Source organism: Cygnus olor, chromosome 14 (assembly GCF_009769625.2).
Source record: "Cygnus olor isolate bCygOlo1 chromosome 14, bCygOlo1.pri.v2, whole genome shotgun sequence".
NCBI classification, from domain to species: domain Eukaryota; kingdom Metazoa; phylum Chordata; class Aves; order Anseriformes; family Anatidae; genus Cygnus; species Cygnus olor.
The window spans coordinates 947,034-1,087,045 of NC_049182.1; the positions used below are offsets into that span (position 1 = coordinate 947,034).

Consider the following 140,012-nt stretch of genomic DNA (forward strand, 5'->3'; position numbering starts at 1 on the left):
GCTCGGCTCGGCTCAGCCCGGCTCGGCTCGGCTGGGCTCAGCCCGGTTCGGCGCGGCTCTGCCCGGCTCGGCTCGGCTCAGCCCGGCTCGGCGCGGCTCGGCTCGGCTCGGCTCAGCCCGGCTCGGCTCGGCTCGGTGCGGCTCCGCTCAGCGGCGCGGAGCCGTGCCGGCGGCGGGCGCTGCCGATTGCATCATCCCGGCGGAGCGGGGCCGGGACCGCGCCAGCACCGGGGACAGCGCCGGGGCCGCCCCGCCCCGCCCGCCCCGCCCCGCCGCCCGGTGCCGGCCGAGTTCCCCGCGGCCACCCCCCGGCGCTCCCCCGGTGCTCCCCCCCCCGCTCCCGGCGCGCCCCCGCCCCTCGCACGTGCCTGGCCGCCGGGGCGCGGCGGGGGGGGACCGGGGCCGGCGGGGCCGCGGCTCTGCCCCGCCGCTCGCGCCCCTCGTGCCCCGCCGGTGAGCGGCGCGGGGGGGCGGGGGCCGGGGCCGGGGCCGGGGCCGCGCTCCCCGCGGCCGCGCCCGTGTCCGTGCCGGCACCGCCACCTCGCGGCAGCCGCCCCGGGCCCCGGCTCGCTGCGGGCTGAGCGCCCAGCGCCCCCCGGCCCCGGTCGCGCAGGTGCGGCCCCGCGGCCCCGGTGGCGGCGGCACGGCGCCCAGCGGCACTGCAGCGGGCAGCGCTCCCGGCACGCGTCGGTCCCGAGGCTGCTCGGGGTGACAGCGCGGGGCACAGCAAGCCTCCCGTGCGAACGGCGCCCGGAGCCAAGGGGAGGTTTGGGAGCGGAATCGCCGTGTGCGCGGGCTGCCAGCCCAGCCGGTTTCTGACGGCACCGCGGCCGCCGACACCGCCGCCGGGTTCTGAGAGCAGGGCCGGGAGCATAAACCAACGCCACGACATGCTAACTGTAAACAGTACCGCTCTGAGGGCTCAGGGAGAAAAGCGCAACTTGCGTACTTACAGATTTTTCAAACTCATGCCTGAATCAAACCCTTGCTTTTCACCCCAATTAATTCACTAAGGAAGAAGCAACGGCCAAGGTCCTGAGCCAAGGCTCTGCCCCTCACCTCCGGGTCTCGCTCCTAATTTTCAAACCAGCACCTGGGGCCGCGACAGAGGCTGCACGTCGCAGCCCGGGAGGAGACAAAGCACCGCGCACCTTCACGCGCGGCTCCTGCAGGCCGGCTGAAGAAGTGTTTGTCAAGCGCTCTCATCCTTACAACGAGAACATAAAGGTGTGACGTGAGGACATGTTAACTTAGATGTACTCGTCACTTTTTTAAGAGTTTGGCATAGTCAAGGCATGCAGGCTTTAACATCTGCGTGACCAGGCGGGTGAAATGATAAGCTTCCTTTGGGATTTATGCTCATTAGTGCTGCCCCGGTTCAAAGCAAGGAGCATTGCATCGGCTTTTTCAAATACTTTAGTTGCTAATGTTACTTAATATGCTTTAATAATATTTAAATAAATTTTCATAAAGCCAGTGGTGTCGTGTTGGCAGGGCTTGGAGAATCAATTCACTGTGCCCCGTAAAAATTGACCTTGTTCAGACCAGCACCAGAGACACCTGTGATCACACAGCGGTCCGAATCACAGGCGGGGTGGCGGAGATCCCCTGGGCAGAAGTGGGAACTACACAGCAAGTCTGATGTGCAGGCACTCCGGCAATGGAGTGAGGATAAGGTTCTGTGAAGGATTCTGACATCGACACCGTGTGATTAGTGAACACAGAGGTATTTAAGCTCTAAGTCTTTTGGAAAAATTATAATCAGAATTGCCCTTTGGAAGGAACAAAAACCGTAGAATTTTAATCACAACAGCTTTAGAAATGTATCTGCTCCTGCACCTTTCAAATAATAAACAAAAGAAATTAAACTCCTACTTTTATTTCTTTACACGGGATGCTGCAATCATTTTACTGTAATACAATGTAATATCATTTCCTTTGACGCAGTGACTTCAATAGTAGAAGCATCACATAATGCTTCCTTGCTAAATACAAGCCACTGGCCAAATCCATCAAAATGCTGCCGGACAAGAGTGAAACTTGAAAATCTGGGCCAAATGCACCGGTGACCTAAATGTAAAATATGTGTCAGGACCACACTAAGGACCTTACCTATTCAGCTGCAAAACTAAAGCAGCTCATTTAAGTGCAGCTACAGTTCTCTGATGGAAAAGAAAAGCAGCATCTATCAAAAGGAGGAGGATGAAGCATGTCCCACTTTTAACAGATGCCTACATAACCTTCAATATAGCTAGGGAAAAATTTAGCCCAAGCTTAGAGCTTATGTTCCAGAAGTCACAGCACAGCTATGCTTAAACCCGATACACCAACGATATGACATCATTCACAGGTTTGAGGCCACTCCTTATGACAAAGTGCTATGTTAGCATCCAAGCTTTCACAAAATCATGGGACAGCTGACTTCATCAAGTTCTGTGGGTGCTAAAAAAGGGTAGGTGTCTTAAAAGAAGCAGCAATGGATGTTAGAAAGGGTAGTATTCAGCTAAGTCTATAGTAGCAATGGTACGTACACACATCACCTTACAGCTCGCAGTGCGAACACAGCTATAAATACGAATCAAGCCGCCCACGCATAATGAGAAATGTGGAAGCTGTTTATCAGCATTTAGCAACACCACACTGAACTTCAAGGCACTCACAGAAGTAGCAATAATTTCTAGCAGAAATTGAGGGAGTAATTCTGGGAAGAAAAAAAAATATCTAAGTTGGATTTTGGACATAAGATTTCAGCTAAAAAGCCACATGGGAACTTTCATCACTCTAGGTGATTTTTAAACACAATAGCTAAAATTAAAAAAAAAAAAAAAAAAAAGGAAGAAAGTAAAGCTGTACTTTCAGTTCTAGACTTACGCCCTGATTTAGAAGTGACTTCATGGTGCACCAAAGGAGCCTCCAGCCACTTGTTCTGTAACTCCCACTGCAGCAGGACAAGACTCTCCTGAGCCTCAGAGAATAGCACAGTTGCTGAGGAGGGTGGCGTGGCGAAGAGAAAAAGGAAGGTCTGGCCCCGGCAGATGCTCTGGGCCCAGCTGTGGCCTATTGTCAGAGCAGTGTGAAGGGACACTGGTTCCAGGGAGAACCAGCCACCACGTCCTGCAGGCAGATGCCAGCACTTCCAGACAGGCTTCCAGTCCAAACTCAGTCCATAGCAAAGGACAGTAACGCAGTCCTGGCAGGAAGAAACCCCAGGCTGTTGCACAGTAACAGACCTTTAACCCAGGCAATTTAGAAAAGATGTATAGCATTCCTAGAGCAGAGTGGTCTTCCCATCCCTCAGGTAGCTCTGGAAACTGAGTTCCCAAGAACTGAGCCAGGCAAGAAAAAGTATGGTACTGAGATAAGTTAACACATTGTCCACTGATCCAGCAGTGTGAATTACATACAGTGAAAATCTCATCCACTGAAATTTCGCAGTAGGTGTGAATAAGGCAACCTAACAAATATTTCACTTTGGAGAAAAAGCGTAAAGGAACTCTAAATGGCAGGATCTCCCCAAGAAAAGGATCTGCTAGCAGAAGTGTGAGTGCCATAAAGCAGGGTTTATTACGAACAACACAGTAGAGCATTATACAGTTATGCCCTTGATCTTTTATTCATAACTCAAGTGCATAATGTATTTTCATCAAAAAAGGCAAAGAGGAAGAATAGCTTTCACAGGCACTCAGCATGTAAGCACAGGCGTTGTGTACGGCAGATAATTCAAGCAGGAAACATGAGACATTATTTTTTTCCCATCATGTAACATACAGAATGTGGGCACAACTCCTGCAAAGAAAACTGTGTGCTCCTTTCATCACACACCAAATCCAAAGCAAATTCATTGCACAAGGCGCTAGATTTTCAAAAACTGACAGTGAGGAGGAATCACATTCTACTGATTTGTGTAGCAGTCATTGTACATCAGGTAACATTTTGACCAGGAATTGATATATCGAATGCTGAAAAATCCTGTAGAATTTCATGGACTGTGTTCAACAAAGCAATCTGCTACACAAACAATCCCGTGTGTGTCGGACACGTCAATACACCCAGCACATACAAGCAGACAGAGACCTCATATGCACTCACATCAGCAACCTTGTTAAACTCAAAGAAAAACTGTTGTTTTCAGTCACCCTTTGCTAAGAGACTTTCTCTCTTACAAGTTTTGCCACAGCAAAGCTTTCTTCAGCAGACTTCTTGTTCCTTTTCCCCTTCCTCCCACATTACCAAAGTGCTTTGTTAATAGCTTTATCTTCAGTCTGGTTCAGATTATCCTGTTATTTACACTAGTGTGAATATAGTGTGGTTTCTAATGTTGCAGCCAATACAAACTTTGGTCCTCGCTGGGTAGCATTATTTTGATATTGCCACTGTGTAACCCATGCGCTAATTTTATGAGTATTTTTATACTTCCCATCTTCCCATTTCAACATGTCTCACAAAACCAGGCATCTGCTCCCTGTCCACGTAACCTTGGGTGCAGGCAGGACTGCCCCTCAGGAAAGGGGCTGCGTTTGGTGCCTTACCAGGCAACGAGGCTGCGCCAGCGGGCAGGGTGAGAGCTGCTGCTTGCGGGCAGCCTGCAGAGACGTTTTGCGGGTTCTTGTTCTAATAAGAATTGTCAGGCACATACTGGCAGAAACTGATGCATTTCCACATCTGTTTAGAGTCTTCATTTTCATACAAGCCCTCATAAAATCATCTCTATTTTGCTTCACCAGAAAAGGAAGGGGTTTCTAATGCAGCTCCAGAAAGAACATACTGGTGGAGAAGGTATAAAAAGGATGAACTTCCCCCCGTTTCCATTAGTGCTGGCTAGCACAATGCACTTTCCAAGTCATGCAAAAAGACAATAGCTGCGCAGCTGCAAAATATTGCTTTCCCTTATACCCACAGGCCTGTACCAGACAACACACTGCTACAGGCAATTGTGAATTTGTCCCACAAAACTGAAGCAGACAACTGATACCCTAAAGTCATGTTAAGAAGCCCAATGCAAACAGAGAGCTAATTAATGAAAGCTCGAGCCTAAGATGTGAGCAAATTCTAATAATCTAAGCAAATCCAAACAGATTTCTAGCCAAAGAGCATTTCACCAGCAAATCACAATTAAACAGCCCACTGCCTGGGATTTGGGTCTAATTTCACTGTCTAGTGAAGTGCAACCAAGTCACACAGTTCATCAAAGCGGCACTAAGCCACCAACATCAGATGGATCCTGCACACTCTACAGGTCTTCCATGAAAGCATGGATCTTCTCAGCCTTCAAACTCTAGTTTACATAAACTATAAATTTGCAGGAATCAGCTTATACTGTAGTTACTGATCTCTGTGTTATCTGTGACTATAATTCCTACATCGTTATTTCATTCAGTTCTACAAACATGCATATTTTCTGGAAGGCTGTTCCCAGGAGATACTGGATATCCTGCACCACAAGGTACGTTCTGCAGGAGAGGCTTATAACAGGACTATTATTCAAATACAGTAATCTCAGTAGAAGATTATATCCATGAGAGCTTGTAACAAAATAACTGTAATTGTGTCCTAAGCCACAGTGAATTTAAAAAAAACAACAACAACAACAACAAAAAACCTACTTCAAAAAGGGTCTTACATTTGCAGAAGCTCATGTGCCCGAGTGGCAAGCATTCGGTTCTAGCATGCACGTAAGTTCAGCTACATCACGCGTGGGATTGCAACTGTTTATGCATGCACAACTAAACATTTCTGAATCTCATTACTGTGCACCTATTCGGCAACAACAATAAAGTGGCAATTATGATTCAGCTCATTCTGAAGTTTCAGCTAAACTGCCTCAGCTGGGTTTTCCCCGGCTCTGTCCACAACAAGCCCATCTGAGTCAGCAGCACACTCGCTTCTTCCTGCGCTCTGCAGGAGTACCTGAGGTAGTTAATAAAAACAAATTCTAATTAGCAGTCAGAGGGCAGCTTTTCCCCTGGCCCTGAGTGAAAAAAAGGAGCAAAACGATGGAACTAGAAGGAAAAACAGAGAGACTGGCTTCCGCTAGCCCCTCGTGTCCCCCCAGGGATCGACCCACTTCACTCCTGTTTGTCACACCTGCAGATCTTGTCCTCAGGACTCTCCTAGGCCACGGCTATCTCACAGCCATCCTAGGCTGTCCCAGTCGTTATTATTTTTTCTCAGTTCCTTGTCATTCCCCGCTCCTGCAGCTATTTGTAAAGCACAAGTTAACAGCTGCCTTTAACAAGGATCCATAGCTCCTGCACACATTTTATCAGGCGTCAGGAACATGTTCGTTTTATTTAATGTGGTGACGTGAAGGGTACGAAGGCCTGGCACTGAGCGACCGCAGTTCCTCCTCCTCACCCGGCTGCGTCATGGCGCGGCCCCTGCCAGCCCTCCTGCCCTCGGGGAGCCCTGTGGGGATCGCAAGGGGAGGCTGAGCCCGCGGGCAACGCCACTCGCGGCCTTAAGCAAGAAAAGAAACCGTACAAGAGCTCAAAACGTCATTTATTTCGGTGGTTAACGGGTAAAAAACCCCGCAAACAACGAGAAGCGCGAGGCCGCTCCGCGACAGGCTCCGGCTGAGGCCGCCGCCCCGCCGCGCGCCCCACGTGACCCCACCGGACCCCACCCCCCCGGCGGGCCTCGCCCCCTTGGCGCCGCGGCGGCGCCACGCAGGCAGGGCGCGGGGCGGGCGGCGCATGCTCGCTGGGGGCGCCCCGTTGCGCGTCTCGCACGCATGCGCGGCGGCCCCGGAAGCGGCGGGCGGCAGGGTGACACGTCGCAGCGCCGCGGCGGGGGGGCCGGGCCGCGGTGGGTGCGGGCGGGGACGGGGGGAGACCGGGGGGGCACCGGGGGGTCTGAGGGGGGTCTGAGGGGGTTTGGGGGCCGCGCACCCACTCGCCCGGTGTTCCCCGCAGGCAGGGTGCGGGAGATGTCCGGCTTTGACAGCTTCACCACGGACTTCTTCCAGACCGGCTACAGCATCGACGAGCAGGCCCAGCACTACGAGTACGGCGGCGGCGGCCGGCCCTACGGCAGGTAACCCCGGCCCCGGGGCGCTGAGGCACCGGGCGGGCTGCCCGGGGCTGCGGGTGTCCCGGCCCCGAGGGGCCCGGGGCCGGCCTGCCCCAGCGGAGGGCGCCCGGCCGCGGCTGGGGCTGGGCTGCGAGGCCCCCTCTGCCCGTGAGGGGCTCGGCGCCTTCGGCGCGGGGCCGGCAGCGCAGGCAGCTGGTGCTGCCCGTACCGAGCCCTGCTGCAGTGTCACCGTGTAGCTTATATCCCGTAAATGGAGGCGTACAGCAGTTATACGCTAAATATCCCCTGGTCTGCGTTTTAAGGTAAAGGCAGGACTCTCAAGATATTACGTGAGACATTTTAATAATATAAACAATCCTTTGGAAGGCCGCTATCACTGTTTCCTAAGGACATATGCGGTTACTCAGGGAATGAAAATTAGTCACGCTGTCAAATAAATGAGCCTGCAGCGTCCGTGGTGTTTTCTAGGCTTTAGCAGAAAACTGTGGCAGACTTTTCTAGGTCACAGGGGCTCTTGTGAGTCCTTTGTACATCCGTAGTCCCAGGCTGAGGATTTTTGTCAGGTACGTGACCCGAGTTTGATCGCTGTGATAGGTGGAACAGGTTGATGCGTGTTTGCATTCCGACAAGGACTGCTGGGCTGCGATGAGGCTGGACTGTACTGGCACAAGAAAAGAAGGGAGAGTGAGTGCTGGGTTTTCCTTCTTTACGTTCATGTTGGAGATGTTTACTGAAGCCTTTGTAGTCAGAGACCGTTAGCGGCAAGAATAACTTAAGAGTTTGTTTACGAAGAGAAGATAGCTCTGATGACGCTTATTTTCTTTTAAGATGTCTATAGCCACATATATTTTTATACGTGTGAAATCTATAATAGTATTGCAAAAACAGTATAAATTTATTAGCAAATATCTGAGAACGTGTCAAATAGAAACTGAGAAATTGCTCCCCCCCGTGCCCCCAGCATCATGTCCTCTAGGTAGATGTCACCATGTTTAGAATCTGCATCATAATTCCTTCTTATGTGCCATAGCGCTACCTGATGCTCTTGGTGTGTAAGTGAAGAGGAAAATGGGTTTTGTTTTTTTTCCCTGGGCTGATTTTTTAAATATGGAGGGCAGTGAAGGTGATAGTATGAGCTACTTTGTTCTCTAACATGGAGTTTGCAAGTAAGCGTTCTCAATTGTAAATTAATGCTGGCATCAAGTGAGTTGTCAGTAGTAATTAAGGGACAATTGGATTAGTTTGTGACTTAAATTTTTCCTACTCTTTTACGTGTCTGCGAGTTGTGGTAGTAATTCAGTCAATGGATAACGCTCATTTGTGCAGGCCTCTGACTTAAAAGCAAAAAGCAATACAAAAGCACATGTAACGATAATTATTGCGTTTAGCTTATAGCAGTACGTCGTCTTTAGCTCATCAGTATTGTTATTAAGGGTTTGAACAGATGAATGTGGCTAAGCACCTAGAACGCTTGAGTTTGAGTAGGGGAGCATTGAATGTGACTGCTCAAAAGAGGAGGAAAGACAGATCTGTTTGCTGCGGTTTATTTGCTGAAAAAAAGCTGTGATTTTTGCAGGGAAATGTGTAAAATGAAATTCTGTATCTGCCCGTAACGTGCTGTCGTTCTTTATAGGCAGTATGGAGGCTATGAGTACTCCCAGCAAAGTGGATTCGTCCCTCCAGAGATGATGCAGCAGCAGCCGTACACAGGGCAGATTTACCAGCCGACACAGACGTATACTCCAACTTCAGCGCAGTCTTTTTATGGAAGTAACTTTGAGGATGAGCCTCCTCTATTAGAAGGTATAATTTGAGCTTTGTGGCTGAGATCCAAAACTCCTCCCAGCTTGGGGATAAGTTGAGTAGTAGGGTGTGTATTCTCCCATTTCTGGAAGTACACAATTGACTTGAAATTCTCATTATTTTTTTATTTACCTGTATTTCAGTATATAATTTGCATGTTCTTGTGTGAACGTTTGGACACAGTTTTAGCGTTACGCGTTATTACTTCATGCTGTCTGTTCAGTGGAAGGCATAATGATTAAACGGATAGCCCGACTTCACACGAGACTTAAGACAAAACACTTAATAATGTTGTTGTTGCAAATAATGCTTGTTGCAAACTGTACTTACTTTTGTGAAAATAAGTTGATGCTGTTAGTTGCAGTCGATTCTGTGATTAGGACTGAAATCTTGCATTGCTAAAGAGGAGTGCTGTACACTGCAGAAATTCCTGTGCAGAATAAAGAGTGTGCCAAATGCCAGAACGGTTAGGTAGTTAGTGTCCGTAGTTGAGTTGCCAGCTCAGATACATCATTGTTCAGTGCCAAACAGCCGAAGAAGCCCTTACTGTTGCTGGTGAGAGAGGCAGGTATTCGTGTTTTCTTCCCACCCAGCTGTGCTCGTTTATATTATTCCCAAAATTAATCTGTTTACGTAGATGCTTCCCAGGGCCTGGGGTGGGCAAATAGGTTTTTGCACAGCTGTGGTCAGATTGGATGGATGGAGCCTTCAAATCCTGTCTAGCTGCAATAAGCTGTAAAATGTGTCAAGTGTTAAAGGGGATGGTTGTGTTTTTCTCAGTGGATTCAATAACAGGATAGGAGGTTTGTGAAAGAGAAATCCGCTGTGGATAACTAAGTGCAGAGAAACTACTTTGAATTTGAAATCCTTGAGCCACCAGTCACTGGAGACTTGAGAAACGTTTGGGGAATCTGCGTATTTTGTTCTGATACTCCTCCATGCATGTCTTCTTTTGGCCACTTACAGAGACAGTATGCTGGGCTAAATGAACTTTGGTCTGGCGCAGAACGCTGTTCTTAGGCCTTATCTGGTCCTTTAGAAACCAGCCTGTCGCTGCAGAACATTTGAGACGTGGAATCTGTGGAAGCAGCACACTCAGCAGCTCGAGGACAGAGGGAATGACTCAATTCTCTGGTCCCCGTAGGATAGTTCCTGGAGGAGATTTAAGAGGGTAGGGGCAGGGAAAACGTGTCAGTAAAGCAAGCAGGGGCAAGAAGAAAAAATATATAAATATGCATAGTTTGTTTCATGTAACTTGCAGAATTGGGGATCAATTTCGACCACATCTGGCAGAAGACACTAACAGTGCTGCACCCATTAAAAGTAGCAGATGGCAGCATCATGAATGAGACGGATTTGGCTGGACCAATGGTCTTCTGCTTAGCTTTTGGAGCCACGTTATTACTGGTAAGACATTGGTTGCCGAATAGAATTATTTGTGCTTTGATATGCCTGGAGACACTGGAGGAAAAAGGCGAGTTACCGATAGGTTTGTTGGAACTGACTCCTTAGCATAGAGGCCACAAAAACCATATCGTGACCAGGAGTTTGTAGCTCGGTGGGAGAGGAGCTGGGGCTTCGTGCAGCGCTCACTGAGGTTCGCGAGTTTGCTACCCTTTTTCTTCTGTGGATTTTAAGTCAAAGCTTTAGAGGTTTTTTTGTTTGTTTTGTTTTGTTTTTTGCATGCCATTTATTTTACTGGAGTGCCTATTTCTTTTCATAGTCTACTTCTGAGGAATACGGTTCCCTTTTTCACAGAAATGGGTGTGTGACACGTTCCCAGATTTTTAACTGCTTTTTTTTAAGAGGTTGAGGTGTTTTACTTTCAGAATCATGCATTGTATTTTTCAGTTGTCTGTTATCTTCCGGTTTAATATTTGCTTCTTATAATTTACATTGTTCTACAACACCATGGAGTTTATTGCAAGGCATTTTAGCTCTAGATTTGTAGAGAAGTTCCAAACTTTTCTGATCTTAAACATTATTCCTGTAAAGATTAGTATCGCAAGACATCTTCAGAGAAATAATAATCATAGAAAAAGATCACCATGGGAAGTTAGTTGCCTAAGCCAGGAGTTGGACTTGATGATCCTTGTTGGGTCCCTCCCAGCTGGGGACGTTGTATGGTTCTGTGATATTCTGTGATTCTATAACCCCCGGGGAATTCATAGACTTTTGCAGCCCAGATCAGCAAATAACAGTTTGATTAAAATCTATTTATTGAAATACGTAAACTTCGGATAAATGTGCCTCTTGCGTGTCTAAAATGTACAGGTGTCCTGGAATTCGGGTTGCGGGAAAATATGGCATGTTGAATTTGAATATAGGAATTGGTGGTTGGAGGGACGATGGAGAAAATGAAGATATTCTGTAAATACTAATTCTTCTTGCCTTTGTTTGTGGGAAGTGTTACTTGTTCTATTAATTAATGTGTACTCTTATGCTTAACTTTCAGGCTGGTAAAATTCAGTTTGGTTACGTGTATGGAATAAGTGCAATCGGATGCTTAGGGATGTTTTGTCTCCTGAACTTAATGAGCATGACAGGCGTCTCATTCGGCTGCGTTGCCAGCGTCCTTGGATACTGTCTTCTTCCTATGATCCTACTTTCCACTTTCGCAATTGTATTTTCATTGCAGTAAGTACATAAACTATAACTTGATAATAGATTTCCTCTACTGTGAGATAAAGTTACTAAAAGAAAACTTCATAGTGATGAACGTGCTTATAAATTCAATATGACAGGAATTTGTAGTAAGTGTAAAAATACAAGTCTCAGCTTTCTTACTGGAAAAAAAGGTGTGAATACTGCTTTTCTTTAAGTCAGTCAACAGCTTTTAAATACATGGACTCTTTCAGTATTGAGTTTGTTTTTAGTTAGCGTTGAATCTGATAAATACTATTACCTGCAAAGTCAAAAAGATAGCTTGTAAGTTAAGATACAAAACTGAATGTCAAACAAAGAAAATCCGTGTGATTCTTCATAACCGTATGAAATTAGGAACTGAAAAGCAGCAAGAAACAACATGATATAGTTTCTTTATTTAATACCTAAGTTTCATATGTACAAAGGTGCTTTTTAATGTTGTGACAATTGAATAATATGGCTCTGAAATCTTTACTGGAACTCTATCATTTAAAAATGTGGAAGATAAAAGATAAAATTCTTAGAATTTGTAGAAGGTATTAGGAGTCTAGTTATGACTCCTAAGTACACGAGTCTTAAATTAATTCTGTTTTTATCTTTACAGGGGAGTGATGGGAATTATTCTCACGGCTGGAATCATTGGCTGGTGTAGCTTTTCTGCTTCCAAAATCTTCATTTCTGCCTTAGCAATGGAAGGACAGCAACTTCTAGTAGCGTACCCCTGTGCTTTATTGTATGGAGTCTTTGCTCTCATTTCTGTGTTTTGAAGAGACTGTCCAAATTGTTGGACTCCAGTGGGCCAAAATGAAGACATCAACTTGGAATATTTAGTTGGACCAGACACGGCTGCAAACACCTGTATAGTGTTGCTATCACAAAAGTTAGACCAGTTTTAAATCATCTGGAACAAATGTCTTGTGTTCACTTTTTTAGGACTTTGAATACTGTTCGCAATTGACCTGAGGTGTCTATAGCTTTAATAAGTGTTCATGCTTATCAAGTTAATGTAATTTCTTTCCCATTCCTGTATCTTTAGAAAAGTAACTTCTAGTTGTTTGTTTGAGCTGGTGGGGGGTAAGGGGGAGGGTTCTTTTTGTTGTTTTTTTTTTCAGGGGAGGGAGGGAGGAGGGATGCAGTTACAGATTGAAAGATTGTTATCACTAGAAGTTAACAAAACCACAGATGATGTGGATTTGGAAATTCTCTTTGAACAAATCTGCAGTAATAACCCATTTCCTCTCCCCTCTTGCCAAAAGGAAAATGCACAGAAGAACGCAAACAATTAGTTCTATATTTTAACACACTCTTAAGGCGTTTGGTCTCATTTACTTGTTCATTTGATGTGATAGTATTTCACGATTTAAGATACTGAAGTTATGAATTAGGCAACAGATGCTTTAAAAATTAAGAGGATCCGTAATTCTGTCACATTTGAAATCTGAATACATTTGGATGTCTAAGTAGCTACATGTTAACTTGAATTTCTGAAGATTACTTCAACTAGAGGATTTTCCCCTAATGGTGCACATATTAGTAGACAAAGAGTAATCTCTTTTGCAGTACTTCCAAGAAAAACACCATTTTGAAAATGTTATGCTTGTCAGTATTGTAGTTACTGTAAAAGTAAGGTATATTGATTAAATTTTCCTTAAATTTTGAGAATGGTGTTTGATTTTTCCAATCTTTACTTTTGAATGGACTTTGGTTATTAAAATAGGAACTTTCATATGGAAGCAAAATCATATTTAAAAGTGTATTCAGTTAGTGGATTTGATATTTGCTTCAGCCATACATACTTAATTTTACATTACAAATATAATCTAGTTTGTGATATTAGATGCTTGCAAGAAGTCTTACAAGTGTAGGAAGTAGGAAAGCAAAAATGCTTGGTCTTCACATAAGCACTTGCTAATTCTCAAAAGCAAGAAAATGATACAAACATTTTAACTCATAATGCAAAGGGAAGATAGTCATTTTTTTATTCCCTTGGAAATAAAGAAGCTCTATCGAAGTGCTAGATTATCACTAGCATTTTTTCAGCAATTTAATCCAAGGGATTTCGTTTCATTGAATTTACTGAAGGTGTTAGTCTGGTGCTCATCTGTCAGGTCTGTGGAATGATCTATTCATAGACTTCTGGAGTTGAATCAGTGGTCAAATGTGTTATGTTAACACCTGGTAAGACTCAGTCTGTGAATGAGTCTTACATCAAAGAAAAAATGAGTGAATAATTTCCCAGACCAGTGCGTGTTATTGTTCACTCTTCCCTTAGTTCTTCTCATTCTCCTTAAAAAAATAATCTTCCTAGTCCCACTAGAAGTTACTGATGAGGTTGTCCCCCTCCTTTGGCTGGAGCTAACTGTGTTGTGTTCCTGAGAGCTGTGGGAAGTGCTGAGTGAGTGTGAAAGCATTAAGAACCGAACACTGATGCAGAAAACTGTTTTGACTCTTGTACTGTATCTGGCTGTTGTAATGAATTTTAAAACTCACAAAAAAATTCAATTTCCTTCGAGAATTGGATTCAAGAGCCCAGATAATTTTATACTTTGATACCTTATTACAAGTTATCACTCTAAATAAAACAGTTGAGTTTTTTTTTATTTACTGGAATGTTTTACTCTGCATGTTTTTTCTGATTTTCTTTGGATTAGCAGGCCTGGCGCACAAAGTTCTCTTTTCGATGAAGAACGTTATCTGCTGATGGAGCATGATGTCCTGTGTTTCTGCAAATAAGATACAGTGATTGCCTTTACTAATGAGACCTAATTAAATACAGAGTGCTTCTAGGAAGTGTAAAAAGTGGCATACTTCCTTGAGCATGTCAGGTTCTAAATACTCAAATATTGTTTTGTTGTTGTTGTTGTTGGCTAATTAAGCTTACCTTGCATGTGTGAATGGGGTTCATTTCTTAAAGCCTGCACTGATTTTGTAGATTTCTCATACTGTAGTGACAGAAGTTATTTATAACAACACATAAGTAATCATCCTACAAGTTAAGTGCAAAGGAAAAATGTTAAAATCCACCTGTCTCAGTGTAGCACTAATTATATAACTACTGAGTTTGGAAAGACCGTATCAAAACGTATTTCTGTATATACTTGTCACAAAGTCCTTACTCTGACAGTGGAGGATGCTACACGTTCTACTTGAGCAGTGGGGTTTGACCTGACAGTTTCAGGAGCATTTTGTGTTCTTCCGACCACGTTGTGGCGAACTCAGCCATGAATTTCCACCTGGGCTCCTAGGAGCAGGAGTGGGTGGGAGTAGAAGGTCAAAGACTTTAATTCAGAGGGCTTCACAAAAACATAATGTATCTAAACTGGTAGTCTCAAATATCCCCAGATTCTGGTAGGTTAGTTAATGTGATTCCATTGACCCTGTTTATTGCCTTTCCAAAATCAATTCTATTGATTTCCTACTATAACCTACTATAACGCTGTTTTGTCCTAGAACTTGCTTCAATTTTAGTTACGTTTCAGACTATTTAATCTTTACTGTCACATGGAATGAGAAGATTATGTGCTGTAATTCTTCACTCCCACATTTGCCTTTAGTTTTACTTAGACCTTTTTTTTCCTTGTTTCCTAAATCTGAATTCTCCCCCACTGTCTGTTAACATCAGTATTCTCATCTAGTTTTCTGATGAAGTGTTAATGCTACCTGCTTCACACTGCATTGTCTCTTGACATTGTCATGTTGCTCAGCTTAAAGCGTTCATATATGAATGCTGGCATTGCTTTTTTAAAGCTAATTGCTTTATCACACCCACTCTTCAAATTACTTCCTATTGTACAAAGTTATATTAAAAGTTGTTTTTCCCAGTTTGTCCATTCAAAAGCAAAGTTTTGACAGCACCTGTGTGCTTCAGGTCATTTGTTTTGCTATGAGGCAACTGCTGACTGCTGTTCAATAAGCAAAATTTCTGTAAGCATCAATAAATCATGTCATTAAAGCTCGTTATTGAGGGCACTGTCCAAACCTCTCTTGAACACTGACAGCTGTGGGCATCAGGCACCTCTCTAGGAAGCCTGTTCCAACGTTCGACCACTTTTACGGTAAAGAAATTTTTCCTTAAGTGTAGTCAGAGCTTCCCCGGCACAGCTTTGCGCCACTCCCACGCTGGCTTCTCTCTGAAACGGTCACCTTATTTCCACGAACTTGAATGGTTCAGACTTGGTTACTGCAAAGAACATCTCTTTGGGTTTGTAATGAGAAGCTGGAGTGCTCTTACGCTTGTCTCCAAGTATCAGCACGGGGACGTCTTCACTGCACGATTTGTGTGCGAGGGCCCTGGGACCCCCAGTCCCGGGGGGGATCAGTGGGTGCAGCAGGGCGCCGTGCTTCGGGGGGCGAGGGTCGGGCTGGGGCACAGCCTGGCAGCAGCCACGGGCGGTCACACACTGACGGTGTGCTGGTTCCTACCAAAGCTGCTGTTAAGTTTGCTAATGGGCTTTAGGAACCACGCGAGCTAAAAGAGCAGCCAGCAGTTTGTGGTACTGTGCTGCGTGTTATGTCACAGGAGCAGGTTTGCAGAAGAGAGAACATCTTTCCGGTACGCAAGTTGTTTAACTGGACAAGCGTTCACATGCAGCAACCTCAACTAAAAAATAAAATAAAATTAAAATAAAATAAAATAAAGAAAAATGAGTGGAATAACTGGGGCTTGCTGTTTCCTGCATCTCCACTGGGTGGGCCTGCAGCATATCTGATGTGCGACACCACAGGCAGCATCGCTGGTGTGCTGTAAGGCAGGGCTTGGGGCTGGCACAGCTCAGCATCAGGAAGGCTTCCTCCTCTGCTTGCCCTCTTCCTTTGCCTCTGTGACATCAGAAGCAGTTGCACCCCCAGGCAGCCAAACTGCTGATGTCTGGTTGGATTTCTGCTTCATGTAATGGGCAAGGCCCTCGCTTCAATCACGGCCCGTCGAATCAGCGGAGGTGCTGTGCTGTGCTTGCCGGGAAGCCCTCCCGGCAGTGGGAAAGCTTTGCTACATCCCTTCCTTTCTATACAGCTCTAATTTTTCTGACTGGATTTTCTCTTCACATTACCGAGAAGTTTCTTCATTTTCTTTATGCAGTCCAAAAGCATGAGAAATTATTTTTCACTGGATAATCCACTGCCCTCCCAGCTGCTGGGAGATCCAGGCAGGCAGGCTCTTCCCTGCGTAGCCCATGTTGAGTAGTAGCACTCTCGTGGGCACCTTTTTTTTCCGTGTAAGATGCTGCGTCCTCCCATTGATACATTTTTTAATTCAGTTAAATAGCACCTCTACAGAACTAAAACAATTGATTTACACAACCTATGGGAAAAAACTAAAAGTGTTTTAAAATATTTTATTGTTACTTTAGGAGTTACGAACACTAATATCTCGAGATGTGAGGACCTCAGTTATTTACTGTGATTATCCTTGAGCATCCTGCAAGACAGGGAAGCTCCTCATCCTGTCCTGTAGGTGAGGACTGACCTAAGGAGCTGTATGCAGCTTTTCCAGGGCCTGCTGCATTTGGTCATCTTTATCCCAGCAAAACATAATGAGGTTGCTCTCCAGGGGTGGATTCCCAGGCCAGTTCTCCAGGGCACAGCTTGAAAGCGGGAGGAGATTTTATAATTGGAAGGTCTGTCAGCCGCATTTGCCAGCTTTGTGCTTTCCCAACCAAAGCCAGCAGGCCATTAGCCAAACAGCAGTCCCTGCTTTGAGAACTGCAGGCATTGTGCTCATAAGGGTTGTTTTTTTTTTTTCCCTCCTATTATTTTTGCTTTATTGCAGGAAGCACTGACATTAAAAAACAGGGATTCTCTGCTCCTCATCAGGAATGGTAAAATGGAAGATTGTCTAAAATTAGACGCTAGTCCTGGAATAGGCCTCTTTCAAAAATTGTTCTGCAATTACACGTCTCTAGGAAGAAGGGCGTTGCTCTATTTCTTTACACACTAAGCTCCACCACATCGTTCTTGGAATTACAGTGCTCTTACCATATACATTTCTATTATGTTTTTCCCAATATTCTTGCTTTTCTGTTGCTGACAGAGAAATAATCCTCTTGGATACCAACATTATCTACTGATCCACCAGGCCTATTTGCTGTTCAGTCATGGAAGTTGTGCCTGCTTCCATGCAGCAGCTGCAGCCAAAGGCAACCAGCATTGCGTGCTCCCATCGGAAAGATGCCCCCACCTCCGGTGAGCCTGTCCCTCTGAGTGCCCACCACCGCTGCAGCAATGTGAAGCTGCCCTCAGGCTCTGAACCAGGCTCTGCCAAAGGTGCTCTTTACCAGGCCGTGTTTGCTCAAGTCTGGAGAACAATGCTAGAGAGAAGTCAGGCTAGTGCCCCTCTCTGCCTGTTCCTCTGCACAAAGTGCTAGCTAGCTCCTGAGGCACAGGATGTGTTTTCCCTTGTTTAGCCATGTGGTTTGCAGCTCACCTTGCCAAGTACACTGCTAGTGCTCAAGGCCAGGTTGGATGGGGCTTTGAGCAACCCGGTCTAGTGGGAGGTGTCCCTGCCCATGGCAATGGTTTGGAATTAGACGGTCTTTAAGGCCCCTTCCAACCCAAACCCTTCTGTGATTCAAGGAAATATTTGAAAGGAGCAGATTTCACCTCCAGGACCTGCACAAGGTTTCCTCCTGCACGGCTTGCCCACCGGTAAGCCTCGCAGTGAGGCCGCTAGAGATGTGCAGTGTAATGGTTCAGACGAGTGCTGGTGCTAAAAATTTTTTGGCGGAGCTGTTCCAGGCCTTTTGGCAGCAAGCACCAGCAAAGTCTTATCTTCAGCAGTTTTTATGAATTCAAAGTCAAGGCCATTTGGGCCTCGGCGTAAAATCCTGAGGTTCTTACTTAGGGTGCGAGTTATCCCTCTCACCCTGCTAGGTGCCAGCTTCTCAGTTCTTTTTCAGGCAAAATACCCATTTAGCTCAACAGGAGACTGAGCTGACTCAACAACATGAATATTTGGCCAATAATCGTCAGGCAAATCAGGACAAATATCCTCATTTACAAGTAAACCCACCAGGCTAGGACATTTGGCTAGTGCCTATACACCAGCCAGTGTCAGAGCCGAGCAATGGCAGCCTCCCGAGTCTGCCCTCGGACTGCCTGCATCTACAGGGAGAAGAATTTCACTATTGATAGGTCAATGCCAGCTCCTGATCCTCAGAAATGTACAGAGTCCAAAACGTGTTCAGAGAGGACTTTTATTTTAGTAAATGATATGATCTGCAGAAATGAACGCCCCACTTAAAAACTTACTGTATTAACCTGTTCGTGTTCAATTACCCAAAAATGTGGAAGCTCGTATTGTCATAATGACATCAAGATACACGCTAAAGACCCATGACAGGCTATAGACAATTTTAATGTTTAGTGCCTTTTGCTTTATTTATTTAATCTTTATTAATATGAGTCAATCTTCTGCTTGTTTTAGTGGCTGGTTCAAATGTTAATTGTCAGTAGGAAAAGATAATCTAGCATCTTGGCAAGGCTCTGCTGGTAGTGTGGCTGCTTTATTGAATCACAGATGGAAACATTTAAATTCAGGATGATTTTCTCATTCCAGTGTTTTGTCCGAATTAAAAATTATTGCTTCAGATAAGGTTAGGAGATCTAAAAAAGGCAGTGTCTGCACTTAACTAATGCCAACAGCAGATGTCCCATTACTTGCCACTCTGCCTCCTTACAGATTCATTGAACCACATTCTGCCAAATACCCATTTGGTTTATTTCAAAGGCCCTGAACCTGCAAGGTACAGAATTAACTTTAATCATTTTATATGAGATTTGAGAAATTTTAACATTCCCCTTGAGGAAACGGAGCATGTTTTCTATCTTTTGGAATAGACTGTTCCAGGAAAGTCAAACGGGGCTCTCTGCAGAGCGGATACACCGTGAAAACCACAAACTTCTGGCCAGCTCATCACCATCCCATCACACTCAGCAAAGATCAGTCTGGTGGCTGTGCTCGGTGGAACTGGATCCAAATTTTCTGAAGCAAGGCCTCAGCTCGCTCTCTGGCAGCTGCCTGGATGCCAGCCTCACCACCCTCCACCAGTGCCCCGCTTGGTTCCCGGTCAGCCCCGCTGCGGGCAGGCAGCAGGCAGCCCCATTTCTCCAGCATGGGAGAGCAGTTGTGGGGCTGGACACGGCCCCCTCGGGTGTACACCAACTTCCCACTTCTGCCCGCTGCACGAAGGGCTGCGTTTTACTCCCTGGGCCACCTCCGCTGATGCCTCCCGGTTCCCGGAGGGCTGCCTGCTGCTTGCCCTGCCCCTGCGCCAGCCGGGGACGCAGCCGGGCTGGGTGGTCCCAGAGAAGGCACCCGGCCAGGAGCGGTGGGTTTCTGGCAGGTAGGTCTGACCCACCCATTAAAGCTCCAGCTGGAGGGAAATGGCACGATCTCCCTTGAACACCTTGTCACTGCTTTGCTAACTTTATGATTAGAAAATGGTCCGTGATGTCAGGCTTATTTCTTCGTATTTCTTCCTTCCTTTAATGTACGTTATTATTACTACTCTATCCACAATAGAGATGAAAGACAGCTTATTCTCTTCCCTTTGGCAGCAGCCTCTTACATAATGGTGAGCTCATTCTAATTCGCCCTGTCATTCTTCTCTTTTCTTAAAAAAAAAAAAAAAAAAAAAAAAAAAAAAAAAAAAAAAAAAACAACTGTTTGGCTATCCACTGCAATCCCCAAATCCTCCTCTACAGAAATGCTACTGAGCCCATGGTTAAACATCTCGTTTACATGCATTGATACTTCTTTAAAATGGGATTGTGCACTTTACTGAATGCCCTCCTAACAGTTCTGATCATTTCTCTGATTTATGCAGATCAATTTGAAGTCCAATCCTGTCTCCAATGTGATTGCAATGCCTTCCATCTTGTTATCATCCCTTACAACCCCATATTGCTCTTATCACCTCATTTTCTTCTATGTATTTATGGACTGATTCTTTTAATTATTTTCCAGCCTTCCTAAGGGCATTAACAGTTGCTCCTTAGGTCCCCCTTTTTAAAAGTAAGTGCTTTATTAGTTCCTCTCTAACTACAGTGTTTATGGCTCCACCCCTGCACTTGCTGCACGTGTTCTCAAGATGACTGCAGGTGGCTGAGGAATTGTTCTGTCCAGTTGCCTGAGAGTCTTCTAGTATCATTTAATAAACCTCCATGGACACACAATTTACAGAAATAGACTTCATCTTTTACAGGTTTAAGCATTTGGTCACAGCTAGTGTTATGATGAGGACTGACATTAGGAGGGCATGTTAACCTCCCTATCACAGTGCAGCACTTGCTTTCTTTCCCTGTTAAGAAATAGTCTCATACTTTACTTTCACTTTTCCTTCTAATGTATCCATAAAAAATTAGTCTTGCTTCCAGCTTTGTTTATTGTTGACTTACTCCTCTTCCTTTTACCTTAGTATAGGCCGCTCTTTTTTCATCATCTTTACTAGAAGAACAGGCATCAAATTTTCTTTGGCTCATTTACTGTCACCAACCATTGAGACGCTATTTACAGAAAAAGCTGAAATAATCAGACTAAAGTATTATAAATGATACTCCATATTTTAACCTCCTCAGTGCCTCTTAGACGTACAATTTCACCACTGAGTATTTGGTGTCTACTTCAGTCTCTAAGTACATACAAAATGGTGGCTCTAAGTGCTTGTGGACTATACAACATACGAGAAGAGGGTTCTTGTTTTGCTTTGAATATTGGGGACCATTTACTCAACGCTCTGCAAATGGGGTGTCTGATTTTACCAGCCAACCTTGAGTTAAACAAATCTGGGAATTAACTGGCCCAAGTTCAGTTAATGAATTACAAAATGGGTTTGCTATTTCTGGAACTAACACAATCTGTGGAGGAATATGGGGGATTTGTTTGAAGGCAGACCAAAACAGCAGAAGCAAAACAGAGCAACACCATTTTTAACAATGCAAGGCTAAAGGTAAGAACTGCAGTATGAATGGAGCCTGCTTGTGCAAGTTACAATTCAGATGGCTTTTCACATAAAAAACATGCACCTCAGTAAAATAATTAAGTCATTTGATTACATTTTATTTGAATAAAAGGCCACAACAATTATAGTGTTTAAAAGTTAAAGAATGAGAAGGGATTTATGAATATAATCTTATGCGGAAAAAGGATGCCCCAAGTAGTAGCGATGATTCAATAACAAGAACATCTACTTGATTAGCTACAGTTGGCTTTAACATTATCTCTATCTATTTTGTACTCCCCTGGAATTCTTATAATCTAAATCCTTTTATCTAAACTAGTTAACTATCATGTAATAGCAGGTTTGATCTAGCGGTTAAGAATTTACAATTTTATATGTCAGTACCCAATTTCTGAGCGATGCAGATATTTCATGTTAACTTAATTTCATTACCTTTTAGATTGAATTCATTAGTTTATTCAGATGTTTACACAATCAAGATAACAGTATTGAAGCCATAGGGTAGTTTATTTCTATTCATTTATCTAACAATATTTAAATAACATTATCTGCTTTAAATATTAAGGTTTGTGGGAGATTTTTTTTTTAATTGAACAGGCCTCTCTTTCTTATTTCAGTCCTTAATCTCTGGCGATTTCACTGTCATATCTGAATAAAGCACTAGAATTAGGTTTTAAATATGCATATTGACAAAAGACAAGATCATAATTCCAAATGATTGATTGGTGCAAGCCCACATCACTGGATTCTTCACTCCTTCGCACCACCGTTAATTTAGAATAAATTTGCAGCAATCAAGTGATTTTAACTCGTGTGATAAGTATGAAGATCTTAATGTTCTGCCTGAGCTTTAATTGAGCTTAAAAGGCCTAATTCTGCCTCAAATCTATTCTTATTTTTGTTTCAGATCTGGAGTGAATGTACAGCTTAAATTTGAAAATGAGCCTCCTGTCTACATATTAGATAGTGATAGTTTTCCCACCCAGTCAATTCTTCCATTAACAGGCTCAAACTTTCATACAAGGATTTAGGACATAGTGCAGCCATTCCAATGCGCTGCTTTAGCTGCTAAGTCTGTTTTATAGCAGATCATTTAAACATATGCATGTATGGAATGAGATTATATTTTCCGCATGTTACTCCTATCTCTTCTTGTAAGATCTGTTGCAAATATACAGTGATTCATTTAGAGAATTCCAGGAGGGAATAAGCCACAAAAGGTCTCAGAGCTTCAGAGTGAGGTAAATAGCAGGTCATAATATATTTAACAAATGATCACAAAAAACACAGGAAGAGAGAGAGGAAAAATACATTCCCTGGCAATAAGTTGTTTCAGTGTGAGCATCAGGAACACTGTTCAGTTGGGACCATTTTCTTGGCTTTCCCTGTGTAAATAAATCCTTGCAGTGAGCACAGTGAAGATGAGGATGCCCAGAGCCTCCCAGCCCAGAGCAGTGCTGGTGCCACCGCTGGTACCCAGGCCGGGGGCTGAAGGATGGTCCTGCTGCGTGGCGGGAGCGGTGCAAATGCTGCCATACTGCTGCTGGGCCTGCTGGGTTTGCACACCAAATACTCCTTCCTTCTCGCCCTCTAGTAATGAACGTTATAGAATCATCTCTCTCCATCATGAAGTATATGTGAATGTGGCAAGAATTCATAATCTATTAAAATAATCCCATTTTGAGTAGCATGAAACTATTCAAATTAGATTATTTTGGATTGTGTGTTTAAAAGCAAAGACTTTCTTATTTTGTCATTAAATATATATCTTAGCAACATCATATAGCACATGCAACTCAGCCAAAAAGATGCATCAAGCAGATATGAAAAATACTGTTTTCCACTAGTGCAGTAATTCTGCAGCACAATACCTTTTTCTTACCCTGGAGTCCAGCTCTAGTGAGAAAAAAAAAAAATCTGACCTGGAGAATCTCTGTGAATTGAAACTTAGCAGAGTTTTATATGCTGGGAATCCTGAAGGACTTTAAATACTTAAGGTACAAAAAAAAGTCTTTAAAATCATATGGTCCGTTTCCTTGCCAATGCAGAGCTATTCCTTCCTATGCATAACCCAGGCTACTTTTAAACATGCTAATGACTTGCCACTGCATTGCTGAAAGGAGGGAATGCATCCCTAAATAGAGAGGGTATCTTCCTTATGTAACAGCGAATTCCCCTTTAACCAGAAACTGGAAACATACATTAGAGAAATAAAACAATAGTTCTTGTCTTTCTCCCACAATCCTTAAGTTAAATGACTTCATTAATTTGAAGGGATTCTTGCTCCTGTTTCTCTCTGATTAATTCTGACTGTCTGTATGAAGAGTGGGTATATTCTTTGTGTGCACGGCATTTTTGCAGAGATGCTAATGTTCTCATGCCGTAAGTAGCCCTGAAGTATTCACATTCAGCTCTCTCCTAGTTTCTACCTCCAGAACATTTGTTTGCCTGTTTTCACTCTGGATTGCTCAGCAGATGATTGAATAATCACAGAGGCCATTTCTTTTTCCTTCATTATTTTTGAAAGCAAATATAGGCAGAATTCAAGACCCTGGAGAAAATACAGCTTTACTAAATTTTGAAATTGTAAAGTGCTGGCAGCAGCTAGATAATACCCATTAAAACATCAAGCTGAAGCTCTGAAACATCTCTTCAGTTTACATAGTATTTCAGCTGGAAGTATGTTCTATGGGAGTTTTTTCCATGGAAACCTGAAGTGTAATCCCCCAAACAACTCACTTCACTCTAATGTATATGGGCTTAATGTTTAGATACCACCCAGCTATGTTAGTCTGGTTGCTATGGTCCTGTTTTCTTTTTTATATAGCCTTTGATTAATACACTGGCCACTGAAAGAAGATGGGGGACTGGTATATGAAAATGCCATATGTAGCTCACTGGGTAGAGATGGGCTTACTAGATGCAGAAGCTCTGTTAGCGTCTTCCAAGAAACTCTGGCACTATAAACAGTCTTGGCCTGTGCTTATATAGTATCTCAGTCCCCTCCACACTGCTGCCAAGATTTCTCCTTGCAGATTTTTTTCGCCCATCATCCCCACCCCATTACTTGGTGCCTGAGCCTGCTCACGGCTCGGCCAGGCGCCTGCGGCTTGCAGCACGTCCTGCTCGCCCCAGCTCCAGCCTCTCTCCAACCAGGATTAATGTTGCTAATGACCTGATACAGGTGGCTTACAGCACAGACAGAAGCAGGCTCAGACTCAAGCAAGGTGACAAATCTTCAGATGTTATATCTTGGCAGAAGTGTTGACTTTCGGGCACAAGGGTAACCCATGAATGCAATGCTTGGTGAAGCTGGGCCAGCCAACAAAGCCTCATGGATTATTATTCTATTAATCCACTCCAGTTTTCTCCCACTAAAAAATGCCTTTCCCTTTTTACCAGCCTCAGCCAAACCTGTTTGTAAGGAAGTTGGTTAACTATCACCACCTCTATATCACAAAGGGAGAAATTGAGGCTTGGAGAAGTGCAATGCTTCGTCTTGAGGACACTAAGCAGGCCGGGCAGAACTACAGCCTAGGTCCCCAGTTGTAGCACCCACTGCCCTGCTGAGAAAACCGGAACAAAATTATATCTTTACCTTTTGCTACTAATCAATACCATTATCAGCCACGTAACTGCATAGTTTCCTGAACCAGTAAACTTTTAAACTGTTATAGTTTTGTATCTGTGTTTTCTCAACCCTTCTCTCTGCTCTCAGGCTTTATTTTAACTCATCTTCTGTGGGATTTGTCTGAACATACATAGATATCTGTAATGCAGATGTAGACATATGAGTAAATAATTTGAGGCTTTGCAGGCAATGGAAAGAAATAAGCTCTATAAGGCACTTTTCTTATCTTAAAGTAGCAGCTGTAATAAGTCAGATGAATCACACCCTTTGACCATAAAGGCAGGCCGGGCTGACTCAGATGCACAGGCGAGAGCTCTGTTACTTGCGAGATGAATGCTACAGACAGCTGATAGCAAGGTGGGCTCACAGTGTGCCCAGCCCTCCTTGCAGGAGAACTCCTGTGCAGTAAGGCATCTTCAGAGAGACACCTGCAAATCAAGACCAAGAAGGAGCCTCTTTTAGTTTTAACAAACTAAAAAGTTGGGCAGCAATGCACTGCCCCAGTGCCATTGCTGGAATCAAACTGGCTGCTGGAAAATGCAGTGCCTTACAGATGCGTGTACACTGGCCACGCAAAAGAAGGCTGTGACAAGGCCGCTGGGAGGTTCCCCAAACCTCGCTGTGTAAAGCGGGAGCAGGACCAGAGCATCCTTCACCTCAGATCTGGATTCCTTCTAGGAGAAGTAGCCCCACTAATGAACCAGAGGGTTCCAAACATTTCTCACAAAGTCGCTCTGGCCTTGCTTTTTAAGCAAAATATCCTGAAAAGTTAAAACACGTGATCAATAAGGGAAAAAAGCAGAGCAAATATAACTTGAGCCCCAAACCCACTGGGGACGTTGCAGAGGCACTGTTGCAGGCAGCAGGAGGAATGATAAGACAAGTCCAGAGCAGCAGTGCAGCAACGTCCAGGTAGGGTCAGTGTCCTCCATCCCCATGAGCCTTCCGTCTAAATCCTCGGGCGCTGCTGAACACAAAACCATTGTGAGAGCTAAAAACCAGCAGAAGAAAACGGAGTGAGCATGCAATGTCAGGAAGCCCGTTTTGTTAGGCCACGAGATGGCAGTCGGTGCACGCCGACCCCCGCCCTGCCGTGCCGGCCGCCCGGCGCTGGGCGCGGGGAGCTGGGGGCCGGCGCTCCCCTATCGCCGTGAGGTTCCTCTTCAGCCCATTCCCTTCCCTGGCCTTAGAATTGACGCAGAGCCACACAAACTCTGCGGGGACGAGGAGGTGGGTGGGGGCACCAAGCCAGGGCATCCTCTCGGTGGTGCCGGATGAAGCCGCGGGCCCAACACGCAGCTCTGAAGTAGTAGTGGTATATCAGGAATACCCCACCGCCTCAGAGCGTAAGGGAAGAGATCCTCCCTTTGGTCTGAGAATTAGCAAAAGTTTCCATCATCTGCTACATGGCTAAAGTTTTTAAAGAAAACTCCATTCTTCTTCCAAAGAAGATGGCAGGCATTTATTGTTTCTGTGCTCCTTTCCTGGAGAAGTTCAGCAACGTCTCCAGGTGACATCGGTCCTACAAGAGCTCCATGGGTCACTCAGATCTGGTACTCCAGGTCTGATTTCAGACCTTCCAACACATTTTGCCCAGTACTGCTAACGCAGCCCTACACGCCGCTCCGCTCCTTCGGGTGTTAGGATGTGCATACAGCTGCTTCTCATCCTTTCCAACAGAAGTTAAAAAATCCGTGTAACCATAATAAAAAAGGGGGTGGGGGAGGATAATGATTTTTTGGCCAACTGCCTCCTCACAGAAACAATGACTGACTTAGCAGGGAGAAGTTAATGGCTGCTCCAGTGACCTCCACAGTCACTGCACTCATTTAAGCAGTTACACTTAATTATGCTGAGTAATACACAAATTCCATATGTTCTGTGAGCAAATTCCTCTTTGTTCTATGGAAAACAGAAATCCAGCGGAGGCAGGAGAATGCCTGTTCCTGACAGCACTGCCTTATAATCTATTTACAACTGAGTTTCTCCATCTTCTTTGGAAAGGAATAACACTTCTTTGTTGTCTCTGGCCGTAATTAATATGCCATAATTCAGGTCCAAGAGACATATAAAAAGAGACTTAAAGCAGCGTTAGCTTTCAAGCAGAACAAATAATTTTGGAGAAGACCAGTATTTTCTATACTGAAAACTCTTTTCACTGGTTTTAATTAAAGTCTTTCAGTTGCTTGAAAACGGAATGTGTTTACTTCAGCTGCGCGCTGGGTTTGAGCGCACCCGGCCCCGCAAGAACCCCCGGGGAAGGCTGAGCTGCCGCGGGGGCTGCCGGCGGCAGAGCTTTGGCACACTGATGCAAAGCGGCAAGAATATCCAGGAGAACTAACCCGCCCTCAGCGCCTCGGGTTTCTTTTGTTCACAAATAACTGTCATTTTTTGTTGCAAGAAAGATACATAGAGGAGAGTAAGTGTTTGAAAACATTTGAAAACTGTATTTAGCAGTCGTTCAGTAGTCTGAGTTGGGTTCAGCATTCACAGCTCCCTTCCTCCAGTTACCTGGTGACCAGACAGCCCTTGGGAAGCAAAGTACTGTTTAAGCAGAAGACGTGCATTTCAGATAAGACATGTTTTGAAACAATATACAGTTTGTGTGCACAACTAGTGCCAAGGAGGCGCTGCCACAGCCTGCTGCAGCAGCCCGCAGAGAGCCCCCTCAAAGCCCCCCACTCCTACTTTCATTGCACCTGTAAAAACCACGCTGCTGAGGGGATGAGCCTCCACTCCCGCGTGCTGCCCTTTGCCCTGTGCCTTGTGGGCAGTCTGGCAGGCGGGAGGAGGTTTAACAAGCCCCCCGGTCCCAGCTGTACACAGTCAGTGTCAGCACAAGAGGCACACTTGCATCCCCTCGTTCCTTGCTTATAGTCTTGGGTCATCGTGGCTACAGCAACAGTGCTATTTACTAGCGAAAATATATATTCAAAAGGTCACATGCAAGCGGGGTAGGCGAGCAGAGAGGACGATGCCCTGGGAGCTGAGCGAGGTGGGATGGCAGCGAGGAGAGCGCTGCGGGCCCAGCCCCGGGCTGCTGTAGGGTCCTGGAACAGACACCATCACGGCATGCCCTGAGCAGCGCTCCGCACTGCAGCAGCAGGGAGGGAGGGAGCTAGTTCGTTAGTTAGTTGGCTAATTAGTTGCTTGTTTGCAGTTTGTGATGCTTACAGGTTGGGCAGTGCTGCTATAGAGGGGCGAGAGGCTGCAGGTGTGCCCCATCCATGCAGGTGTGGCCCATTTGCACAGGGCTGTCCCCTCCATGTGGCTGTGCTTATCTGTGCAGCCAGCCGGGGGGGCTCCCTTCTCTTTGAAGGGTCCCCTTGTGCTTGCAGAGAGGCCTGGGTGCAGGTAAGGGTTTCCATGGTGGGCTGGGGGCTGTGTAATGGTTGTTGCAACCCAGAAGAGAACAGGTCTGAAATTTTTGGATGGTGAACAGGCCTGAAGAGTGCAAGGGGGGAACTTGTTCAGCAGCCCTCTTTTGGGTCTGTGCGGGTCCTGCTGCGAGCGGGGTGAGGGCGGCTGCTGCGTCCTGTGGGGTGCTCCCTGCCAGGCTCTGGTGTTCTTCCTCAGCTGTCTGCTTCTCTGGCCCCTTGCCTCTCCAAGTGCCTTGTGCTCCCTGTGCCCAAGGTACAGCAGCTTCAGCCTGGCTGTGGGGTTTCTCCTTGCTGGCCACACACGGTGCACCACTGTTGTGTGCTAGTGCTGTGGGTGCCCCAGCGCAGCGGGAGCTTTCTTCCCCCTGGTGTGCTGGCAGCAGCCAGGGCTCTGCTGGGCACTAAGGAAAGAACAAACTCACGTCGGTATATACACCGTGTAGTAAAATACTTTATGTTGTTATGGCAACTGAAATTCTAAAAATAATCTGAAGAGCAAGAGATGATGTAAGTCAAAATGACCACACTCTTCTGATTATGAGCTCTTTAAAATGCTTTCCATGCAAAGAATTCTGAAGTTTATTGTTAAGTTTTCCTCCTCTTTGTAACTTACCAACCTAGGAGGTATCAGTCTCTTTAAAAATTGTTGCAGGGACTGACAAGTGACAGCTCCAGTGCCCTTTGAGGCAGCTCAGCCACAGTGGCAGCTGCCATGCTGCAGCATAAAGGGCAGAGGCTGAATCTACTGGGTATAGAAGTTGTTCAGAATTTGTGTGGATATTCCTGAAAAACAATTTGATTAATCTTTGGGATAACTTCAACATCTTTGAGCAAAAGCCTACAATTATGTTTTGTGGTAACAATGAGGGCAGAAGCAATAGCTGTTTTAGGACTGTATCTGCAAGCACAGAGGATGTGGCTTCTGGGGTATGTGTTGTATAGAGAAATAGTAAAGATAATTGGGCTAATCCTCAAAATCATATATTGGTTTTATGAACAAGTGACTTTATAGGTAATCTTCATCTCTTTGCATTGTTCTGCTTGTGGTGTATTTGTCCAGAATTGGAAGCCTTCCCCATTTCCTAGTAAATGAGGTTAGAAGCTTTTACTTTTCTGTTTTTCACTAGTTCTGTGTAGGGAAAGACAACTTGTGAAACTGAATGTATTGTTTCTCTTACTACTAATAATAAACACACTCTTGCTTTGAGTTCACTAAATACAGCTGTTTTACGTTGTGAAATCTCAAGGCTCTGCTTTATCAGAAGGAAACCTCTGAAGAGGCCATGCTTGTTACCACTGGGTGCTGTGTTTGAACCAAAGTTGGAATTACAAACAGTGAACTTAAGTCATTCTTGGAATGACTGGAGAAATGAGCTTTATAATGTCAAAATCCAAGCTGCAGCTGCAATCCTTTTATTAATCATAATTAAACTTTCATGGAGTTGCTCTTGTACGTGCTAGCGAGGCCAGGCACATCGGCTTCCTACTGTCGCACCAGCCCCCAGCAAAGCCCTGCTGGGAGGTGGGTGCAGGGTGGGCGTCGGGCTGCAGCGTATGCTGGGAGGGCAGGTTGGCCCCGGGCATGGGGCTTCAACCCTGTTTGTGTGGCAACATCTCCCTTGGCTGACTGTCCCGCTCTGCCCATGTTTCATACCGCCTGTTCTTGGTGATAAAGTGCAAAGCCCCAGGGTGGCAGGGGCACAGCACTGCCCCCCACCAGCTCCATCCTGACGCAGCTCCTCGGGGCAGGCGCTGCGCTGTGCCCGCGGTTTGCATGGGGACAGCTTCAGGTGTGCCTCCGGCTTCTCCTGCAGCTGGGTTTGTCCTGCATCACTGCCGAAAGACAAAAACATCTGGAGAAGGGGCCACAGAAAGGAAGTTTTTCTCGATTCAGAGGGAGAGCTGTGGGTGTCAGCTAAATAGTATGTGTGTATGAGAAGTGGCATTTAATTAAAGGTAATGTAAACAGAAAAATGCATTAGCTTAACGTGTGCCACAGAATGAGGGCGCTTACAAAGAGCATCGAGGGGTGAAGCTGTGCACACATGAGGTTGCTTCTTGTGTCCTGCATTCCGGCAGGAACAAGTTAGCTGCCAAAGCCATGCTGTTTCTCTTTATATGTATAGACATATAAATAGGGTACATGTGTGTTTACCATGCACTGTAATTTTTTTTAGGTGCTATAAATTTCATGCCTCTTCCAAATATTTGAGCACTACTCTGACCTTTTAACCAAAACACTGAAAGTAAACTGTATGAAATCTATACATACAGTGGTTGTCATTGAAAGCTAACATTTACCCATAGTCATTACTGTTTATATTGCAAGAGCATGAAAAATTGCAAATATGGAGGAGAGAAGCTGCTGCTGATAGGAAGTGCTTTGAATCTGGAGAAGTAATGGCCTGGCAGCGGGGCTTTTCCATGCTCCTTGAACATTCCCCTCGTATGCCTTGTCCCACTGAGGAGCCCCTCCTGGGTTTGGGATTTTATTTTTGTTCTGTCAGTGAATGCTTGGGCCATCATTAATGCTGTGTCTGCTTGATTGTTATTCTGAGACTGCAGCAAATTGCCTTCAGTTGTTGTAGTCACTTCCTTCAGTGCAGCAGGATGTGGCACTCTGGGGCAAGAGGCAGTAAAACTTGTGATTTCTGCACGAGGTTCTGAAATCTCCTGTTGATGACATCTCTGCAGTTATACAATTGCTCTGTTTGTCTCCATCCTGCATCTCCGCTTTTAATCACTTAGGAGACGGGTGGAAGTAGGCTGTTTCTGCCAATTCAAGCCACAAGAAGTTGCCTGGGAAGGAGGCCCCAAAGCGGTGGGCACGGAGTGATGGGTGAGCTCAGCCCTGTTGGCAAGGGGTGGGTTAGAGCAGTGGGCACTGCATCCCGAGATTTTTTGTTTTTCCTAATGACCTACAGGCTCTATCCTTCTCCCTCTGTGAAAAGCAGTCACACTGGTGGTGGTGGGGGGGGAAACCATTCTGTATGAGAAGCAGAACTCTTGGGCAAGCTTGTTCATAAGGTCTGGTATGGGAACCCTTAGCTGCTGATGCCTGGGTGTGGGGCTCTGGTTGGGATAAGAGCAGCCCCTGGCCTCTTGGGGCTGCTCTTAAATGGGAAACCCAGCCCTGGGGGCTCCTGGAGTCCCAAGAGGATTCAGCCTGATGCCCCCAAAGGACCCCCTGTGCTTCCAGTGGTGAGTTCCTGAGGACATCCCGGGGAATGACCCTTCTTAATTCCCAAGGACAAAATTCAAGGAATTGCCCTCTGCCTCTTGTAGATGCTGGGAGTCTGGGCTATCCTAAAGTAACACTTCCACCTCTTCCACTCAATCTGTCAAAGCTTTCACAACTGTTTGTGGCTACATAGACATTTGCAGCTTCATTTTAACATGAGGAGTCTGTGTCTTGTCATCTTTATCGATTGAAAACTAAAGTGTATGGTGTGATTTGTAAAGCAACCTACTTTTCTGGGTTCCCAACCTTGTCTCAACTATAAGACTGTTTTTTGTTGTTTTTTTTCCTCTAATAGCTTTACTCTGTTAAACCTCTCTGATAATAAATGCTAGCCCATAGCTCATGGAATTGTGTAGAGTCGATTTTTAAGAGGCAGTAACATAAGATACAGGCACTTGGTGCACCAAGAAGAGGTTAATAATGTAGTGCTCTCTACTCTTCAGTGCTGGGCAGCTACATAAACATCCAAAGAAATGGCAGCAAGCCATGTATTTAAGTCAGTGTGACATTTTAATGTTGCATTGCAATGTTTGCATCTTATGCCGAACCAAGAGGCTTCTTGAACTATTGCCCTATTTACTCTATCAGTCTTTTCTATTAAGAATGTTTGGTCTCTGGAGCAAGACTTGTGTATCCATATGGTGACCCTTCTATCCTCAAGTGCCCTTGCTGGACACTAATACACATGCTGTAATATAGAAAACCACTTGGACTTAAATTGAGCATTTAGTAAAAATGCAGTGTTACCCTCAGGACTGTTTTGAAAACCAATGTCCTGATGAATGCAGTGTCATTATTTAGCTAAAAGAAACATGTTATTAGGACTGCCAGGGGAGGCTCTATATGTGGTACTGAAAATTCAGTATTGATTCTGAACGCAAAGTTAATACTATTGAAGCACGGGGCAGAGGAGGCTCAAAAAGTCACATATCCATGTTATTTCAACCAGTTGCTGTTTTAATATCAGTATTAATCTCAGTAATGGGGTAATAGGGGTAGGGCTGGAGAAGCAGAACAGCATTTGTTATCAGGCATGTTTCATGTAGGCTGCACCGGTATTCGGTGCCATAGCATGCATCTCTAAAGTTCAGTGTATTCATCTAAATATATTTACAACTCTTTATTAAAGAGTTTTGCTTCCTTTAAATTGCATGCTGTCCTTACTGATTCTAGCTTTTTTGCTGGATACTGTTGTTGAGAATGTCATATAAATAACGTTATTAAACATACCTGAAGCAAAAGGAACATGCTCAAAACTCACTTAAATATCTGAAAAGAAATAAAGAAAAAAGACCTTGACCATACATTTGATGCCTAGAAAACTTGGATATTCTGGGAAAATTGAAGTGTTTCATACATCAAACTTTGTTTTCTAGCCAGAGGCCTTCTTGTGGAGGAAATGACGAATTAAGGCCCTGACCATACCTTACAGGAAGGCACATGAATGGCAGATTTGATTCTGTGAGGGAGAAAGATGAATCATAACTCATGGAAACACAATTACCTGTTCAAATGATAATGGGTTAAACTTATTTGTCACCTTTTTATTGAAAAGGAATACATTTAGAAATCATGTCACCCCTGCCTAAACCAAGGAACAGTGATAATCCATAGCCCGCACAGGATTTCAGGGAGAAAATGAGCCAAATACAAGCACCTAAATAAAATCACAGTGGTGCTTCAGGCTGGTGAGGGCAGCACGATCCTGCTATGGCACCTTCCTGGGGGGGACCCCTCCGTGAGGAGGATGCGGGATGAGGGTGTGAGGCATGTCCCTGCCTTGTCAGTGCTGGGGATGAAGCTGAGGGGTGTTTGCCCCGGCTCGTGTCTGCCATGGCTCTGGATAAATCTCTCTGAAGAAGGGCCACTGTCACCTTTTTTGGGTGAACCATGGTGGGATTGGGAAGGGCAGATGTGGAGGCAAACACTTCCTTGGGCGTGCTGGAAGCAGAGATCTGTGTCTGTCTGAGGGGGAAGAGGTGTGCTCCATCTGCTCCTGTGCCTTGGAGAATGAGCAGCACCATCTTACTGCCTTTCTATTTATTTTACAGTAATGATGGCCTTATTTCTGATTCTGGTGGACCCAGCAAAATCTAAACTTGTTACCTGAGAGAGTTTTTTACCTCCCATGGTTTGTGAAGAATGTTTGGAAATTTCATGTATGCTCAGCTGCTTTGGGCACGCAGAGAAGAATAATGCTGTCAGTTTTTAAAACTTCTGGGAGAGTAGAGAAAAGCAGCATGCAGTTACCAGTATTTGAGGGGACATATGATAGGAGTTGTCATGTTTCTAATTACCAAAGTAATCATGACATTTACTTGTGTATGGCAGTATCTGGAAAACTTCTGAAGACCTCTTTTTCCATCGGAAAATATTTATGAAACAAAAACCATTCATAAAAAGGGTATGTTTCTTCCAAGCCTTCTAATTTAAGATCTTAGAAAAGGACTTCTTTCAAAATGACCTCTTAAACTGGGAGTAACATTTGGTTTGAAACATTAGTTAATGTTTGCTGGGAAAAAAAAAAGTTAAAAAGAAAAGGTTGGAACTGAAGTGAAATGTTCAAATGTTTTTAATGAGACTTTCTGGTGAGTTGCCCTCTTAGTCTACCCATCAGAACAAAGCAGACCATCATTTTTCATAGTGATGCTACACAGCCATTTGTCCTTCACAAAAGTCATTTGGGGGGGCTTGCTTATGGTGTAGTAAGGAAAGGGTGTAAGGTCCTTGGCCAAGACACCCTGTGGGTCCTGCATGCTCGTTCTGCTCTGGTGCTTGTGGGCAGGGATATTTACCCTTGCGCTCTTGGATGTGAGAAATGCGAGGCTGGCCAACAGCCTGCTTTATAATGTCAGTGGAGGATGAAATTTTGTTTTCCTCTTTCCTTGTTAGGACCAAGTGAGTAGTCTATCAAAGGCACTTAGAACATTTTGTATGTGCTATTGTATCTCTTGAACTGGAGAATGGATGCTGAGCCCTGCAGAACATACTGCCCAAGTATGGGGGTTCCCTCACTGTTTTTATATTCAGCTTCTGCAATATTCTGCTGCATGGCATAGGGGGTTGTCTTGTATGAGCATTCCTGGGAAACTGCTTATTTTGTTAATAACTTCTCACTAATATCTCTATATTCTTTTCTTGTAGCATGAGCAAATTATGTTTTTGCTATATCACTTTTTCCCCCCTAAAATGAAAGAAATGATATCTGATTGGGAACACTTAATAGGCATTAAATTAGATGTTAGACATATTTAAAAAAAGACAGGACATCTATATAGACAGCTGTGGGAGGAAAAAAGATTAGCTTTCCTGCCAAGTGGGAGTAGGTTCAAGTAAGTCCAGTACTATCCATACGCTATACTTAAACCAGTGCTTGGAAGACTACGGGCATTCCTAGCTATACCTTGTTTTCCTTGGCCATTTTATTGGCTAAATCTCTACTGACTTTTGGATAAAATCCTGATTTTTTCTGAAGTTAATGGAAATTTGCATGTGCTTAGTTTTTAGGTTTGCCCTTTTCTATTGTAGGTTTGCTTTTTTAACAATTTTTCTAAATTGTTACACTTGTGGGCTGGTATCCCCAAGCATAAATTTATGTACCCTGCAGACCTGAAATAGCTAAAAATTTGTAAGTAAATGTAAGATTGTGGAAAACTTGTTACTTCATTGTTCATAACTTCTCCCCTCACTGCTTTTTATTCCCAGTTCTCCTTTACTCCTCATACCGCTAAGCTTGTTTAAATAAGATACATGTGTTGAGTGAAGTGAGAAGAGCTTGTGGACTGTAATGTGAATGTTCACTGAGTGTAACAACACAGCTTGCTCAAAGATCAGAGATAATACAGCTGTATCTCTGCAGTCAGTATTACAGATATGCTGCACCCCGAGTTTGCAGGTAGTGAGAAAGGGCTGGATTATTTTTAATGAAATTATATAGCTCAGGTTTGTCTCTCACTTTCGTACTACTGGAGATGAAATATCCCCATGTCAGGATAAATGCTGTTAATCTGTAGAGAACTTGGTATGCAAATGTGGTTGCTCTCTAGCAGCAATTGAGTCCCTGCCTGGTGTTTGGCCTCGTGGTCCCAGGGCGCCTTGGCCTGAGCAGGGGGCTGCTCACGTGCTCAGACTCTGCTTCTCAGGGACCTGCGCATTTCGGTCCAGCTGGGGAGGAGGGGAGGATGAGGACATTGCCTTGCTCTAAAACAAGCTTTTCTGTGTTTCTGCAAACAGCAGCCAGCAAAAAGTGCCCCAAGGGATAGTTCCCTGGCTAGAGTTTAAGCCCTTCTGGGCAGGCTGAAGTTAGACAGCTTCAGGATGGAGGAGCATCAGAGCCACCTTTGTAAACAGGACTTTATGCCGCTCACCTTAATAACCCCTGGCGTAACGTTCAGCGGTCCTGCTGCAGTTGTGTTTGTACATGTGTAAGCTGTCTCTCGAGGTGTGGTCTGGCTCTATGGCTGAGGCAGTCACCACCATGAAGGACCTTCCAGCTCTCACGTTGTGCTGCCCATCCCCTCGAGCCTGCCCTGCTCTGAGTGGGGAGCTGGGAGGAACAGGCGCGGATGTTTGCATCCGTCAAGTGTAACTCAGACTGTTGCACGTGATCAAGATTATCATGGGCTTCAGTGTTGAAAATCATCATTAAAGAGGCAAATCTTTGCAGCAGTGTCTGGGTACCAAGCTTGACCTGGAGGCGGTTTGTAGCCATTCCCAACTCTCCTGGCAATACCACCACAGCCTGTGCCGGGTTGGCTGTGCTGCGCTGGCTGGTGGGGGAACTGCATGGGACAGGAAGAAGAATGCAGATTAAAGAAGCAAGTCAAAGCAATAGTGAAATGAGCCTAACTGTTTATTAATAAGATCATTTTAAAGCTGATAATAAACCCTAAGTTCTGCTGAATACGATTATGAAGAAGTGTCGGAGGTTAATTATCAATACTCTCTGCTCCTTAACAATGCTTTTTCACTGCTCTTCAGTAAAATGGTTTCGAGTATCTAGGGATTCCTTTGATCAAACAAGTATTTCTCTTCCAAGCTGGCTGTGCGCTGCTGTGTGCTAGGCTGTCATCAGCCTCACCATGGTGCTCTTCTCCTGGTGCATTAGCTAACCTCACTAATGGGTACCTTCTACTTTCAGACTAGTCTTCCAGGTTAACCACTTGCTAACCAATTCCCCAGAAATGCTCTATGTATGTTAAACATTCATTTAAAGGTGTTGTTTTTTGTTGCTGTTAATTGCCTAGATTTCATCCCAGCCCTTAGTAGTAGCTCCATCCCTATACCTTTAGGTTGTTAAACTCTGGAATTGCAGTGGCTGTGGTGCTGAGCCCTGAGTACACCTGGAGCTCATGCCCTCTTGGAGAAGGTGGTATGGGGTCTCTGTCCCACTGCAGCCAGTTTGTGAGAAGTCATGGAGAGATTTATTAAGACATTAAGTTCCGAGTTAGAAGGTGGTACCAGGTAAATAGCTTTGCTTCTGTTGGTGGTAACTTTCCAAAGAGTTACTTCTGAAAATGCAGCCCACACGCACGTTTTTAACGTGCCCTTGAAGAAGCAGCAGCAGATTGTTTGGGTTATGTAGTACTCAAGATGTTTCTCCAGAACAATATGGGCTTTGTACAGTAGATGAGGTTTTCTTATTGGGAATTCAGCACAGAATGACCAAAGGCCTTATGCAGCCTTGGAAAGAACTGGAGTTGCACGGCTACAGCTGAACAAAAGCATAAATTCCATGCAACAGAAATGAGATTTGGGAGAGAAGTTAATGCAGCCAAGCTATAGAAATAGATCACAAGCAGCCTGAAGTCTACACCAGCTAGTAAGGAAAGCTTTGGTCCTCATCCATAAGCACATTAAAAATATGAGATGGCAGGGTTTACTGAAACAAACACAAACCATTTGTTGATGTTGGCAAGTGCCGTGTCCTTCAGGAACAGGGATTTCTTTAGCTACGAATGCATGGCTTCCAAATTGAACACAGAACTAGGAGAGATGTGGTAGCTGTAGATCCTTCTAGAAGAATAGACAGACTTTCAAAAGAAAAACAAATGAAAATGCCCCTTCCTTCAGACAGCCCTGGGTGTGTGAGGGGGGAGAAATGCCAGCATGGGCTGCCAAAGACCCTGCTGCGTTTAAAGCTGGAAGCTATTGCCAGAGTCAGAGGGAAGAATGTGGCCTCTAAGTGAAACGATTAAACACTTTCCCTTTGAGCTGTGAGTCACATCTTTACCTCCTGCTTTACTCGTCTGACTTCCTGGTACTGTCCCAGAGCATCAAAGTTATATTGGCCTCTGCTCAGAGCAGGCTGGAAAACTGCAGCTTGAGCGTCTGCTCCAACCAGAGCGGCAGAGACCAGCAGGAGATCTGGACGTCCAAACACCGGGGTTACCAGAACAGTGTTTTTCTCCATAAGTCACAGCCACCGTAAGCTGATGTCACGCTGTCTGGTGTGAGGCGAGCAGGGGCAGTACGTGACCTCGGCACAGGTGCAGCTCCCTGCGTCCCTGTCCCTGCAGCAGCGTGACCCCGAGCTGCTCCAGCTCTGCAGCCACTTAATGAGGTACCATCAGTGGGGCTGGGGCAGGAGCTGCTCCTGGTCCTGTTCTCCAATACCAAAACCAAGCAGACACAAGTCAGCGCGGCACTCGTCTCTCTCCAGGTGCAGGCTGCTGGAGGCTTCCTGCGTGTACTGCGGTGCTGGCCGTTGGCCCCAGTGACCGCTGTGCAACCTCGGTCCTGTCTGCAATGTGTTGCACCACTATATGGTGGCGTTGATCAGAGGGGTCAGACAACGTAACAATGGATGACTCAAAGCAATTTGTCAGTACAATGATGTGTTTAAAAAAAAAAAAAAGCCTGGTATGTCTTGAAACAATGAATATAGAGCCCATTTCAGAAAGTTTAGTGAGAAACACATGACACAGCTCTTCTTGCCAATTCCCAGAGCATATCTCGGCCAGTCCGTGTGTTGCTCTGAGAGCTGGGCTGCCAACTTACTCTCAATGGGCTGGACAGGAGATTTAGCTTTTCTCCCGCACTCCTTTCTATCTCCTTACCATAGTGCTTGTAATGGCTGCTATGGACTTGTTTCAGCATCTCAGACTTCTCACTTTCTTAGCTCTGCCTCTAATTTTGCTTTTTTTTTCCCCTGTTCCTATGGTCTCAGGAATTTATCATCTTTATTCCATTGCTGTTATGTGGAACTTCATCCAGACCAGTTCAGCTCTCCTCGTTCCTCAGCACTTAGTGAAAAACATCACCATGAAAATGCTGCTCTTTCTCCCCACTCAGCAGTCATCCCTTTCCTGCACAGCTTTATCTCCGCTTCCCAATCCTCAAGCATTGCCTACTTCTGTGTAAATGTTCCCTCTCTGCCCAGTGCCTCTGCTCTCACTACGCAAGGTGCAAGGCAATGCTCCTGCTCTGTGTCGTTGCAGAGCTGCCCCATTTGTGCTCGCATTCATTGCACGTGAGGTAGAAAAGGGAGGATGACTTAGGCTGGATGTCCATCCTTGCTTTCTGGAAATCCTTGAGGCTCATTGTCAAGGAGCGCTGCCTTGTGGTAAATAAGAGCTTTCTGTCTGAGGCAAAGTGCTGTTTGATTTTTCTCCCTCTTCCCTCCATCCCCAGCTTCTGAGTTTTATCTACAAACACTTAGGTGCTGCATGCAAAGCTGTTATCTTCTGCATCCTGTAGCATGCCAGAGGAAAGGAAGCCCACCCAAAGGTTAACGTACCTGAGAAATATTACAGATGTGTTATGGCAAGCTATCAAGGGTGCCGGCTGCCAGTACCGTGTTTTAAATTAATGAAAAATAGGCAGGAGTACATTTTGTGCATGTAGTGTCTGCTGATGACTCAATATTTCAGCTAAACATATTTACCTGAATATTCATAGTCACTTAGGAGGTGGCTGGATCTCCTGAGCTCAGCTAATCATTTAAATTGTTAACTACACTGCTTTTCTCCAGCCCACAATGCTGCTACTTGCAAGCAATTTACCATGTATCTTTAACTTCAAAAAAAAAATAATTCACGTAAGACCATTTCGTCAGGTGCCCAGGTGCATGGTTTCCTTGTATTCCAACAGGTTTTATGAGATGTGTTTGGGCAGAAGCGAGGAGCCCAGGTTCTTTGCTGCAGGATTAACCATGGTGCTTGCTCCGTGGGTGCTGGCTGTGCCCTGGGCGGCCAGAGGTGAGGGGCTGGCTGCCTGCAGCAGAGCAGAGCTCATCCACCCTGCTGCCCCGTGCTCCCCGGGGGACACAACGAGACAAACCCGTGCAGACACACCGCAGCGTGCTGTTCCAGCAGACCTGGCTGAAGCGGGTACCTCTGGCGATGGAGGCATGCAGTTTGTGTCACGTCATCTTTTAAAGCGGTTGTGTTCACCCCTCCCCTCGGGGCGAGGTACGTGGGGTGACACAAAGGGAAAATTGGATGAGGAGGCGGTTCAGGCGCTGGGTGGTTCTGCTGGGAAGGGAGCAGTGGCAGGGTGCTGGCCGCAGGACCAGTAGCAGACGGGTCAGGTTTTATTGAACTCGTGAGGGAACATCGACCTCTGAGCATCTTCCCAAGAGGAACAGAAAATAATTTCAGGGGGTGTATTCAGGTAGAGGTGGTGCTTGTAGCAACACAGACCCAAAGTATCTGTCACTGTGGTGTCTGCGCAGCTCTATCTGGGGTGCAATATTTGAACAGCAAAAAGTCCATTTGTCTTAGCCGTGCTCTAGCTGGGGGGGACACAACAACAACAACGTCGAAGAAGCCAGACTCTTGAGGCTGACAAATGGATCTGATGGAGACCCAGCAGCCGGGTGAGGTGCCCCCTTGGCAGCAGGAGCGATAAATCCCAGCTCCGGCCCGCGGGGGCCTGCGGCGGGCACAGGTGGGGCTTGGGGGGGCAGCCGCAGCTCCTGACAGCAGGAGAGCCATAAAGCATCGAGGCTGAGGCGAAACCAGTTAGTGAGTTCTCCCCTCTAGGAGGATTTTATCAGGGAACAGATGGTGTTAAGATGCTGTTGAATCTCAATGTCACCTTAGTTAATCCTCTGTGAAGTTTTGAGGTTTCTCTGAAAGCTGTGGCTGCCAACTTCAGCTGTTGCACGGAGTAAGTCCTAGTTTGGCAAGAGGTCCCATCAATAAGAAAGCCAGGAGTCATTACAGGGTTTTTACAATAACAAACATAAGTCCTGAGGTCTAGTTGGAATGTATTTCAATTTTAAGGGGAATTGAAGTTCTTCAGAAAGCAAGAAGAAAAGTGAAGTTAGAAATTAAAAAAAAAAAAAAAGTAAAATCAGCTGGGGTGGGGAACCAACTCTGAGCTTTTCCTTTTATCGAAATTAATTAGCTGCAAGACTACAAAAGAATCAGACCTGGTGAAGGAGTCTTTGGGGGGAAAAAAAACGCTGCCAGCTTGAAAGATGTGTGCTGTAGTTTGGGGAGCAGTCAGTTGTATGTCAGATCAGCTGCTGGAAGGCGCAGGGGCCTTCCAGTCCCCCTTTGCGGGGGTCCTGCACAGAAATAGGAGTAATTCTGAAATTCTGTATTCACAGAGTAAGAGGAAGTAATTCTGCAGAGCTGATCGCCATGAGAGGCGGCCCTGATGCTTGAGCACCTGAATGACTTCAGTGTTGCATGCGCTGACTGTAAAACAGCTTTCCATAAATTCCTGGTGATTGCCTATCTGCCTACAGTTAATCAATTTTATGAAAACAGCTAATTAGGAAATACTGCATTTGCTTCTGTAGTCATTGCAATAGGCTGGTAACTATTTGCTGCCCAGCCCGCAGCCATACAGCAGCTACGAACATAGACAGGTCTGCCACTTAGATGGTGGTTTTAATTAAATAACAAATGACTTGTTCTTTTTTTTTTATACCTGTCACTGCTGGTATCGCTCGATGCACAGCCGACAGAACACTGAACAACACTTCCATCTGACACATGTTAGGAGGAGCCAGCCCCTTCTGGCCACCAGTGGGATGGGAGGGGGGCTAACGGCCAGGGCTGGGGGCAAGAGGTCCTGTGCCAGCAGTGCCCTGGCTAAGGCTGTATCCAGACACATAGCAGGACAAGTGTGCTTCTCATGTCTGCCTCTGTTTGGTCTATGCGTTTTGATAAAGTGCTCTTGACCCCAAATGTCATCTGTGCATGCAAAGCCTTTGTTTTTCCTCTGGTCAGTGCCAGATAAGGCTCTGGGATGCATTAGTGAAGAATGCAGATTTGGTAATGGAAAATTGTGGTCAGTAACTGAAATCCTCGATCAGAAAACTAATAGCATGTTCCTAACAAATCATGGGAATGTTTAATGCATTCAGTAAGAGTACATGAGCTGTCACCCAGGAATATTGCTGTAAAAACACCTTGATGATGAAACACAGGAAGGTTCCAAGATATTTGCTGGGGGAAATAGAAGGTTACTAAATACTGCCTCCCTTTCGAGGATTTCCTCCCTCAGCCTTGTTGCGGTAAGTACTTCACAGCCATGTTTGAAAAGTATTTCGAAAACTGTCCATCTCTGTGCTGGCTGTCATGCAAAATTTGTGTCTATAGTTCAAGACAGGATTAGCTTCATGGACGCAGTTACTGTCAAAAGATTCATCTAGGGATATGAGCTAAGGTTTTTACTATTTCCTGTGAAATCTTCATGAAAATAAACTTTTTGAAGAGAGCAAGCGGGAAAGAGTTGTGCATAACATTGGCTTGCTGCTCAAGATCTCTGAGTACACTTTTGAGTAACCACTATACAAGACTGAACAGCAAAGCCATCGTTAGCATCAAAGTTTCATTTGCTACCATTGTTCACTACTATTTTTAATTTATATTGAGCATCTAAAAATAGTCTGTAACGTGAGATATATATATATATATATATAGGTAAACAAGTTAATCTTTCTCTTTTGGTAACAGCATGGGTTTTAACTGGGGATGCTTGTATGGGGTGAGGAGGAGAAAGGAGGAATAATTTCATCTCCAGAACATCCATTTGTGTTAATCACTCATGTATCAGGTATTGGATTCTTCCTGCCTAGACCATCCTGCAAAGACACATTTTAGCTCTTGGCTCGGGAACAGGTGCTTCTATTAATGTGTGAGACTTTCCTAGAATTTTAAAAACAAAACTGAGGAGTTGTCAAAATAATAGTGCCAGCATTTTAAACCACGTGTGATTGGTGCTTGAATAGGAGTAAATTTCCATTGGACCTAACTCCTATCATCCCAGCTGGACTTCAGGCCCTTGCAAACCTCGAAATTAGAGGAGATAACACCATGTTCCTTCCAATATCTACATTCTACAGTTAAAAGCTGTGAAAATCTGTGCAGTTTATGTAACTAAAGATTTTTTTAATTCTGTGATTTTTAAAAATCCTTACCTTTCCAATAGCTTCATTGCAGCAATTGCTAAGGGAAATCATGCCATTGTCGATAAAATGCTGCTTTACAGCACTGCAAAATTGGAACAAACTGTCTGTGCCCCGTCTGCCTTAGCAGTAGCGCTGCTTGTGAATCCCCACCGGCACCAAATGCAACTAAAATACTGCAAAGGGCCTCTGCTACGTCTACATCTGAGACAGCACATGCATATCTGGAAGTATTTTCTATTTCATGTTAGTGAGAAGTAATGTCAAGCGTTTCCGTTCATTCTCCATGATTAATCTTGGGCATATACTGTAATAATGTGTATAGAATATTACAGTTTTGTGATGTATGTGTACTGAGGGGAAGGTGGAGATGACGAAATGGCAGTGGTAATGATCTGTAAAGTTTTAGGACATAAGAAAACAATAAAAATTGAGACAAAACAGAGGGAGGATATGATTTCAGTTGTATTGGCCCCCTACCAAATAAATGACAGGGAACTGTGTGGAGTATTGAAATCCAGCTTGTAAAACATTAGAATATACAGTAGAGAGGTTATTTTCCATTCCAGCTCTGCAGCTGCCCTGTGACCCATAGTAATTCACTTCAAATCTGTGTTTTGCCCTCTTCTTGGCTGATCTCTTGCCAACAGTCTTTCAGCGTATGCTTGGCCAACGCCTCACATGGGGGTGACGTGGGGGATGAGGGGGGAGTTTGTCTTCACTGAGGTCTACAAGCATTGCTAGAATCAAAGCATAGCCTTTAATCTCATGTTCCATGTAATACCTACCCCACTTAATTTCAACAGGGCAGTCTGTGTAACTGAGGACACGGCTAGACTATTGTGTCTATTGACCAGGTAGAATTGCCTCTGAGTTTGGCTAGCTAGACAAATATTTGCACAGGTAGCAGTAGTGCACTGGTACAATCTTCACAGCAGGTTGTGAAGCAGGTTGGGGAGCCTCTGGCAGGAGAAATTCAAGCTGCTAACATACGTAGATGTTTCAGGTCTATATTTTGGCTCATGAATTTGCACTGATGTCCTTGACATTCTCTCTTCTCTGATGTTCTTTCCTACACTGGACAAACCAAATTCAGTTTAAATGCAAGCAGTACAACACGCTGGGACAGATTTCTGCAGTCATGGAAGGCAAAATCATTGACTGTGAACCTGGGCGCCCTGATCGTTTGTGCTGTGGTCACCTGGTTCTGCTGCAGAACTGCACAATTGCATTTAACTCCCCTTCCATTCTAACCAGTTCTTTTTTCAGTCGAGCTGTTTGTGTTGTCACTTTAAGCGCTGAAAGATTCTCAAGGCTGATAAGAAGGTATGCTGTTAAACATGAACACAAGCGCTGGCTGAATATCGCATTGCTGCAATGGGTGGTTGGACTCTTCCCACATCCCAAGCTCTTCTGAGTGTGGAGGGATGTGTGTGTGTGTGCGCCCCGCGGGCTGTGATAGCTGTAGGCAAGTTCAATGGGCAGAAGGGCTTCACTCAGCACTAATGTGAAACAGTCATCTCAAAAGCTAGATGGGTTTGCACATGTGAGCTTATTGGCAGTAATTTGCATTTTTACTCATTAGGGGCTGCTTATTCTGATAATAAATAATAAAATTTGTCATCAAGCACCTTGTGTGGCTTGACAGTCCTTAATTAAACACCACAATATTCTTAAAGCAAGTAAATGTTATTGCATATCAGAGGTAGGTAAATTGGGACTGAAAAGCAAAAGAAACTCATGTTGTGAAACATGTTGTGTACATGCCCACTCATCAAAATAAGAAAAATGTTAAAATGCAAAGTGGAAATTGCATTCAAAACACTTACAAAGTCATCATCTAGTTGCATTTTTTTAGTCTATGAGCATTCACTGTATTTTGCTAGCAGAGTGCTGTTTAGTGCCCCATGCATGTGACAGCTCGGTGGCAGGGGAAGAGAACCTGCAAATGGGACAGACTGGGCACATCTGGGAGATCTGTCTCGTTTCAGCCTCTCTGCTTTCAGTCAGCATCTCCTGAATTAAGGCCTACAATAATTAGTGTTTTTGTTTTTCTCATATTAAAGTTCTTAGCTGAAGTGGAGGAAGAATTAACACTGCGTTATGGGCTATTATGACCTAAAGAGAGAATGCTGAATCTAGAAGGCTGCTATAACCATTAAGTGTAATAAAATCTAATTTATAGTTAGTGATAGAATATAAAAGAATTATGAGGGCTTTCACTAAAGATTTAATACTTACAGTAAAACATGTTTGCACTAATGTTATCCCCCTCCAGTGAGGGTTTTACAATCCATTACAATTCATCCGGGTGACAAGGCGTGGAGCAGAGGCAGGGTTCAGCTTGGGCGTGAAGGTGGAGGTAGCTGTGCTACTGGGGTCTGTGAAAGGACCAGGTTTAGCTCTGTGTGAGACAGACCTAGGGGTTTCGTTCTGCTATCATAAAAATAACATGTACAGTTACACGTCAGAGGAAAGAAAACTAAGAAAATGAGTCTTTGTAGAGGAAAAGGATGTTCCTGCTAGGCTGTCTATAAACTGAGCAATGCTTTAGGAAATAAGAGTCAAGAAGCAGTTGTTGGCTTTTTACAAGGTGCTAGGCACCAAACTCTCTTGTATGTGGAACACCTAGAAAATCAGACTTCCATATGTTGGCCACGGTGCAGGAAAGCTGGATTTTACACCCATGCATGCGCACACACGCATGCTCTGACTCTGGAGCGGACTTGCATTTACCTGCCAGTGGCATTTTTCTGTTCTGTTCCCGTGGCGTAAGCCGAGGTGTGCGTCTGAGCTACGCCCATGGCAACTCGAGTGTGCCTGCGGGCACGTTGCTATGCTACAAATGCACGGCCAACTTTATTCGATGGGAAAGCTGAGAGGTGTTAATATATCTGAAACTGATAATTTTAAATATTAAATGTGAGACGGGCTTCAAAAAGCTTTAGTCATGGGAATCATTTCCTGTTTCCCAATTTAAGAAAAATAAATCTTCCCAGCTGCTGAGAGTGTTCTGCGCTGCAAGCAGCTCCCTCTGCCCAGCAAAATCAGCTCTGAGCACTCACCTTCACCCCCGGTCCCTGCTCCCAGCACCCTGGGCTGGGACTGGGCCGTGCCCCTCGTGTGTCCTGGTGCCACCTTTCTCGTGTGGCACTGTGAGCCCCGCTCGCGTGCCCTGCACTGGGTGCTTGCTGCCTGCTGCTGCCCAGCGGGAGCGGGCTGGGGACTTCTGCACATGGACACCTCCTGGCAATGGTAAAACAATCCTGGGACTGTCCTTTAGGAATACAGATGTTTTGGTACATGAACTCTGGCCTTGATGCTCCCACATCAGGCATGCAAAACATTAGCATCGTGGTTACAGTGAAAAAACAGAGTTTTTAAACAAAATTATGAAAGAAGCTGGACAGCTCCAGAGGAGGAACAGGCTCAGTGGGCAGGGTGCTAAACTGGACTTCATGAAACCCACGGTGACACATGGGCAAGTCCAGCATCTTTCTCCTGCTTGTGGAACAACATAACTTTTTGCTAATTCTTGCTCATCTGTCATAATTCTTTGTTCTCTCAACACATGGCGGCATGTAGGCAAAGACCAGAGAAAACCCAGTTTGAGTCTGTTTCCTACAGCCCATCGAGAGGGTCACCAGCAGGTGTTAGATGTTAGTCATGCTAGGTCTAGCTTTGGCACATTTGAAAACCCATGCTTGGCATGGAGGTGAGGTCTTTTACAATATTATCTGTTCTCTGAGCGAGCTGATCCCATAAGATGGGTTTTTCTTAGTCCTGCCTGATTTCCCCTAGTACCAACTTCAGGTGCAACAAAAAAAGGTAAAGACAATTTATAGGAAATGTACAATATTTCTTGTTATTTATCCTATCAAACCACTGGTATACAATTATTTCTTGTAGAGTTGCCAAGTTCCCAGAAGAAAATAATTTAGAAATAAAAATTGGTAGTGTCTATTCACGTGAAAAAATTCCATATATATTCAAAAATATGAAACAACCATAATTTTCCCCAGCAAACTCTCTACTCCCACCTGTATCTTTCTGCCTGTATCCTGCAGGCTGCATTCTTAGAGGGCTTCGAAGGGCAACGATCTTCTGGAGTTGTTGAGGGGATTTGGTCGGAGGTTTGGGGGCTAGGACCGAGCTCTGCAGCACACAGCAGCATTTCACAGCGTGCAGGGCTCTGCCGCCACCTGAAGCAGAGCTGACCAGTGGGGCTGCCCAGGAGAATCTGAAGTGTCAGTAAGAGGCTTTGAGTCTTACGCTGTTAATTGTGTCTTGTTTCAGTTTTTCTCATTGTCGCTTACCTCTCATGTCCCTTTCTGCCTTTGAATCCCAAATCATGTCAGTTTTAGTACCTCCAGCTTCAGTTTATGCACAGCCTGGCTGCCTTGCTTTGTGGCCAGGAGAGCAGCGGTGCCCCCGCACCGCTCCCCGGTCAGCAGGCAAGTGTTAACGTCCTGCTCAGCACCACTCGTGGCGGGGCTGAGCTGGGGCTGGGTGGGAGTGTGGGGCTGAGCTGGGGCTGGGTGGGAGCGTCGGGCTGAGCTGGGCTCCTCTCCTCATCTCCCCATGCTGGCAGCATCCACCTGCAGCCGGGGATCCCAATTCTCCGCCCTGCTGCGCTGCTTAGCCCTGGTAACGTGCTCACTGATGGCTGATTTATGATAGTCTTAGTGAGATGAGAATTGGCTCTTTCTGTCACTGGACGTACATTACTTTTCTGGGGTCACTGTGATAACATTCTGTATTATATACCGAGTCAATTAATTAGAGTGCTGGTGCTCCACAGATCTGTGGAAAGGTCACGGCCACATTTACTTTTTCCACTGTTAAAGTGGGCAGTGAAAATCAGTTTTACAGTGTATCCATGAGTTTATTTATCAATGACTTCAGTGCATGCATGTACTATTCATCCGTTAAACCACAGTGATTGGTATCTTAGTGACTGTTGTTGCTGTGGTTATTTGCAAACATGTCATAGCAGCATCATTTGCTTGGCATCTAGGTTTCATATGCATGTTGTTTTCCTTTTCTTAAAAATATGTCTTGAAAAGTAGTGATGCTGGCATGTCAGCGAATGAACGTACCTTCATTGCTGTTCAGTTTTTTTTTTTTTTCCCCCATCAAACTCTGTCACTTGTTGTGGTGTGATCTATTTGTAAACACTTTTTTTTTCAAGCAGTCATGTGAAAATTGGAGGTTAGTAACCACCAGTGAAGTTTGTATCTTATGTCAGCAGCTTGCGTGGCTGGCAAGACAAAGACTTCTGATGTAAAAGGCGATGATTAATAAGTTCAAACAGACAAATATTTTTCTTCCATGCATATTGAGCATTTGTGATGAGATCATGTGTTAAACTAGGCTGTTAATTCTGAATAGGCCTCTGGATTTATTTCCATATCGCAAAGAGTATAATCTATTCCCCCATTTTGAATTTGCTTTAACATTTGGTAAGGTCTTTAACTGCAAATACCTAATTTCTTATTCAATATTCAGATTTCCAAATGAAATAAATGATCTATTTACATGCATCACTAGACCATCTGGTTCCATATGAGAATTCTACAAAGAAGCTATTAATTGTCATGGATGTTTATTCATCATTCTCAATTCATAATTCTTATAAATAATTAAATCAGAGTATCTTCTGCAAATAAGCCAAATGATTATTTTGAAGCTCCAAGTTCCATACCTAAAAGAAAATAAAATTAATAGCTCATGTAAATATCCAAGAAAAGGAAAACATTCAATTACATGAATACACAGAGCACTATAATTTTCTGCATCTAGCTAAGTCCCTTTCATCTTACATTCAAAAACATAATTACAATCACCAACAAAATATAGAAGACAACAGAAAGACAAAACAACATATAGAAAGAAAGTTTTAAGGTAACTTGCATGACAGCATTAAGACAAGACAGGACAATTTGTCTGTTATTCTTTACTGTTTCTGTAGTTATCTCCCCAGAGAGGCAGCAGCAGCGATGTTATGTCCACATTTTTATTAGACAATACTGCGTGTGACAGTAAAAGGAGACTAAGATATTTTGAGGTGTAAAGGAAGAGAGCAGGGGGCTACAGTCCGGGTAATGGCAAGTAAGGAATGGGAGTTAAATTAAACTGGTGGGCACATCCAGAAAGTAGTGTGGGAGAGGTAAGCTGGTAGGAACTCTGCTCTGCCAGGCAGGACAGAAACTTTGCTGTGAGGCCCAGAACTGATGGAGGGGGAAAAGCTAAGCATGCATTAGGTGATATGTGAACGGGAAGAGAAAAATAGATGGGACCTGCAAGAGGGAATAGCTGTACAGTATTCCTCCCCAGATGACTGTGGACGGTTCATGGCTGGGAGGAGAAGTCTGTAACCAAGTCTGCAGGGTACCATATTCAAGAGGAGCACAAATTCCTGTTGTTAAATTCTCTGGAAGATTGAAAATACAGGGATGATCGCGATCTTCTGGGGGAGACTTTGAGATACATCTAAACAGCACCCATGCATCCCTACAACCACTGGAGATGTTTTTTCTCCCAGCCACTCCAAGCATTAGTCCTGGAAGTGAAGAGTCCTCAGGCACATAGTGCCTTCACTGTGAGCGATTTCAAGCTGGAAAATGTGATTCATTGGAGCTAAAATGTAATTTCCAGTACAGTCATCTCACAGCTTATCTTCTGGAAAAAAAGACATTTCGACATGTCAGCAGGTGAAAAGGTTGGACACCTGCTGCTACTTATGGATAGTGTTTTATTACTTTCACATTTCTTATTTTAACTTCATTGCCTGACATAGTCATTACCTTTTCAAGGACATCATTTTTAAAAGTATTGGGAGTCTTATATCCAGAGAATACTGAAACTTCTATAATGTAAGACATAAATGTACCTAATGCGTGTGTGTCTTTTCATGCAGAGCCTTGGAAATGACACAACTTTGTTCATTATGTACTGATGGTTTGCCTCAAGTTCTTCCAGGTTGCTGTGATTTTAAAACTCAATATCCTTATTTCTGCAGAAAAGAAAGGTACAAAATTGGTAAACATTTTATAGGTGCTCCCCTTTGAGTTATTAATCTAAGTTAGCACAGCTCCATAGTGGTACAGATCCTCCTACATGATATTTTTTGATGGTTCTGCATGCATACGCTTGGATTGAAATTTTCAAAATGTCAAAATCCCATTAAATATTAGACCATTCTAAGCCTCTAACAGGATGGGCATACTGTCAGCTTCAAAACAGAGGTCAAAGCCTGGGCTCTGGAAATTAGACTGTCCTTCCTGAAATCTCAGTTCAGACAACAGTCCAGCTAGTATTTCATGTCTTCATTCCGAGAATGAAAACCAGGCGTTATTCGGTGAATCCGAAGTTCACAGTTGAACAACTTTCTGTTATGATGCTCAAAAGCTACGTGCAATTTGCATTAAAGTTGCAAGAGTTACTTTCCTTTTGGTCCTATCAAATAATACTGATGGGAAGGCCATCAGGTTTCCTGAACTGCATTGCCTGAGAAAAATACATACTTAACTATGATGTGCTCTGAGACTCGCAGTTTGTAGGAACTGTTCATAAACCTGCCTGTTGGATGCTGTTTAAGCCACACATCTCTGTTACTAGGTATATAAACAGGAATCTTAATGAGTAAAATCACAAACCACAAGAGCAAGCTATGTGAATCGTCAGCAGTAGGAGAGCTTTTGTTTCCTTTGGATACACACTAGCTCACAGTTGTGGCACAATCTGTAGTATGAGTTTAGTCCTTCATTGATTATTCTTCCCTGCTGTATTGTTTGTCAGGGTATTTGTATAATACTGGAGTGGTGCTGTGGATGGCCCTAAAATAGAAAATGTGCTCCAGGTTCCAAATCTTCAAATTTTCAAGCTCAGTTTCAGTTCTGCAAAAATAATAAATAAATGTAGAAGAGGTAGAAGGGAAGGCATGGCATTTTCTTTTGTGCTTTATGCCATTGTTGAAAACATTATTCCATTCTCTGTCTCCACAAATCACTCAGACCGGTTGCATGTAGCGCTGTATTGTTAGGTTTTCAATGAATGTGGCTGATAAGAGAAAGTTAGTGAAACTTATTTTGGGGTGTTGTTCAATGTTTTGGGTTTGACAAGGGTGTCCTTTTTCTTCCTGCAGCCAAGAAATGCTATTTCAGTGTTTCAGGCATTAGAAAAAACTTGGAGCAGGTTTTACAGAAAGATTTATGCAGCTTCTGAAGACAAGTGTGCACATGCCCATAATTATTATTCACATATAAGTTTACTGAACTCTAACTCAGTCTCCTGAGTGACAAGTATAAAGTACCAAGCAATTGTTTTTCCCTTTTTTAATGAACTTGTAGCCTCATTTGTATGCTAAATGAGGAATCAATACAATCAGACCACAAAAAGTACGTATTCTATATAGATCAGACTGTAAGATATTAGCAGCTGAAATGTTACCATACATTTTGCCACCATTTATAGAGGTAATGGAAAATATTGATTTCAAATGCCATTGCTAAAATACGAGAGCATATTTCGAAACTTATTTGCTCTTAGAATTTCATCTCCCCTTTCAAAAACTTTGTGAGAATGCCTGAATAACCATTCCAACATAAGTATTGTCTCTTATAAGCCTTGTTAATGAAGAAGCACCTTAAAACCATATAAAGATTTTTTTTTGGCTGCCTGTGATAGAGAAATAGCTGGTGTCTCAGGTATGGCAAGAAGATAAGTAGATGAAGCTAAGAAATTGATACAAATCAGAAACTTTCATTATTTAATATATACTAAAGAAAATTTGTTTTACATCAGTTCCTCAGCATATGACTTGTTTAACATTTTATTTTCAAAGCTTTTCTAATAAACTGCTTCCTTACATTATAAATGAACAACAAGAAGAGCTATAAATCAGTACATGTTTTCATGATACAGGCATGGTTTCTTTTGTAATCATGTATGAAGAAATATATGCTCATGGACTCCACAGGTGTCCTGAACTGTTTCCTGGAATTTAGCACTTGAAGTTGTAATTGGTTTAGTACTAATTGTTCTACAAATGACATACTAAAAAATCATAAAAGCTACCTTTGTGCTATGTGAAGATCTAACTGGAAAAAAGACGATGAATAGCTCTTCAATGAGCAGATCAGTTGAAATTAAATGCTTCATATAATCATGCCATCATTGCTGAAAACTTAATTTTTAAGAGGGTGAAGACACTAAGGAGATGACAAATTCAGGTAGTGTCAAACATCCCATTTCAAAATTTTTTGAATGAAATGTTTCGGTACTTCCTTTCAGGGTGTCTTTTCTTTTCAAAAGATTTTCTTTTAATACTTAATTATCCGTCTTTTATTCCCTTCAGGAAGTGTCAGATTATACCAAAGTCCAGTGCTTTAAAGTTCAGGCCTGTATATCCATACAATGGGCCTCTCTGTTATACCTTAAGAAAATACTCATTCTTTTGGTTCTAATGTTCAAGTTCTTATTATATCTTGATCATTTGTGAACCACAGTGAAAAACAGCATCCTGCCTTGCATGGCCAGTGAAGTTGATTTTCCCTCTTCCCTTCCCTGTTTTTTATTTAAGCACAAAAAATGATTTTCCCCCAAATGCTGCAGGTTTACTTTATTCCTTTTTCTTTCACACTTACAGTCTAGATTAAAGGGCAGGTGCTTTAGCAAGACAGGGAGCAAACAGGAAAATAATACTTTTTGGGTCTCAGGGAGGCTTCCTGTCTTCTGGAGGTGCAGGCAGTGGAGATGGCTTGGAGGCCAAGAGCAGCATTCCAGGTATTCAGAAACTTTTTCTGAAACTTGCAAGGACATGTGCGTGGGATATAACCACAAAGCACGTGTGGTTGCGAGCTGAAAGCATAAGTGAAAGAAAGTCCTAGAGCAAGTTTTTTGGGATGCTTTTTTTTTTTTCCCTCTATTTGTCATCTGTATGTGGTCATAGCTGTGCCCAACTGGGACTCTATTTCTGATTTTCTGGGCACCTGTAACGCACCTCACTGGCACTGGTTACCTTCCCTTTGTAGGGATAAATTAAATGGGCAGGGTGTTCTTGTTGGTTTGTTGGTTTTACAGAATTTAAATGTGCATCACAGGAGAGATGTGCATATCCTCTTTGTCTGTGCAAATGGTATCACTGTTAGATAAAATTTCCTGTGGTAAGCATAAAACAGTGCTTATGTAAGCTGGAAACCCTGAAGCATGAGATTGTATATAAAATGTCTGCTAATAAATTTGTGGTGACTGTAATAGTTTAATAGAAAGTCCATAGGAAAGGAGAAATAAAACATTTGATTCTGAAATACTACTAGCCCACAGCAATTGAAATAACTGAAGTGCTGAGGCTTAGAGCAGTTTAATGAATGTAAGATGATAAAGTGTTGGATGTGAGAAGAACTTGTAGATCTGAAAGAAGCGAGTGTGTTGGGTGAGATCACTTTTTCGGACTGCCCTGAGGAAGCCTGCTAAGCGTGCAGCTGGAGTTACTCTGGTGCACTGTGCACAGAGATGCTCACGAGCATCTCCCTGCAGGCTGGCACTCAGTGCTGCTGGCTCAGGCTTCCCCCGACGTGCCCCTTGCCTTGAGGTTTGTTCTGTTGGGTCTGTCATGCTTCAGCGTCTTGCTCCCAACTCAACAGCTGGGACCTGGACTCCCAGGCGTGTGGCCTGGGGTGCACGACTTGTGGCTCTGCTGCGAGCTCTGTGTGCCGGGCTGGGGGGCTTGGTGCAGCTGCAGGGGGTGCATTGCATCGGGGGAGCACTGGGCTGGCCTGAGCACACCTCACACCCGCCTGCGAGGAACACATTTTAGCTGGAATGTGAAAAGGAGAACAGCCATTCTTCTTTCTGTAGGCCCGGTTTTATCCTCTGCCTGGCAGGTTTTGTCAAATTGACTCCTTCTCAGGCACTGAACAGACCGGCATGAAAGAGCGGGTGTAAATTTGTCACACGTGGTGTCGTTGTCCCCGCTGCAAAGATCTTTCTGAGCACCAATGAGTTACAGATGAAGCAGGGCTTTTTATTTCCTTTTTTTTTTTTCTCCCCCTTTTTGCCTAAATAAAGCATGTCGCCTAGTCTTGCACCATGGCTCCTCCACAGGCTCCTTGGTGCTGGAGTTCATTCCCCAGCAGTGGGTCCTGCTGCAGCCCAATTAAAGCACTACCCGACTGCTCGCAGCCTTTCCACTCCTTCAAAGGGACCGGGACTGCTCACCCTGGAGGAAAGTCACTGAGCCAGCGCCTGCACGGTTCCTTGGGTACAGAGCAGTCCCCACTCTTGTGATAGACATCAGAGATGTCTAACTGCCGAGCACATTTCTCTTCTCATGCCTATGCAGAGACAGGTGGAGAATGGATTGCGGTCTAACTACTGAACAGTTTGAGGTCCCGTATTATTAGCTGTTGCATTCAGGTTGACTCATTCCAGGATTATGTAGGCATTTTATTCACTGTGTTACTGTTGGAAAGTACTTTCTGCATAGACTTGGAATATAAAACTGAAAATATTCTGATTGTAAACTGTCTAAGATAATATAAAGTGTTTTGTAAAAGGTCCTGTCTGTGTAACACTAATTCTGCAACTGCAAAAGCCGTAGCGAGTGTTAAACTTGTTCCTGTTACCACGTAAATGTTTTTGGTAACAGCCAAAATTGCGATTCTCATCACAGAAAAGTCTGTAGTCTGCCTTCTCTTCATACTTAAGTTTTCACTAGTTGGAAATCAGTCTTTTACTGCATTACTGCAGGATGTTTCAGGTATTTTCTCCAAGATTATGACAATCCAAGAATTTCAAAGGCGTAGGTGGCTATAAACTCTGTTGAAAGCAGAGGAAGGAGCCAGAGCTTGTGCTATTTCCTTGCTCTGCTGCACCTCAAAGGAGCTGTCGCCGAGGGGCACGTGGATGTCGAATCAATCTATGCTGAGGACTCCAGCAGCTGGGGTGTTCGGTCTGTGGCTTTGTTACCCTCATGTCTCCCTTCTGCCCAGGTCCCCATGCTGGGTTTTTGAGGTGCAAACGGGGATCGAGTTTTTCATTTTTAAATGGCTACGTCTTCCTCCTTAGAGAACCAGTCCAAGTGTGACTGCTTTTCTCGTAAGAGCAAAAATGATTTACCTAACGAGCAGGTTTCTTCTCTCTATGTTGCTTTTTTTTTCCTTCTCTCTCTCTTTTTTTTTTCCTCCTTGCTAGCTCCTGGCAATGTGAGGAACTTTGAAACACAAATATTTATGGACAAGGCAGCGTTTGGATTAGGGAATGAAGAGTCTGGATCAGCTGCATTGCTTATCTTTTTAAGAGAATGAGTATGAAGAGCATGGGAATATTCTTAAGATAATATCCTACAGCACTGGTTCCACAGAACACGCTTGATTAAAAAGTAGCCCAAAGAAAGAAGAGGTTCCTTTTGGAGCTTCCTGCAAAGATGCACAATTTGGCACCATTTCTCAGTCTCTTGGCAACATGTCCAAGCCTGAGAAAAAACGGCTATGAATACGCACAGCCACAAAATATGATTGTTAGAGCAGCAGCTGAGTGCCCGCTGGGCTCGGGGCTGCAGGAGCTCCCGGCGGCACAACCGGGGTGGGTTGGGGCAGGGGTCCCTTGCACACCACGAACTGCACAGGGCAGCAGCTGCTGGACCCCATCCAGCCGAAATCCAGGCAAAATGTGCCCACCCTTCGGGAAGCGATTCGTATTTGCTCCCTGGGCTAACAGAGAACTCTTTTCTGAGCTTGGCCAGTCCAGAACCTCTCAGGCACATTTTAGATTAACTTTTAGAAAAATAATAAAAATAATGGCCCGGCTAATTAATGCCCTAGGAATTCTACAGAAGGCCTTACGACACCTACATTAATACCAAATGAGTTCATTATGATTAATGTTATTAAAATAAATGTCGTGGGAATGAATAATGGCTTGGTCATTATTTTAAAGTGTTGCCACTGGATCTATAAAAGCTAATGATTCAATTCTTGGGAAGTAATTCTGCATGTTCACATCTAAAACCTGTGGAGAACTCAAGCTTTTCTGAGGGAAAAAAAAAAAGCCATGAAAAAATGTGTGTGTATTCTCTGAAAAACTGACAAAATGTGCCCTGGCTTCAGAAAGGTCTGGTGTCCCCATTACTGAAAGGTGGGAAGAGAGTTCCTCTGACTGGAAAATGTCTTTGTGCTTGCAGATGGTTTCGGAATTGTTCATGCTGATTTGAATCAGGTTTTGATCAGGCTAGTTCACCTACCAGTAAAAATTCCTCCAGTCCTAAAAACATGTTCTGCTCATTCAAAACAATTGAAACTTAGGCAGAATGGCAGAACTTAGAATTTTGCTGGGCTGTAAGAAGTGCTCTGAAATTGATATTGATATAAATGGCCTGCTTTTTGCTATTAGGTTACATACTCAAATTGCTGTCTTTTCATTATTCACCTCTTACATTGATTTTCCAAACACACTATTAGCACAGTAGTCTTACAAACATAAGCTTGTCTTTAAAGAAAAAAAAAGTTTAGAAAAAGCTAAGAATGAAAATAGTTATTTACATTATTGATATTTTAAAACCCATTTATTTTCATTGTGGTGGTTTTTGCCTATGCAAATCTTTTTAGCACCTTGTGAAGCCCTGGGAGGAGTTCCTTGGAAGCTTGATTAAAGTCTCTGCTGGAATAAAACATCTAGCAAAGAGACAGTCCCGGGCTTTTCAGTTACTCCTTAGTGAATCATCTCTGTTAACCTACTCGAAGGCATCCTGTTTCGTCCACTCTTTTTGCGGGCGGCCCGGCACAGAATGGCTCTGCCTGGCTCGGCTTGGCCCGGCCCGGAGGTGATGCTGGCCCCAGGGGCCATAAAGCGACCCAGCATGGGAGGAGGGGGGTCGATATCTGACTTCGAGCCTTGCCAAAGCGGGGCAGTGAAGTTTAAGAGGTACGTCTTGCTGTGGAGTTCAAGGCACTGGAGGCGGAAGAAATGTAATAAGGCATGAAATTTATGTAATTTATATAATTATTTTTCAAAGCAATGCGTTTGCCCAGTCACAGAACTATTTTAACTGCGGTGACGTAAGGTCTAACTAATGAAATGACATTGGGAGAAGAGGTACAAATCTGCAGAGTGTGCATTTTACTGCTGTGAGGTAAGTGCTGCAGCGGGGCAGCAGCATGCCTTAACCCTGGCAACACTGCTGTCATCTGAGCAGAGGGAAAGTCAATGTGAAGAGGGAAAGAAATCCAGCTGGACTTACACGACTGGTTCCATTGAGGAACCAGATATCGTGGCTACAGTAGGTAGTGTTACAAAAACGTCAGCTCAGTGCTCAGAGGTGCTCACACAACATGCAAGGAGTAGGAGAATCAAGAAAGGAAAAGAACATAGAAAACATGGCCCTGCCTTTGTCGCATCTTGAATAGTCCTGTAGTAAGAAACTCTGAAAGTACAAAAGGTATAGAGAAGGTTATGGAGGATGAAGGGTATGGATTTATTTATTTATTTATTATTTATTTATTTTAGGGACACCTGAATGGATAAAGGCTTTTCAGCCTTGAACAGCAATGACTGCCGGGGAATGCAAGAAGGATCTATGAAATCCTGGATGTCATGGAGAGGACAGGTAGGAAACAATAATTTTGTGTTGTTTCCAGCTGCAGAACTGGAAGCTATTGATGACAGCTGGCAGTGTTCAGATTCAGACAAACCAAAGGGAATGGTTCTGGAGAATGTGCTATCACTGTAGGACTTCTTCCAGAGAGAATTGTGGAGGCCAAAGGCTGATATGGCTTCAAGAGAGATCTGGGTAACTTGGTGGAAGGAAAAGCCAAGAGCTATTCAAATCCAAGGTCTTCGCTGTCTCTGAGTCCCTGCGTCCCTGCAGCCTTGACCATGTACTGGGGACACGGACAGGTCTGCCCAGGTCCTGCCACATTTCCCTGGTCCTCTGCAAAAGGTCCTGGGTGCTGTGGGGACAGTGGACCATTGGCTTGGCCTGCAATGGCTCTCCTTATGCTCATCACTGTAGGAAGTATTGATGCAATTTTTTGGATGAATAGTTGGAGGGGTTTAGAGCAAGAGGTGAGCCTTCTCAAGCCCTTCTCGCTCTGCCTACCCTACCCATCATGTCCCAGGTGGAGAGGAACATAAACGCTTCAGTGCGGCCAGGAATTTCATTGACTTTCTTTGGACTTTCGTAAAATGTTGGAGTCCCTGCTGGCTGTAAAATTCAGGCCCTTTGAACTCAGCTCGGGGAGGAGCAGGATTTAAGGCACGCGCTGCAAACTGCCCAGAGGGGCAGGTGCCATCGTGGCCCCAGGAGCCAGCCAGTGCCTGGTCCCGCTTCCATCGGTGCTGGGCTTCCCGTGCCCCTCCTCTGGGGCTGGATGCAGCCTCGGGCCTGCGTGGCTGCCCGCCTTGCTGAGGGGGGCCGGAGCTCAGCGTGGGTTTAAAACCAAAACACGTGTTGCATGCTTTGTTGTTGCTAGGGCCTTCTAATTTCTGAGTAGGTGTTTAATTTATTTTCCTCTTTAATTTTTTTTAGTGTTAAGAGGCATGAATCATTCAGTTCCATTTACCGAAAGGGCTTTGCTCCTGGATTTTGTTTCTGTGGATATTTGCAGCAGCTACTTACTGTGAGTAGGATGCTGTTACTGCTGTGTTAAGGGGCAAGATGCTGGTAAGGGAAGCTGAGAAAACTGAGTAATTTCTGGTTTGTAAACCGCAGAAAAATGCCCCACATATTGATGAGAGAGATAGTAGAGAGATATGTAGCAGCAGAATAAGAACAAGAAGTTTAAGAAAATGAGGTTTGAGATCGAACGATATGTTGTAAATGGGGGCTGCAGTAGTGATGGTTGCCAGAAGTCAGTTGCTATTTCTTTCCTCATGGTTGCTTGACTGTGCAGAAATATTAAACATAACTAAAGGATGTGGCAACATCTCTTTACATATATTCCTGTTCTAAATGTTCTATCTTTGTGCCTCGCAAGGGAGGGTTTATGTCTGTATGCACTTGGATAGTTGTGAGTGTGCCATGCCCCTAGCTTGGCATTGTGAACAATAAGGAGAAAACAGATAGGAAACAAATGTTCATGTTTCTGATATATTGCCAAAGCTAGAGGTTGATAATTTAATCTGTCGCCTAACAGCTTGACAGTCTACAAAAAGTCCCGCTTTTATCCACACACAAACTGTACAGCTCACTGCCACAGATGTTGGGGAGGCTGAAGAGATAAATACGTTGTCTGTAGTAATTAAATAGATGGCTGGGATTCAAACCTAGGTCAAATATCTAATTTCTCAGATTTAGTATGGCAATATCTTCAGTTATTTCTATAATTTATGCAGCTGTCATAAATACTTCCATGTATGGAATCCTACAGAAGTTCCACTAAGACACTTATACACCTTTGTGTAAAGCAATAGGTATTTCTTTAAGATGGAGTTTTTTTGTTGGAGCACCAGATCCCTTTCAGTGCTTCTTCTGGAAATAGTTGGTCATCCTGTAGCCAAGCTGCCACCCTGCCAGCGCCGCCCGTACGGGCGCCCCAGCTGGAGCAGACCAGGCGAGCTGCAGGGATTGCCCTGCTGCCTGCGCGCCCTGCAGCACGCTGCCCTTGTGCCCGGCGCCGCTGGTGTGTTAGGGCTGGTCACCTCAGCACCAGGTCTCATGGATGGAATGAATGTGGAGACTCCCTTGTTACACAGAATGCAGCACTGTGTGGAGCGGGTCTGGAAACAGCAGTGTTAAAAACTGCCGTCCGTTTTGCAAGGAGGAAATGCTTAGTGGGGCTGCACATGGTTAAAACTCCTGGGCTGTGCCCAGGCCTGAGCTCCATCACCGTGTCCTCTGCTGAAACCAGAGCTTTGGATGGACGAACAGAGATGTTCCAGGCACAGGATCTTTTCTCCTTTAAACCAGGGTATAAAACATGTTGCTGATTTTGTGCCTGTCCGCCCTTACATGGATCTCTTTACAATTTCTGGTCACGCAAAGAGCTGCATCATTTACAAGCGGGATTCACAGGAATGCAGCTCTGCTGCTAAGGAGCAGCTGGAGGACACACTTAAATAAAGCAGGAATCCTCCTCACAAGCTGTTTCATGTTATTATGAAAGTTTATAGATTGAGATAAATCTCTTCTGACCTATGTGACCTCCTTGGCAAGCAATGACAGGTCCCACTGAGCCTGAGCCCAGGTTCTTTTAATATTTCTGAAACTTCTGGAGCATTTCTTCCTCCTCATGAACTTGACCAAGTACAAAGGGAATTTAATCTTCTCTCACAGCTCCAAACTCCCAGGGTCTGACTTTCTTGCTTTCTCTGCAGACAGTCATCCATCTCCCTGCAAATGGGAGACTTCTCTGCGCACTGGAAGCGCTCCTAACTTCACCCAACAATAAATCACTCAGACCTGACTACCTCCGGAAAATCTTTGTAGCTGTGACGTGACATCACAGAAATCCTGGGCAGGGAGCACCGTAGCGTTATTTCTCCTCAGGAGGGTGTGGTTGCTGAAAAGGGTTGCTCCGTGTTGCAGCCTACCAACCTCCAGGTGCTGCTGATGTGGAAATGCCTTTCCAATGGCTGGGTGACCAACCTGCACAAAGGCCTTCTGCCAGGCAGCCGCCATTCGTGGGTGGCTCCTGGTGGTTGTCCACCGGCCTGAGAGCCACCCGTCGCCCCAGGTACCTTCAGGGCAGACCGGAGGGGAACGGTGAGGGGCTGCACGGAGAGCAACGGCTGGGGCGGCTCGTGGCAGGCTGCTTTCCAGTCCACATGCGTACCTGTTAGTCCTCGCTGTTCGCTTTTATACTGCGCTTGTAGGGAACTGAAAGTCGTTTAGTCTGCAGTCAGGGCTCCAAAACCCCTGCAGGCGTATGACAGATTCACTGGGATCTCTTCCTTTGCTGAGAGCCACCTTGCCTGCTAATATTTGAGAAGGTTATCTTAGAGGAAGTTTTGTGATTTTCTTTCTCCCCCTTTTCAGGGCCCCCAGCCTGTGCGTTCCAGACCTCGTACTTCCCCTATTGCACATTTATGGGATGCACAAAGGCATTTTACAAGAGCCTGATTTAGACAAGACGGTAACACAGGTATTGCTAAATGTTCTCCGAGTTGTGTTTTCAACTGTTAGAGCAGCTCTGCCCAAATTAAGCTCTTACAGAGAGCTTCCTACTGAAAGAAAATTGCAATCAAGAGATCATTGTGCAGAATGAGTGAAGAATGAGGCGTGGGGCTGGGTTTGGCCTACCAAAGGCTGACAGTCACAACGTAAGCCTGTATTTCGAAGCAGGCTGTGGCCTGGGGCTTGGGATCGCTGCTGGAGAGGAGCAGGAGACCAGCATGGACAGGCTTTCCAAAAGCGGTGGTGGAAATGAAAGCTTTGGGAGGGGTTGGATGGCAGGAGGTGGCTCCACAGTCAGAAGGCCACAGAGATGAACCAGGAGAATCTGTGGGATGGTGACAGCCGGACAGGTGAGGGCAGAAAGCCTCTGCAGGCAAATGTTCTGCTGTTGGAGTCAGAAATGGCAGATAGGAGACACAAAGCATTGAAATGAATTCAGCAGAATTAAGGCAGCAAGGGAGCGAAAAAAATGCTCCCACCTCAACAAGATGTACCTTTTTTCCAGGCCAAACTGAAAAAATTGCATTGAGGAGGGTATTACAGACCCAGTAATCCAGCAAAGGCTCCTGCTTTCGCTCAGCAAAAACCTTCACAGAACTTGGTAGGATGAGAAGTAGGGAAGGGTGTGGAATAAATCACTCTGTGTATATTTTGCATATGTATAAGCAAGAAAAGCTGGATGGTGACTAGCATGGCTGTGAGAGCACTCTTAAAGAATCATTTAAGTAGCATATGCTTTTAAAACTCATCCTTCTCGTGTCATTAGCTAGCACACAGACCAGGGAGCAGGTCCAGCATTCCCCATTGCAGGTGTGTATGCAAACTAGAGAGACCCAAATTGTGTTTGCGCAGTGGTAGATGCACAGCATGCTTTTAGCATGCGGCAGCTTTTCAAGCCTTCCGTCCTAAAACATTTATGTTCCCAGAAAAGCCAGTAAATATCCTCATGCTTGCTCTTTATGAAATTATAGTCAAGGATGAATGTCAAGCGTTTTGCTGCTTGCAAACACTTTCACACAGCTCTCACTTTAGTATTGCAGGGCTCTTAATAAAGCATAATAACTAAGTTCAAGCTTTTTTGGGAAGGCTTCTGTGGTCCTGCTGCCAACCATAATCGACAGGCATTTGAAATTCATGAGCTCAGTCAATGCTGTGATTACATTTTTGAAGAAACTGTCCAAACAGGCTGTGGCAGAGCACAGTTTTCTCATTCATTGTATTACTTCTGTTCCCCATCCTTGTACAATAATCACCAAGTGCAGAGGCTTCGCTTTGGGTATGGCTCAGTGACAGGCTACACAAGGAGCTGTTTTGACAGCTTTGCAGCTGCTTTTGGGCCCGTTATGTGGTTAGGCTGCTGATGGGCTGTCTAGACAAGCACGCCTTCTAGGATGCCATGTTCTTCTGGTTCACATTTGATTATGAGACAGGCTTTTTCATTTGTAATGCAAACAAGCCCCTGGAAAAAAAAAAAATCTGCTGTGGGATTTCTTGTACAAAAGCCCCTTTTTTTCTGAAGGGTGATTTGATTCATACATTTCCGTTCCCCACTGTGGATATATTTTCAGCTTTCCCATTTGGGCATTGGGTTTCCTGAAAAAAAGGGTGAGGTGAAAGTGCTGAGCCCCTCAGAAAGCGCTCACATTCTACAGAGATGCACAGCTGTGCAAATATGAGGCCTTGCGTGGAACAAGTGGACTGAAATCCACCTGGTTCCATTGCTTCTGCTTAACGTGCCTGGCCTCAGGCTCTCTGTGAGGCTGCCAAGGGAAGACTGAACTTTCACGGCCAATTTTTCAGAGGCAATGCGAAACCCACTGGGCAGTTTGACCTGGTTCTTGGTTTGATTCGGCTTTAAGGCCACCTCTTGCCATTGCCAACCACAGCTGCAAGCAGTTCTGCAAGACTGAATGTTGGGCTTGGTCTGAAAGGACTGTTGCAGGGGATGATTCTCCTGACCAGAACGGACGCAGTGATTAATTTCCCTGTAACTGAAGCCATTTATCCCAACAGTGAGGAGAGGGGGCCCTGAATCAAGAGAGAAGGTTTTGCCTATGGACTTCACTGCTGGCTCCTTGTTGACTGCTGCTGCTTCGTTTATCTGCTTTGTGCTCGTGCTCTGCTCACACATCTCTTGCCGTGGGCACAAGGTGCCTTTCCAGATGGCTGCAAAGACAAGCACATTGCTACGGGCTTGCTATAAACGGTGATATTGCCTGCATGTAGAGAGGGCACTAACAGCTTTGTTTGAGAAGTGCAGCTTGGGAAGTCTCAGGGACTTTGGAGTGAGCTGGAGAAGACCTATCTTGCTGCATCCTCGCGCTTCCCCTGACTTTGCTCCCATGTAACTGTAGATGTGAACCAAGAGGTCAGGTTGAAGCTGCCTGCTAGATTTTGCCTTGCTCCTGGAAAAATGGCTGCGAGAGTTTAGTCTTCCCCTTCCACCTCATGCCGAGCTCCTGTGAATGACCTGACTTCGCTACACTCGCAGGAATATCATAACCACGCACAGATGTCAGCACAGGCAGCTCTGCTCCCCTCTGCAAATGCTGTGCAGAGGCTGGGCGTGCAGCTGGGCTGCCCGCCAACTTGGGGAATGGTTCTGCTCATGGAGATGGGGCCAGACCCCTGGATAAACTCCACTGCTTCTCTCCATAAAGGTTTTGAAATAGGGTAAGTGGGATGCATCATGTAGACCTAAATAAATCAGAGATTTTCATTTCTGATCTCACCATTGCTGAATGGGCTCTCTTCCAAGCATGTTTTAGTTTGAGGAAAATCTCTCCTCTGCATTTTTTTCTGAAGCCTTTCTCTCCTGTTCTGTTGACCATCCGACTTTTGTTTATGAATTTAGCATGGTACATTATTACGAAGTTAGCACATTATTGAATTGTTTGAGCATGGCTTAGCCCTAAGTGAATATATGGTAATAACATAAGATCAGAGCCAAGAAAAACAGAAAAATTCTCAACATGTCAGGAGGGAGAAAACACCTTGCTATGTCTTAAGGAGAATAAAGAAATCTCCAGGCATTCACAGCATTGTCCAGCACCCCATGATCATGTCTCTAGATCAGAGCACTGGTTTGTTATCTTTGTCACACACAACTGTCAAAAAAAGATGCGGGTATTTTTCATTAAAAAGCATTTGTTTATTGAATTATTTCATCTTATTAGAGAGGTCTTTTAAAATATTTGTTTTCCATTCCTGTCTGTAAAACTGAGTGCTGTCATTAAGCATGTCTAAATGTTCCATCGCACTACCCGTGCCCACATCAACAAAAAATGGAAATAAAAGTATTCATTTTTTGCTCATTTGATAGGAGGTTTGCTCCCTAGTGATGGGACATTTGATAGATTTTAGATGACAAGCAAATGGAACAGGTCTTACAGAGTTCAGTGGAAAACCCTGTTTTTAGATCAGTCATTATGTTTTTTTTTCTAGTGAAGACATGGACCCGTTTGTGAATTTAGGACTGCTGGAAATAGTTTGCTATCTTTAGCTACCCTTTGTGGTCCCCTGCAGAGCAGCTCGCGAGTCAAAAAGGTTGGCAGATGACAGCCACAAAGCCATAGGTGTTCTGGGAAATTCGGAGGAATGCAATAGAAAATTATATGTCTTTGATAAAATAGTGAACTCTATTAAATTTATATGACTTTTAAATAAACTCCTGCGGAAACCTATTAGTTATGTGTATTAAGTTTTATACGACTTCCTTGCAGGAGCTGCTCCAAGTGGCAGCCATCTGGAGGAGAAGGTTGCTGCAGCTGCAGTCCTGGTATTGTTTGCAGGGGCACAGAGGTTGCCAGCATTGAGCTCCCTTCTAGGACAAAAGCCACGGTTTCAGGTGTGGATGCAGCATGCGCCCCTCTCCTCCTGCTTGCAGCACTCCCAGAGCATGGGTGGCCGACCTCACCCCCACAGGGCTGCCTGGGCACCTCCAGCTCAGCCTCGTTCAGTTTGTCTGCTCCTGGCCACTCACAAGAAAGGATTTAACCCCCCAAATAGTTATGGTAGAAAATCAGATCCTACTTGAGGATTTAAAGGTAGGCAGGTGAGACTTCGCAGCATGACAGCAGGGCAAGAAAGTAAAGCGTGCCATGTTCTGTCAACAGTGGCAACGCTCAGTGTAGAGAAATAACTCCCCAAGTGTACTTGCCCTTTGTATCTGATTTTAATCCCATGTATTTTTATCAGTTCTAATAAGTAGATTTATATTGGACACCAAATGTTAAAATTACCTAAACTTGAAACGCCTGCCTATGAAATGAGTCGGAATAGATTCTCTGTGGAAGTTACTGCAGTGCCAATAAGGATTAATTAAAACTCAAATGTTCTTCATTGTGTGTTAATTAAGGAATTGTTATTCAGTCAACCTTCTTGATTTTTCTGTGTTAAATAATCATAGAAGTATTTCACCTAGTCTCACTGTTTGTTTAATCAATTAATTAAGGAAGGGGATATTCTGCATTTATTAGTATTTTAATTGGTGAATTTTATTCCCACTGGCCTAAGCATCTACATATGTTCAGTTTTTGTTTAGCTTTTTTATCTTTTAAATGACCAATGTTCCTGATTGTACACACTACAGACTAAAAAAAAAATCTTTCAAGTACTCTGTACAATCGAACTTCATTAGGGCTTGAAAACCAGAGGCCAGGTTTTAATCTCAGTTGCATTCATGTAAGTCTAAAGTAATTCCCCCACTATAATAAGGGATACTAGTTCCACCGGGATGGGAATCTGGCCTCTCTGATTTAAATGATGAGAGTGCATGTTATATAATGATTTTTAACTGTTACCTGTTCAAAGAATTGTATTTAATGGCTACTGATTTATAAAAGTTCACTTTGTAGCATTCTCACAGTTCAGCAGGTGCCACAGAATTTAAATCTCTGTTAATAGCACTGTTGTGGTGATGATGCTCTTTGTGGAGTTTTGAGATGTTTTGTTAACATTACAGCAACCAAGTTTTCTTTGTTTTGTCTTCAGAAGGAGAGAAAATGGGAAAGACTGTAGCTCCTGGATTGAGGGGGAGGTGGAAAAAGACAGGAGGTGGACCAGGCAAAGGCAGAAAGGGGGTGACGAGCCTGTGGCAGCAGGGCACAGCGTTGCTGGCTGCTGGTGACAGAAGAGATGGGGGCAGGCAGCAGGCTGAGCAACAGAAACCAGCCCGGAGAAAGGTCTCTGCGTGATCGGCTGCTCGCTCCGGCAGGGGCTGTGTGATGGGGACAGGAGTGAGGTTTCACCACCCAAAGGAAGGAGGGCTTGGAGCCAGGACAAGCCCTTTTTGGCTATGGGATTTGAATACACCGAGTTATCCCTTTAAGTTTTTGAATTCTGGCTGCTATGCGGAAGGATGACCGTGAATGCTTGTGCTCCTTCGCCTTTGTTGACTTTGATGCTAAGGCAAGCAGGAATTATCGTCTCTGAAAGGAGCCACGGATAATCCCCCGGAGGTGTTGGTGATTTCTCCGGTGTGGTGTTTGCTCTAACAGGTACAGAGACAAGCGCCCAGAGGGGAGGTGGGAGCGGCAGTTCAGAGGGGGCTGGCTGGCCTGGAGCAACCTGCGCCCAAGTGGGCCTGCAGGGGTTTGCCCTCATCAGCAAAGTGCCGTTTGCTGCTGGAAATCATGCCCACAGCATTTTTGTCGTTGGTTCCCTTTAGGGTACCAATGCGTGCAGGGGAGGCCTGGCGTGGCGTTAGTACCAGGGCACTGGGGAGGCTGCAGCATGGGGCAGGGCACGGCCCCCGCGAGCCTCCCGCCTGGCAGCCGTGCTGTAGCCGTTACACCTCGGTTTTGCACCTGCAAATAGGAGAGAGACAGGAGAGAAATTACACTCTTTTTAGAGACTTATTTCTTCTCACCACATAGGAGCAAAATAATAGACGTTTGTGACTGAAGTGAAAGCGAGGTACTGCAATATTTTCCTTGTGTACGCTTCCGTTCCCGGCACTGCCAGCAGAGAGAAGGCAGCAGGCCCTGCTGCTGGCCACCTGTGGTCCTCTGGAAGGCCTCAACCAGCCAGAGGCAGCTCCACACAGCGTTGGCAGCAGCACGGCGGGGTGGCGGGGCCGTTTCTCCTCACTCCATCCCACCCCAGGGACTCGGAGGAGCAAGGCACGGCGGGGACCAGGGCGTGCTGACCTTCTGTGTACGACCAGTGCCCCAGTCCCAACATGGCAGGGCCCCCTCTTCTCAGACATGCCTTTCCCTCCAGTTGCTTATTTCCATCCTAGGTGTTCTTCAGTAAGCCTACAAGTACATTTTTTCCTCCTGCCTTACCGAGGTTTTTTTGTCTCAGTGGGAAGACGAATGTGGAGATTGTTCCAAGCAAAGTGAGACATTTTGTAGAGAATAAAACAGAAAACATATACGCATGTCCAATATATTTTGTTTTTCCATACCAATTCTAAGTGAGTTATAGCCCCAGTTCTTACTTCCCTGAAAAGTCCTGTGGAGTGGCTTTATATTAAAAATGCTATAAAACAAATATATTTTTTTCTCAATGTGAAGGTTCTCTAGATTAATACAAATTATTTTTAAAATCCATGTTCCAATCACAGCCCCTGATTTAATAATGTAATTTGTATCTAGTTGCATTCAGAAATGTGAATAAGCTGCCTGCAGACAGTGAAACACTTAGGGACATACTTAAATCCTAGTAGATTTAATGGGATGTGAATATTTGGTTGAAGTCAGGTCACTCTGCTAAATATAGAAAGACAGATGAGCAGACCGTATTTGAGCTATATACTCAGGTGAGTTGTTACTAACATCCAGATTTTGCATTTCATCTTATCCAAGATGTCAGCATGTCCTCTGAAGGTTGTCATCAGAGCTTCACCTGTGTAGTTGCATGGTCTTCATTATGCTTGATTAATGATTTCCTTAGTGCCTGCCATTTATTTATTTTTGCATAGTATTAAACATTTAAAGAAATAACCCTGGTGACGATGCATTAAAACACTGGTCCAAGGGAGAAAGACGTGGGCAATATAAATGGCTTCAAACCACGCATGAAAAAAAAAAAGACTGCCAGTGTTGTCGTGAACTTCAGCCACACCGCACACATACGCCAACAGTAAATTGCAGGGATAACACTTTAATCCCCGTGAATATACTGAGGCTGTCTCAGACAATAATTAATGTAGTGAACACCGAGGACAAGCCGAAGGCGATCGTCCCGACCGGTGCAGGTGTCTTGCAGCCGCCTCCTGCTCTGCCCCGCTGTGCACACACGTGTGCGTGGCTGCTCACACGGCTCCTGCCTCTGCTGCTTCTCGCTGTGCCTGGCGCCATCGGGAGATCCAAGTGCCAAGCCCATGTAGCTGCAGTGGCTTTGCAAATGAAACAATGCGATCAGTGGAAAATCAGCATTGATGCTGGATGTCTGGCTGTACTGATGGACAAGCTGGTGCCCGCTTGCAGCTGCAGCGCTGCAGAAGGTGTCAGAAATCACCGCACTGTGGCAGTAACTCGTCCTGCAAACTCACAACATGTTTGTGCTTGGCTCTGGCTAAATGTGTATTCTTTCCTGCTTTACTCTCCCTCTGCAGCAATACCTGTTCCTTTGTGCCTGCTGTTTTCACACAAATATGCATTGTTCATTTGTAAAACCACTTGTAAAATGCACTTCTTTCAGGAATCCCTAGGTCTTTCAGAAAGATAGGCAGAATTACTCTGCTATAAGTTAAAAAAAAAAAAAAAAAAGACACTATCAACATGCAATGTTTTTTTAATTTTGTGAACTTCCTTTTTATTTAGGATTGTATTTGTGGGAAGGGGAACTTGTCCACAGTCCTTGGAAAGGAGTCCAGAAAGACCTAGGTAATAGAAGATTAATGAAGTGAAGACCAAACATCAACTTATGACAAAACTTTGGAGGAGTTTTCTTCATTCTATTGTTCATGGCCCTGTGGGGAGTCATGAAGGCCTGTACTAATACTGGTTGACACTGAATACTGGCAAATAACCAGAACTGAAAATTAGGGTGAGTCATAATTTGTGCTCTTAAAAGAAAAAAAAAATCCCACTATATCCATCTACCATTGCCCATGCATCCAAATTGCCTTGAAGAAGTCCGCTATTAACCAATCTCTTTTGGGTAATTGCTTTCCCTGTGAGAGCCCTCTACTATAGAAGTACTGTCAAAACAAGGGCAAGTTTGGGGTCCATCAACCTTGACGATGTCCTCTGACATTATTAGCTGAATTCATCAGCTATTAATGACTACAAGATATATGGGATATACTCTGGTTAGCACTTGGAAAGACTCTTTCAATTCATTTCTAGCTGTATTTATTCATTTAGACTAAATGGAGTTATTAAAGGTCATGATTTCATTTCCAAAGTATCAGGTGAAAATACTTTTCAATTTAGCAAATAGAGGAGACTGCTTGCAATAAAATTAAATACCATCTTTAACAGTTTCTTTGATTTAAAGAGGTATTTCCTAAAAAGTTTGACTTTCATTAACTAACTCCAGGTGGGGAATGGAGAAATGAACAATGGTTTACAGTGCTCAAAGGAGAATTGTTGACTCCAATAATGAATTTGGGGACTTTGGGTTTTCAGAGACCAGCAACAAGATTTCTTGTCCTTCTTGGCACTAAATGACAAGGAAAACCTGGAATGTAATAACTGCCATGTGTAGAGAGGTTTTATTATAAGGCTTACATTTTCATTTTATAATCTGAGATTCACCTGAAAAACACTATTGAGTCAGTCATCGCTGAAAAAATGTTCTAAGCTCTTATGTTCCTTAAGTAGTGTCTACACTAGAAACCCTTTATCTGTATGTGTTATCATCAAAGTGCTTTTGATTTTGACATAGCAATAAAAGTTATGGATACTGCTATATTAAAATTGTATCTCCTTTTTTTTTTTTTTTTCCCCTGGCAGGAAATCTCGAAAAGCCATCTGCACCACTCATTTCTTCCAGCAGATCAAGGTCCACTTTTTTCATGTCCTAAATGCCCTTGTCTGTGTGCCTGCAGCATGTGAGTGCTGTTCCCATACCGTAGATCCCTAAATGTGAGGGCTCCAGCTGCCCTGAGGCTTTGAGGCTGGGCTGGGGGGCGGGCAGTGGGCTGCTGTCAGCAGGGCTTCTCCAGGGGGTCCCTGAAGGATGATGAAGGAAGAGCAGAGGGCTTTGTCTGATGGCTTTCCCAGGAGAGGATGGCAGGCCCTACGCAGCTGAGACAGGCTTCCCAGCTAGAAACCAAGGCATCCTCCCCTAGGAGGAGCCAGCAAGGACCAGAGAGGAGTCCCGGGAGGACTGAATTCACAGCAGTTTTTTTCTCAGGACTTTTGCTCCTCAGGATAATAGACAAGTGAAAATCAAGGGAAATCTAACACGTTGAGTAGGACTGATACTAGTCCTATGGTATGTGCTGAAAGCTTTAGGAATGAGAATAGAAACTGCTTCTGCATCACAGCTGCTGACGGGCCGCCCCTCGCACCTGCCTGGGTGTGCTGGGTTAGCTGCAGCCCATGTCGTGCGGAAACAGCCTCCCAAAATCCCCAGGCCTGGGTGTCCATTACCCAGGCCACGCAGCAGTCCCTGTGTTTCCTGGCTGGATAACTTAGTTATGTACCTCGACGTCAAATAGCAGACTGAAGATTCACTTCTTGGCTGGCTATGAAATTTTAAAATGTTCGTTGAATAATTTTGCTCAGTTTAGTCAAGGAAAATTCAGGCTCTCACAAAGGGAATCTGAAAGAACTCCTTAATTTCTCCACTGTTCAGGCAGAGATACGCTTTGGTGCAATATTACAAGATCCCCAATCCATAGGCAAGCTGCTTCCATGACCACAGAAACTTGCCTGCTTCATTTGGTAGCTGTGAAAAAAACGTTCCTGCTTCTGGGAAAAATTGCTCTGAGAATGACCAGGCATGGTCAAGCAGGTTGTTGACAGATGTGGTGTGTGTTGTATCAGATGGGAATAAAAAAAAAAAATACATTTTTAACAGAAAACAGGTATGCCAAACATGAGCATAATGTGAAAATAACATAAAGGCCCCTTTGTGAGATTTTATCTGGCAGTTTGGGGCTTTGTGCACCTTCATTTTGCTGGAGCTGTATATTTAGTTCTCCAAGCAGTGTAATAAAAATGCAGCTGTAATCAATCAGATCTTCTTTCTTTAGTTCACTCTCGTTATTCCCCAAGAGGAAGCTTTACAGTTGCAGGAGCAGCAAATTAATTTGTGAGAATGGCTGTGGTCTCAAAACATGTCTAGGCATCACAAACATGACGATAGCAAATGAAAAGTATTTCCTCCAAGGTCCAGTCTATAGCTGTTATAAATGTTGTAAAATATTATAAATAAGAAATAATTAAAACTACTGGTAAGAGCTTGTTCTGTGGCTAGGAGCAGGACCAGCACAACTGCAGAAATTGGAACTGTGTCAAACTATTTGCTGTATGTTGTTTGTTTGTACCGTGTATGGCTCGGCCAAGTGACCTTGCTTATTTTCACTTGGTGCATTTCTCTAATTACCATAGATGAATTGTGGAGACACAGATTACAAGCCTCTTTCTTAGTGTTACAGCTCGCTGACAGAAATGGTCTAGTGAGCCCCAGCTCACCCTCTCAATTTAGAATGGAAATTGTAGCTTCCAGCGGATTATTGTTGACTGGCAAGATAACGAGAAGCAAAACAAGGGAGAAGTTGAGTTGTTGAGTCAGTACCTTCATACGGCAGTGCTGCAGGTGAACTGCCACGGAAACTGTTATTCACTGGGGTTTAGAATTGGTAATGCCTGAATTTTATAATGGTTGTTGTTTTTTTTTGTTTTGTTTTGTTTTGTTTTTCCTTAGGAGGTGGCAAAGTGACTAATAAATGTAGGTATCGTGTTCATGATGGAAGCTGCTGCGGCACAGTGCAGTGGAGTGCCTTGCCTGAAGTTGCTCTGCAAATCCATCACAGAGCCTGGAATAAAATTCACTGTATTTGAGGTGAGGCAGTAATCATTTCTTTGCAGAATCCGCAAGGGATCTTTTCAAGTCTTACACAGGTGGCTGAGCGGCTTGCACAATAGCCCTGCTGTCATGGAAGAGCCACTTAGGCCTGCTGGCAAACCACCCTGTGAGCAGAAGGTGCATTACACTCCCACGCCTGGCCATGTCCGTTCTGGCTGAGCAGAACTTACAGGAATGATTTTTTTCTCAAATATGTGCAGAGTCACTTTTCGCTTGCGATGGGAGAATGCTGGAGGAACAAAACAAAGGGGTGATGGGGATAATCAGCATTGCCCTCCACAGCTCGGCGCTCCCCAGACGGCTGGGGGGTCGCGGCTGCCCCATGGGGCCAGGCAGCGCCGCGCTGTGCTGGGGCAGGGCCTTCTCTCCCCGGGGATGTAGTCACTGGGACCTTTTAAAAGGTGAAAACAAAGTAAACCCATTTCCCGGCTGTGGGCTTCTGTTTCTCAGGCTGCTGGTAAAGTTAACTTGCCAAAGACAACGTTACTGGATTTTTTTCTTAATGCAGTTTGGCTAGTGGCTTTTATAAATGGATTGTATTGCTTCTGGTACAGGTATCAAAATAATTGGTCAGTTGATTAAAAAAATCTACAGAAGCCTTGAAAAGACGTCCTGCTATTGATGTCTTACCAGCTGTTCACAAAATCAAGCTCTCTATTAAGAAAGGATGATTTAAAAGCCAGTAATGGGCTGTAGTGTTTACCAGGAAATAAAAATGTTGGCTCCCTGCCATCAGTGAAAAGAGATAAGTCATGAATATGTGCAACATTTTTTAAAGTAATTTTTAATGAAGAATTTAAAACAATGTCCTTATTGTTTTTGCATTTCAAGCGATGTGGGAAGTGGCACAGCAGGCAGTAATGCCTAATGCAGAAGAAGCTGAAAAGAAAATCCAGGAAAACCAGTTGCTACCTCAGAAATAAAGGTAGGTTAGTTTGGTTTTTTTTTACTACACACAAAAAAAGTTTAGACTAAAAATGCCATTTTCAGATTTTTTGCTTTCTGAGAGTTTGAGGAGTAATTATCGCAAATGCAGTTAATGCACCGATCCATCCAATGTTCAGAGGCCAAAATGCTTCATCAGATTAAGGGATTACAAGATTTCAAGAAGATTGGTTAAGGTCATTTCAAAGTTTTAGTGGCTAGATTTTATTTTAGTGGCTGCTAAAATGAAACAAATAAATGATTAGACTTCTGAAGCAGCCCGGTAGGGTAGAATTTAGCAGTATCAGCTTTCAAGTATTTACTTTTTCCTGAAAAATAAATAGTTCTTGAGGGCTTTGAAAGCAGACAGTCATTTTATACCTATTGCAAATCTGCACATTTACATTAGAGATTACAGTGGAGGGCAGTGCGTGCCGTGTTGCGCTGGGAAAAGCAGCCAAGTGGAGTAAGGGCAAACTGAAACAAACCGCTGCTGGATCCAGCTCTTGGGCTGGAGCAAACCCTGCTCGGGCTCAGCTCTGCACTGCGTCTGGCCCAACAGCAGGCTCCGTGTGCGGTGCAGGAGCAGATAAACCCACATGCAGAGTGGTGCAAGAGGTGGAGAACCTGCGAGTCTCAGAGTAACTGACTTCTCTTTATTGAGGGATTACGTTTTAATTCCTGCTTTCAGATATGGCCAGGAATACATATAGTCACTAATTAAAGTAAATAGATATGTGAAAGATGTGCTGAAAAATGTCTGTCTGTTTGCCAAGGGGATGTGTAAGATTATGGCAAGTGTGTGAAAGCACTTTGCTTGGAATTTCCCAGCCCAGTCTGATTTTTAGCATGTGTTCGCATTAGCCAACTGGTTTGTGCCGGCTGGAGAGGAAATACCCAAAGAACTCTGAGAAAATTCTGATACCAGCACTAAACACTGTGCTCTCTGTGCTCCTGCTGAACGGACTGTTTGTAAGCAGAGGCGTTTTTTTTCTTTAGAAATAGACTTTAAACATCCTTATGTGCCTTTAGGCATCAGGAGAGGAGTAGCCATACCCCGTGCACACGGTGCCTCTGCCACTTCGAGGCGCCGCTCCGAGGTGACATCTTATGCAGCCTGCATCCCCTAGCGACACGGCGCTGCTTACTAATAAGGCGCAGGTCATTCGTACAAAGAGTTGAGCTCATTATTGGAAGCAGTCCAGAGGCACCAGGCTCAGAAACCACTGGAGTGAGGCAGCTCTGCACCGAGCACGCAGGGTGACCAGAGCTGGAGCCCCGTGTCCAGGGGCTCTCGCTGCATTTCCACTTCTGCAAATCTCTCGCAGTATCTCTGCAGCAACTCCGCAAACTTGTTGGCTTTGCCCGAACAAGTGAAAAAAACAGCCCTCCAAGAAGGAGAGCAAACCTCACGGAGCAGGAGAAAGGAGGCTGCGCAGATAGCTGAACCCGATTAAATCATCTCTGCAGAGTTCACCATGCGGTCATGAGGACAGTGACTTATTACTGCACTTCGGTAGTGCCTGGAGTCACCAACCCATATCTACCCCGCCAAATGTGCTAAAGCCCCGGTGCAAAACCCTGAGCAGCACCTCGGGCCTTGCCAGGAGCCTCGCAGCGAGCCCCCGGCCGCTCCGTGCCCCTGCCCTGCAGGGGACTGCGGGTCCCACAGCACAGCAAGCTCCCTGGTTCCCGTGTGCACCCTGCTGTTAGCGATCAATGAACTTCCTAATGATTTATAGTAATCTGATAAGCATGTGAAAGCAGAGACAGTTTTCAAACTGCAAATATTTGTTGCATGATAGCTGTTGTGGAGAATCGCTTGTTTTCTGTGCAGCAAAGCCACTCGTGCACTTAAGGAGAGAAGTGATATACAAGCAGGAGAAATCAGGCAAAGTTTTAGCTTGAAATCATAGAAAACTGAGCATTAACCAGTCTTAAACTGTGTCAGAGTGGGAGTCTGAATTTATAACTTCCTTGTAAGTACTACTTAGCATTTAAATTTAGGATTTTTTCTGTGGGCGACGCTAAAGACGACAAGTGTCTGCAAAACTTGCGCTATCACACTGAATATGACCTTTTGGCAAGGCATGCATTAACAGCCTGCTGTCAACTTCTCCTTGCTTCTTGCCTAAAACCTGATGAAAACAAAGCCGCTATTCATGTTCTGGAGGTGAGGCGCTGCACATGCTGCAGGGGAGACCCGCTCAGCATTTCGCGGTGCTGGGTTTGTACGGTCAGGTTTCAGGGGGAAAGTGGCTGCTGAGAACCTACTGGAATGTGTAAAATGTCATTGCTGAGTGCTATAGATTTTGAATGCTTCATAGTTCCTTGTCTTCGCTGTGAAATACATAACTAGAAGCACACAAGGTAAATCTGTCAGCTACCCTGAGCTGCAACAGCCAGCCCCTACAGATTTCCCGTGAGTGCTCATAATATTGAAGTTATGAAACATGTCTGTGCCAGAAAACCCTTATTGTGTGACATACTTTCACTTTAGAGAAATGTAAATAATTTCCAAAGCAACGTTTTGTTGGGCTACTCATAATTTTACTAAAGAAGCAGTATGTATTTAAGACATGTCAGACTTTGATTTCATTTGGTTCTGATTTTAATTAGCTAATGATGCTGTTTAACTGTGATCTAAGTATCTGAGAAGCAAAACAGCAAGAATTTTAATTAGCTTACTTCGGTACATAACTACTTTTCTTCTAAACTGGGGGGTAATTGACCATGCATTGCCTGACATGATTCGCTTGGTAGTTAATTACTTCGCTCACTGGATAAGCAAATGCTTGTAAGCAATTAAGCCGCGAATCCTTGGGGAAAGGACATATACATGAGTTTGTTCACCTTATTTTTGCCACGTGCTTTTGAGAGTTTGAAATGCACAACTGAACCCGCAGGCGAGGTGCTTGCAGCAGTGCAGAGGCGTGCGACATCCCACTGGGTGCTGGGACAGCACCAGCAGAGCTGGGGGGTACAGAGCTTGGGGGGTCAGGGCTGGCGGCCGCCTGGCTGGCTGCAACGCCAGCCAAATTTATTTTAGTGGCCTAAACTAAATCCAGGGGATCCAACCCTCATAACACTCCCACACGTACCTGCGGCTTTGGCTCAGGCGGGACGTGGGCCTCAGCGAGGGTGCCCATGTCCGCCCGAGGCTGCTGTGCGGGGTGGCAACGCCCCCGTTGTGGTGTATGGGCGTTGAGGGGAAAGGTGAGAGAAGGTTAAACTGGTTGAACTAGGCATCAATGGAAAACTGCTAGGTTAGGCAAGGAGGAGCCAGGAAGGTCTTTGGTCCAGGCAGAAAGAAAATCGTCGGTGATGTGAGTTGCTGTACCTTGTTGGATAGCACACGGCAAAGTCGGGGAAGGTGACTGCAAGACATGGTGCTGCTGCATCTCTCATCTGCTTTTCTCGGTATGGCTTTCTCCTGGTGAGCTCTGCTGGGGGGTTTGCAAGGGAGACCTCAAAGAAATAGGGAAAAAAAAAAAAAAAAGGCACATTGTGAAGACTGAGAAATATTATGCTTTGTTAAAATGAAATTATAAATTAACTGAAAGAGCCTGATGCCTCTAGGGAGCTGCTTGTCCAGAAGCAGATGTGGGTACACGCTGGGGTGGGCAACGCAGGCACCGGGCACTTGCCTCGGGAAGGGCTTTGTCCCCTCGGTGCCGGGCAGGGGCCACCCCTCGCGTGGCTTCCTGGCTGCCTGCTGACGGCCGGGGGCAGGAAGGGGCTTTTGAGATGACAAGGCGAACTGGCACAGCGCTTGCATAAACAGGGCCACCGAACAAAGCTTCTGCTCCGCATACTTTTCCAAACAGAAATGTGCTAATACGAGTACTCGCTGAGAGCAAGTATAGGGTGTCACCCACGGCAGTGAAGGAAATTTATAGCATGTATTCAAACAAATGCTCATGACTGTTTTGTACTTGGTAGTTTTCAACCAGAGCCAATATCAACAACAGAGAATTGCACTGTTGTTTCTATGTCAGAAATTGCTGCTGTATAATATATATTGACTTTGCGAGTCAGTAGATCTGAATAATTAATTAAAACAGTTAGTTTGCATGCTTTTTATTATTTGAATATGAAAAATGAAAAGCTGCTGACTTTTGGAATAATTGGCTCAAGGAATTCTTTGCTGGGCAAGTGGGCTACCCAGCTGTTTGTTTCACTGCTGATGGATGAGTTCAGAGGAGTCAAACTGACTTTTAAATTCATCAGGGAAATGCACACAAACTTGACAAACTGGTGTTCTTCCTTCCCATTTAACCTTCTTTCACTTTAACTGGAGTTTATTGAGCTTCCTGGTTCTTTTTTCATTTTAATGTTCCAAAGAAGGTGTCATGCATATGCACTTCTTGTACTGCAGAATACATATCTGTCGATGTATAAACTTTGTGTTTTAAAACATGAAGCAAAAGGACATGTATTTTGCCATTGAACTGTTGTTTTCTTGAAACTAACCGCATGCCTCATGTCAACCCTTGGCACCCCGCAGCTGCAAGTGCTGGAGATGTGTGCGTACCTGAACTGGGTATTGAGCTTAGTGCTACCGTGTCACGCCTTCTATCACATAGATGAATGTGCCCAAGACTTGAGAAATTAGCATGTATTCACTTACAGGTACGTGAATATATATTTATGGGAGAGGAACTGAGCTAATGGCCTGTTTCCAGGTGTGAAAGAAATGTGGGGTCCTCTGAAAAATATTGGCATCTTCTGTTTCTCATATGGTTGGCTGTCTAAAGTAAAATAGAGGATGGAAGGGACCTCTTGAGACTCAAAACAAGAAAAAAAAAAAGGTGATTGCCTCATGGAAGGTGACTAAGTTAAGATGTTTTGGAAAGGGTGATGAGCTGTACATTGGGTAAGGTGAGCTAATCAGGAGAGGGAATTGGCTGTAGAAGATGTACACTGATTAGGTGCTAAAGCATGTTAACTACTCAGTTTTGAGCAAAACCGAGAAAGAAAGAAAATTGCACATGGGATTGAAATGCCAAAGCAATGGGAAGGAGTTTATGTATGGAGTTGGGAAGCTTCCATGAATAATCCGCAGAGAAATGATCAGTGACCCTTCTCAATAAGTCATCCTTGATGTGAGAGGAAGCTGAGATCACGGCCAGTCCCTGCAGCAAGGGATCCCAACCCTGGTCGTAGCTGCCACCTGAGCAGGGGAAGATCTGGCCGTTGCTCTGCCTTTACTGGTTTGCTCAGGTAAAGAACCTGAACAAGCTCCTTATGGCTCTCGTGCATAGCTCATGGCATGGTGCTAATGGCTCCACAGCTGGAGTTGGTGTTCCCTACAGCCTCAAAGACAAGAAAAATGCTCTGGGTGCACTTTTCCAATAACTGTTTTGAACCATAACATGGCTTTGAAATGATATGACTTCATTTTGTGCTTCTGTCTGAATACCAGAATGGCCTTGAAAAGAATTATTTTAGTTTAGTTCTCATTAGTATGGTTACATAACTAAAAATATTCTATGGTAAAATATTTCAGAGTTCGAACTAGCCAGTCTGGCATCAGAGGGAACAAAGCCTGTATTCTGCAGCAGGCATGTCCAACTGCTTGACATTAAACACAAACAGCTATTTTCCATCTCAGCGTAAAGGCTTAGCATATTCTGGGGACTTCCAGCACTTACTGATCCATTAATGTGGTCTGACCCATACTAAGTTATTATAAGGGGGGGTGGGGGTGTCCGTCTCTCTCTCTTTGAATACAAAAAAGCCCAATCCTCTTGCAAACTTTTGCTTGAACTGGATCTTATTTCTCTGTTAGCATGCATTTCATTTCTCTTCACTGCTGGGACATGTAAAGCAACAAACCTGCATGGGGTTAATGCCTCAGTACACTAAAAAAAGCAGAGGCTGGCAAGGAGGAGTGGGAGAAAGTAGATCAAGAGAGAGTGCTTTGTTCCAGTTCAAGGGCTTGAAGTACGAGAGAGCGACTCACACTGTTATTGGAGGCTGAAAGAATTTTGTTAAAGGGATGGGATCTGATTTTGTTTCAGCTTAGAATTTAGTATCTCTGCCACCGAACCCAATAATGCAGGGAAGACCCTTTCCACAAATATTCTCATGCACAGTCACTTCATCTGCTGCCACGCACTATTTCAGAGGGATGTGATAGGAAATCTGTACTGCAAAATTAAAACTTTCTTGAAATACTGAAGATAACAACACTAGAATCACTAAAATCTCAGTGCTCCTTACTGTGGACATCATTCACAACCAATCACTTATGCTTTTTGCTGATAGACACATCAAACTTTCTCAGTTGAAATATTAATCAAATTCCCTCCTCCTCTCAGGAATGCAGCAGCTCTGAAACTACACCGGAGCAGGAGAGTTATTTCTTACTTCTCTTACACGTGCAGCCTATGCTGTAGATCTCCAGTTCAATTTAATGCAGCATTACGTCTTGTTTCCTTGTGGGGGGACACTAGGAAGTCTTGGGAAGGGGAGAGAGTTTTTCGCTTTCTAGGAAAGGCCTGAAGATAACTCGGGGACAACTCTGAAGTATAACAAGAGCTTTAACGGAAGGTAACTCCACTGCAGGAGCTGATATTGCCCAGGCTGGCCCACATGTCTGTGTGCCAAGCTGCGTGTGTGTGCACGTGGGGGTGACCGGTGCAGAGCCGTGGGCACCGCAAGAGCCGAGGCTCCGCAGGCACGGGGCCACCGGCCCCAGCACCAGCAGTGCCAAGGAGGGGATGCAGCTGCTGCAGGGGCTGTGGCAGAGGGAGAAATAGAGGCAGAAATAGCAAGGCTAGCGCTCAGCTCCCTGAGCGGAGAAGAAACTTGACACAGAGGAGGATGAGGGATCTGGCATCCGTAATATGAAAATTACCAGAACTTTCTCAAGAGCCACGGTTTTGTTTGCTTGTTCACTGCTGGGGACGGGGAGCAGTTTGGGCTTGGCAGAGTAGAAGACTTGTCATCTTCTCATTTTCATATACTTCAGTACTTTGTAATCTTGGCAAAAGCAAGGTGCTGAATGGGGTCTGTTCTTGAGTTTCCAATTCTTATATTTCCAATGTTGATTAAACAAGAAAATCTCCTACAAGCCTCTTCTTGTTAGATTCTTCAGTCCTATTTCAAGATCAAATGGGCTTTAAAACAGGTCTGGATAAGCTCACGAGCTTAATCTACTTGAAAGGTAGAATGATTGGGCAACATGCTAGACGTGACAATAGATCATTCTGTGTATTGCAGGTAGCACTCCTGTCCTCTGGAGATAACTCCCCGTCATGTTTGGTGAGTGCCTGGGACATAAATGTTCTGCAGTTGCTGTACCATTTGCACAGCACAGTTGTACCTGAAGGCAGTTGTTTAATGGAAACATTCAGTTTGCATTTTCTGCCACTAATACTTTAGTGGGATCAACATTATTGAGGCTAATTAGAATTCAGCGAGAACTGATTGTTCATTAGAGAGAGAAAAAAATGTTCCATGGAGCCCTGGGTTTGGTAGAACTATTTCACATAATTAAGCAATTCCACATCTTGGCATTTTATCCCTGTTGTTATCATTGCACTTTGTTAATAAGTTTTTAATTGCAAATTATCTCTATGACACAAATTACACTGTGTTTACTGATCAGCAAAAATGCCATGATAACCAGCTTGGATGCCAAGTCCTTTGAAAATACTAGCTGCCAAGTTCTCTCCCTTACGTAGTTTGGCATTAAAATATCTTCAGGTTACTTAAAATATATTGATTTCCAGTTTAAAGTGTTATGGACTATGCAGTTTCTTGGCTAAGGCTCCAGGAATAGGGAAATACCCAAATAGCCAATATAACCAATACCAATAACCAATAACCAAATAACCAATTTCATAACCAAAAGAAGTTTAGTTGCGTGTTGCAAGTTGTTCGTGTTTCTCCAATGTTCTGGTTTATATTCTGCGTTTCCTCCATGTACGATGTACATACCTCAAACTCACGAAAAGTGGCTATTAACACAATTATTTAAGATAGTTATGTATTCATAATTACCTGTATAGAATTTGTGACAGGTGCTTGACAACAAAAATTTTTGCTAAAATTCATATAATTTTTTTTTTAAATGAAGTGCCCAGGCTGACTAAATTTCAGAGAAAATACCTGTTTTCTCTTTAAAAACAAAAGATCCGTAAAGCTTAAGAGAGAACAGTCCTTCCTTACTGTTAAAATCTTTACTTATCACCTTCAAGTCCACATGGACTCTCCTGAATTCAGTTTTGTAACTGATTTATTCTATAATATATGAAGGAAATATGTAAATTCATGTTCAGGTATGTAGTTTCTGTTGAAATGACTAGAAGTATTTGGGACTTAAGTTAGCAAATATTTTGGTTGGGAAAATAGGATACAATTTTCAGAAAGCCTCAAGGCAACTTGTATTTGTTTTAGAGAGGATTTTAGCTTTTGGGTTTGGTTTGGTTTTTACATATGCAAAAAAAAAATATAATGTTTCACTTCAAGTCTTTATATAGATTTAGATATCATACAGCAACTGAAATTAAAAATATATATATATTAAAGGCTTCAGGTCAAACGATATTAAGATCTAATTTAACTTTTAACAGTAAGGTCCATTACACAGTGGTGGTCAGCATTCAGTAAACAATAAAGCATAGATGTCATTTCATCAAGCCGTCAAAGAGAAATCGTGTGCTGTGTCCCTGCTTCCTGACCCCTGAAATAAACACAGCACAGTTCTGAAACATTCTGGGGTTTTAATTGAGATTAGCTCGTTAGCTATTAGCATCAGACACTGGCACTTGTCCAGCCCCACTTGCGTGAAGATGAGGTTGGGGTTTCTTTCATCCACGAGGCTGACGACAGTGCAATCTGTAAGACCTGAAGTTTTGTCCTGACCTGTTGACTTTTTTGTGAGATCTTGAGCAAACATTTATCCCTCATGGTTAAGTGACTGCATCTGTAAAATATTTAAACACTCTTCATTAAAGCCCCTAAAGACCAGTTGACAAGAGGCATGTGGTGCTCCTCGAGGTGCATCTCACTCTGCTCCCCACAGCCGTCGTGCATGGCCCTTGGTCAGATGAAGCACATGCCAATTTTCATAGCTTACCTTTAAATGACTTAAAAGTAAATGAAGTCACTCCATTTTTAAACTTAATGTGTCTATTCCTTTGTCAGATTATAAAGATGCGTGCCTTGTGCCTGTTTCCAATGTGGAACATGTGTTCTAAGTGCACTCTTAACCACTGCAGGGTAAATTACAATCCCCTGAAATCATTTCCAATTAACCTAAACTTTCAAAATGCGCTTCTGGGTCTCCTTCCTCTATCTGAAGTAGTCTTTTCAGAAAATAATCTCTTAGTTCAGGTAAACAGAGATACCAGATAGACAAAACACTGTTGGATTTTGCCATTTCTTTTCCATAACTTACAGGCTGTTTGGTGACTTCAGGGTTTGTTTGCTTCACTCTCTCTGATCAGAAGGGACACACAAGGTTTCCCACAGCCAGATTTTGCTTATTTCTATTCTTCAGCCCTCTCTAGGGACAAGGACTTTTTTTTTATCATTCTGAAGGACAAACCGGTACTGGAGCAACCTCTGGTGCTCACGCTCTTGCATGTTAGCTAAACAGAAGTGAGCTTTGTGTGAAAGGTATGAATAGCATTGGCACTTAATATTGTTTCAACTGTAACTCAGTTTCACTAAAAGATTTTATTAAAACATTTAGCTCTGTTAAATGACCCCTCTACCAAACACGTACGTGCACTGAGTTGTTTGCTTTATAGAACATACAGGTATGAAGACCAATTTCCTACTGCTTTTTTTCCAACAATTCAGAAGCTTTTTTATACTGCCACTCTGCTTTAGAGGAAACTGCTGTTTTCATTTGGTCTTCATCACATGCTTCTCTGCGTTTTTCCAGTTCACAGATGCTAAATTATATGTACTGGAAATAAATGCTAGAGCTACACCAGTGGAAGACTAAGGTCCGGTCACTTGCGCATTAACAGTACACGTGCCAGAGGCCCCAGGAAGGCTGCACTGAGCTGCTGCTGAGGTTAAAGTATGCTTTGGTCTCAATAACCCCTCACCAGTGAAAGCCTCTACAAGGCTCCACTGTCTGCATATCGCACTTAATTGCCTTTGGGTCACTGCAGGAATGGGCTTTCCCAGTCAAGGCTGAAAACATCCCTTTAGCAAACACAGTTTGAAAAAGCTGTGTGCGTGTAAACTTGCCCCAATTTGATACAGAATGGCATTATAAAATATTGAATACCAAGGGCAAGAAAACAAATATAGATACAGTCTCTATCATTTAAAAATAAAAAATGGCTATCAGTCCTCAGTCTGGAATTATTCCCGGTGGGTTAATTCTTTTAAAATCCAAGACTTTGGAATACTACTTGCAGTGTGTGAGAAGAGCTGCAGAGAAGGCAAAGACAACCAGCTCCACATTTAATATTCCTAGAAGGTCAAATAACTAAAAGTGACAAATACAGTGTTTGAGTTCCCTTTTAAATGGATGTAATTAATTAGAAGTGAAAACAGTTGCTTAAGTACTAGATGTTAAAAGAGGAAGCACACCCTGCAAGTCATTATCATATGCCCAGAATAAATTTCTGCAGCAGTGTCAATCTAATAGTTGTCAACAGTGAAACTAAAGCATTAGTCACTGACTGCTCAGCAAATTGTGTGTTTGGAACAGGAAAGGCAACCATCCATAATTTATCCTAAAGGACATCCTTTATTTTCTCCACTATGTGGAGAGTTAAAGGAAAGCTAAGTGAATAAAACAGTAAAAATACTTTGCAGAACCAACATTAAGAAATGTGGCTGTTCATATAAGCATTATTTTATGCAGAATTCAGCCTGCATAAGACCCCCCTAATCTTGTAAGAAAAGTTAACCCAAAATCTGAAGAAAAAAATCTGTATGTTTTCTTGAGACAGCATTACACACCCAGAATACAAATAACGCACTCACTGCAAACGTATCTTATTGCACTGCTAACTCAAATAAAGAAGTAGTATAATGGAAAAAAACTTCTCCAAGGCACATCTGTAAAAGAGAAGTGGAGAGCATTGTATTCCTCAGAGTAAATGGGAACATTTATTTTGTGTGTATTAGTAAAAATAGCAATTATTGTTGTCGTAAGGCTTGTTTTAGTTTATACACAATTTTCTTAGTTGCCCTTGATAGATTGTCAGCTGCAAGGCAGCATGCAAACAGAGCAGTTATTTTAATGTAAACGTTGGAAGCATAGTTTCTAAGAATAAAATTCTTCAAACAGTTTTTGTAGCTAGTCAGTAATCACAAAAGTTTTGTGCTGTACAAGCAAGGAACGTGTGGCATTAAATCTTCGCAGTCATCTACATAGAGCAAGTGATGGTGTCACCAGATTCAGCAGAGCTGGTTCCTCAGATTCACTGAGGGCTAAAATTGTATCTCCTGGTGAGATGAAAATGTCACAAGTTGCCAACGATAAGTTCATTTCTCTTTCAATTAAGGAGGAAATTCATAGACTGACTGAAAATTATGTATTTTTCTCTGTAGCTAATTATCACCAAAATGTGGAAATATCTGAGTGTTTCACTATAATGCTGTTCAAAGGAGATTTTTTTTTCTTTCTGTTCAGACATAAATATGTAGATACTGTTTGTTTCTTCAAGGAATATTCTGGACTGAAATACTGAGTGAGTGAGTATAATTAATGGGAGTCTTCCAGTGCTAGAGCTTTTTTTTTTTTTTTTTTCATAGAATTTTAATGGCCATTCCTACCAGAAATGGAGCAAAAACTTGCTACATGCAGATATGGTAAGAGCTAAACTTCAAGTGGAAGTTAGTAACAATGGCACATGGAAAGCATTTATTAATTGATATTTAATGATGCAATAATACTTATTTAAAATTCTGCATATGGATTTTAACCATATATTGAAGCTTTAAATAGCTGTTGTCTAGAGGGAAGTGGAAGGAGAGCAGTAGCAGAAAGATTCAAAAATTAATACAGTGCAGAAGTAAATGACTTAGCCTAAAACTGCATCTTAAGTAAAATATTTTCACTTATTTTTCATGTACTACCACCTTATTTCCAACCAAGACTTGTAGTCATTCCGGTAATGAAAGCTGCTACCACCGACCCGTAAGAACTGCGGAGAGCTGCACTTCCATTGCTGTTCTTTATAAGACAGCAAATGCTCTGGGAAGAGAAGCCTAAGTTTTATTTAAAAGTTTGCACACGCCCAGCTCGCGGGGCTGGCTCTGAGCTGTTCCTGCCATGCAGCAGATGAGGAGGGACTGAGCTTATTAAAACCACATCAGGCAACACCGGAATTCAAAGCCTTCCTTCCAGTTGGAAAGCTTAGATCGAGACCAAAGCCAGGCCGGACGTGAAAACAAAAACCCAGAACTGAAAATCCCCGAAGGCCCAGCCTGCTTTGTCCGTGCCTGCCGCTGGCTGCGCGCAGCCGCCAGGTCCCGGTTCCCCAGGGGTTCTCCGGTGGATGGGCGCCTCTCCCCCTGCCACAGGGACATGGTGGCCACCAGGAGCTCAGCCTATGGCACGGCCAGGGCAGCTGCAGCAGCCATGGAGGTGGGTGCTGGGGCAGGGGGCTGCTGGCTGCCCTTCCCGAGCCCCCACAGGGACAGTAGATCTGCTCCGTCCTGAACGTGTGTTGAAATGTAAAGCCACCGCCCACCGCAGTCGGCGCCGGGACTTCTTGCTGACTCTGAGTTAAAAATAAGACCTGCAAAGTTCGTGTTTTTTCTTTTCTTTCACTCTTTTCCAGTTCTGTGCAGATGTCGTTTGCAGCAAATGACTGTGCCATTTTGTCTGGACCAGCAGCTACGCCAACAAATAACTTGATTTAAAATTGTTATTTCTTAACACATAAACACTGAAACATAAATATAACCTTTTTACAAGAGTCAATTAACCTGTAGATCCTTGAACAGGGAGCTCCAAAGTCCTGGAATAAAAAATGCATTCATGAGATCTGGTTCCATGGGTAACTCATTCTCGTTAGACTTTCGTCAGACATCACATTTCCAAGCTCATTGCGCTCAGCCTTTTAAAGATGTTAAACAATTCTGGAGGTGTATGGAAAGCCCTGAGGTTCATTCTCCCTAATTCCTTCCTTCCTTGCTGTTAGGAGGAGCTGCCTCAGCCCTCCCGGCGAGCACACCAAGCATGCTGCAGCCTCACCCTGTGTCAGTGCATGGCCATCAGAAGAGCCTGGACCAAAATGCTCACTTAGAGCAGACCCCAAATGTGGTGGGAACGCACCAGTTAAGTGTGGTTCCAAGCTTTAGCATGTAATGCTAAACCTTAGTAGGGCTCAGGTGAGTGAATCTTTTTTCTCCCGATGCTTGTATAAATTGTGAGGCTATGGCTTCAAAGGAAATTTTAGGAATTAGAGAGTCCCCCGTGCAGGATTCAGTGAAAATGAAGTACAGATGTAACAAATGTTAACTACAGTGCCGATGCTCTGGGATTTTGGCAATCTCTGCAGCAGAAGTGCTGGAGGAAGTTACAAATTTAGGCCAGATCTGAATGAATTCTGTGTCACAGTTCTAGACCCAGAAAGTGACTTTTGCTTCCTCTGGCTCTGGATGCTCCTCATCCCACCACAATACAGGGCTGAGGGGTGCATGAGGCAGAATGATAGATGGAATGATTTTGTGTGGTTTAAAAGAGGAAGCTGCATTACATGGTTCTGTATGTAGCATTACATTAGATCAGTTTTCTGCCTTCTGCAAAATTGATTATATACCCATTTATCACCTCCTACATTCACACTAAACTCATTCCATTTGCCTTTTCTTTTTCTTTGGATGTGCATTTTACACCATGAAAAACGACACCACGTTGGAAAGAATGAATAAATATCTCAGTAAATTCCAAGAGTTTAACTCACCTCCTCAAACACATGGGATAAAAGAGAAGGAAAACCATGGTCAAATGTGCAGGTTACGTAAGTTGACATATATCTAGCTGGAGATGCTGAGTTTTCCTCTTGCCCAAGTAGTTCAGGGATTTCTCTGCAGAAGCCAGTGGAATTTGGTCTGTGTAAAAATGGAAACAGTCTGTCTGAGTTATAAATGGCACTTGCTGCCAGCAGAATAAAAATCGTGAGGAGCAAAGCTCCTACCATCAGGAGCTGGAAGAAAGAGGACTGGGGAGCAGAGGATGTGATGGCCCTATCACAGAAAAAAAAAAAAAAAAAAAAAAGACCCGTGAAGTATTTACACAATAATAATCCACTGCTTACCTTTTTCCTAAAACCCCAGCAGCTTTAGCAGGGCACATACCCCTTCCCACCTTTGTTGCACCTGCTGGGAGCCCCCCAGGTTGTGCAGGCGCAGCCCCTGCGGGCAGCGCTCCTGGCAATCCCGCTCCGTCTCGCCCGGTGCTGCCTGAAGCTGCCGCTGGGTTTTCGCCAGCGAATTCTGGTAATTGTATTACTCTTGCAATATGAAGTCAGCGCAGACTTCCCTTTACTAAATTTAAGATCCTCCTCTTTTATACATGTTCCATAGAGAAATAATATTTTGGGCTTGTGTTTGATGGTGTTTATTCGTAGGCAAAACACCAGGGAGATTTCTAACAACACTGTCTCTTCCCAATTAGCTGCAGACCTGTGAGGCATCTAAGAAATGCTTTTATGCTTTGTATAGAGTGTTTGATGGAGGTACTTAATTTAAAATTTTAAGAGTATTACATGTGGCAGGTTATAAATCTGAGAAAGAGGAAAGAGAATAAATAGAGAAACCACGCTGGATGTTTGTTTTTGAAAGTGCTGACTTTAGCAGTGTGAAGATGTTTTTGGTTCAGGCTCAGGAAGGCACTCGGGTAAGAAGCACCACACTGCTGCATCAGGGCAGGATTTTCTTTGGGGAAAGGGAAAATAAAAGCTGTATTTCCAGGAATCCGTGAGGGTAACCTGTTCTAAACAATCTGCAATACAGAAACCTATTTGAGCAAAACCAGGGCTGGATCTGGAGGAGGGAATCGTGCAGCTGGAGCCAGGCAGCCTCGGCCATCATGGGCGCAGCTGGGAGAGGGGGGGGGGTGGGTTTAGGGGGGTGATCCCGAGGTGGGTTCAGGCTGAAGGGCAGGTGGGGGGCAGCTAGGGGGTGTCTCTGGGTAGCTGGTGCTGTGGCATGTGGAAGTCTGGGGCTGACGGTAAGTGCTCCCTGGGCAGGAGGACCAAGCCTTCTGCTGCCATGCAGGAGTCTGCCAGGAGTGACTTACAGGGACTTGCTAGCTCCTGGCAGTGTTTAAGTGATGTCCTTATTAAATTTAGAGAAAGGAGAATTGCCTTTCCTGAGATGAAAGGAGACTGGTCATATAAGAAATCTTCAAGAGCTGGTGCTGAGGATTTCTTTTAGAAAAGAAATGCATGTAGAAAAATCGTGCTCTGCATCTGAGAGATTCATGTTATCAAATATATATATATATATATATATATATACACACACATACTTTAAAGAGAAAGCTTGTTGCAGTTGTGCTTCAGTGATTTCCCCTCACATGATCAAAGGCAATTAGGAGCTTACAGTCCATTCCTTAACATGCTACTTAATTATGAACCAAGATGTTGAGCTAATTAAAGAGTGATTGCAGTTAATGCCTGATCTGCCTTAGCAATTGAAATGTATTTTGTTCCTTCTGTAGGGTGGTGGATTACAAATGCAGACATTGTGGCTGCGGGCTGAGAAGGGCCTGGGACTTACGTTGCTCTTCTTCTGCAGGCAGGAATGCCGTCAGCCTGCACCAGTCACTGCACCGTCCTTCATCCTGGTCTAGCACCACAGGTAAGAAAATGTTTGTGATTTGTAACCAAGAAAGGGGGCTTCCTATTTTAGGTTACAAAAAGCCTCTGTAGCTCCCTGCCCCATGGTACCCCCCCCACCCGGAGCCTACCAGCCTTCACCCCATTGTCACCTGTGGTTTGTTTTAAACCCCTCCGAGCTTTTAAGCCCAAATGCAGTGAATGGCTCTTAAAGTACCTACGCATTTCATGAAAGTGCTCAGTATTTATTTTTTTAACCTTTTCTATGCGTTTCTCAACCAAATAATTACAATGGTGGTCAAGTCTATTCTATCACAGAAGATGGTACTGAAGGTTTGTCAGTTGATTTTTATTTGTTTTTTTCTCACCTTATTGTTGCATCTTTACTTTGGAAAGGAATTTCTGAAGGCATTTTCGATGCTCTAGGAGTAGAGGAAGGGAATGTGATGTTTCTGTAGGAGCAGGTGGGGAGAAGGCTGTGTAATGCGCTTCAGGTAACTATGAGCTGTAAGACCTTCACCCCGCAGGCTCTTCCACATAAGTCGTAACTTTATTACTTCAAGTAAACAAAGCTAATAATGAAAGATAATAATACCAAAAAGAAAATGCTTGGGACCAGCTGGAAAGCGAAGGCTTACTGTTGGTCCAACACAACGCAGCCATTGCGACACACGTGGCCAGGCCGGGCCTACCTGAGCGGTGTGGGTAGCAGGCCACTGATCACAGTGCCGTCTCGTGCACTGCAAATACAGAGCTGTAACAGTCTAGGAAATAATATTTTTTTATAACATACCTAAATACAAGTATAAGAGGGTATTTTTCTACAAGATAATACAGTTAAGTGCTGCCTAAATTGGGGAACCATTTTTGGAAAAGGTTAGAGAAATTCTTCTGTTCTTGTGGAGATGTTTTCCAAAGATGAAGACCATACTAGATTTCCACTGGTGTAGCTAAATTAATGAAGGGTACGAAAAGTTACAGACCCTTGGAGATGTAAGTGAGCCTCTGTTGTAGAAGCAGCTATTAGTAATAGCCTCTCCAGGAGAATTTATTTTATGTTTTAGAAGTGGTTTTACATGCCCGTGCTGCTATGGAGTTATATTTGCATCCATGTGGGATGTCTTCTGTTCTTAAAAACACTGACATTTCCATGGCTCCAAAATGTTCAGCGTAGACGGAAACTCAGTTTCAAAAGCTGATGTGAATTAATGCTGTGATATGACCAAACATTTGCCTGCTACAGAAGGCGTAATGTTTTACCCAGGCTGCTAGGAACATACTTCAAAAAGGGCACAGATGCAGTTATTGGACATTAAAATTGAGCAAGAAGTTACTAAGAGAAAATCCAGCTGAGGGAGCCCACAAAGCTGCTTCTGTCAGGGGTAAAAAAATAAAAATAATAATAACAAAAACCTCAACATTTAATCGTTCCCCAACTGTGAAACTGGCATTTTTCACTGATAGCACTGAACTGTGATTCTCGCTGCTTCTTCAGAAAAGAAAAAACATGCCCAGTATGACAGTCTGCCTGCTCTAGTAAAACATTTGTTGTTCAGATGATCTAGTTAATACGGAGCGGTTAATTGTCTGACCATTAAATTACTTGGCTTCTACTTAGTCCCCACTGGGGACTAATTTTAAATTCAATTAGCACAGAATTTAAAGGAATATGGTTGAGGGATTGTAGAAGGCTACAGAGATATGAAATTGTGCTTGATAAGATGAAGCCAGGAAAGGGAAGCTTTTAATCTCGATTTCAAGGTGTTGAACCAGGAAAAACTCCAACAGAGAAATGAGATTCCCTTTGAATGCATGAACACAAACGAGATTGCTTTATGCTAATGCACTGTGATTTCTTAATATATTTCAAACAAACTATTAATTAGCCAGAATTAGGATCAATCAATAAAAAACTCAGGAATTAAAGGCCATGGGATGTATCTGTAAGTTCACACATTGAAGTCTTAGCCAGTACCTGAAGAATCCAAAGTGTCTCAATGTCACTTCCATCATTTTCACTCAACCACAAGCAAGACCAGAGAGAAATCTTACTAGCTGGCCTGATTTTCAGATGAATTTTGCAACTGCAATAAATTTAGGCAAGCGCTCAGTTCAGAGACTGACTGTTCGTTTTACTACACACAAATACAGCCGCTTTAATCTTAAATTGTTGAGAGGTTTATGGAGGTGGAGCATAGATTTGCAAGGCAAGATTTGGCTTAGGCTGATCTTGCTTGAGAAAATTTTCAGCAGTACCACCAAGAAGCTCCCTCTGCTCCTAGCATGCCTGCCTTGATTGCAGCAATGATAATAGCATTTAGATACTCGTTCTACCATTGCAAAATAAATATAGACTTCTTTTCTGAGTGATGTTTATTTTATAAAGCTGTTCTCATTGGTAGAGTAGCAGACGAACTAGCCCTCTTTCAGATTTTGAATTGTGTGCCAGACTTCTAACAAAGTCACTGAAGCAATGTAGGGAGAGGACTATTATGTGCTAAATGACAAATGCATTATTTATAAAGAGATCACATATTGAAGGTGTAATGCTTTCCCTGAAAGGACATGTGTAAGTCAGTACTCTGGGGTCCACTGGTGGCAAAAGCTCATTCTGGAAGCCATGTGAAGAGCTGCATTGCTCCTGCGCAGCAGCTCCTTAAAGAGACTTTGTGCACCGTGGGTCCGACTTTTGTCGGATTTTCTAAGACTCTCAAAAGTTTCAGGGGCTTAGCTGGCTGTGGAATTCAGTGGGGATTTGGCTTTTTTTTTTTTTCAAATTGCAATCTTTTGGCTGGTTATTCCTGTTATCCTGTTCTCAGGAGGTCAATTCTCATCATTTAGAGTTCTGGAAACGTGCTTAGGGCATCGAATTCCCTCTCTGGCTTCCCAGTATGCAGATCTGTAGGCACCGGTGGGCAACAGAGATCACTGCAGTGATGCATCCACCCTGTGAGCACCGGCCATGCCCCGGCTTCTCTTCCTTTCATTTGCGTTATTTATTTATTTTTAAACACTTCTATCACACTTGCACGTTACTCTCAGAAGCACACAACCAAAGGCAGAAGTACGTCTCTGAGCTGCTGTTTGCTGGTTTGGTTTGGGTAATGCTGTGGTTTCCTTGAGGAAGGAAGCAGGATGCTTTCTCTCTATGCTTCTAGTGGGCTCGCAGCTGAAAAACAGAGATGTTTCCATTAAAGGAGCCAGTGTACAGCACCCAGAATATTGATCTGCCTAAATACTGAAATGGTACAAAGGAGCTCATCAGGTAGATCTGGGTATACAGATTCACGTCACTTACATGCTCCTCTTGTGTGACTTTATTAACACTTTGAGATAAGTTTTGGTGTAGATCGAGGAATTGCTCAGAGACATCTGTGCCTGAATGTACAAATAGCTCTCCTCCTGCCTGCAGTCTCAGCATCCGTCTGGATCCCAGCTTGGGTAGCGTTAGCAGCGGTCGGGGGAAAGCCTGTTGTGCCGATGGGATGTTCCCATCCATCGCTCCATGGGCCGAGGCCCCCGCAATCAGGGAGGGGCGTGATTTTCTTGAGATAGAGCTTGTGTGCTTCAAATCATCATCCTTTTGTAAACCAAATGTCACGATGTGTGCGCTGCTCCTTCCTGTTGGAAAACTCCCAGTGGGCACGTGTCATTTTCACAGCTTTGTTCTCTGTAGTTTCTCTCCTTTCCATATTACTTTAATTGTCCGCTTCTTGTTTGTTTTGATGTCTGTGTACAATTTTGGGAGCTCCTGGGGAACTCTTGCAAATAGAATTCTTAAAAAACAACAACAAGTTTATATATAAACAACAACAAAAAAAAAGGCCCAGCAAAATAACTAAAATTAAACTTAAAACTTTTTAAAGGATGCCGGTTTTATTTTCCTTCATTTCTCTGGCACAAATCCACTCAGAAACAGTGCTTGCCAACTCATCTTAATTTTGGATAATTACATTTTTGCAATTTCTAATTTGCTAATCTATAGTAATTTTCTTGTGATTTTTAAAAGGCAGAAGGGGGAGTAAGGAAAGCTGATTTGTGATCAGAGTTCTCCCTTCTATAATTAACTACATCTAAAAAACCATAATTGATGCTTATATAGCTTCCCAATAGCATCTCTTGAATTGGAACACGCAGCATTGTATACTGCGCTTTCTGCTCTGAAAAGATTGATTTGCAAGCCACTATCAATCTGTTGCTAAGCAGTTAGTGACGGCACACAGTGAAGTCCTCAAGGACAATACAGAACAGCCAGAATGTTTTTCTCAGTATCAAACCTTTTTTCCCCGTCTCCTGAAATATTGCATCAGTTGCTTCTTAATCAAAGTATAAAAAATGTTGTCAAGGCGATGCCACATTTGGAGCCACAGATCACAGCAGACAAACCTGTGCTGGGAACTGCAAATTTTAGGACTTTCACAGTAGGCAGCAGAGGTGTAATGTGTTTTTGTCGTCACCGCTGTCTTCATTTTATACTCAGCTGATTCTTTTTTTTTTTTTTTTTACTCATTTAAATAGGGTTAGTAGAACAGCAGAAGAGCCGTTAAAGTCGGTTTTCTTTAGATAAAGCTGGTGAACTTGGCTTCACTCATCTTTTTTGGCTGAGAAGCAAAAGCAGCTGTCGGAAGAGCTGGTCTTTCATGTTGTGAGACAAGGCATTGCTAAAAAAAAAAAAAAGTCTGCCAGAGATGCAGAATGACGCAGGGCTTCGTATCTATGCCAGAAACCTCTGGAGTGGACAGGACCAATGTGTGCATCAATCTTGCATCTTGCCTGTGTTTATCGTGAGAGTCTGTATAGAGCAGCAATACACGTTTTAAACTTAGCCCAGAAATCAAATATTCTTTCACAAGCCTGCTGATTCTGTTAAGACCACGGGGGAGAGAGACAGCACATGTATCTGTGCCTCTAAGGCAGAAGAGAAGCCTCCCTTGCAAAGGGAGGAAGGACGGGGGGGATGACCAATGAAGCCATTAATTTGTATGTATTTTATTTATGTAAAGATGCAGATAGAAAACCAATTTTTAAAACCACATTCTAAACAATTATTTTAGAAAATGAACAGAATGCTAAACTCTCTGCTTGTCCAGCTTGCCTGTTTTACTTTGTAATGAGATTTTAATAAAAAGGCAGAGAAGAATGCCAGCTGAGCTGGCACAGCTGACATTTTGATAACCTCGTCAATAACACAGCTATGTTATTGGCTTTAAGCAGCTGCAGAACTTTTCCTTATTGTTTAGCTGTCTGTTCATTCTATTCCTGTCTTGTTGATAACAGTAAAAAGATGAGTAACAGTGGCAAATCAATAGAAAAGCATGTTTCTTCTATATGACCATGAACCTAACTCTTCAAATTACATCTTAAAACTCCAGGTTCTTTATTTGATCATAAATAGATATGCAGGAAGAAGGGAGGAAAAAAAAAATAAAAAATGTTTAGTTGTTGGCTTAGGGCTTTATGAATGTATTCCTTCCCAGGTTTTCTCTCTTCCAAATTAAGTTAAATATTGTGCTTTGTTTTTAATATAATTTATTTCAAGTGAGGGGCAAGATTTTGGGCATATTTTGGACAGGTGGCCACTCAGTGAGCTGACATCAGTGTTCTCCTTGTGGTAGCCCACAAGACCTTGCTGCTATTGCATGAGGTTGTGCTACCGTTTGAAAGGTGAGAGAAGTATTTCTGTTCTAGCTGGTTCCTGAAAAGGGAGGTGAAAGTGAGGTTAAAATGAAGAGAGAGAAGGTAACAGGGCTATGTGCAGGGTAGATGCCAGCAGGTGATGCTCTGGGCACAGCTCTTCAGCGCACCTGGGAGACTGAGGCAGGCGAGGAGGGTGGGAATTGTGAAACTTCAAGCAAAGTCTTTAAATAGAGCTGAAGAAATAGTGACTCTTAGTTGGCGACTGAGCAGAATAAGGACAAAAACAACAACAAAAAGCCAGCAATGACTTCTCACCTGTTCCCCGGAGAGGCAGAGCAGGCGGGGCGCTGCTCAAGGTGCCTGCCTGCATCCATGCGGAGCTGGGGGTGTCGCCTTCTTGCATGCGAGCTGCTTCGTAATCCATGCACCAAACCTGCAGCGAAAAGTAATATGACTGCAAATGTCAAAATCAAATAGAATTTAAGAAAACAAATGGTACTGTCAACATCACTTCATCTCTACCAGAAAGGGGCATAGGAGGCCAGGGCTGGGGACGCAGCTCTGCTTTGCTTCTGACTTGGGTTTCTTTGTATCTGCAGAGCCTGAGATAACATGGGGTCGAATGGCACGAAATAAAAGCAGTGTCTGTCCGTCCGTCCTCTCTGTGCCCAGACAGCCTCCCCCAGAGGCTGCTCTCCAGCACGGGGGCTCCCCTCTAAATCCACTTGGCACAGGCGCCTGGTTCCTCAGTTGGGACCTGAGCCCCTTGGGATTTCCCCATTGGTACATCTGGGTCAGGTCACCCAAACCAGCACTTTGTCGTGGGATTTTGTGTGCTAAGGTTTTTCTCAGAAAGCTTGAACTGTAAGCCAGGGAGGTGATGAGCATGGCTTTGCCTATCAAGCATAGCGAGGTGCGTGTGTTCCAGGCTCCCCGGGGTGGTGCTGAGGCAGATCCTGGTGGCTGAGCACAGTGCGGGGAGGCCTTTGGGTTGCACCGGGGCCTCTCAGGCTCCCGAGGTCCTCAAATTTAAAACAATGTTTAGAAATCTAGAGGCAACATCAGGAATGAACAAGAAAAATAATGCAAGGTCTGGCACACGCTTTAACAAGCTTTTTAGGAATGAAAGCGTAAGACCCACCAATAGCTGGAAGCTGGAGCTGGCAAAAGCAAATGAGGTAAAACGGATTTTATGTGTTGCTTTAGAAAACGTGTGACTTGCCACTAGGCCAATTTCCTTCTAGGAAAGGTAGCCAGGAGCCAGCCGGGCTGTGCTGAGCAGCGAGATCTCCTTGCTCCACGCTGCGCCGTGTTGGACGTTAAGCCCCGTGCAGTTAGGAACAAAGGAAACTCTGTTTATAAAGCTGGTTCTTGGGCAAACTGTGTGTGCGAGGTTCCTGCTCTCAGCCCAGGCTGATGCACAGCATGTCTGCGGGATGGGGAAGGTGCCTCTGGGGCCAGCCACAGCTCTTGGAGGTGGCAGAGGTTGGCAGAGGAGCGCCCGTGTGCTCGCCCTGATGAGCCCTCCTGCCTGACTGACAATTTCTTACCACTTAAGGAACTAAGCTTCCTAATGCACCAGCTGGAAACTGATTGATTTCTGAGAAAAGCAGATAATCAGAATGCATATCCACAAGAGAATAATCTTTCAGCTTATCCTTGGAAGATTTTTTTATGGGTTCTGTGTAATTAGAAACTGAAAATAATAGTAGCAAAAGGCTCTTTGTACATAAGTAGACACGCTTGGCTTCAAAAACACATTTGAATAAGACTAAGAAGAGACTAAACAGACTAAAAAACATGCACCTTGTATTGAAGAAGACCAGAATGTACTCAATGGGAGAAAGAATGCAGCTGCTCCAACCTACAGTGCTGGACCCATAGAAATTTAACAATTTGGAAAGTGTCTTCTGTTCTCTAACCTATGAAACTCAAGCTCTGCTGTTCTAATTTTACCAATTTACTTTAATTTCCTTCTCCTGTAATACTGGGATATTCATTTTTCCCCTTTTTATTTCGCTGGATTCATTCTGAGCATTTTTCCACTGATATTTAATACTTGCTGTTCAGACTGTAACAGCTATGCTTGTAGGTGAAAAAAAACTCATGTTGTGTTGCCAAAAGAAGAAATATAAGCCAAACTGCTTGTGTTAATATTTGCATTTGCAAGTACTGACTTTTCTCCAGTACTAGACCCTCTCTAGTAGTAAAAGGACCCGAGAAATATGTTTGCTGGTTAGAGGGAAGGATGCAAAAAATATTCATGGAAAATACCTCTTATTCAGTAATGTTTTCAAAATATATAGAGTACTTGGAAGTGTCAGCTGTCTGCTTAGCAGCTAGAAAATATTATGCTATGCTCCCGTCCCCTAGAACAATTTCCTATTTGCTCTAACTGCTGCATTCAGGCTTTAAGGAGCAGTAACCCAACTCCGTAACGGCTGGGCTGCTGTGGGCCACGTGTTGGCTGGGTTTGGCTTTTTGTCTCTAACCCCCGTAACGGTGAGATGAGCTTCGGTGCTTTTGCCAGCTGCCTTGTGTTTGAATGTGGCAGAAAGTGGCCTTCAGTTCAAAGACTGCCTGTTACTCCCTTTTCTGGACTTGGAAGCTCTGACCTTCCATTTGAGGATGACACAGGACTCACTTTTCCTTTCAGCTCTTCCCTCAAGAAGAAATCCGTTTCACCACGTATACAGACTTGATCCTACTTTCTTTGGGGGAGATTTTCTGACTGGGTGAATGCTGGAGGGAGTGTGACTGGTGCACAGAGGGATGTGGGAGGGGGCACCCAGATGGAGCTCCAAGGGGACCTGCCACAAAACCATTCCTCTAGGAGCAAAACCCTGCGTATGAGCGTTTTTGTTGTTCAAACTGTGACTGCTTTGGGGCAAACAAAGGTGCTGCTGTGGTGCACCACGAGTCCCACGGGACACCTCCACCTCCTGCACCCTGAGGAGAGCAATGGGCGCTGTGGGTGCTGCCAGGCGAGGGCTGGGCTGGGCTGGGCTGCTCCTGGTTCCCCTTCCCCTGGGAAGAGACAGAGGCCAAGCAGCCCTTGGCAGTGGCTGGGGGCTCGAACAGAAGGGAGGGGAGCTGTGTGGGCATCACAGAGCGAAACCTGCCCGGATGGAAGATTGCTGAGTACAGTTTATTGCATCCTGAGGACAATGAGTACTTATTCTGCCTCTTCTGGGGTTAGGCCTGGACCGGGCAGAGCTCTGCCTCCCCTTTGGATCCCCCCATGTCCGCTCCCGCTTTGGAAGCCCGGCAGGGGGTGCCCAGGCCCGGCAGGCGGCGCCGCGGAGCGCTCGGAGGCCGCTCGGGGGGGCCGGGCCGGGCCGGGCCGTGGCGGGGGCTCCCCCCGGCCCCGGAGCGGAGCCTCAGCAGCTGGGGGGGCCCCACCGCGCCCCTCCGACTGCAGCGGGGCCGAGAAACCCTGCTAACCCGGGAGCAAGGAGCCTCTGCTATGGATGCTCTTTATCCTTCAGGCCTCTTCCTGCGTGAAGCTTTCTGGCTCCGCAGCAAATAATCCGGCATAAACAAAAGCACAGAGGCATGCGGTGTTCGTTAGAAACAAGGCAAGATGTTTCCCGAGCTGTCCCTGAAGCCCTCGCAATTTGCCCAAAGTGTTTATCGTTGGGACTGGTAACAATAATTATTGCACGGTTTGATGAAGTCCACATTGTTTTTAAAAAAAAAATGTAATTTATGTGACAAACGTTCCTCTTGTTGTTAGTCTTGCGCTCTGTCACAATGAGAGGAAGAGACTCGCAGGGTGAAATTGTGCTCTGAGTCGCACTGATTTAGCGATTAGTGTCATGTTCGTCTTGAATTTTGTAGTTTCTGCTCATTAACCTGAAAATGTTCTTGCAATTTTCTTCTCCTAGACCGCTTTGAAAGTACCAGCGCGGATTCTGTTCTGTGTCTGAGCGCGTGAGAGCAACTGTCTCCAGCAAGGCACTAAACAATAGGGAGATAGTCTGAGAAGCACTAAATAATACTTAAATCATTACATTTTATCATTTGTTTAAATCCTTGATTTAAATAGTATTTGTCTGTTTTACTTCAACTGTTTGAAGATTTGGACTAGATCACTATATATATATATATTAAAAAAAAAAACTTCAGCTCTCTCTGCACTGCCTAATTGTTGTAGTTAGTAAATAAATCATGTGGTCCCAATTCTGATCTCATTTGCTGTAGTTACACCCTGGCTCGCTTCCACTGACTGTAAGGAAATTGATTTCTATTTTACAGTACTTTGCACAGCCCATTGCACGCTGCACCATCTGTGTGCACTTGCTTGCACCCTGTCATGCTAATGTAGACTCATTTTAGGACTGAGACGAGCAGATCAGAGAGAAATGATAGCAGCGAAACCCTCTCCACGCAGCCCTACCGGGTTAGGCGGAGATCTGGGGGAATGGCTGCGGGGTCCGGCGGTGCCACCTCAGCCTCACAGCCCCCAGCCTGGAGCCGTGCCCTTTCTCCCAAGCAGATATCAAGCATCGTTTGATTCCCATGTTCAGTTTTGAGTTGTGTTTTTTTTTTTTTGTCATTGGGTTTATTTTATTATTTTTTTTTTAATCCAAAGGCTATCCTGATTATACCCTTGCTGTATCTATTAGCGTTCTTGGTGCCATGCACATCCCCCTGTCGTCCTCTAAAATTAGCTGTGGCACAGAGAGGTTTGTGGTCGGCATCATCTCCTCTCTACTGGAGCTCTTCGCTGGCAAATACCATGACAAGGCTGTTTTGGGGAGCTGCAGGTGGGGTTCCACCAAAGTGCTGGTGGAAATGCCGAAAAGGGCTGCCCGCAGTCACTACTGGATGCAGTTGCTGTGTTGTCGTTCTGTGTCCTGAACTCGCATAGGAAATGTCCAGCAGCTCTTGAGACCCTGTGTGCTAGTGAAGGCCAGCCCAAGGCACTATTCCCTTTTCAGTTTGGATGTTTTATACCCCACACAAGGGATGAAAGGGCAATATTCCTAAAATTGTACCCCCAAAAGCCAGTTGACAGGCCCTCACAGCCAGGCAGGGGAAATGTGCCCCGTAGCTTGGGATGCTGTGGCTCCGGGAGGCAGCGAGGGGCAGGGGTGAGAGCAGGAGGAGTTTGGAGAAAGGGGGGGAGCTCGGGGGCAAAACCTCTGCCTCCAGATACGGGGCTGACCTTGCTGACTCTGCTCTCGCTGAGTTGGAGAGCTGTCTCAAAATTCCTTTGCTCTCCTTTCCCAGACCCCTTTCCTCGAGCCAGGTTATAAACTCATCTGCCCAAACAGTAACCTAATAAGCTACAGGACATTCCAGAATGTGAGATCTATTTCTCTCATGTGCTAATTGTGCTCTAAACAGCAATTTGCCTCGCTTGACTCTCTCATATCTTGCGTGAGCATTGGCAACAGTCATGTCACTCCTTTGCTCTTTGCAGTGAGCATCTGTACATTTTTTTTTTTCTAATGGAACCGTTTCTTACAAATTATATATTTTATGCAGGCCCCTTTTAATATAATCAAGCTCTCTATTCGAGAAAGCAAATCTGATGAAACATCCCATTTCAGTGAGGGCAATTTAGGCTAGACATCAGGAAAACCTAGCTAATGATTAAAATAGTGAGGCACTGCTATAGGCTGCCAGGAGAGCTTAAGGAAACTCCATCATGGGAAGTCTTTAAGAATAAGTTTGGCACGTATTATCAGGAATGATTTAGCTATAATTGATCCTGACTTGGAGCAAGAGAAGGGACTGGACGATTTCTTCTTTTCTTGTTCTGTATGTTTTCCAAAAAATTTTTTTTAGGTTGAATTTAAATGGTTCAGTGTTACCAAATGTTCCCTCCCCTCTTTCTAAGGGAATTTTTCACTAAATTTCAACTGAATGTGCAAATAGTTGAGCACACTTTGTAATTTATATCACACGTCAAGGTCTAAGCCTCTTGAGGATGTGGCTCCACCTCCCTAAATATTTAAATATTTTTCCTTCTCTTTCCTGTTGCTTAATTTTGTTGTATAGCTCGCAGCTACTCTGAGTTGCCATTTCTCCACTGATGACAAAATCTAGCAATTATACTGAAAGGAGCAGAGCTGCAGCCACCTTGCACATCAAGGCTGAGCCAAGCCTTTTATTTCCACAAATAAGAGTTAGAAAGAGTTTTAAGCAAATATTATTCAACTGAACTTAAAGGAAGAGCTGAGCATTCAGAAAATGACTCATTGTGCGGGCGAAGAGCATGCACTGCCTTGAAATGTTGTCTTGAGGGCTGTTTTATTAAATACATGAGTGAACTGACTAACAGCAAAACTGATGCAGAATGCTGATGGTGTCTTTGACCTTTAAAACCTTTATGAAATTTGCAATTTGTTCATTTCCTAATTAAAATATAAAAAAAAAAAAAAAAAGAAATAATATTAGTCATTCTTTACATATGCTTCTCCATACTCAGTGACCAGATATATATATGGATTTTAATGATCGGAATCAGCATTTTAGTATTGTGCGTTAAGGTGCGTTACGCTGCATCCAAAAGACACTGTAAAATGTTCAGATTGCTCCCTGTCTCTCTTGCTGCAGTGATGGACAGCAGAGACACAGCAATCTTAAAAAACTGCTTTTCACACTTAAAATGCATATGCACAGGCACTTTGAATATTCAGAATAATCAAATAACCCCAAATCAGAACAAGCCTTGTGCACCTGATTTTAAACATATTTATCATTCATTTCAGATGTTTATGTGGGCTCATTGTGGGTATTGCTGTTCAGAATCCAAATCGGTTTCCCCTGAGAGCAGGGACAAACGCTCACAAAGCCTCCGTCGCCCTTTTGTCAGTGTCCTGCCGTCACCCGCCCGCTGCCTGTGGCAGACGCAGGACCCTGAGCTGTCCAGCAGCCCGGGAGCGCTGCCCGGCTGGCACAGAGCTGCTCATTAGCAGCGCCTCGTCGGTGGAGGGGAAGCTGGTGGTCATGGACGGCTGCCAGCTCCGAGGGCTGAACCCATCCCTGGTGGGAGGCCAACGTCTGACGCGAGATGAGGTGGGCTCGGCGTAGGCGTGGAGGTGGGAAACTTTGGACGAGATCTGTTTAAAGGAGATCGCGATGTCATGGAAAAGGGTTCTGTCTGCGGTGGATATGTGGCTGGCCAGAAGGTGGCCGTTGGGTGGCACAAGGTAGCCCTGCTCAGTGATGGCTTTGCAAGCCTAAGAAAATATCCATTGAAACCTGCAATGCCGCACCAGTTAATATTTCCTGATAGGGATGGGCCAAAGCTTGAGTTACTTTCCAAATCCCTGTGACTTTGCAGGTTGGAATTAAAATAGAATATTTATGCAAACCACACAACTGATTTTGGCTTTAGGATGTAGAAAGCTTGCCTGATGAGCTTTTGCCAAATAAAACCACCCTGGGTTGTATTTCACGGCAGCTTTTCCAGGCGAGGATACTTTTCAGAAAATGAAATCCATTGACCTTGGCCAGGCCAAGAAATGAGGGAGGAGTGCGTAAAGGTTATAACCATGTAACTTTAAAAACATCTAAATCAAGTCCTCTGTAAGTTCACCAAATCCAGCATAGCTCTTTCTGTGACCCTCGTAGACATTGAGCCAAGATCCCGTGAGCGCAGCAGAGCTCCCTTCCCACCTACGAGCAACCTCGCAGTCCTGGAGGTCTGCAGAACACCTGAGCAGTTAGTTTTGCACAGGAAGCATTGCTATCTTCTCACCTTTTTTTTAGTGACTGGCAATGTCCAGTAAGTTATTGCCATCCCTGTATTGCCATGGGGAGCAGGAGGACCGGTGCAAAATATGCCTGGTACTTACAAGATCAGATTTTCAAAAATGCTTGGGCTCCACTGAGTTCTGTGGTTACCCGGTTACGTTCAGACCCCGGTTTTCTCCATTTGGTTAACAACATAGGTTACACATAGGGGGTGTATGCAGAGAAGAACCTAAGTTCGGGATGAGGAAACAGCTCTCCATTTCTAATTCAAGTCTTTTATGCAGTATTTCTGGCCAAATCCACCGAAGCAAGGCACTGAAGTGCTTCACCCACCTGGCTGCAGACCTTTTGGTGAAGGCAAACAGACATTCAGAAGAAACACACCCATTTCCCTGGTGATCCAACCCCTGAGAAAGCTAAAGAATCAGCATCTCCCAATATTCTCTACTCATTATTTATGTGCAAGTAACTCGCACCACCACCTGCTCTGTGAACATCTGCATCCTTGCACAGGCAGCAGAGGTGCTCGGAGAGCTGAGGTTTTGCACAGAAGGCATTGGGCACGTTGCCCAGCCACTCTTCTCTATGGCTTCTTGCTTGCTATAAATGGCTTTTAGAGACACCGGAAAGAAGCGGCTGTGTTTCTTCTGAATGCCTGTTGGCCTTTGAACTGGAAACACGAGTAGAAGATGTCTGCTGCCGGGTCACTAAGGTAGCGTTCGGCTCTTCTTGTGGGAAAGCACAGGAGGTGCTGCTCTGTAAAGCTTGGTAGCCATGCATTAAATGTTTCTCAGAATTTAGCTTCAGCTACTTTCAATCTTTCCAGCTGCAAAAAAACTTTAAACATAAAAAAAAAAACAACTTTATTGCCCCTTATTTTTCCTGAGACTCCTCTCCAGAATGTCTCCTTTTCCCCATGCCTCAAGGTTAAAGGCTCACGAGGAAAGGGCAAGAAGTGACCTGGAGCTGATGACGTGTCGGGACGTTGCGTCTCGTGATATGGATGTGCTAGGACTTTGGCATCACAGAATAGAAAAAGGCAGTCAGATATGGTGAAAGAAATGATGAAACCAGATGTAAGGTTGATTGAAACCACTTCTTCTGATTCATGCTTTTAATGTATTTCTCGGTCCCGGTATTTCATTGCTGTATATTTTCCCCCTGGAATTCATTATGCTCTGTATGTGACATCTCAGCAAGCAGCTGTGGAAATGATCATGTGGTCATTAAAAGCGGCAGCCCTGGGTGAGAAATGGGCAATAAGAACAAAGAAAGTATTACGGCACAGTTTTTTGTTCTCATATACATCTTATTAGTGCCGAGGAAAGGGATGAAACCCTACAGACCCTGAGATAACTTGGGTTGGACGGGACCTCAGAGGTCTCTGGTCCGCCCTCCTGCCCTGCTGGGTCTCCTTGCTCAGGGACTTGCCCAAAGCCAGTCCTTACCTGCAGCGGCTGGGAGCTGGTGCCAGCTCTTTGAGACAGCCACGGTCTTTCTTTGCAGGCTGAAGACACCTCTGCAAAATGGAAGTTTTTAATCACCAACCTGTCTGGAAATAGTTACCATCCCCTCCAGCTGTAAAGATATTTCATGAATGACTAAATTTTCTTATATGCTGGAGATATCTGTCAATTTCTGCCATGCTTAGCAAATGTGTGACTTTCTTTCCATAAGCCCCACACTAAAGCTTAGCAAAACAAGTGTTTGCCTTTCCCCCTGTGTGCAGGGATTCAGCGACCTGCTCCCCTGGCCAGGTGCTTGCAGGGGACTGAAGGGAAGCCTTGGAAAAGTGCTGAGCCGCTTAATCCTTCCTCACCTGCTAGGGACTGAGCTCCACAGCTAGGCAGCATCCCGCTGAAGCTCGCTGTTATATGGCTTAGCTTGGCTGAAGGCTTCATGAGCCTGAGCAAGGTTTGGGTTTGTGATCATATCCAAAACTGGAGATCTTTTGCCAGGGCTTTGCTATGAAAATTGCTCACAGCTCCATTGACTGGCTCTGCTGCCTCTGCAGCATCAATTCTATCCCTGGCTGACACCTTTGATTTTGGAAGTTGCCTCCATTTTCCAGAGAAAAGTATGTACATTAGCTATTTTTGGATAGCGTATATTTAATCTACTGCAAGAAAGGGAGCGATTCACTTGTTCCTTATTTTCAGAGCCATTACATTTCTCTTGGTGACAGCTCCAAGGAACAGAAATCCTTAACTTGTTTAATGTCTTCATTTGGGTGATTGAAAGACATCTAACCAAAAATCCACTTCTGTACTAGTGTGTGGAAAGTAGCGTGCACCTTCTTGGTAAAGGTGCTTTTCTTTCATCCTAGGTGAAAGGGAATGCTAAAAAGAAACCAGGTTTTGAATGGTTCTTATGTCTGCTTGGAAGACGAATGAAAATACTGCTGTCTGCTCATCACTTTCTCTGGTCGTTCTTTTATTTTATGTTTAGCTGAGGATAAACTGTGGACTTTGCACCATGTAAAATGTATTTAGGATCTTTGCTCAAGTGAAAAATGAGTTGTCATCTGTGCCAGTATTGGAGTGTACAGGGAGAAATCTGGGACAGTCGCAGGGGCTGCCAACGGAAATAACTGATGGAAGATTTGACTGTGCTTAATTGAAAACACACAAAGCAGAGGCATATATTGCGAGCTCCTTGTGATGGAAAAGTGACAGAAAGTAAGCGGTGACTTCAGAGGGGCTGAAGCTCGTGGCCAGGGCCTTCTCCAGCCTGCCTGCAGACTCTCTGCCTACACGTGTACCGGGGAGAGCCGGGCTGCTCGTGAGGCACAGAGATGCTCCCCACTGCTAGGAGCTGGAGGGGCCTCTTTCTTACATCAGAAAATACAAACCTCGCTGGAGCATTCCCAGCTCAGCAATGCGCCGCTCAACAGCAACTGCCCTGAAGTCCCAACCTGTTTGCAGATTTGCATAAAAAACAAAATAAAAATACAGAAGTGTACCAGTGGCTGCCCTTGCAGCACAGGCCGGGCTGTGCAGGTTGGTGCAGCGTGTGCACCATGGCTGTTGGCCACAGGAACCCGGGGGGTCCTCAGGGGGCAGTTGGGGGGCTCCGGAGGGCAGGAGTGCTGCCGAGGTGGGAGCAACGGCAGTCGAGATCTGGGTTTGGGGCCAAGGTAAATAACGAGCTGAAACAAGGTAAAGAACACAGGGTCATGCCACTGGGGCAGCGTTAAAACACTGGCTCTCTTGCGTGTTGGTACTGATGAAGTAGCTTTAATGAGGAGACTGACGGCCGAGGCACAGGCGAATGCTGTTTGGTCTGGTACAAATTAAGCCATTTGCTCGTCTATAGTACATGCTCATACATGTGGAAGAAAGGCTGCAGTGTTTAGTCAACAGTTTTTAGTTGGATTTTCTTTTTTTTTTTTTTTTTTGGTTAAAGCCAGCTCTTTCAGCCGGTTGAGAAGCCACGAGAAGTTTGCAGGAGCTCTTGCATTGTGCTCTGAGGAGCGCAGCCTCACCTGTGGCTTGGTAGCTCTGGTCCCACAAGTGGTGCCCTTGGGTCCCTCTGTGCCAGCGTTCCCCTGAGGGTGGGGAGGGAGCACGGGGCGGCCCCTGTAGCTGCCCTGCTACCTGCTGCTGCCCCGATGCCCTCAGCAAAACTCCCCCTCCTCGTCTGGTCCAGGCCCTCTGCTAAGCACCAAAAAGAGCAGCCTTGTCCTTCAACTCCACTACCTGATGGCCGCCTGAAGGACCTCTTCAGAGCCATTTCTGCTGCCCGCCTGCCGAGGCACGAGCCTCGCGTCGTGCTCAGCCCACAGGGCTCCTGCGGGCTCCTTTGCTTTGCTCTGCTCCCTCTTCTCCAGGCCTTGGCACCAGGGTGAGACATGTCCTCGGGTATGGCTGCACGGAAAGGTCACCGCGCTGCAGCAGTAATTGTTTGAGAGCTTTGGCACCTAGCGCTGCTTCTTGGTGGAATCATTAGCGACAGGATGGAAAAACACACTGAGAGGTGTTTTATCTTCCCTTAGGAAGTGACACTTTATTCAAAACCATACTGTGATGAGGAGGCATAGGAGAGAGCACCGCTGCCATTTGGGGAGGGAAACGAGGAGGTGTTGAATAATGTGCGGATTTCTGTACCCACCTGCGATCGGCAATAGGGAGTGGAGAGCATTGATGAAGTACAATTCTCTTCACGAGGTCTTTCTTTCCAAACTAAAAGGCTGCTGGAAGGGTCGGCACCACTCTGTTCCTTCCAAAATTCAATGCGTTGGGACGAATGGGAAGTGTGGGGGTGCGGAGCAACCCCAGTGAGCAAGGTTTGTAGCCTGGGCACCAAACCCGCTGGGTGGACCCAAGGGAAGGTGGATGCAATGATTCTCGGGCAGATAGAAGGGCCTGGGTTTGCTTTTTCCTCTGAGTCCTTTTCTTTCTCTCTGTCTCTCACACGTAGACACAGGCACGCAGAAGCACGGTTCTCCAGTTTTCTAATTTACTCTAAATCAATCTGATCAAATAGAAACACCAAAATGAAAGAAAACTGACATTACTCGCTCTGGTCTTTACCAGCCTTTCTGTGTAACATGCACCCAAGGCTTGTGCAACAAGGCGAGCACATCTGTTATTAGAAACAGCTCCCAGTGGGAAATGCGTGTTGCGTGTTCCCTATGGTTACCCACAACCAGAGCTGTAACACGAAACACTTCGGGCCGGAGGAACAATTCATTACCCCACAGTCACAGCAAACACCGGGCAGGTTTTGAAGGCTGACAGCAGCCCGCTGCCTGCGCCGCTGGTCTGGGCCTGGCCCTCGTGCAGGGCCCTGGCGGTGGGTGCCGAATGCCCGCGGCTCCTGAAGCCCCCACCGAACGCGAGGGACTCCCCTCTGCTGGAGCCCCTAGGTGCAGGACCACCTCTTCAGCGTGGTTTGCAACTGAGATTGGGTGGGATTGCTCCGGTAGTAGCTCAGATCGGTGCTCCTGTGCTCAACGAGAAGCACAGCAGGCCGCTCCGTCCTGCCGCGGTGACGAGAGCTGCCTGAGGTGCTCGGGGTCTGCCTGGCCTCCCCTCCCAGCCATCCGCCTCTGCTGCTCTCCGTAAATCCGAGCGCTGTATGAACCCTTTTAATTACCTTCTTTCAGCGTGCTGTGAGGCGAGACGACAAATACTTCGATCTAAAATTTGGTCTCATAAACTGTGCTCCCAAAGCTGCTCACCTCTAGTGTTGTAAATGTTTTAGCGTGACGATAGGTCGGGGCATCTCTGGGCTCTAAGGCCGTGCGTAGGGGTTGAAACATGAACATAAACCTTGTTTACAGTGGTTAGAGCCCACTCTGGGCTTTATGTCACAGAAGAGTGATGCCAGGCGGAAGAATTCTTTTTTCCCAAGGAACGATCCTGAAATTTCAGAGGAAGTAGAAATGTAATGGTTTCAGTTTTGTCATTTCCTTTAAAAATCTACAACTTATATGGTCAACTTGTGCCAAAGCTCAACAAGCACCATGCAGTGCTGTAAAAACATTCATAAAGGGCCAGCACGGCTGGGACTGGAGAGCTGCCCCCCCACCCCAAAGCAGGAAGGGAGAGTAAATTTGGGTCAGTTTTGGTTACGTGACTTTGCCAAGGCTTATTTACAGTTGCACCACAGTGGTGGTAATGAGGTTGGAACAGATCCCTGCCTGAAAGCTACATGTGACAATATGTGCTTCTAATTTCTGCTTTGTTGAGAAGCCATGGACAGTTTACATGGCCATCCTAATCTTTAAGTGAAGAATTTTAATAAATTTTAGTAGGAAAACAGGCTTTTTTTTAAACATGGGTAATCTATACAGAAAACAAGAAACGTGACTTTTGTTTGTCTCCTCTTTCAGCTCTTAGCAACAATTATTTCTAGAAACACAAATTAATTTACCATACTAGATCTCACCACAATCAAGAAGTGAAATCACTTCGTATGGAAATACTAAAAGACAGGCTTTTAGCAAGAATTGCCTGGATTATTCGAGTCCAGCCTCCATACAGGACTTGAAGATGACAGTAATGCAGTTCTTCATTCCTGTTCATTGGCCATTTGCAAGAGTTATTTATCCAGGGAAACAAAATGAAGCAGCTTCTGCAGCCTCAGTCATCAATGATCTGTCTTCAGGGAACTGCTGGAATTTGCACAGAAAGGTCAAATAATTAGCATAAACATCTTCCAGTCTCTAACCTTACTTGATTAAAAAGGAACAAATACTAATTAGTGATATTAATTAGTCATATCAATCTCAAATGGGTCCAACGGAAAACATTAAAGTCTAAGTTAAAGGCTTTCCTACCAGAGTAGGGAACTGTTTATTTTCCTTATAAAATAAAGTGGCTCCTCAGATTTGCCATCCGCATTTACTGGGAGTAGGAACTGTTTGTAAATCCCCAGAGGCGTTGCTGGCTGCCTTTGGGTGTTGCTTTCTCGAGAGTTTGAACTGGCACTTCTGGGCAGCCCTCTGAATATGGTGAGTTCTTGCAGGTATCTTCTGCAGTAGCCCAGCTTTCTTCGGCCAGTGAGATTACAGGTGGTGGTCCCACCGCTGATTGTCCCGGAGTGCTCAGCCTGGTAAGGAATGTTGTGCAATGTGCAGCTTGCTTTGGAGTTACCCCCAGTGTCCAAGCGGAGAATGATGGATCTCCAATTTCCCTGTCTCTCGCCAGGCCCTTGTCCACTTGTAATGCTTTCCCATGCCTATTTTATTAGCAAATACATTTTTCATATCTTTGCTGGAAACTGTATTAACAAATTACTACTTTGTCATTTTTGACATTGTGCAATTATTATTTTATAGGAAGAGTCATTCCAATTGTCCAGGCTGTTCAGTATTCTCAAATACATGCTTAGCTCTGTTCCTGTGTAGCATAGCATGCGAGCTGTGCGATTACAGTGCTTCCATGACAAAGCCTTTCTTAAAGTGCTTTCCTGAGGTGATGTTTGTATGATTATTATTCTTTAGTCATTACAAGCCTCTTTTCTGATAGTGAAAGCAAACCACAAGACGGCTGTCCGTACGTTGTGTGTTTAAACATAAATGGCCACTCTTGTGCTGAGGTGTGCTCTGGAGCAGCTGGAAAAAAATAATTCATTTATTCCTTCAGGAGACAAAGGTTCAGTTAAGCAGTTTGTCATCATTTTTATCACACTTATACAATGTGAGCATCTATGATAGTAAGTACATCTGGAACGATATGTACGTGTGTGAAAACTGTTCAAATGGAAAAAAATTGCAGAGGGCATGTGGCTTGCTTTGTCTTGTGCTCCTAGCACCAGGTGCCTACAGCAGTGGTACATCCAAACCAGGGCTATATGCATCTGGTCTGCATGTTGTGCAAAGCTGCTCTGCGCCGTGCCCCATGGCCCTGCTCGCTCACAGCTGCACCAGCGCCTGCACTGCTGCCTCCAGGCGCTCAGGTGCAGAAGGGTTTTCCCGAGGGTAAGTAGTTGTGGCTAGGGCAAACTCTGCCCCAAGTGAGAGTGCTTCTCAAGTTCAACCCCAATATTGCTCTGCGAGTTTAAGGTCAGTAGTCTTCCTGCACTGACAACCATACTCAAAAACCAGGTCTTTCCTCCCTGCATTCTTAGTCATGAAATTAACTTGGAAACTCAATAGTTTTCAAAAGGCCTCTGAGCTTTTTGGACTTTTGAGGTCTCATTTTCAAGCTGTTTTTCTCATATTTAATTAGCACATTTCAAAAAGCAAATCCAATGTCCCAAGATTCTCCTAAAATCACAGGTTAGTGAAATTCATTCTTCTTTTAACATATTGCTTTATGAATTTGCAGGCAAAGACTCTTTAAGGGTCTTCAGTCATCAGCTGCACAGCTGCTCTTATGAGGAGCAGCAGCTCAACCCTGTTCCCATTTGATCATTCTCTTTGCCTCCTGAGTTTACTTGTGCTGGACACAGTTGTGCAAGGAAGTACCTGAGGACCATAACTTCACATGGAGACTGTGAGCCTTCCTCCTCCGTGCGCCCTCACAATAATGCAGTGACCCTATGGATTTCACTTGCAGGAAGAGCATCTCCTTTCTCTAGGGTACCGGTGGACTCGGGACCATAATTGTAACAGAAGACTGCTTTTGCCTCATTAACAGGCACAATTTTATTCCTAAATATGGAAAGATTAGATAAAATCCTAAACAGTAAGACTGGAAGCTTTAATCTAAATACTGTTGGCTTTTCAGTGCTTTTACTCTGGGTTCTGGGCTGTCACTTCTCTCCCAGCATTTTGGGTCAGGCAGTTCTCAGACCCTGGTCACCTCCACAGCAGCAGGTCACTCCTGAGGCATAGGTCTGTAATGCTGCCCAAGCCTGGGGACCAGTAGCTTCTGGGCAGTGGGAGAACCAGTGATCCCAATAGCCAGGCAGATCTGTGACTGTTTGTGCTAGATAAGGGGCAGCATTGAACTTAGCAGTGAAGAGGAAAGCACAGATGTTCATAGGAGGAAAATAATTTTCTTCTGAGAACTCTATCAATGAACACCAAATGTCCAACAGATTTTGTAACGCCCTTGAGCATGCTTTGTGATGGCCAAATGGTTTGAAATCATGGTCACTGAAGTTCTCCACGGAAAACACGCAAGCTGCAGGAAGGCTAGCTCTGCGGAATTAAATGGCGCCGTACGGATAGACCACCCAGGCAAACACACCGAAATCATTTAGGCCAGGTCTACATTACAGACTTTTTCCAGCAGCGCCGTGTTGGGCATAGGGATGGTGGCCTGTGATCTCTCACCAGCAGAGCTGTGCTAGCAGAAGCATGCTTTTTTGAAAATATATATGAAGAAAATTACTTTTATTTTCATTGGAATCCTATAAGTGTCTTTGACAATCGTTGCCATAATATTGTTTATATAAGCAGAGGTACCCATATATGAAGTATGGAAATATTGCCACAGTATAAACATAAGAGCTGGGTTAAACCTGAGATCCTCCTGAGTATCTATGGGATGCTGCCATTCTACTGACATATGGTAATGTTTTCTCCCAATAATCTCCTGCAGAAGTAGTTCTGGGCCAACTAGTCATACATTTAAATTCCATAAAATATATAGCAGAGTTTATAAAGTTATTAGAACAAAAATGTTTTTGGAGATCTCATTTCATTGTACAATATGCGGCTTCAGCAAAAGAAATCTGTAAACAGATATTTTAGCTGCATACAGAACTCTTTTTAATATTTACTCTGACAATCCTAATGGTGGATTTCAGCCAAAATGTTTGTGCAGCTTCATGCCTTAAGGTTTCTACTTCAGATTTACAGTTGAATGTTTTCCTGTGTGATGGATGATTATTTAAAACTGCTGCTCTCTCCAGTCCTCAAAATGCCAAAAAGACAGTTTTTGTTGCAAACTATAATTTAAACGTAGAGCCAGATTCTGCATGCACTTCATGTCAGTGTTTGTACATGCGGATGAAATCTTGGAGGCCACCCCATGCAGAAGTAACAGAAGAACAGAATCAGGTCCTTCAGGGTTCAGTTAAACAGTAACAAATAATATTAATGTACATCTACTAAATAATTACGCTTGCTAAAGTAATCAAACTGAGGCACTACCAGAATCTTTATGGCGATTTTAAATCTTCTACATTAATACAGCTTTCTGCAAAAGCTGTCTGTGTGTCCAGCACTGGGCTCGAGGATGGGTAGAAGTCCACTGACAGGAGCTTCCTAGGGCTCCGAGTACGTATCAGTGCGTCCAAAGGATGCTTCAGGAGAGAGTGGCGAGCAGTTCGCTAACACCTGGCTTGTCCCTGCGGAGCTGGTCAGTGCAGCTACCCGAGCTTTGTCAAGTGGCGAGCCTCAGGTCCGGGCAGCCTGCTGCCGCACACACCGCTTGCAACCCTTTCCATAAGCAAAGCCCATAGTACTCTCCTGTGGTGTCAGGGGTGACAGCTACTGTCCATCCTCTGATGTCAATGTTAAACGGCTTCATACTCCATCTGTGCAAGGCAAGCCGAGACAAAACGATGTGAGAAGTGTGAAAAGAATTAGATTTTTAAAGTTCGTTTAAATACAGTACCCTCTTAAAGGCCTAAGGAAATGCTATTGAGCAATGGGGAGCAGTTAGGGTAATAATGTAACAGAGGCATGGTTATGGAAATTGCTATGCTCATTAAACATTTATTCCAAATATAACCCTTCACTCTTCCCATCTGAAGAAAATGTAGAACAATTCTAAGTGGCTGGTGCACCTGAATTGCTCGAATTACTTCAGTGATTGATCGTGAGTTTATACTAAGCTTAGAATTTCACAATGATCCCTTTCTGTTTGCTTGTTTATATTTAATCTAAGTCTAAGGAGAGAAGGCAATCAAATAATGAGATTAACACAAATTCTAGTGTATTTTTACTGAACAAATGATTGCCAGTATATGTCATTATAATTATTATTTGGCTACAGGCTCAGATATCCATGTAAAATACTATGATTGCTTTAATGGATTTTCTTTTCAAGATCTTATAGGGTATTGTTTCCAGAGCCCATTCTTCTCAATTTTCTCTCAGTTCTTCAGCGAGGCTTTGTTGCTTAGTGAGCCTTTAACTGTTCATGTCTAGGTGCTAATAAAAGTTACATTACTGATAGGAGATATGCTGCATGAGAAATGATGCCCCAGGAAGGATGACCCTCCCTGCAGGTGTGCATTCTTCCAGTCTATGCATGACCTGTGGTAGTCAGAGTGAAATAAGAAAGATTTATATCAGGCATACTAAGGTCTGAAACTGAAGTTTCACAATCTGCAATTTCACTGAATACACCAGGCTGCTCTGGATTGAGCTTTGTCTCCGTCTCGCTGTAGAACATCTGTAATGTGGGGGCATTAGGACTGGGAAGGCCAAATCCATCGTGCATGCAAGTCAAGTCGTACGGAAGCAGGTGGCCCTCGTGCTTGGTCTTGCTGAGGTTTGTGGCGCAGAGCTGAGCACTTGGGAAAGGTGTTGGGAAACTGTGACAGCAGGGGTTTCTTCCTCGACATTGCTGAACACGATTTTATGTTAAGTAAATATGTGCGTGCATTTTATTCCAACCTCTGTAACCAAACCTAAACTAACTAAATAAGACTTTGCCCAAGAACATGTATTTTGGTTTGGTTCCTAATTTTAAGGTTTAGATAAAACTGAAGAGATTTGGTTTTTATCATCATTCTTCATTACCGGCTGGCATCTAACTTCCATGAATGAAAGCAGACTGGCTGCTCTCCCATAGCTAATTTATCTGGGCCAGGCTGAAACATCTGATTATTATTATGTGGCCTTATTGACATGCTGGTTAAAGATTCCCTGAGCAGGATTGGAAGAGACAGTTTTAATATCCCCTTCGACAACATTTTCCAGGAACAGAGGTGTTTATTTAGATATGGCGTGCAGCTCTCCATAACTTTGCATCAAAGCCCTAGCGCTGTCCTGCCTGAGCGGGCAGGGGTGTGGGAAGCCCTCCCTGAGCCGAGGTGCGGTGCTGTGGGGCCGGACAGACCTGGCAGTGCCAGTGCCGGGGCTGCCCGGGGATGCTGCAGGCTGGCGTGGGGTAGCACGTGGATAACGCGCCCTGGCAGCGCGGCGGTGACCTGGGGCCAGCTCTGGCTCTGCACGTAACTGCTGCAGAAACCTCCCGGCTGGTATGGCAAAGTCCAACAGGCATGACGCGGACTCAACCCGCACGTATTGTGTGTGTTTGCAAGTTAAGGAAAGGATGGAGGCTCCAGGAGTTGTCCTGGGAACACCACACTGTCCCCTCCACTTGTTAAGATGTCCGTGCCGGCCCCTGAAGCTGCCCAGCTTTCAGCATGAATTTCCCGGCTTTCCTGCAGGATTAGGCACGGGCTCAGGACATTCCCTGAGCACTGCCCTGTGGCTTCTCACTGCTCTTCGTGTCCCATCTCTGTCTTTGGGATTTGGGCCGAAGGCAGGCGCTGGGAGAGGGGCTGCTGCCGCTCGCCTGCCTGCAATGTGAAACGCGTTTCATGGTTTCCAGAGATTTGAGCTAGAAATGTCTTAACTTACGATTTTCTGTTTTCCATAAGTTTGAGGTTTTCTGATGTTTTGGGACTGTTGTCATCTTGATTTACTTTCTGGGTTTGAAAGGTTTGAACTTGTATATCCATCTTTAGGTTTGTGCCTGTCTGCTTAGCACTGAGCACTTCAATATTTTTTCTTCTGCAGGGGATGATAAAAGATTTTTATGCTGGAGTAAATGTAAAGATGCAAAACCCTCTTGAGACAGATTGATCTGGTTTGCTCTGAAAGAAAAATGTGGTAGGAGATTTTCAAAAAATTCAAAAATTCTGCAGTGGGTAAAAAGAGAAACATCTTTTTCAGAATTCTCATGCAAAATAATCCAAATGATGTGACCGAAACCTCTTCCCTTGATTTCCTTCTCCCATGGTAATCCACTATAGCACTGCGAATGGTCAGGCACCAGAAACCAGACACTTACACGGAAAGGGTTTTTAAAAGAAGCGGGAAGAGATCCTTCCATTCCAATGCAGTGATTTCACCTGACAGATGAGAGGAATATTGTGAGAAACAGCAACCCAGCAAGGGGCGGACAGGACCCTTCACCTCGGTGGTCGTTCTCCTCTCCATCTCTGCAGCACCATCGGAGGGTCTGTAGCAGGACATGTCCTTCTCCAGCCCTCGTCTCAGGGTCGTCTCCACGCTTCAGGCCTGTTACAGTGCCTGCTTCTGACTCCCTGTCCGCAAGGACAGGCCTACGGTGGAGAGGGAAAACTGGGCAACAAAGAGGTTTATTAGGAGGTTTATTATTGCTTTATTCCAGCAGCAGCGGTGGTTCTGAAGGACTGTGAAACAGGTAACAGCTTCTGCTCCAGAAGTCCCCCTGCCCCCTCTGGCCAGGAGCGTGCCTGGCGTGCACCACCCATGCTTCTGCCCCTGTCTGAGCATCCTCCGCTTGCTGCCCGCAGTAGAAGAGCTCCTGGAGCAGAAAGACCTTGCGGGATGACCAGGCATGGCTGGGCTGCTGCTCCCTCACTGCAGTCACTTGCACTGCAATTATTTTCATACATAGCTTAGTGCCGGTGCCGAATTTTCTTCAATTGTCAGATTTGTTTTAAACCCCTTACTCTTTGAACCAATGGTGATTTTGGAAACAATTTCCTGTTTTGCTTTGCTTTTTTCCTTTCCTTTTTCCCAGTTGCTTGATACTGCTCCAGTACCAAAGAACAAGTGAAAGTGCAAGTTCTCCCCTCTTGTCTCTACAGAAGCATTTTGGGGTCAGTTTTTAAGCTGCGAATATGCAGCTCAGGAACATCCATAGATTTCATCTGCCAGCAGAGCTCTGTGGCAGTAACTTCATATAGCTGGGGAAACATTCAGCTGAGATAAATCACCACAGCTACGCTGACAGCAAACATCCATCTTCAGCCCAGACCACTTAATGGCCATGAGCTAATCTTCATCATAAATACCATTTTCAATTTTGCTTCAAACAGGTGGAATGTCAAACAGTGAATGTTGGCCAGCTGAGATTATTTTGGTCTTCATCAGAACCACAGCCTGGGCTCCAGGTCTGAGGGCAAAAACAACGGCTGAGTGTCGTGCTGCAGAAAAACGATGCATTTGGTTTGGAACAGGGCAGGAACAGGGAGCTGAGGCTTCACGCTGCCCACTGTCGTGGTGTTCAGACACTGAGGCTCCGAAGGTGCTCGTACCCTGGGGCGTGCGGGCAGGTGGCGCCCAGCCGCGGGGAGCTGGGACGTGGCCCATCGGCTGCCAGAGCTCTTGGGGGAAATCTTGCCAGGACGCAGCCCTCCAGCTGCTTGCCTCACTGAGTCATCTAACGCGCTGGTGCTGCACTCCTCCAGCTTCCCATTTTCTTGTATGCCATTATGTTTTTTATCTTCCTTCCCCTAGTTCCCTGTGATATCACCCCAAATTAACTGGCATTGTGTTTCCTAGCCTTTTAACAGCTATTAGAGTGGCTTTACCAAATGATTGCTAAAAATGACTTTCAAGCTTCCCAAACACAATCATTTATTAAGAGAATAAAGGAAACAGCATGCTGTGCTATAGTGACTTCACAGGCTTATTTCTTTCTACCAATTAGTGGCTTTGAATGAAGCTGTAATTGAGCAGTGACTAATACTGAAGATGAAATTGTCTTATCTCTGTCATTTAGGTCCTGTGCATCACTTTTACAACAATACCAAATAAAAATAACACCACCATCTTGGGCTTCTCCAAGGATTTAAATTTGTTTATTGAAGTCACAGTACCAATCCGTAAGGGCTCTCAGGAAGCCAGCATGCACCGGGAGACGCAGGACTCAAACCAGGATTAAGAAATGCAGGGGAGAGGCCCAGGGGCAGTTCGATGCCGCCTCAGTGCTGGGCCAGCTTCCGTGGGGCCGCAGGGGTGCAGTGCCGGGCTCAGCACCCTGCCCGGCGGGCGGGCAGCGCCGTCCCCAGCACGGCCGGCGGAGGTGAGAGGTGCTGCTCCCCGGGACAAGGCCTTCGAGACCTTCTTCAGCAAGAGCAGGGGTTCCTCAGTTTCTGCAAACCTATGTGTTGTTTATAAATACGTGATGTACTTAGAAAAGCGCCGTTCAATTTACCAATAATGCCGTATTTATTTTTCCCTATTGTATCTAGTCACTAAGAAATAATTCTGCATCCTATTGGCTGGCTGAAATGGTTTCTCAGGAAACTGGCAATTAAGGAGTAGGAAAAACGCCTGTGAGTCACAGATACTTATAAACAAGCGGGGATTGATTGGGCTGCAGCAGGATCCACCCGCAGGGCCGTGGGGCCGGAGGTCAGCGCCAGGCTCAGGGGCACCAACACCGCCGTGCCGCCTCGAGGTGACCACTGCCCCGCAGGACCCGTCCTGGGGTTAATCGCCTGCCTTTTGGTTCATTCCCAGCCCTGCTTCCCTGGCGCGGTGATCGGCATCAATACCATCACACTCTGCTTCCCCCTGTGCTGCCGCTGCAGAGCCCACGTGCTTTTCCCTCTCCAGCTGCAGGCAGGCGAGCCAGATGGTGCCTGCTGTTCTGCAAATTTGAGGAAGGAAAGCAAAGGACGCTCAGGGTCCCCGGGCAGCCTCGCCGTGATGTGCTAGGAGGGAGCGTTCCCTTTGCCCCCGGCTCTGCCCATTCTTGTGCTCAGCTGGGCCGGCAGCAGCAGCGCAGGCAGAGGCAGAGGCAGTGCCAGCCCCGGCTCCCTGCTGTTGATGCGGGCACCCAGCCGTGCTCTGGCGAGAGAATGAGCAAACCCAGGCACCTCCCAGAATAGCCCAATCTGACCAACAAAACAAAAAGAAGCACGTTAAAAAAAATGGATGCAAATTTACGCAGGCTCTGCTAGGAGCGTGCTGGCGGCAGCAGCCCACCCAAAGCGGACACCGCGCCCAGCATCCCGGTGCCTGCGTGCTGTGACAGCGTGGCCCCGCGTGTGGCAAGCAGCAGAACTGTGGCCACCTTTTAACAGCTCTTCTGCTATTTAATTTGTGTCTAGTGGAAAAGGGATTCTGTTCTGAAATAATTCATCTAATGTCATAGGGGGAGTTGATGATAGAACCAGAAATAGATCGCCATACTGGTGATGCCTTAGAGTGTGCTGCTTTATACAGTGGTACGGGTTCAGGCTTGGTCTCTTTTCTAGTCTTTTATGCTCTAGTTTCACAGAAATTTTCAGCTCTTGCTTCTTTATCTGCCTTTCAGCTCTAGATACAACTTAATTTCTATTAGCTATGCCATTATCTGTTTCATGAGTTCTGACATACATTACTCCAAAATACAAAAATCTTATTTCACATTAAAGCTAATCTACAATTTTGATTTAATAAATTGGACCATGCTCAAGGAAATCAGAGTGAAATATCAGCTTGTTAAGTTTCATATCACCAGCCCCCTGATAGTTATAATATGGCAATTTCTGGTGAATAAATTATCAGAAAGTTTTATATGCTGTGTCTAATCACTATTTCTATCAGATAGAAATTACCACCTACTTCCCAAAGGATGGATTTTTTTATTATTATTATTCTATACAACTGTGAAATTAATTATGCCATTTGGGGTGGGAGTTTATGAAAAAGACAGGGTGGTTCTTTGGGAATTGCCTCACTAATGTTACTTCAACCATCTAAATAAACACAAGGGATTCATTTTAGACAGTGGTATAGTCATCAAATGCTTTGATTCTGCATATCAACTCTTTCCCACTTCAAAGTCTCATCTTCATTATTGAGCACCAGCTCTCATCTTCATCATTTTTATTAAATGCTCTCTTCTGCTCAGCACTTTTCAGACATTTTCCTAAGTGGGTTGTTTTGTCCACTGGCCCTTGTTGAGCTGCATCATTTTTCTGCATCTTAACAGCACTCTAATCTTCTCCCTAATTACATGTAATGAGTATTTTGGAGTTGACAGAAGTACATCAAGGCCTAATAATAAAGAAAACGACTAAATCTATTCTTCCAATTATATTCTGTTAACTCAGATGGTTGACATCTAGTAGATATAAAAATAGGTATTATTAAAATCCTCCAATATTCCCTTGGTATTTCATCCCCTACCTCACATTGTGTTTCCACAGCCACATCAACAACAGATGTCCCTGCCTGAGCCAAAGATGTGCAGAGTTAGAACAGAGCATTTAGCTGAAAGCCCTGTCTGTGTTGGAGATCACTGGGACGAGGCTTTATCACACAGCTGTGAAGTTCTGTATCAATTAAATATGCCCATAATATATGAAGGTGTTAAAAATGGTGATCATCAGCCTGCAGGAGAAGTGAGGGCATTTAGTATTTCTTAGGATAATCATCTTTTTTTCCTATTGCTTATTGGAAAGAAAAAAATGTACCATTCAGAACTGAAACAATTCTGAAAGTTGTTAATTCCCTGTAAAATAGGAGTTTTGAGATTATGTTGAGCCCAAGCTGTAGCATTTGCAACCAAGCTCTCCCGAAGTCAGGAGTTTAGGTTGATGTTCCTCTGACCTTGGTATCTAAATGCAAAAATGTTGACAAGTTGATGTAACCTACTGGGAAATATTGTCCTCACCCTTTTCCCAGTCTTTTGCTTCTCTTCTTCATTTGCAGCCCTTTATAATGTGGTTGAAATGTTGAAAAAGTACCTCCTAGCAGAAAGAGAACAGATAGAGAAGAAGATTTAAATATTTGATCATGTCCCTAAGTCCCTATCTTTCAAGAAAGTCTCACAGGCTCATGTTCTACAGCCAGAAGTGTAGGGTAATGCTGTGGTACTTTCACTACTCCCCACCCGAGACCAGCCTCAAGAACTGTTTGCAATTGATTTGTTAAAATCAGGATTAACCCTCAAATGAAAGTCAAGATGTAGCTTTATCATGTTATAGAAACTTACTGAAAAACATTAAGACCTTAAATGTTCTGACCCAAACCTGTTCAGCCACCTCCCCTGTTCCCAGGAAGTTCTCAGATTAGGAGCCAAATCCACATTAATTTCCAGCTCTTTGCTTTCTCTTCCCCATCTCACCACTATGAGCCATATGCTTTGCTTCCCATCACTCAGGAGGACCATCTCATAACAGCGAGACTCATCCCAGCAACCTTCAGATAGTCTGGAAAGTCATTTCCCATAGAAAACATTGAAAGAACATGTCAGATTAGAGGTGCTCCCTTGTGAAGTGCCATTTGGAAGCAGAGGTGTGATCAGACTAAGAGATTGCACATTAGCTGCTTGAGTGGTGGAAATGAAACTTGTTAACAATTCTGCTGTTCCTCACAGAAAAATGGCCCCAGTGAGATTTAACCCAGCTGATCTTTCCTAAAGACAATTACAGGATGCAAATATTTGTAAACCGCCCATTTGTTTTATGCCGGTTGATGCGTTAAACCCCACCTCCATGTTTCCAATGCAGCCTGAACCAAGGCTGCCCGTCGTCTCCCCATGCTCGCCGCGGCTGCTGGGGACGCGGCCGTGCAGGGCAGGGCTCTGCAGAGCCAGAGACAGCGGCCATTTGCCTCCGGATGTTGTGGAGCTCCGGCTTGGCGCGCCTCACAGACCTTGCTCGTCAGCTCATCTGGCACAAGTGATGCTTTCCTGCGGCCCATGTCCCTCACACCGCCTCCATTGCTCCTTGCTGGAGGTGTAAGCCGGGGTCCCCTGCCCTGCAGGAGGAGGAGGATGTCCTCTTCCTGGAGCTTTTAGTGATGCACTGGGAAATTTGAACTACAGGGGGGAAAAAAAAGAAAGAAAAAAAAAAAAACTTCAAGAATTCCAGGTGTTAAAATGCAATGACAGCAAAATCATTTACCAACCTCCAGTCGCATCAGCACCTGCCTTCCCCCTAGCCTTACACAGCCCTGCTGCCCCCCTGCTGGAGGTGCAGCCCCTCCAGCCCTGCTGGGCGGCCGGGACGAGGCCTGGCTTTGCTCTTCTGTCTTTTGCCAGCCAGAGGTAGCAGAACACTAACAGTTCTGGTTGGTGACCATCTCTGCAGTTGCTTGAGGACCTCTGTGGATGCAAGCTGCAATTATGTAACGGTAGATGGGATAAATACCAGTTACACCACTAGTCATGCCGTTACGCTGCCATTTTAAGATCTGCCCTGGGCTCGTGCGTGGTATCCTGCCAAATTGTCGCTACTGCAGAAAAGATGAGGAATTATAAATTGAGATAAGACATTTGAACATAAATGGCTTGTAAATTCTAAATATCATGACCATTAGGATTTCTCATCCAGATTTAGATTTTGTGTATTTCACGTATGTTTTTTCTTTATTTGGGTCTATTTCTGCATTTTTTAGCTATAGGCTTCATGCTGCGGTGGCCCGTGCCACTGAGCCAGTGCATCGCTCAGCCGCGGCGTCATTTCAACTCTGCTTGTGCCAGCGCAGTGCTGCGGCGGCAGAAAAGGAGGGGAACTACAGTTGTACTCAAATTTTACCCTTGCTTCAAAGGGCGATGTCGAATGTAGCAGAGTGGGTGGAGGAGAGGTTTTGCCCGAGCCTTTTCAGTGCTAAAGCCTGAGATCTAGAGCTGAAAAGACGAGGGCTGAGGTCAGCGACAGGAGGTGGGCAGCCACGGCTCAGCAGAGGGAGCAGGCGTGAAGGTGCCTCCTGGAAGGATGCCCAGGGGCTGGCCCAGCCTGGGAAGCTTGCAGGGGGCTCCCACACCCCCGGAGCGTGCAATGAGACATCTGGGGCAGGAAACCAGGCCTGGCATTTGGGTACCGAAACCATACCCATGCTTGAAGTGTTTATGAATAGCTTCTTCTGTAGAAACAGATGTCCCATGACAGGCGCAAAAGTCATCTTACGGGTTTTTTTAATGACTGTGACCACCCCATTTTCCTCCCCGGAAACAAAGAATTGCTAGCTCCAAACACGCCTCAGGGAAAACAGCCAGACTGCAAGGGAGGGCAAGGGTTGGGGCACATCCGTGTAGCTGAGGATTGCCATAGACTTGGAGCTGAACGCTCTAGACATGGCGTGATTTATATACCCTGTGGGAAATAATGGCTTCAGCAGAAGAAAAGCCCCTATTGAAATTGCCGCTGTCACTTCTGCTTCCTGTTTATGACATTGGATTCAGCTACACAGATGTCAGCGGTGCCATCACAAACGTAGCATCTGCACCGGCTCCAGGTAAGGGGAGAAAAATAAGAGAACATGAGCTCTCAAATCACATTTTGGTGCCAATATCTTCCTTAGCAATAAGAGAAAGAAGAAAACAATTTCAGAAAAACTGCAGTGTGTAAGCCACAGTCGCTGCCGAAGCAGAACAATTATTGTTGCTATAAAGGAATGTGTGATACATCATCTACTCCTTAACAACTCCTGCTGGAGAAGGAGGGTTATCAGGGGACTCGAGGGGAGCAAATATCTAACCCCAATCTTTAATAAAGTAGCTGGAAAGAAATCAGGAAATTATACACTTGTAGGGTTGATCTCAATGGTAAATACGAGTCTGCAGAAATTAATAAAGGATGAGGTCACACAACAGCTGGAGGAGTTTGAGTTGATTTTGAAAAAATATTCCAGATGGCTTTTCTAATCTGTTTTTTAAAGGAATAAAGCCTTACCTGACAAATCTTTAAAATGTTCTCAGCAGCCAAGTGAGGAAACAAGGTTAGATGAGCACCGATATTACCTGGATCAGGACAGTGACAATGTTGTCAAAGCCCGTGCGCGGAGGGCCGAAGGGAGCAGTCACAAACTGGGTGACAGCTCGGAGCCTTACCATGACATGCGTTTGAGCAGTGCCACGACAACGGAGCCAGCCCAGATGCAGCCCTGTTGATGCTGCTCGTGAAGTTTCTGTTGTACGTCAGGGGAAAGAAGCCTCAATCCCTGTCCCAGCCCACCGTTCCCCTTCAGCCACACGGGTACGGTGCAGCCAGCGGGGCCACGGCACAGCCAGGCCTGTCCCAGGCGCTGGGGGCTCATCCCTCCGCAGACACCAGAGGTTCAAGCAAGGCCAGGGAACTGAGAACAACTGCATATACATTTCTGAAGAATTTCTGGCTTGTTTTCAGTGAGCGCTACAGCAAAACTGCCTATTGTACTCGGAGCGTTTTACAGGCTGTCCTGCATAGCTAACTCCTTACCCAACACACGCTCGTGTTTGAGGTTGGAGCCAACTGGTATATGCTAGCTTACATAAGGGTTAGATTTGGGACCGAGCCATCGTCCCACATTACAGGCAGTATGGATTAGCTCCAGGAGGTACAAACTGTAGAAAAATGTAGTTTGAGCTGAGCTCTGTCTATGCTATGGTCAGGTTTTAGGAGTAACCAGCCGAGGGCTGGTGCTGGTGGTTGCTTTGGAGGCCTGTGGTCAGCCCTGAGTTAGCACCTGCAGTACCTCGGGAGGTGGCACAAGGCTGGAGTGGTATTTGGGGTCGGTAACTGACACATATGTAGCCTAGGGACTGATGGGGCGTGCGGGGGGGTTCCTTGGGTGCCAGGCAATGGTGGGACAGGTTGGGGGTCTGGGAGCGGGTGAGCATCCAAGGCTGGGTGGGTTGGGGTGGGATGGGATGGGATGGGATGCAGATGGGATAGGATTGAATGAAATAGGTTGGGGGTGGGCAGGCTCTCCCTCCCTGCTACTGCTGAGCACAGCGTGTGTAGGAGGAGGGAATGGTGCAGGAGTAGGCTGGGGGTGAGCTCAGGCTGGGGGAGCCCCAACGAAGCAACTCGTGCACAAGCCCAGGATAAGTTGGGGCTGATGCTCCTGGGTCTCAGTGAGGGACCCAGCACTGAATACTCCAAACCAGAAACCTTTAAAATCACTGATTATTTCTGAAAAGTGAGGGGATAGAAATTGTGTGAGTAGAAGATGTTGACTTGTAAAAATGGTTTCATTTTCTATAGTATCCCATAAGTCATTCAACAAAAGAAAGAGAAATCTCAGTATTTGCCGAAACCAGGTTTACGCTGAGGTACAATGCAGCATTTGAGAGGACCATTAGAAATGTGAATGAGAATACTGACAATGCATCTAGCAGAAAATAGCCTGTCAACAACTTGTATCCCTGTTTTGTAACTTGATATTTACCTACGTTTAGCCTCGGGATGGCCAATGTATGAGATTTTTATCATGGTAGTGCTTTCCTTAGCTCTGTTTCCAACACTCATACAATATATAAATTTATTTTGGTTTTAGGACAAAATGTTGTTTTAACATATTACTTCAATCCTTAAATTGTAGTAAAAAGCTTGTGACTGGAAAATGCATCAGAAAAGAAATTTCAGAAAGTTTTCACTGGGTGGTCTGTCCATGGGACACCGTTCAGTCCTGCAGGGTCAGCCTGCCTGCAGCTTGCTCATTTTACATAGAGAACTTCTGGTGAACTCTTAGCACTGAGCTAATACTGAATTTGTCTGAGCAAGCCCTGTTGATGGGAATGAGATCTTACAAGCCACGGATTCTCTTACAGCAGAGTTTCTTGACCTTTCCCAATTTAAGGGCCATCTGATTGTTTGAGGAAGAAAATATGGGTCACCCTCAATCTCCTTATTGTTTGGCTATGGAAAGCAGTGTGATAAGCAAAGTAAGTTTTCAGCATTCAGTGAACAGAATGTTATTGTTTTCAAGAATCATACCAGTGCTGCGGTAATTGCAAAGGCTGTAATTAGTCACCGGGAACTGCTGGAGTCTGGCACCTGACGTTACATGGGTGCAGGTGCTGGCATGCACCTGTCAGCTACCCGGATCTACTCTTAAAACAAAAGTGGTATTTTTCAGACTGATTTCTGATGCCTTATAAACTGTTCTCCAACACTGAGATTTAGGGAAAGGACTTTGTTTTCTGGTTTTGCTCAGCTTTTTAGCTGTTTTCTGTTGGCTAGTTTTCGCCAGACAACCTGCCGCGCACCAAGGATTTTAAGGGCCCCTGTGCACCAACTCCCGTTAAACACTCCAGCTGCACAGCTGGAGACTCTTCCTGTCGGGGTCTTTTGCCATCAGCTCCAGCGTGCTCCGCCTGCACACGCTGCTGTCGCTGAACGTCTTGATCAAGGTCAGCTGGGAGCCAGCAGCCAGGAGCCGGGCCTGAAGCAGGCTTGGTTTCTCATGTAAACATTCACGGCAGAGCCATGAGGTGTTGCCTCAGATCTACCTTTTCCCAGCCTACGCGTATGACGTAATTGAATTGTGCATCCTTTGATTCATTAGCTAATTACTCATTTGCTGGAATTCTCTGAGTTTCCAATACAGTCGCTCACATTCTGGCACCTGCTGCTCCCCTTTTTCTTCCTGAGCCCTCTGCCTGAGCATCCTCTGCCTCCCTGCTCGGCAGCGCCCTGCTCCCAGCCCCGCTGGCCCTCGCCCGCCGCCTCTGTTGGCAGCGGGAGTTCCGCGCTGATAACGGTTGTTGAAAGTAGATAAGGATGCGAGGAAAGGGAAGTACTTGTAAATAGACTCTGTATATTTTATCTTTGTGTCCTTCTGCACTTCCTGATCTGCTCCCAACCCAACCACTTGACTACTGAAATCAAGGCAGGAAAAAGAAACAGTGCCATGGCCGCTGCAGCTGTGGGGTTTCATGTGGGATTTCATGTGTAAATACATTGACGCATGCATGGAAATTAGAATTTTTCATCACAAATGCACTATTTCTGGATAACTTCTTTTGACATTACCTTTCATAACCAAAACTGTACCTTGAGTCTCCATTCATTCTTTGCTCCTCATTCTTTTTAGTTTATACATGGGGGGAAAAAAAAAAAAGAAAAAGAAAAACTCAGCATTTGATCAGTCACTAATATAACTTTTGAAGGTTATACAAAGAAACTTATTTAAGATTTCTATCATTTTTCTTATTAAAAGGTGACATACGGATGTTGGTCTAAGCCCACACACTATAATCTTTCACATCTTGTCCCCTTTTTGAATTTCATTTTATTTTTCTCCTTGTTTTGTCATTTCTTTCTTTTTTATTTTTTTATTTTTTAATTCTCTCTCCTCTTTATTAAATAATGACTAGTCATATAATGCTTTCTTTTTAACTCATCATAATGAAGATTTTTTAAATTTAGGCTATGCAAAATAACAACGTCCATGGACACAGAGAACTAACAACTAAATCTGTTCACTAACATCTAAAGGTGTCTTCTCCAAACAGATTTCTTTAGAGTCATTTACCAAATTTATTGCTAACTGAAGTATCAAAGGAATCCTTTTTTTTTTCTTTATGAGATAAACAGTGAAAGAAGAAATATGAAAAAGCCATTTATCTTTCAGTGACATCATCTATTTTTGCTGCATCAGTAGTAGGTCACATTGCCTCAAGAAGTGTTCTCCTTATACCTGCAGTCAAAATGAATCTTAGCTATGACAGCAGTGTATTCAAAGTGTGATTTGGAAATGTTGTTAAAAATAAATAGGAAAGAGAGGAAGAGGTTCAGCCCGGAGTAGTTCATTCCATTTCCTGTGGCTGCAAATGCATTTTTTTCTTCACCATTCTCCAGAATATTGAATAAGTCAGGAATTATTACAGTAATGTCCCTGTCATTCTGAATAATACATGAACAAAATTAGTTACTCTTCATTCACATTGAAGCAATTATTTCATGTCTCCTTGCATGAGGCCCTGTGAAACCTATTTCTGAGTGCTGCAGACAGGGCCGTAAAGGATGGTGAAATAACAGCTGGGACTAATTGGAATTATGGTTGACTTGATTCACGAAGTTTGTTTATTTATTTGTGTGTGTGCAGGGAGGGAAGTTAGTTTAAATTTAGTATGCAAAGTATTTAAAGGGAAAAGAGCCGCGTGAATGCTGTTGTGTGCCGTGCATTGCAAGCCTTGCTGTTTTAATTAACCTTTAAACACGAGCACCGTCCGGCTCTCTGTGTGGCAGCTCATCCCCTCGATAGCACCAGCCCGGTGCAGCCTGTCCCCTGTGCACCCCCAGCGCCGAGCAGCACGGCCCCAGCCCTGCCAGCACCAGGTCTGCCCCGTGCAGGGAAAACCCATTTCTTGGGAAACTGAAACTCTCGCGCCCTTTATTCATGCACGTCTCGTTATTCGTAGGCATTGGGGTCATCGCTGCCAATATTTGGCCAGCTCGGGCTGAAGACAAGGGGCTGCGGGTGCCCTGGTTCCGCTCAGCTCCCCGGGGGCTGCGGCAGGTTTGGGGCCCTCCTGGGAGAGCTGGGGTCGGCGGGCAGGAGGGGGGCGATGCTGGAACGCTGCCAGCGCTGCTTGGAGCCAGAAAGCGTCTCCAGACGGTTTGGGGTTCAAACAACCGGCATTTCTGACCCTAAAACTCCTTTTCTCCAAAGACCCCCGGCCCGCGGAATGTGGGGGTCCCGAGCGCCGCTCCCGGCGGTTCTGACGCGGAGCCCATCTCTGCGGTGCCCGAGCTGTACCGTGTCTGGGCACGGGCCTCCCTCTTCTGAAAGGAAGAAAACGATACTTGGCTGCGCTAGGGGGTACTCAGGGGATTAACGTTCACAGGATGTTTCAGAAATGCTGCAGGCTCCTCGTTATAAATAAGCACGGTAAGTGTTAATGATGAAGTGTGCTCTGAACTGTGCACACTCATGTCAGGAGGCAGTGGGTTAATGTGGTGGGGGTTCTGCCCTACTTTCTTATGTTTTATTATGTGGCAGGATGCTGCTGGAAATGTGTAACTCAGATCACTGGAGAGAGCCCTGTAAGGTGTAGTGAATAAATGCAGAGCAGGCAGTATAAAACATACGCGCATTCTAATATTTGTTCATATATTAAAAAGTCAATACGGTGGCTGAGGTGAATGCTAAAAACTTTAATTAAAAACAAAACAACAATGCTCTCTTTCAGTTGCCTTAGCAGCAGAGAAAATGTAGGTAAACATCCTTCTTTCTGAAAAATGATCTTGTTCCTAGGAAATCCTACAACCTCCCTTTCCCAATATAAATGTATCATTCTGCTGAAGCGAACCACAAAATGACACTGGTGCAAAGTCCACTGAAGTCAATAAGAGCCTTTTTGCTGATCTTGCTGGACTCCAGCTCGGTGGGTGGAAAAGTATTTCATTTCATTAATTAGTTGGAAGAAAATTAATCATCTCCTTCTGATGCAAGAAATTTTTAATACCAATTTCTCATTTCCTGGCAAGTAGATGCCGGTGTTTTGGAGAGCCACGGCTGCCCGTCCCCACATACGCGACGCACGGTGAGGAACGTCCACCAGCTCGGGCTGCCCCAGCCCGTGCCGTCCCTTCCTGCAGGGGCAGAGGCATGGGAATTGTCCTTTGCCTGCAAAGCCAATAATTTAAAACCTCGCTGTGTTGCAATGAGCCAATAGAATCTGAGTACAGTTAATCCTTCTTACACAAAACACATTTCATCAAAATGTAACTCTATTAATATTAATAACATATTTCAACATGAAGAGTACCACCACGCATCGTCTGCTGCTTTGATTTGCATTTCTGGGTGGCCTCTCCCACCCCACGGCCGCTGGTCCCCGTGTGCCGCCGGGGGCTCGGACGCCGGCAGCGAGGACGTGGGAGCGCAGGGGCAGCTGCGCAGGGGGTCAGGCACAGGCAGCGGTGCTCACTGCACAGGCATGGTGCTGAGGACACCGGGTGCCTCTGGCCGTGAATCTCCCCCCTTGCTCATTTCTTGTGCTCTGGTGCCCATCGTGGAGCTGTCCCGTCCCAGCGCACACGCTGGATTCCTTTAAAATGAAGCCAAACCAGAGGGTGCACTGCTGGAGGAGAGCAGATGCTCTTTGCCGAGCTGGTGGGTGACCTGTCCCAGGGGACAAGCCCAGCAGGTACCCATGCTGCAGGACCACAGCTGTGTGCTGGGAACGGGGGCAGCAGGGCTCCCAGCCTCGGCACCGTGTGGGAACGGCCAGGCCACCGGGAAATCCACAGAGAAATGGGGAGCAGGTGAGTGCCTTGGCACCACCACCACAAGCTGCACCCTGCTTCTGGAACAAAAGCCTGGAGGCAGCAGCAAAGTCTGCAGCGGCCTCGGGAGGAGAAGAGCTCCCTGTACCACGAGAAGCTTTGATGTTTTTACCTGGTAGCCTCTGTGGGTGCAGACACAGATTCCTGGACTTGAGCTGCGGCTTCCTAACTCTAGCAGACACAGATGCTGTACAGCAGGTCTAGCTAAAGCCAGGTAAAACGCTGGTTTCACTAAAATCTTCACCGACCTGCCCAGTGCCTCCAGGCTGGGGCGTGGGCAATGTGAGCCACCCTGGAGCAGGTACAGCCCGCCCGGGCTGCTGCCCACCGGCCCTGCTGGCAGCCTGGCAGCTCGCGTGCCCTGCAGGCACCCGCACGGTGCTGCCTGCCCAGGCGCTGAGCTTCCCGCAGCCCGTGAGCCTTCCCGCAGCCCGTGAGCCTTCCCGCAGCCCGTGAGCCTTCCTGCAGCCCGTGAGCCTTCCTGCAGCCCTCTGCTCCATCAGCACGTGGTGCCAGCTCAGGCTGCAGAACGCAGCAGGGGTGCAGCGAGTTTCAAAGATGCTTCATTGGCCGTTCAGAAGACACGAGCTCCAGGCCCTTAAGCTGAGCCTCAGAATTAGAAACCATTACTGAGGGTTTTTATGAAAATCTACTCAAGCTTGACTGTTCATAAATATGGCTTGACACTTCCCTCTCTGCCTTTATATGGCATGCATGCTTTTAAATAGTCCAACTTTATATAAAGGCTCACTGTTATAAAAAATAATTTACATTGGTTCCCTTCCCAAATACATTAATTGCAACCTCAATAAGAGCATACGGTATTTGCATTTCCACTTACAACGATGTGTTTCTGAGAGCGAGCGCTGGAATAGCTGGAGTACTTTATGCAATCCATAGACCTCGGCATTTCCCGGCTCCACTGGGCCTTTCTTTATGGAAAAATCAAAGAGTTCCAAAATCAGTTTTCCTTTCCAAGATGAGGAGATGCAAATAAAATAGTTGATAAAATCCTGATTTCACTCAGGATGTTGGCAACTGTAATAATTAGGCTTTTAGTTTGCATTAAATGTTAGCAGATAAAATACCTATTTGCTCCTTTTACCTTCAAGTCATGAAGAAATGAGCACTTACTTTTCCTTCTTCACTTATTTGTCAGCTCTATTCATTATAGATTCACATCTTCCAAAAAAAACAAAAGAGAGCATCACATCTGAACGTGCACCTCTGTGCGCTACCTGTGCACACATGTGACTCTGGCCACTAAATATGCAGGGGACCAGAGGTCACTGCCTCCTGTGCTGAGCAGCTCGGTTGGGATGCAGACACTCTGCTAATTGTATTTAAAATGTGCACATAAGGCGTGACAATCTGGCCACTACCCTCCTGATTCATGGGGCATGAGCCATCCAAGTAACAGGCATGAGCTGCAGTAGAGTAGCTTTGGCCCTTGTTTGATAAGAGCTTGATAAGAGCACAGACAGATGTCTGCTTTCGAATAAACAGAGAAAAACAAGCAGCTTCTTTCCATAGTTGGTTCTTTTCTCTAGAAATTATGAAGTGGTGAAATGATGTGAAAATGAGCTTTTGGGTGAAGTAGTTTGGCTAATGTTGTTTTGTGGACTGTCTTAGGATTTGATTGTGTGGGTAAAACTTAATGTCCCTTTTTTTAGGAGAAACTAAAACATTCACAATTCAACTCTATGCTGAAGGACAATTATAATGAAGTTGTTTGTGGTAGCAAATGACCACCATTTACTGTCCCTCACGGTCAAGTAGATGATGTATTTTAGCTGACAATAAGGTCTTCCATGTGGCTCAATTAGCACAAACATACGATAGGAAATAAGGAACATCAAAGGAAAAATAGATGGGATAAAAGGCCCCTACGATTATATAAATAACTGATTGAGGAGTGTGATAAAGATGGATTTTTCTTCATTTGAATATACTGAATAGTTATATTTGCAGAATTATCACATCTCTTGGGGCTTTTCTAACATTGTGGTTTGTATGTGCTACACTCATGCATAACTAGCTGTCTGCATGCCAGGAACATTTTTTTTCCCTTTATAAATGACAATATTTTGATTTCACACCATAGTTATATCAATATTCCAGTCTCCTGAGATCCTCTTAATGTGATGACAATTGTGATATTAGTTCAGGCTGTTAATCCCAGGGCTCCTATACTTTAGCATCCCCAATCGCATCAGAATTATATTCTTCCAAGAATATATTGTTGTATTTATCTTCATATGTATGCCATAAATAATGCTGATGAGCACGCAGGCAATAGTTAGAATCTCAAACTGGTTTTAAACATTCTGGGCTTATTCTATTTCCGCAGTCTCGTTTTATTTCTTGGTCAATAAGTTGTGAGGGTGGCACAAAGAACCACAACAGGTGTAGGCATCCTGCAGCCATGTCAGGTGGGCTACTTCAAGAGAAATCAGAATTCTGTTTCCTCACATAGACTTCCTTTATTTAATTTTTGTTGTTTTAATGAACATTAACAGTAAATTCTGATTATAAGTACATGCTTTGCTTGTAAGAAAGTGTTTTTCCCTATGACAGTACATGCAGAAGCTCCACCTCCGTGGCAGACACTAGGTTCTCCTGTGAACAATGCCAGCCCTCATGAAGGGAAATACAGCTGTGAAGGTTATCAAGGTGAGGGCAATCAAGGCCGGGAAGGTCAGCTGATAAAAATAAGGCATTAAGCTTGGGTGGAAAAGGATTGTGGGTGTGGGGTGGCTCAGTGTGTGGTCGTGCTGTGCGGCAGGGGGCAAGGGAGGAGACTGGGTGAAAGGGTGCTGGGAAGAGTTCAAGTGCAGGAGGGCTTGCAGGCAGGGACTTGAAGAACTGGAGGAAACAGCTGGCTGGGAAAATGAGGTAAAATGTCTGTGTGCTTACCAGCTCGGGTAGTAGAACCAGCCACCCAAGTAATCCTACTTAAATTTTCTTGTAGGACAATTTTAAGAAAGACATCCCTGCTTTTGTAGGATCTAACCAGGTGCTGTACACTGGGTTAGCGAAGAGGTTACAAAGCTTGGTTTGGTCTAGACCAGTTTGGGAAAATCATATTCAAAGCCTCGGAGCTCTGTGAGCCCAGCCAGTACTTGATTAAATAAGGAGAAAGCTGGGGGGCACTGGGGGTGTGTGGGCACACGGGCAGGATCTCTCTGCTCCTCCTCCCCTGCTGCCTGATGCTCCCTGGCTGACTGCTGCAACGGGAGGGGCAGCGCCCAGTGAGTCCTGTCTAGGTGTCTCTTCTTTTGGTAAACCTGCCTCAGGCTGCTTAATCTCAACGCAATTTCAAGAGTGTTGAGAACAAACTTGTGTTTTCACTGTAAAATGCACAAAATCTATATCCGAGGAGTAAGTGCCTTTCCAGTATAGTTTCCAAATGTCTCTCTCTCTCTCTCTCAGACTTGCAAGATAATGAAGGAAATACAGCTATCGTCAGTGCCAGCTGAATTTCCGAGTGGACAGCTGCACCTCTTCAGATTGAAGTGCGCAGGCCTGGAGCAGTACCCCAGCTAACAGGTAGGAGGCACTAACGAAAGTATTTGCGTGTGAGATACTTGCACACAAACAGCCTGAAAGCACCGAGGTTTCTGCTCAGGCCGTTGCTTAGGTCAAATAAAAGAGTGGAGATGCTGTTTGTGTTCTCGTGGGCTGGCGGTCCTTGTGCCTTTGGCAGGGCTGCAGGTACCCTTGCATCCCATGGGAGGCCCAGGGTTGAGGCAGAGGAATAAAAGGGTTCAGAGACAAATTCACTTCTCGGGGCCTCGTGGAGAGGAAATGCAGGAGGTTCATCTCAGTCTCTAAGCGCATAGCTTGTGTGGAAGATCCTTGAATTGCAGCTCCTCAAGTGGAAATGATTTAATGCTTCACTAAGAATACTCTGGCAAAGCAAAAACTCATGGCTTTATGAAACATGGCAGTCTTCTGGTGGGTTGGTGGTTTGTTTTTTTATTTTATTTAAAGAGGAACAGAGAGAAAGACTTCTGTAAATATGTTGAGCAGATTCAAATATATTCAAGGTAGAGTTGCACTTGGTGAAGCTGAGCCATGAATGGAGGTTGAGTCCAAAGCTTCCAAGCCCGAAGAATTGTTTGTGCATTTTTCTCATGCCAATGAGTGTGATTTATGATTATCCAGATAAAATGGTGTTGCCCTAAGCTCTCTGAATACTCTCACTCATACTGCGCAGTCATATTCTGTTCCGGTATTTAATTAGCCTAATTTTTTTTCCCTTTGGGCGGAGTGTGGAGACTTAGATCTGGATATAACTTTAGAAGCATTATACAAAACTCCAGGAATAACACTACTGAATCTGTTAAAAGACTGCGCTGTGCCACAGTTCCTCTGTACTTCTGGGAATTAGACATCAGCCTCTCAAATTTGTTAATAATTGAGAAAGAGTAGAGTAGATATCACAGCATGTTGGGAAATGACAGTCGACTCATACTATCATCAGTTCACACCACCTTCTTTTTCTGGCTTAAAATAACATTTTGCCTATTATTTAGCACAAATAAGGGGATGCCCCTGTGGGACACTGCCAGCAGTGGGTGCCTGGGAAGGGCAGGGTGGATGCGAGGTGATGCCTCCCTCGCGTGCTGCCTGCTGAGCAATAGCTCCGGGTTCCCCTAAGCCAGCGTTGGGGTTCCTGTGCTTCATAACTCTAGATGGACTCTTTGTTCTTTTTCTTCCAAAAACCTGTCCATGAGCCTTGAGCAAAGGTGAGCTTGTGGTGTCTCCTGTGGCTGTCTTCCAGTCTCGCTGTGTTTCGTGCACGAAACAAAAGCTTCCCAGGGCTCTGACCTGACATGCTGACCCCTGTGGGTCTGGGCGTCCTCTCCCGTGGAGGAGCGCTGCTGAACTTGCGTCCCTGTGGTGATGCAGAGGATCTGGTTGCATACATCTTTCTGAGCCTGAGTGCCTGAAGCAACTTCCTCTTCTTTGCACTGGAAAGAAATTGCTGCCTCCAGGTCAGCTGAGGGCTGGAGCCTTTAATGCAGGACTGAGACCCTGCCTCTGAAATGAGGAGAGACGGTGTCTGTCACCAGAACCGTGATACAGTAAAGGCCTTTTTTGTGCTGGAAAACCTGGAGAAATACTTGCAAATCTCTTCAGAAAATAAGCATGTGGCCTAGAGTTTGCTTTGTCAAAGAACTTAAACATGTAATCTTGACATGTAAATATTCCCAGAAATATTTCCTGAATAAATAAAATTCCTTCCAAAATGACCTCATCCTTTGGCAAATGCAAGCATGTATACTGTACATCTTCCAGAAAAATTCATCTGCTCTGAGCTCAGCGCCGTGTGCTGGGGTGCCCGGAACACTTTTGGGCTTTGCAGGCTCGCAGACCCCATGGCCAGGCAGTGTGGTGGGCACCAGGTCTGCAGAGCTCAGCCCAGCACTTCTCACCCAGCCTCAGTCCTGCTCCCCTCTGTGCTCAGCACCGCAGTCAGACGGAGGCATCGGAGTTGAGCATCCCTGGCTTCTGCGGGCTGTAAGGCAACGGGATTTAACTTCTAACCAGTCACAGCTACCTTCAGGTAGCTGAGGTAGGAAGAGGACTTGAAGCCAGTGCCTGGTGCAGGTTCTTAGGGTGCTGTGCGGAGCTATTCCTGCTGATCCTGCTCTGTAGGGGGGTTCTCGATGTCAGTTTTTCAGAGTCCTCCTTCAGGGCGAGCACCTGTCTCAGGGTACCTCGTTCATCTGTGCCCTTGATGATCTTAGTGTATGCTTAAGAGGGCAGAGAAATGGAAAGTATTTCCCCTTCCAAATTTGAGGTAGATAACCTCTTGCAGAATGCCTCTCCTCGCACAGTAAAGAATATTTAAATAAATGTTACTCAGTAACCTTCTTCTGCTGCTTAAATGGGTTCTTCTAGTTCTGAAGACTTTTAGCCTGAATCTTCCTTGGGGCCGCCTTAGCTTCTGCTGCATGCTCCTGGTCTGCTGTCTTGCTGTGCAGCTCTGGGATGTGAGCGGCGTGGTCTCTGTGGGTCACTCTGCTTATTGGAAATATCTGGTACCGGGATCAGTTTCAGTTCGTAGGCTGAAACTGTGGAGGCTCTGCTGAGCAAAATACAAACTACTTCTGTCAGTTTATTTTTTCCTCCGATTATCTCCAGTTTTTTTTTTTTCCAGAGATAGCACTCAGACACCCCCATCTGACAGGCTGCAAAGCCTCTGCTCCCCTCTTTGAGAAGGTCAGTGATTGCGCTCTTCTGCATTTGCTTCCATTGAGGAGATCATCTCCGCCTCCCTAAAAGACTAGTTTTCTCTCCTATTGTATAAAGCTATAAAAGTGGTAAAGAATTCAAGTCATTCTTTCAAGTTTTAGAACACGAAGACTTTTTTTAAAAGGCTTTTCTCCTGAAAGGGTAGTTTTAGAATCAGTTTCATTTCTTGGCCAATTTATTACTCATCCAACCACGCTAAGCCCTAACCATGTTATCAAAATACTGTATTTGCTAGATTTGAGTAGGCCTGGCTAGAACGCAAGAATGTCATTTTCTGGAAAACTTTTAAAATAAATTTCAAAGTCTTAATGTGCGTTGGATGCAACTGAGTGCTGGGGGGGTGAAAGGGGAGGATGAAAACTGTAACTTATGAATGTGCATGCACATCCCAAATACCAGAGCGTCAGGAGTGCACCTACAGCACAGCAGTCCATTTCTTTGCTGGACTTGGGGAGGACAAAATGCTGCCCGCTGGGCAGAGACAGTTCCCATGCCCCCTTCCTCCTGCTGAAGCTATGCAGGCTGAGCTCAGAGCTGGTGCTGGGGGGGGGGTCCTGAGCCCGAGCTGCCTGATGCCAGGGGAGCAAGGGGACTGCCTCAGGAACGCCCTCCTGCACCCACTGTGCTTCTTCATGGAGCCTGAGGTTCACTGATGCACCTCAGGGTGTGTGCTGGGGAGTTTGGTGGGGTTCTGGGAGGCTTTATTTCTTTTTGAAAGACCAGTTTGTGCCACGGGAAATCACTGCAGCACCTCCAGGTAGGGTTACGGGTTTGCTCTTGAGCTTCTTGCGGTGCTGAGGGGCGAAGGCCATCCACTTGTAAGCTGCTGTAGCTCTGTGTGCAGGAACATTTGGGCACCTGAAGTGCCGCGCTGTGCTCCGAGTTATTTGCCAGAACAGTTTGCATTTGTAAATGAGGGTGGCTACCCAATGGCCAGGAGGAGCACGCGGGAGGGGGCTCTGCGAGCAGCGGGGGAGCCCCTGCTGGTGCCCCCCTGGTGCCCGGTGGCCACATCCTGGCCAAGAGGCAGAATTTGGGATGGCCTGGCCTGGAGGCGTGCAGCAGAGCTGCCATAGCAGCGGCAAGCTGGGAGGGAGGCAGCTGTGGAACGTGCGTGTCTGAGCTCTGGCCGGAGCACAGCTCCCCTCGCAAAAAGAACCCGGGGCTCAGCCAAGGAGTTGAAGACAATCCTTGTGGAGACAGAGGTTATATTGTTCGTACGGCCCCGTCCTGCCAACAAAAGCTGCCTTCTGCGCTCCCGCAGGGGGGTGAACATGCTGTGTTTTTAACGTTGATCTGTGTGTCTAATGCTGAAACCCAGCCCTACGGAGACCTGAGGCTGCCCAGCGCCTTGCACCGATCCGTAAAGGAGCGCGGCGGGGCTGCCAGCCTGGGGCTCCGATGAGCCCATCTGCACGCAGCTGCATCGAGGAGACCTCAACAAGGGCCTCGTGCTCCCAAGGCTCATCCCAGAAACCACGGTTTGTGCTTCTTCCTCTGCACATCGCATGGGTTCCCTCACCCCCTCTCTTTTTAAACCTGGTAGGGTCAGTCACAGGTGCATACGTTTGGTAAGCTTTCTTTTACATATATGTGCATATATATATTAAAACTTATATACTAAGAGAGAGAGAAGCTGACTCATTTCACTGTTGGGAGGCAGAAACAAAAATAGATGTAAAGGGGATAAGTCTCCTCAGCTGTATGGAGTTTGTTCCTACTGCTCAGATAACCGCGCTGATATATCCCTTTCCTTTTCTGGTGACCAAATAAAACAGGAAAAAATGCAAGTGGCAGACTTGGTAACAGCACAGCTGCGGGTGCTCTTCACAGAGCTGGTGCCAAGGGGGACAGAGATTCATCCAGAAAATTCCCAGGTCTCGTGAATAAGCAGCAATGCAAGGGAGCACTGAGGACAGCTAGTTAGGCAGGGATTTGCAAACTGCTCGAGTCAAGCTATAATTTTTGCGGTCTGGTAAAGCTGCTCCTAGAGCAGCAAGTGATGAATGCTACAGCTGCTTGGCAGAGACCCCGAAACAAGTACCAAGCACTAACCAGCTGTGCTGACTTACATTTGTTCCAAAAAGCTGCCTGAAGAGGCGAGTTTGCCCTGGTGAAGCTGTGAGTGAGCCGATGCTTGGTGCCGACCCGAAGCCACAAGTCCCCTTCAGCACCGTGCCACGAAGGACCCTGCTGCTGGGCGCTCCCCGTGCCCGCGGAGGCTGGGCCTCCTCTGCGGCAGGGCGGCACTCAGCACCCTAAACCCCTGCCCCGTTGCTCCTGCCCGGTCCTGGCAACTCTCACTCCTCTGGAAGCAAGCTCAGATTTGTTTCCTGGGCTGCCCGGGTGGAGGTAGCCCTCGCAATCGGCCAGTGGGCAGAGCGGGCGTTGCTCAACGCGCTGTGCTTCCCTGCGCTGTTAGAAACCATTGCGCAAGCTGCCTGCCCCGTGGCTTAACTCGTTCACTCGCTCTTCGGGTGCCTGCACAGGAGAAGCATTCGCTGCTGCTACTCTGCTCAAGCCTCAGTTGAGGAAAAATAGGATGTGACGTGCCATATGTGAGAAATTTTGGATGATAGCGCGTTTATTCCATGTTGGCTGGTTGTAAGCTTTAGAAGTGAGGCCAGTCAATAAATTTCTATCAACGTTTTTAAAGTGAGGGAAAAAAATACTGTGGTTCTTTTTCATATTGAAAAAGTACTTTTTTGTGCATGGGGTCTTCCAATCTAGTCATCAGAAAATTAATTTTTTTTTTGACAAAAACATGTTCACTAATTAGGTGGAACTCTTTCTGAACTCAGGAGGACTTTTCCCCTCTCCTTTACTAAAGACTCTGAACCAAGATTCTGCTTCCAGATACTGCAGCACCCTTTGTGCTCAGGGTAGCGTTCTCATTCTCTTAAACTCTGCATTACGAAGCTGTCTTCCACAATTCTAGCAAACAGTTCCTTCAGCTGACTGACATTTTCTCATTGTAAGGCAACAGAAAGAGATTAATTTAGGAACAAGTAAAATCCATGTTAAAAGAATGCCTCGGAGCATTGGCCGGAAAGCGGTGAGATCTGCGGGTGCTACCGGGGGCAGGTACGCCTGAGCTGCGTCTGGCTGTTACTGGTACTTAGCAAATGGAACTGCCGACAGGCACCGGTGCCTGTAGGATATGTGGCAGCTAAAAGCAGGCCCTGCGGTGTGCCGCCCGTCACAGGGTAGCTGCCCCTCTGCTGCCCATACAGGCTTCTGGCTTGGAAAAGGCTCGTGGGGTTAGATCGCTCCTGCTGCTGTTAGCTATCCCCTATCAATTGTCAGTGTTAGTTTGGGGAAAGCCCTCAACGACTTCAAAATAAGTAAATGTCCTCATATTAAATGGCCATTGTGCGCAACAGGGGCCTTTCACATCTTTATTTGGTGAACACATTGTTGCATGATTCGTGCGGCATGCCCATAGTTCCTTCAGAAGTTTTGCAAGTACTGAAGGTAACGTGATGAAAAGAGCACCTCTGCTTCCCCTGTGTTGCTCGTGCACTTAGAGTAACTTGCAAAGAGCTTGGAGGCCGCGTCTTTGAGCAGCTGGGGCCGGGGGCATGCTGCCCCACGCGCTGTGCCGAGGCGGGTGTTTGTGGTTTGTGCCCTCGGGCACCATCCTGCAGGTAGGATGGTGTTGCGTGAGTCAGGCCTGCAGGTTCAGTGTTTTTTTCCTGCAGCAAGGCCCTTGCAGGGAAGTGCCTGCCAGCATTTTCCCTCAGCCGGTATCCCCTGAGCTGCTGAGCGGACGCCAAGGATAGGGCAGAAGTTTCAGGCAGCTGTTGATAACGCGTTTTGCTTTGCTTCACCTTTTTGCAACATTATTTTCAGTATGCTCAAGCTAATTTTTGTTAGTCTAAAACTCGTTGTTATTTTCATGCTCATCTTCCCAGTTGTTGAAATTGATTTCAGGATGACTTCTAAGCGCTGGGTTCCTGCAGCGAGGGAAGCCCACCAGCCTCGGCACCGCCGCCCTGGACTGTGTGGGACTGGGGGGCTCTCGCTCAGCCAAGCCCCTTGGAGGGTGCTGGGCACAGCCCCTGGAGGGGGGCACAGCCCCTGGGGGCTGAGCGGTGCCCCCAGTCGTGCCCCTCACGTCGAGAGGGGGCTTGTGCAGAGCCGTGCCAGCACTGGCTGGTAATCTCCAGCGACCGCATAGGTATGCGTAATCGTATTTAAGTCTGTTTGTATGTGAATGTTTGTTTAATTATTTCTGGATGTTCTTTAAAATAATAACTCGGGTTCTAGCAGAACACAAGCATTCATTTCTTTAGGCCCTTCCAACAATAGTGGGATATGGAATTCTTTACCAGCTATTGTTCTGCAGCTTCGCCCCTCTCAGCTAATTATTGCAGTCCTTTTTAAATGATGCATTTAATATTGAATTTATATATTTTTAAAAGTCCTTACGCTTGTCTTAACTGGAAATATGTTCTGGCCTGACTTGTAATTCCCTCTGCAGCCTTATTGGAGTCAGGCAATGTATACAAAAATATTAAGTCAATAAAACTGTACTGTAAGTCACTGGAGATTTAGAGATATATTTTTTGTAATGAATAACAATCCCAGGCAGCCAGAAATCAGTGCAAAAAATTCCAAGGCCTAATTAAGAAAATCATGTAAGAACACCCTGAGATTTAGCTGTATGCCCAGGGCTTTCCCTGCCTGGAGCCGAATCAAGCGGGCACCTTCCTGCAGCCCCTGGCGCCTGACCCTCCCCTGGCTCCTCGCTGGGAGAACAGGAGCGAGGGCAGTGGTGAAACAGCTCTGGTCAATGCTAATTGAGTAAAATGGATTTTCCTGCCGGCACGAAAGCAGAGAGGGAATACGAAGCCCTTTGGCTGCCGGGTGGCCCTGCACAGTAATTGGACGTGACTGGGAAGCGTTGGGTTCCTCACCGTGTGCAGTTCCAGCAATGAACCAGTGCTCCACGCAGCAACCGGTGCAATGACAACATCTCTGTGCAGGTTTTTCAAACTTTGTAGCCAAAATAGGAAAGTGGTCAAAATGGAAACAACAGATCGCTCAAGGAAGTCTAAATTAGAGAATTTCAGGGGTCAGTTTGCAGTCGTGTTTCCTGTTATGATGAAAGTTTCCCATTCAAATGTTTTAGCATACTTGATCTTTTCTCAAACTACCAGTAAACTATTGCAACAAATCCGTGACCATTTAGTAACGCGTGTTGCAT

At 45.0% G+C, this 140,012-nt stretch overlaps 1 protein-coding gene and 3 long non-coding RNA genes across 7 annotated transcripts; 3 read left to right on the plus strand and 1 right to left on the minus strand.

The window, feature by feature from the left end:
• The first annotated feature begins 6,690 nt into the window (after positions 1–6,690).
• Positions 6,691–13,137, plus strand: YIPF5 (Yip1 domain family member 5). Of its 4 annotated transcripts, none has more exons than XM_040573556.1 (6): positions 6,691–6,823; positions 6,910–7,032; positions 8,663–8,832; positions 10,094–10,239; positions 11,288–11,469; positions 12,083–13,137. In XM_040573556.1, exons 1-6 carry the CDS (start codon positions 6,693–6,695, stop codon positions 12,243–12,245), a joined length of 915 nt encoding a protein of 304 aa, XP_040429490.1. In that variant the 5' UTR covers positions 6,691–6,692; the 3' UTR covers positions 12,246–13,137. The 4 variants fall into 4 exon arrangements, with proteins under 4 accessions (XP_040429490.1, XP_040429492.1, XP_040429491.1 ...); XM_040573558.1 differs by having other exon boundaries at positions 6,706–6,804; positions 6,912–7,032; XM_040573557.1 differs by having other exon boundaries at positions 6,749–6,808; positions 6,912–7,032.
• A 15,223-nt stretch (positions 13,138–28,360) lies between these two features.
• Positions 28,361–84,875, plus strand: LOC121077963. The gene is made up of 7 exons (XR_005824390.1): positions 28,361–28,419; positions 57,557–57,656; positions 68,933–69,158; positions 70,070–70,167; positions 71,991–72,128; positions 72,984–73,077; positions 84,813–84,875. It is a non-coding gene; the product is annotated as an uncharacterized LOC121077963 (long non-coding RNA).
• Positions 84,876–85,149: 274 nt separating this feature from the next.
• On the minus strand, positions 85,150–87,761 carry LOC121077964. The gene is made up of 3 exons (XR_005824391.1): positions 87,326–87,761; positions 86,972–87,119; positions 85,150–86,023 (listed from the first exon to the last, which is right to left on the minus strand). It is a non-coding gene; the product is annotated as an uncharacterized LOC121077964 (long non-coding RNA).
• A 441-nt stretch (positions 87,762–88,202) lies between these two features.
• On the plus strand, positions 88,203–110,213 carry LOC121078065. Its single transcript, XR_005824447.1, has 3 exons — positions 88,203–88,239; positions 88,732–88,871; positions 109,972–110,213. It is a non-coding gene; the product is annotated as an uncharacterized LOC121078065 (long non-coding RNA).
• Positions 110,214–140,012: the final 29,799 nt, after the last annotated feature.

Bases quoted from the DNA above. Each gene is read 5' to 3' on its own strand.
- YIPF5 (XM_040573556.1), top strand. From the start codon at position 6,693: ATGCTCGCTGGGGGCGCCCCGTTGCGCGTCTCGCACGCATGCGCGGCG. The intron at 7,033-8,662 runs GTAACCCCGGCC...CGTTCTTTATAG, and splicing joins GGCGGCCGGCCCTACGGCAG to GCAGTATGGAGGCTATGAGT. The intron at 8,833-10,093 runs GTATAATTTGAG...TGTAACTTGCAG, and splicing joins TGAGCCTCCTCTATTAGAAG to AATTGGGGATCAATTTCGAC.